Source organism: Drosophila elegans, unplaced genomic scaffold, assembly GCF_018152505.1.
Source record: "Drosophila elegans isolate 14027-0461.03 unplaced genomic scaffold, ASM1815250v1 contig_208, whole genome shotgun sequence".
In the NCBI taxonomy this organism is placed as follows: domain Eukaryota; kingdom Metazoa; phylum Arthropoda; class Insecta; order Diptera; family Drosophilidae; genus Drosophila; species Drosophila elegans.
The window spans coordinates 21,936,412-22,044,878 of NW_024545578.1; the positions used below are offsets into that span (position 1 = coordinate 21,936,412).

At 36.4% G+C, this 108,467-nt stretch overlaps 10 protein-coding genes across 35 annotated transcripts; 6 read left to right on the top strand and 4 right to left on the bottom strand.

Moving 5' to 3' along the window:
• The first annotated feature begins 508 nt into the window (after window positions 1-508).
• Window positions 509-54,498, top strand: LOC108136066 (glutamate-gated chloride channel). 19 transcript variants are annotated; one of them, XM_017257013.2, is made up of 17 exons: window positions 509-594; window positions 5,612-5,969; window positions 22,760-22,836; window positions 33,191-34,150; window positions 35,112-35,132; window positions 35,698-35,786; window positions 36,242-36,316; window positions 36,782-36,846; window positions 36,907-37,127; window positions 38,289-38,371; window positions 39,549-39,686; window positions 40,138-40,290; window positions 45,021-45,235; window positions 46,906-46,956; window positions 48,814-49,434; window positions 53,207-53,317; window positions 53,986-54,498. In XM_017257013.2, exons 4-17 carry the CDS (start codon window positions 33,201-33,203, stop codon window positions 54,130-54,132), a joined length of 2,940 nt encoding a protein of 979 aa, XP_017112502.1. In that variant the 5' UTR covers window positions 509-594; window positions 5,612-5,969; window positions 22,760-22,836; window positions 33,191-33,200; the 3' UTR covers window positions 54,133-54,498. The 19 variants fall into 19 exon arrangements, with proteins under 19 accessions (XP_017112502.1, XP_017112507.1, XP_017112501.1 ...); XM_017257018.2 differs by having other exon boundaries at window positions 577-594; window positions 5,619-5,969; XM_017257012.2 differs by lacking the exon at window positions 509-594 and adding an exon at window positions 610-774.
• Window positions 54,499-63,867: 9,369 nt separating this feature from the next.
• On the top strand, window positions 63,868-71,505 carry LOC108136023. Of its 3 annotated transcripts, XM_017256951.2 has the most exons (5): window positions 63,868-64,382; window positions 66,634-67,018; window positions 69,159-69,318; window positions 69,508-69,653; window positions 70,562-71,505. In XM_017256951.2, exons 2-5 carry the CDS (start codon window positions 66,662-66,664, stop codon window positions 71,453-71,455), a joined length of 1,557 nt encoding a protein of 518 aa, XP_017112440.1. In that variant the 5' UTR covers window positions 63,868-64,382; window positions 66,634-66,661; the 3' UTR covers window positions 71,456-71,505. The 3 variants fall into 3 exon arrangements, with proteins under 3 accessions (XP_017112440.1, XP_017112442.1, XP_017112441.1); XM_017256953.2 differs by lacking the exon at window positions 69,508-69,653 and having other exon boundaries at window positions 70,562-70,681; XM_017256952.2 differs by lacking the exons at window positions 63,868-64,382; window positions 66,634-67,018; window positions 69,508-69,653 and having other exon boundaries at window positions 69,196-69,318; window positions 70,562-71,504.
• A 792-nt stretch (window positions 71,506-72,297) lies between these two features.
• LOC108136025 (zinc finger protein 706-like) lies at window positions 72,298-73,668 on the top strand. The gene is made up of 3 exons (XM_017256954.2): window positions 72,298-72,479; window positions 72,753-72,902; window positions 73,249-73,668. The coding sequence occupies exons 2-3, from the start codon at window positions 72,759-72,761 to the stop codon at window positions 73,336-73,338; spliced, it is 234 nt and encodes a 77-aa protein (XP_017112443.1). The 5' UTR covers window positions 72,298-72,479; window positions 72,753-72,758; the 3' UTR covers window positions 73,339-73,668.
• Window positions 73,669-74,214: 546 nt separating this feature from the next.
• LOC108136143 (zinc finger protein 706-like) lies at window positions 74,215-76,100 on the top strand. The gene is made up of 3 exons (XM_017257137.2): window positions 74,215-74,397; window positions 74,705-74,854; window positions 75,730-76,100. Exons 2-3 carry the CDS (start codon window positions 74,711-74,713, stop codon window positions 75,817-75,819), a joined length of 234 nt encoding a protein of 77 aa, XP_017112626.1. The 5' UTR covers window positions 74,215-74,397; window positions 74,705-74,710; the 3' UTR covers window positions 75,820-76,100.
• Window positions 76,101-76,222: 122 nt separating this feature from the next.
• Window positions 76,223-78,425, bottom strand: LOC108136142 (CDAN1-interacting nuclease 1). Its single transcript, XM_017257136.2, has 3 exons — window positions 78,079-78,425; window positions 77,063-77,548; window positions 76,223-76,858 (listed from the first exon to the last, which is right to left on the bottom strand). Exons 1-3 carry the CDS (start codon window positions 78,339-78,341, stop codon window positions 76,615-76,617), a joined length of 993 nt encoding a protein of 330 aa, XP_017112625.1. The 5' UTR covers window positions 78,342-78,425; the 3' UTR covers window positions 76,223-76,614.
• Window positions 78,426-79,642: 1,217 nt separating this feature from the next.
• On the bottom strand, window positions 79,643-85,589 carry LOC108136120 (kelch-like protein diablo). Of its 3 annotated transcripts, none has more exons than XM_017257105.2 (7): window positions 85,373-85,589; window positions 84,002-84,083; window positions 83,162-83,892; window positions 82,108-82,799; window positions 81,251-81,440; window positions 80,992-81,179; window positions 79,643-80,865 (listed from the first exon to the last, which is right to left on the bottom strand). In XM_017257105.2, exons 2-7 carry the CDS (start codon window positions 84,024-84,026, stop codon window positions 80,841-80,843), a joined length of 1,851 nt encoding a protein of 616 aa, XP_017112594.1. In that variant the 5' UTR covers window positions 84,027-84,083; window positions 85,373-85,589; the 3' UTR covers window positions 79,643-80,840. The 3 variants fall into 3 exon arrangements, with proteins under 3 accessions (XP_017112594.1, XP_041564349.1, XP_017112593.1); XM_041708415.1 differs by having other exon boundaries at window positions 79,643-80,938; XM_017257104.2 differs by having other exon boundaries at window positions 79,643-81,179; window positions 85,373-85,588.
• A 645-nt stretch (window positions 85,590-86,234) lies between these two features.
• LOC108136122 (m7GpppN-mRNA hydrolase dcap-2) lies at window positions 86,235-94,826 on the top strand. Of its 2 annotated transcripts, none has more exons than XM_017257110.2 (5): window positions 86,235-87,131; window positions 88,893-89,689; window positions 89,758-89,976; window positions 90,542-91,288; window positions 91,348-94,826. In XM_017257110.2, the coding sequence occupies exons 1-5, from the start codon at window positions 87,023-87,025 to the stop codon at window positions 91,960-91,962; spliced, it is 2,487 nt and encodes an 828-aa protein (XP_017112599.1). In that variant the 5' UTR covers window positions 86,235-87,022; the 3' UTR covers window positions 91,963-94,826. The 2 variants fall into 2 exon arrangements, with proteins under 2 accessions (XP_017112599.1, XP_017112600.1); XM_017257111.2 differs by having other exon boundaries at window positions 91,351-94,826.
• Window positions 94,827-95,355: 529 nt separating this feature from the next.
• LOC108136148 (zinc finger protein 354C) lies at window positions 95,356-99,052 on the bottom strand. Of its 2 annotated transcripts, none has more exons than XM_017257142.2 (3): window positions 97,408-97,425; window positions 96,872-97,056; window positions 95,356-96,808 (listed from the first exon to the last, which is right to left on the bottom strand). In XM_017257142.2, exons 2-3 carry the CDS (start codon window positions 96,992-96,994, stop codon window positions 95,591-95,593), a joined length of 1,341 nt encoding a protein of 446 aa, XP_017112631.1. In that variant the 5' UTR covers window positions 96,995-97,056; window positions 97,408-97,425; the 3' UTR covers window positions 95,356-95,590. The 2 variants fall into 2 exon arrangements, with proteins under 2 accessions (XP_017112631.1, XP_017112630.1); XM_017257141.2 differs by lacking the exon at window positions 95,356-96,808 and adding an exon at window positions 98,849-99,052 and having other exon boundaries at window positions 96,941-97,056; window positions 97,408-98,795.
• A 467-nt stretch (window positions 99,053-99,519) lies between these two features.
• On the top strand, window positions 99,520-106,595 carry LOC108136138 (calcium channel flower). 2 transcript variants are annotated; one of them, XM_017257132.2, is made up of 5 exons: window positions 99,520-99,661; window positions 99,892-100,012; window positions 102,837-103,044; window positions 103,108-103,215; window positions 105,938-106,595. In XM_017257132.2, exons 1-5 carry the CDS (start codon window positions 99,659-99,661, stop codon window positions 106,080-106,082), a joined length of 585 nt encoding a protein of 194 aa, XP_017112621.1. In that variant the 5' UTR covers window positions 99,520-99,658; the 3' UTR covers window positions 106,083-106,595. The 2 variants fall into 2 exon arrangements, with proteins under 2 accessions (XP_017112621.1, XP_017112622.1); XM_017257133.2 differs by lacking the exon at window positions 105,938-106,595 and adding an exon at window positions 103,842-105,512.
• Window positions 106,596-106,973: 378 nt separating this feature from the next.
• Window positions 106,974-107,380, bottom strand: LOC108136018 (pheromone-processing carboxypeptidase KEX1). Its single transcript, XM_017256944.1, has 2 exons — window positions 107,338-107,380; window positions 106,974-107,272 (listed from the first exon to the last, which is right to left on the bottom strand). Exons 1-2 carry the CDS (start codon window positions 107,369-107,371, stop codon window positions 106,974-106,976), a joined length of 333 nt encoding a protein of 110 aa, XP_017112433.1. The 5' UTR covers window positions 107,372-107,380.
• Window positions 107,381-108,467: the final 1,087 nt, after the last annotated feature.

Sequence of the window (108,467 nt, forward strand, 5' to 3'; positions counted from 1 at the left end):
TTTTGTGGGTTGGCTATGCTTCCTTCAATGCCTTGCAAACTTTTGGCTGAAATTATAGTACTTTCACAAAGAAATCAAAGATGTAGTATACAATTTTTTATTTTCGCGTATGAAGTTCAAATATAGCTGTCAAAAACAAACTCAAAATGAGTTAGGCATCCAAAATCTAACAATACTCGTCACCCCACTTTTGAGTGGTGAGATCCGGATGCATTCCACTGTGCGCCGAGAATCCGCAACGAATTACGTCACTTGCCGCCATGTCTCTTTCGACACGGAGGCTGACCCTCGGCCATCAGCTGTTTTTACGGCCGAAGGTTGTCTGGGGGGCGGGGTGGGGTGTTAGTGGGCAAATGCCGCATGCACTGGCAGCAATCAGCTGTGGAGCTTTGGGGCACTCGGAAAGCTTCCCAATCCGGCGGAGCTTCGGAGAGAGCCGGCCGAAAGCTTTGGCTCCGAACGGAAAATAGGAGGCGACATCGAAAAGCAAGCGGCGCACCAGAGACCTTTCGGTGTTCGCCGCGCTTCGTCATCCTGCCTTTCCGCTTTTCCGAATCGAAAATGCGTGCCAAACTGCATGAAAAGGAAAACTTGGTCAGTTGAGGTCTCAGTTCGGGTCGGGTTTGCAATTCAACAGCACTGCGGAAGCGGAGAAAATTGTGTCGCCACAGCGGACGGGCCAAACAATAAGCCAGCGTAGTAATATCGACTTCACCGCCCTCGATATACTATATATATATATATATATATATATATATATTATAGATGATATTCGTAAGAAAACGGAATCGGAAATAATGCGAATATGCCTGCCCGTTGAGTGGCCAATAAATGTGTGTTGGGAAAATAGTTGAAAAACGCGTGGAAATTGCAGTGTGCGAAATTAAAAGTGCATTTGTGTTTTGAATTTTTAACGTCCCTCCCGTGTTTCCATTTTTTGCAGTGAGTGAGTGAGCGAGTGAGTTATGTAAAGCTCTGGTGTTGGGTTCTTTTGGTGTTTTTGTTGGGTGCGGAATAATAACCAACACCACTGCCACCAGCAGCAACCAAAACAACAACAACAACAACAATGGTCAATGGCAACTGCAAAAACAACAACGGTGAAGCGTGTGAAGCGACAATAAGCGTTGCAAGATTGAGTGGCTTAAAAAACAGTGGTTATTAAAAATTAAAGGCGAGAGAATTAGGATGCGAAAAATGAGATTTGAAACGAGGATTGTACTAGCGGTGGATATTAAGTATACGCACCCGTACATGGCTATTAATGTGTGCAAAAACTGAGAAACTCAAAGTTAATTCGGTTTTGCGTGCTAAGCGATAATAAACTTAAGTGGATTGAATAAATAAATAGTAAAAGTGTAATATGGAATATGAAAAAAAATTATAAAAAGTGGCTTGAAGGAAAGTTTTCAGAATTAAGATTGCAAATAATTGAACAAAATTAAAAGTAGAAAAACCAGTGTATAGCTCGCTCACCACACTTAAAAACAGTCAAAAATCTTAAAAACTTACTTATTTGAAGTAAAGATAAGGGTCGAATTAAGAAGAACTTGTACAAACAAGTTAAGTATACGCACCAGCGGCAATAAAAAAATTCTTTAAAATATTAATAATTTACCTAGAGAACAAAAATTATAATGTCAGATTAGTTTAAAACATGTTTTTTTTTACTTTTTACCCTTAAAATCAGTTACGTAAGATATTTGAAACTATTCAAAAGCTTAAACTGATTAATAGTATGTATTTGAATTTTGTAAGCCTTTATACAACTTTTTAGTTTTGTCGCCTCCAGCAAAAACAAACTTTAACTTACCAAATGACTGACTTAAGCCTGTGAAAGTTTATGCAAAACCCCCAAACTTTAGTCATCCCCCGCTGGGTAGATGTCAATCAAAAATCATTTGCAGTCGCTTTAATTCCATTGCAATCAGCCGATTGAATGAGCTGTATCATAACACAATCAGTTTGGGTATCGGCATCAATTACCAATTATAACTTGACAATAAAATCGCCAAGTGTCCGCATAAAGTGCCCAAAAGTCGCACACACACACAGCCGCCAATCAATTCGCTTTTAGCGGTCTCTCTCCGACTATTTTTAGTTGCACTTGCTTTCCTTTTTTTTTTTCTGTTTTTTGTTTTTTTTTTTTTTTACTTTACTCAATATTAGTGTCAAGGTGCAGCCAGTGCATAGAGACAGAGACGGGAATAGAATCTGAGAAAGAGACGGCGGCCGTCGAGCCAAAAGAACAAGTCAAGAAAACGCAAAAGAATCAAAGGGGTGTAGTAGGAGGGGAAGCCCCTTTTCTTGGCGGCGACGACATCGCGAGAAAGCAACACACGAAAAGGTGGCTATCAAAAAATAATAACAAAAACTACAACCAACCATGTGGGGATGGGGGGAGGGAGGGAGGGAGGGAAGGGGTGCAATAGGTGGGGTGGCTAGTGGGTGGCAGGGGGCTTATTTTGGGTGGGGGCCTCCTTCAAGACTTGTCACATCGAACAGAAAGAAATTGAATTTATGTCTTGGGTGGGTTGCCTTCAATGACAATTAGGCTGCTATAACCGCAGCTCTATATATGCTGCATGCCGGGCCAAAGCTAACGGTAAAGCTATAGCTATAGCTAATGCTAACTTAACGGAACCGAGGCGCGTGTTTCACTCGAAAGGTAAATCGCGTTAGCAGCAACAACAACAACAGCAACAAGGATACGCAGGACTCAGCTTTCAGGCTGCGACCCACATTACTTAAATTACGAACTACACGCAAAGTCGCCGAAAGCCCACACACAACTGGGAAAAGTCACACACGCTGGTTAGTCATTTCGTCATTCCGTCAGTCATTCCGTCAGTCATTCAGTTCGCCAGTCAGTCTGTCCATCAGTCCGTCACTCGTTCATGCAGTCAGTCAATCATTAGCCAAAATGCCTTATGAGTCAGCTAGTATGTGACCCACACTGGTAACAAAATCTAGAGCGTTGTAACTGAGGGTTTAACCCATTTCTATACAGATTTTATGAACCTTTAAAAAGTAAGGTGTGTTATTTTTTTTCGAAACGAATTTCTTGTTCTTTCTTTAAAAAAAACCAAAACAGTTATTGGTTAGGTTTCTGTTGAAATATTATATATATCATAATCTAATCAAAATTTGGAGTTATTTTGATCCTTCCCAAATGAGTGACAACATTTCTTTCTCGAAGAAGATGTTCTTGAACTTAAAATCTAGGCATTGAATAAATTAAATAAAGAATTCAATAAAGTATTCTAAAGCTCAATTTGAACATGTAATCATTTAATTTTAACACAAGATTTAACAAAAACCTTTTTCGATAAAAAAAAAACTCAACTTGGTTTGAAAATAATAACAGATTTTGATAGTTTCCTTATTTTTTCCTAGTGCAAAGTCCTCGTCCTCGAACATTGCGTGTTCTTGGGTGGAGCCTTCACCAAGGAAATGTGGATATGGGGCGGTACGAAGTGGCGGGGCCAGGAAGACATGTTGCATATTTCGGGGCGTGTTGGCTGCTAGACAAAAATGTCGTTTTCAACGAAATTCCCAGCATACCAATGCCGTGTTAAGGACAGACATTGAAACAGAGGCATTTGTCTGACCGCCACCCTCGCAGTAATGAGATGAAAAACACCAAAATATACTCAGCATATGTGTACCGACTAGCGGACGAATTTGTTTTCACAAAAAACACAATTAAATTAAATTTAGTGTTCCTTGTTTTTTCGTTTGTTAAATGCCGAACCATCATCACACTCACACATGATATTTTTGCTTGCCTTTGCTTTGATCTGCTGTTTCGCATTTTTGCATTTCTCTTTGCATTGCTTTGGTTTATTTTTAAAATCTTTCCTCAGAGCGTGAGAAAAATTGTCTGCTTCGTTACATTGTCTAACATAAATGATGCGAAATAAATAGATGATAAGGTTAAGACAGCGTTAGTTAATTATATCTTTTAGAAATAGATATAAACTTTCTTCCTAAAGGCCATTATGATATTAATCTTCCAAAAACTGCATTATAAACCCTTGGAAGTGTATAAATAGTTTCGGTACGGCACACGTTTTGTCGTAATTACTTAGCGATACGATGCAAATTGAATTCAAAGCCAAATGGGTTATTTCTGTTTCATTTTCTTTTATTTAAGCGCACAATTTTCACGCGAATATGCCTGGCAATAATCTAGTGCATAAATAAGTAGAAATAGTTCATTGAGGCAGAAGACAAACACGATTTTTTCAGCATTTGCCGTTCATATATAGAGGTATAGAGGCATGTAAACATACGCCAGTATAGGAAGTGCTAGAAATTATTTATTAATGAATCGCTGGGAAAAAGCGGGTGCCATTTGTGCACGGGTGGATGGAAACATTGAGGTGGTTGAGTCGGAACAAAATTAATAATAGTACAAATGTTATGAGGCGGGGAATTTAAAGTTTATAGTTAAGCAGTATATATGCTTTTAAATACTTAAGTCCAAAATATGTAATTTATATTTCAAAAATGTTTCTTTTTTTTAACACCTACTTGGATAGAATCACTTCATTTTGTTTTCACTTTCAAGTTTAAATTGTATTTTAGCTTAAACTTATCTTGGATATTTTCTTAAGCAATAGTAAAGTTTTTTTTTCATTTTATCTTTTCCGTTTTTTTTATTCTCCAAATGTATTTTGGCAACTATTAGTTTTATGCCAATGCTACATCAATTGGCCATATTTTAAAAAGTTTTAGAAGACAACTGAAAATCTTTGGAAGCACGGATCTTCGAACTTTCCCTCTTTCTCAGACTTTAGGTTATTTAAAAAAGCAACTTTATTTGCTCGACCTCTTCAACTCTACAAGATTCCATTATAAATTTCATCAAGACGTTCCCTGTCGCTCCCAAAGACTTTTATCTGGGCCCCAGCTTTACATCACTTTCCATAAGTTTTTCACCTCAAGGCAAGTGTTTTCCTGCTTTTACCCGCTGCCAACTAACTGCTCGGCAAATTGCTGCCACTTACATAAGCAGCTCGGCCATCACTTACTCAAAGAAATACAAAAAGTTTTTGGCCAGAAAGTGGTGCCAAATGAGCCACTGAGGAGGCAGAGTCGGTGGAACAAATCGAGGAAAACTTTAGCATACATCGCAGGGCATCGCAGTTAAAACTTCAAAGTAAACAAAACAATCGTAAAAGGCAAGAGCGAATATGGGAACAAAACAAAGCGAGAGAAACATAAAAAAGGGCAGAGCGAAATAACGAAAATCACATGGCCAAACATAAAGCGCCAAAAGTTGGCCAAATAAGGCGAAAATAAGAAATGATATAAAACTGGGTGGCCTTTTATTGTTGCTGTCGGTTGTTGTTAGTGGGGCGGAAGGTGGTGGTTTCAAAGGACCTAAAACCAACAGCAGTGCAAAAAATCAAAAGAAAAACAAGAGAAAAACGAAATATACATTTCAAAGTGTCGTACATCGTCGGTTGTTCGCGAGTGTTAGTGCGAAATCCTGTGTTTGCCGTTCGTCAGGCGATGCGATGCGTGTCCTTGCAACTTTCGCCCTTCGCCCCCTCTCGCTCACTCACTCCCCCTCTATATACGACCCTCTCGTTCACTCCCACAGTCCACAGCCAGCGGCAACTGCACATAAGTTGCAACAAGCAAAGTAACAACAACCACTAAAAAAAAATCGTAACAAAAAAGGTAGAAAAAAGGTAGAAAAAATAAACAACACAATATTGTAAGCGGGCTGAAAGGCGTTGCCAGATTGTTGGCCAACAACAACGACGACAGAAACAACAGTAACAACAACAACAACAACAACAACAGTTAACAACGCCACAACAATAGCCTAAAGGGCCAAATGAACGTTGTTGGCTAGTCCGTCTGTCGCCCGCTTGGTGGCGCTAGTTACTACAATAACAACAACTACAACAACAACAACGCTGCGTGCTGCTGCTGGAAATCCTGTCGCTAATTAGGTAAGTCACTACCATTCGGTCGCAAGGAGTGTGTCCTTTGCGGTCAGGAGGTGATGGGCATATTATTTCATTTCGGGGCCGGGCTCTGTAATTATGGCAATTTACGTCAGCCGCCAGGCGAGTGCAGCAAAAGTTACACATACGCCACGTGGCCACGAGACTATTTTAATCCTTAAACGTACATAATTTGTATACCCTCTCATTCATGGTGCTATTAGAAGAGAATTATATAAAGATAGCTTTGCTTACAACTAAAAAACATTAGAGCAAGACCAACATTTCTCTTGTCCTGGAATTTGATAGTGAAATTAAAAAAAATAGGTTTAAACTTCTCTATTCTATATTTTATTCCACGTATCCAATACGCTATAAATAATTATTTTTAATAATTTGTGATTATCTAAAAGTGTCGAATATCGTGTGCCTTACACTTGTTTTATTGAAGTTTAAAATTTTTGTGCTAAGAATTATAAAAAACAAATTTATTTGGTCGATTTTAATAATTAAATAATTTTATCTTTGTGATGATGATGATAATAATTTAGCTTAACACTTACTTTTTTAAATATTTAATTTAATGACATCTGAATGGATATTATGAGCAGATACTTTTGAAATTTTAACCGATACAAAATGGTATTTAACCTTTAGTACCTCCTTCTGCTGAAGTGTAGAAGCTTAAATTCGTTATTTTTTTCATCACCTTTCTTGCCTACGGCAGGCAATCGATGTTCAAAGCAAAACGAAAAAACTTTCAAACCGATTTCTCTTCATTTTGGATAAACCGCGATGCGCCAAATTGAATTTCCTGGTTAAAGTGCATCGAGGGAACCGAGGGGCGTATAATCATACACAGAGGTGAAATGACGCTGCAATGTTTGGCTTTCATTTCGTGTTGAATAGAATCATCCATTGCAATATGGATGCATGATAAATTACTTTCAATAATAAGTGTAAATCTGGTGTGCTTTATTTTTGCGTCTCTCATCCTATATAACTTAGTATTTTCTTTTCACGAAATTCAGTACTGAATGGATATTTAAGCAACACCGATAAATATTTTGGTTTGTGTGTATCTTTTCGTTGCGAGTCCTTGCCAATTCCATTTTTTTCAAAGATTAAACTGTATTTTTTCTCTCCGATTGTATAAATTCTTGTTGATTGTGGTGTTCCTCCTTTGACCTGTGAAATTGGGTTTATTAAACAAAAAAGAATATGGGAATTGGCTAACGAAAACAGAGCGACAAGGAACAAAAAGCATTTCCAGTTCGTGGGAATTGTTAATAAAAAGAAATTCATTTCGCACCTCATTGGCATACTATTTATTTTGTATGACAAACATGTTCCGTGTCCAAGCTGTCTTATGCGTAATATCTCTGGAAACTATATTCCACCAGGGAATGACATGCACTTGTATGTGGCTGTAAAATTCTGACCTACATACTCGTACAGGTAACTGAAAGCCAAAAACATTAAACACTGAGCGTGGGGAAAAGCGGAGGCGGCGTCCTGGCCAAATGGAAAATCAACAGCAAAGAGAATGAAAGGGCCAGCAGGCAAATAGGAGGAAATTCTGGGGCTAACTGGCATCGCCTTGCCGGGGATCAGGCGGACAATTGAATGGCCCGAAGGCAGCCCCAACTAGCTTGGCCTTTCCACAGAGGCTCTATTCTGCTGCCGTTCGCTGTATCCTTTCTGCTTTCGCGTTGGTCCGTTCCTTTGTTGTCACAACTGGACGAACATCACGGCAAAAGCTGACAACTTGGCTAGTTTATGGTCAAAACTGGAGGCTATACCTATCAAATATGTCGGAGCAGTGTACTTTAGGCAACAGTTGTTGCTTAAATCAGCGACAATTTTATTGAAGAAGTTAGCTAAGATAGATTTAGATTTGAGTTCAAATTATCATTTTATAAAAGATCTCAAGAAATCAAATCTCAAGAATATGGTAATTTTTCAAACACAGAAAGTAAATTTTTTTATTTACATACTTTTAGTATCTTTGTAAAATATTACATTTAAATTTTAACAATTATATTAATGATATGTAATTATTATTTCTGAATCAAAATCCAAATAAAACAGAAAAAAATACTATATTGTGAAGGCTAAAAAAATAAATTGTTTGTATTTATTTTAAAAATTAATAAATAAAAAAGCAGACTGTCAAAAATTGTATATGCTAACTCTGTTACCCACCTAAATCGAAAAACCATACAAATTGGCTTATGTGTGCTCAGTTCGGTATTTTTTGAATAAAGATATTTTTTACTAGGACCTTTAATCAAGGCGAATATCAGGTTTTAAAAGATTATATTTATTTTAATATTTAATGTGAGTGGCTCGGCTTTTTCAATCACTATAGGCCAACACTGAGCACTGGCCGTAAAGCTGCGGGGCTCTGGAAAAACGGCTCATCCTGTTGGCAGGACTATCTGCCGACTTATTGGCCCTGCAGTGGCAGCTGCATGTGTTATCCTTTTTATGTTTGGACAGTACAGGCCCGGCAGCAGGAAAACTGCACTTGTGCAACAACTATCTGCTCCGTTCCCATTCCCCCACCCTTTTCCCAGTTCCCTGTTTTCGCCTCTTGTGTGCACTCAATTTGGCCATTTCTTGCAACTCGGCGCTTTCTTTCGGGGATGGAAGCTGTGGTGAATCCTCCCAGAACCGCAGCCAGAACAAATTTAATCTATTCTGAAAGTTTTCCATGTGCGCCAAGGGAGCTGCAAGTGTTCGTGGCCGGAGGGCTTTTCGGGGCTTTCGTCTTGCCGAACGGGCTGCCAGAAAATGTGACAGCAACTAATTAAGTCAGTCGGGAAATTGCACTCGACATTTTCCGAGGTGGATAAGACGGAAGTGTTGGGTGATGTGGTGAGAGAGAATCGAGAGATTCGCACCCGAAAAGTGATTGCCTTAAGCTTTTTGACATGGCAAGACTCCAATGAATAGGTGCACAGAAGCAGAATGAAATTGGGGTCGATTTGATTTGATTTTGAAGCAATTACTAAGCGAATCAAAAACGAAAATACAATGCGGCACCACAGATATGCTTATTCTTTGGAGAGGACATTTTTAAATGTCCTAAAATGTGACAATACTGTCGGCAATTGTAATTAAAAGACCTGATAATCTGAGATATTTTTTGAGAACCTTAAAACTGTTTAATAGTTCTTTTAATAAAATGAAATTAATTTAAGATGAAAATAAATCAAACACTTTATTTAAACACTTTAAGTATACCAACTAAAATCTTAACTGTGTTTTCAAATCATTAAATGAGTCTAACTTTGAGACCTTACCTTTTTACCAATTGATTGCTGGTTAACACCCATTCAGGTTTAGTTCTAGCGCATTACGCATGCGACCCCGTGGCTTAGTGTCAAATTATCAGCTACTTATTATTATTACAGCTATTAGACCCGCTTTTCCACTCAGCGCCAGCCTTTCGAGCCCCAATCAATGTCAGCTGTTGTCGTTGTTAGCATTTTATTTGCCTTCTTGTTGGCTGGTTTTTTTTGTGCTTATGTAAACCCTGAAGAGCAGACAAAAGCCTGCCAAATAGCGCAAAATGTGCGCCAATTTAGTTGTCGTTTAATTTGATGGCACAGCCGATTTGGCAGGCAAAACGGCAGTGGAGGATTAGGCCGTAGCAATGGTGGCCACGTCATGAATGACTGCCCAGCAAATACCAAGCAGAAAAATTGCTGAGGAAAGCTGTAGCTCAAAAGACCGAAAATAAAAAAAATACACAAAAAGAGGGAAGTTCCCTATCGAACGGCAGCAGAACGAAAATAAAAGTGACCAGCAATAAAAAGCTGAAAGCAGCACACAAGAGCATATATAACAGAAGCACAGGGACAGAAATAAAATCTACTGGCCAAATTCTATATCCCAAGCCGCAGACTTAGTACTGGTTTTACAACTTTGCATAAGTATATATAGCATATTTTTAAATAAATTTGTATTTTATCTTATATCATTGTTTCTTTAAAGAATAAATTAAAGTTTAGGAATTTTTAGAAATATTTTAATAGCCCAACATATGAAGTAATTTTATATCGTTTTGTTTTCCTTAGAGTTTACAAATAATGTTTGCAATATTTTTTTAAAGAATAAATCGGCAGTCCAATTTGATAATTTAATTAGGTTTGACTGTGTATAAAAACATAAACTAAAAACTCACCTAATTTAATTGAAAGGGCGTCCTAGTGCGTTGCGTGTCATTCACATATATTTAGTGTCTAGGCCTAAGGTCGAGGAATAGAGTTTGAGGGGGAAACAGATAAATAGAAGGACAGAGATGGACACTAACACTCTGAATGTTCGCAAATAATGCAGACCATTACATTAATGACTGCGGCAAAAAGTCGAAAAAGCGCCAAAAAGTCCACCCAGCAGTCGAAAACAGGGAAAAACAATGAAAAGGAGCCAGAAAAAAAAACGAGAAAATCGAAACGTTATGAGGTCATTTTAATTATTTATGTGTGCGTGTGGCCACTGGCCAGCCTAGAAGTACGGATGGACTTTGCCAAGGTTACGGGTCCAATAGGAGCTCGCCAGACGAAAGATTTCATTTTATTTCCACCATTATGTTTGCCGAACTCTTTAAGCGGCTTTCGACTGTGAAGGAGGGCATTACTCATGGCTTGACCCAGATATCTCAACATATTGAGTGGGTTTATTTGGCCAAAACTATAACTGGGACATGGCGTTCTCTTCTTATATGTGCGTGCTTGGAAATTTTGATTTCTGCCCTGCCAAATTTAGATTTATGACTTGTCCTCAGTTTGGTAGTTAGACCTTGTACTAAGATTTATAAGCTGGTATGTGGGAGTTCCTTCAATTGGCATTTGTTCAGCTGGCAAAACATCTGTGTAACGTTGCTTTCGGAAATCCAAAAAAAAGAAAAGAACCCTCAAGTAAATTAAGAGCATAGGTCCTATCTTGTTTATGCGATCGATGCTAAGCAATGTGGAAAATTGCGTATACGTCATGTCTGCTTCTTGCAGCTCAACGACTTGAAAAATGGCACAGAAAACGTCTCAATTTGCCATCAAAAATATATTTGCATGCCTGTATTCAAAAGCAATTTCCCCCTTTTTATCTAGAAGTTGTTTTAATGCAGACAAAATCCATTTTGTGTGCTAGACGAGACGTTAGCAACTTTTTGGGCATGCACAGCATTGACATCCTAAGCATCCCCCATATAGTATATTTTTTCTTTTTCCATCCGCCGTACGTTTGCATACATTAGCCGATTCTCGATGCTTTTCAGCCACATTACTCTGTGTTGTTGGCCATAAAACGAGTATGTGCGAACTGTGTACATGTCCATAAAGCCATGGCAATAAATTCAGCTTCATTAGCCTAGAAGGCAACTGAAGAACTTTTTGAAAACAAGATTTAATAGCTCTATGTTAAAATATACAAATATTACTTTAAGTTTGTTCTAGATTTAAATTTATTTAGTTTTTCTAACAAAATAAAACTTTTAAGTGGCCAGGCAGACAGCACTCGAAACTGGTCTTTTCAAATATAACATAAACTTTGATATAGATTTAAATTCATTTAGTTTTTTGAACAGAATATAACATCTAAGTGGCCAGGCATACAGAACTCCAAACTGGACTTTCCAACATTTGCATACTTTTGAATCTGATGTGATGTTCAATTCTGTGGTTATATATAGTAGTCTCTCGGTGCGCATTGTCACTACATGTACTGCGGTCCATATTGATTTCAAAAATTTCAGTGGCCTCGTAATATTGTTTTTTTAGAATATTATTAGCTTTAACCTCTTTTTAGTAAAGCGCAAAATTCCACTATACATCCGTTGCTAATATCATAACTGCGTAATTTGGGTCTAGTTTCCTGATCCATTCGTCTTGGTGCCAAAAGTTAGAAAAATTAGCCGAATTAACCTAAATATTAAGTTAGCCTAGTTTTGGACGCGTGCAAAGTTAACATCATTAACACTAATCTGCTGGGGAAAACCCCAAACTGGGAAAATGGAACCGTGTCAAAGTCTGCGAAAAGAAACAGAATTATTACATTTTTGTTTTGTTGATTATGTAACATAATTGACGACAATATTTCCCTATAGAGTTGGAAGAAAAAATGCTAATGAAAAACTAAGAAAACGACAAGCAGGGCGAAGGCAAACATGGCCCAACAATTCTGACTCATGGCGACTCCGTATTAGCGGGGCGGAAATGCCAGGACATCCGGTGCGGTGGCTAAGCCTACAAACGCACCACCACCACACTCAAGGGATTAAATACAGAGAAACAAATATCCTGAATTCGAAACAGAAGGGAGGTGAATTCAATGCCAATGCCGATTTCTCAATTTGGTTTTGCACCCCAACTTCGCCAAAATGAAAGATAAAGCTAAAAGACATAACGTTTAGACTGCTGATGGCCCAAGATATTAATTTACTGTTGATTCCGAACAATACGTGTGTTGGTCAAATTTAACATGTTTTTGAGAGAAAAATATAAAAAAAACCATTCCTGCCAATCGGTTGAAAATTTTATGTGACATTCTCTATAAAAATTATTATTTACTTATTTAAGGATTCGTTAAAAAAAAAACAGAAGCACACACAAAACACATAGTTATTTGCTTTTTAAATGATGTTAAATAATATTCACAGCCTTAATTTACACTTAATATTTTATTTTTATTTTCAAAGTAATATTTGTATATTTTAACATTTTTTCTAAAAAGAAATGATTTGACTTTTATTAAAGAAAACATAATAGAATAGCTTAAAAAATGTAAGTTTTAGTACAGCTGAGAATTAAACGTATCCTTTGGTTTAAAAAAAAAAACTTTTTCTAAATATTGATTTTTCTAGGTTTCAGAGCTAATTAATTGTAAATAAGTATTATGGTTTAGTAAGGTATGATTTTCAACTAGGTTACCAATTTTAGTTATGATTTTGGCCAAAAAAAAGAGGTAAAATCATATCAATCAGATAGACACCTCAATTGATGGACATGAAAAACATATTTAGTTGTTCTCAGTGCGCGTGGTGAAAGCGAGCGAAAAAGCTCGTTGCTTTCCTTTGTGGCTGGGCGCCTGTTACCCGGGAAGTTGCGACGAGAGCCCGAAGTTGGCCTCGGCTTTCTTTGGCCCAAACGTAGCGGCTGAAGTGGCGAGTGCAAGTGAATAATGGCCGTCTTGACTGCAGTCAAGTCGGGCATATGGCTCACAAGCAATCAGTGTCAGTGCCAGTGCCACGGGCAGAAACGAGAACCAAACCAGAATCGGAATCAGAATCAGAATCAGAAACAGAAACAGAGTGAGAGTGAGAGGTGAAGCTCGAAGGAAGCCGAGCGGCGGGCCAAGTTTATTTGCAGGTACTAAAAGGGCATAAACCAAATCAGGAACGGACGGACGTGGTGGGAACTCGGAGAGTGAAGTGCACTGGATTGGCCGTCCCCCCCTCCTTCGCCTGCCGCCAGTTTCAGTTAGCTCAATGTCCAGCTCAGTGGAGCGTTTGGTCAAACAGAAATTGATTTGTTGTTTTTGCTGCTGCCGGCATATACATACTATATACATATCTATATTTGCTCGATATTTTTTGCCGTTTTCTTTGCCAGAACCGAAATGAAAACGATACCTGGTCGTAAGCCCGTTGGCGAGGGAATATACAGCTGTCATTGTATGAGTTTTCCAATAGGGACATATCAAATCTCGGAGATTCCAATAAACAGAACATGCAAATCAGGAGAGAATAGTGAAATTTTTTGCTTACCTGGGGCGACTATAGATTGCTATTGCGAATATTTTATAAAATACGTGTTTTTCAAGCTAGTTAACATAGAAATTTAAAATTGCTTACACTGTAAAAAAATATGTATTATATCCAAATATTTTGTACTCAATTTAAATAATTTTCGCTTCAGTTTTCATCATTTGAACATATTAAAAACATTTTTTCATTTGACTATTTTCGGAATTTATTTCAATATCTGAGAATTAAATTCAAATTGTTACCATATACATATGTATTAACAATTTTAAATCTAAAATTTGGATTGGTTGCCACATTTTTTTTAATTATAAGGAGTATTGACTTTAAATCCCTGAACCTTTATACTTCTTTTTTGAACTTAAGGTCGTATTATTGGAATATATGTAAGCATAAAAAGAATGGGTTCTGCCAAATATCACATACTTTAAAAAAATTAAGCATGTCCGGCCATGTAATTTATGTAATTTAAAGTTTAATTAATGTTGCACAAGACATAGTACAACTCTTCAGGCTGAAAGTCCTTTGCTTTTCGGCCTGACACCGATGTATAAAAAAAAGTGAGAAATATCGGCCAGGGGGATGCAAAACTTTCACATTTCGCGCTCAACGTAAATTATGCAAAACTTTCACCCTTGGCCGTCACATAACAAGGCAGGCAGGCATCATATGTCACAGCTTAAATGAGTTACCCCTTCCGTTCCTCCTGCGATTTTTACGTTGGTGCAAAGGAAATTTGCGCTGAAAAAATAAGTTTCGAGTGCAGGGAAAATATGCGGGAAATGATAAAGTGGGGTGATGAAAAAAATTCGAAGCCCAGCGAAGGGAGTTGCATTTTACAGCCACTTTGGCAGGCGACACGTTGACAAGTCAAATGATGGCGTTTATTGAAATATGGCTCAAACCGTATTGACTCAAATGCGATATGTGGCCCTTTAATCTTGGCTCCTGGATGCGGGTTATATGCCATCAAAAAGAAGCAAAACCAGCAACAGTCTCGAGCAGGTAAGAAGTCAAACTCATTGAACATTCAGGGCGGTGAAGGAGGAAATGAGGACAGCGTGTCATCTGCAGGGCGTTGAAATCCAAGCCATGCTTTCAATACAGCAAATTTCGTTTACATTCCCCTCAACACGACATAGTTGTGTGTGTGTGTGTGTGTGTGTTTAGATTATTATGCAGAGCTTCAACAGCAGGAAACTCAAATATGCTCTCAGTACCAAGGATCCTAACTCCTGGCCCACGTTTTCCTTCGCCACATGCTGTGCTACAATATTTGCTGCGTACCAGGAAAATGGTGTATGGTAATAAGTTGGTGCAATACAGACATATGTATGAACGCATGTGAGATGAGAATATTTTAGAGATTTTCCGAGTTCATTCTTATTCGCACTTTGATGTTGCATTCGCCGAGTTACGTGAGAACTTTATTTTATCTATTCTTAAGAACTTTAGGAATCACGGACGAAAAAATAAAAAGGAACGTCATTTTTTTAGAGGCCGTGAAAAATATAAACTAAAACTAGATTAATTTATTTACTATATTTATTTATTAACTTACCTTCCTATAACAAAATGTTTCTTAAGATTGAAATTTGTGACTTATATATAAAAAGGTAAAACTAAAATTAAACAATTTAATTTTTTTATTATAAAATTTATCCTATGATTGACATTTTCTTTTCAATTGAAAAAACTTAAAAAGTATTTTCTATAATTTATTAACACAAAATACAATTTTAATATTTTTTAATGCACTAATGATTAAATTTCTCATCAATAATTTGTTGCTCTTCATATTTAATAATGTCAATGCTGCGATTTTTAACCACCGCTTTTCCATTATCGTTTAATGCAATACAATTACTTTTAATTATTTTATTATGTAAACATTTCGGTGGTCCAGTCCACAGCGGACACCCGTGGAAACCCATTTAATTGATATAAACATTGTATTTTAATTGCCTTAAATGCCAAATGAACCGGTTGACTTTATTACCAAACAGTTTGACGTGTGTTTTTGTTTCATTTTGGTTTGTTTTTTAATTAAAATTCAATCATAGTGAACCCTAGTAACGAGAAAATGGGCAACGAAGCGTTGTTCTGCATGAAATGCGGATTGTGGTTAGTGGCGGGTTGATTAAATCGTGTCATGGTCTACATGGGATTAGTGCATTTAATTTTTGGTAAATTAGCATTCCTATAGCTTGTCACTTCCGATTCGTGATCGGGACAGAGGCTAAGTGACCCACATAAGGGCACCCCGTTCCCTTGGCCACACACCATACACCAAATATCCTGTGGAAAGGACCGCATGCATTAGGCCGAATCGTGCGTCATTTTGGGCATTAGAATTAATCCACGGACACGCAAGGATAATCGCTTGGATGACACGTTTTTTATGGTTAGCTAGAGCCTGTAAGCGAAACTATGGCCGGGATTTTGAGATGAGAACGCGTGACTAAGAGGTCTGCGAGTACTGGTGCATGTTACGTATACGCCACCTTAGCCACGCTGTTCTTTGTATGGCAAATTGACTGCAGTCGCTGCAAATTTCAATTTTCAGCGCCATAATTGGCCACCTAATTATAGTAGCTAACGGCACACGGGGCCTGCCTGGGCATTAAAAGTAATCGCCTCTTATGAATAATATCCCCGACAAGGACTCCACCCAGCACTATTGAAATGCTAATCATAGCAATGTCCTTTGTACACAAACGTATTATATTTACGTTCGTTTTCTTAATTCCTCGTCACTCGTGCAAGTTTGTTTTCCACTTGAATCTTGGCCAAAAAAGAAGTGCATGTACGTGTGAGAAAGTGGCAAGTGTGAAAACTGGGGGGTCACCCAACTACGTCACGCATGTCCTTGCACGGAAATGTGAAAACTTTTTGTAGATTTCTCCTCTGCTTTCCGTTAGTCTGGTAGTTTTTTTTTTTTTGCACAAACAAAGGTTGTGCATAAAACTAATTAACTTTGCTATTTGCCGACTGCAGGGGGAATGTTACTGCTCCTGCAGAATTTATTATTGGCTTTGAGTAATCAAATTAGAATTACCATTTAAAATACGACAAAAAGATATAAAACTGATCTGTCGCTATGATTTAAAATTAAGCTTTTGGGACCTCTTGCCGAACAAAAACAGATAACATTATACTACGCAGCGATATTCCTTTTAATTTAATACGAAAACCAAATAAATTTATTTCCCTCAATAAAACAACATGAAATAGTTGACAGTTAAAAAGTACGGCTTGTTGGCTTAAATAGATAAACATTTGAACGGTTTCACAATTCTCTGACAGAAAAAACTTGCCATTAATTTAAAACAATTCTCTGGGAATGCTCGCAAACAAAATTAATATAAATTAAATGCAAGTGCATTTGATCTTAATTAAAGTGTCAAACAAAATGAAATTTATTTTATTAAACCATATAATTACAAAAATTTGAACTGGTCAAGACAGTCCAAAATTTTCACAGCTATCTATTTAAAAATAATGATTATATTGTTGATTTTTAAATAGTTTTCACCTCCAAACTATTAGTCCTCAAACCCCACAAACAATTTCACGACTTGCAACCAATTAGCGGCCAAAATACATCGACAGCAAATGCAGAATAAATATTTTCGTAAATAGACAAACAGCACACAATAGGCGCAAATATTTGGCAACGAAAAAACTGAGCATTAAAATAGGCAGAATTTCGATGGGAAAATCGATAGATGACCCCGCAACAGCAATCTCCGCTGCCCCGCAGATGTGGCCAAATAAAATGCTGGATAAACAAATTCAAACAGTTACAAAGCCAATTTAGACGGTTTCGGCGCCCTCGTCCATTTGGCTGGCTTGATTGAGCCATGTCCGCCGGCCATATCCGCATATCCGTGTGCTCCTGCGAGGGATTTTAATCATGCACGTATTTTGAAGCTTTCCGCTTTCCGCTATCCAGCCACGAACGCCATAAATATCCATCAATATGTGAGCAAGCCACTTTCGGCTTTCCCCGCTCCTCAGCGCCATGAACTATGAACTCCACGGGCACCCGAGGCGAAATGGCAGCAAAAACAAAAAACTGTCATTAATATATTTATGTGTGGAGAAGCCACATAAAAGCAGTGCACACTTAATTGCACAAATTGTGAACTAGATTCTAGCAAATTACATCCACACAGCTTTATGCATTGATAATAAATTCAATAATAATTTAAGCAAATTTTCACTTAGCTGTACGTTTTATTTAAATTAAATTCCATATTGCTTTATAATCAAAAATTATTTAGGTATTGCGTGAAGTAGTGAAGTAAACTACATGTTTAAAATATTTTGTATATATATTACAAATTGTATTTTAATATATCCATGATATATGATAAACTAATTTATAATTAAGCTGAACATTTAAACAAATGTTTTCCGGATCAATATATTTTAATTAAATGTTTGTATGTATGGCAAGTGTACGTTTATGTATTGGAAAGTGGAATATCTATATATTTTAAAAAATCGGTTGTAAAGGCTTTATGGGAATTCATAAAATCACTGCTTTAACCACCCTGTTTTCGTTAAGCAACACGTTTTATTTATGGGTAAACCTCAAAGCAAATCCGCCGAATTTTCGTGTTGCTCTCACCTTTTGCCACAAACTCTGGCAAAGTCTGCTCTACTTTGGCCACCCCTTTATCATTCACTTTGTCTATCTGCGTCTGGCTCAAAAACTTAACCCTATTCCGTGAGCCCTGCTCAAATATCCTGGGGCTGTGCCCCACAAAGAAAACAACAAACCAAAAAGGGGAAACAAATAATAAAAAATGTTGCAAAAGCAAAGCTACGGGAAGGGGAAAAAGTGTTAACAAGCAGCGAATAAATTATTAATTAAGTTGCTGTACCCGCTCAGTCTGTGCAATTTGCTATATTAAATGAAGTGCAACTGAAAAAACTGCCTTTGCCTGGACATAAATTTATTTTCTCTGGCATTTGACATAAATTTATTTTATATCCATGTGAATTGGCCTCTTGCAGAGGCCTAATTATTTAATCAATATATGCCCATAAATTTTGCAAGAGCTCTCAGGCATAGAAACAAGATATATGAATGCCCATACATAGACTGGTGTTTGTGTGGCCCCAATTGGTTCAATTAGTGAAAGTAAAACAAAAGTTAAAGTTCCCACATGCTAAACTGCAAGGTCTGCCATATTTCAGGCAGGCTTCCCTACAATTACAATTAAAACGAACTATATAATTAAAGGTAAACGACTTAGCCAGACAGATCCTGAAAGCCCTGGCACCTGACAACAAGTCATAGCTGTTGTTGTTTCATTTAAAGCAGTTTATGGGAATAATATCATTAAATTTGAATGTAGTATATAAAAATATAGTATATTTCCGATTGAAACAAGAATTCATTGCCACTTTTGCAGTGTTAGAAAAGATACTATTTATTTGGATCTAGGTAGAGTATAAGGTATTTGTGAAAATAAGTACTTAAAAAAGGTAGAGTATAAGATATTTGTGAAAATAAGTACTTAACAAAGGTAGAATACACATTTTTCAAATATCTAGTCAAGGTAAAAGGTACAAAACATTAATTATATTGTTTTAAAAACTTATCATTTTGAGGTCAATAGGTTCTTTTCGAAATTACAGTTGAATTATACGCCCTGGCAATTAATTCTGGTTGCAGAAAAAAGTAAAAATAAACATTATTCTATCTTGCATGTGTGTTGAATGCTTTTTTATTGGGATACTTGCTGATTGAAAACTGAAATAAATGCTAATATTTTAGATAAACATCTTTACCTAGGTCAGGTAAAAATAACCAAAAAAATGGTATGGTAGGTACTTGTATTTGTCTTAATTACTGGTGACGTCTCACCAATCCCCATGATTCATATGTATGTTATAGTATAAAATCTCAAAACTATTTAATTATTTCCTTTATTGGGGGTTACGAAAATAATAAAATCATATAAAATAATGAATCTCTGGATGGATACTTTTTCGTAAATTATATCAGATTAATGACATTTCCAATTACAAATAAGCTTAGCATTTTCTGATAAAATACCCAGATAACTTTAATGTTTCATGTGTTTGTCTTTATAGTGACATCCTTGCCAATCCACATGATTCATATGAATTAAATTAGTATTTAAATATATTGTGTTTGGCTTTAGTACCCGACCACTCTCCAAAGCAAACAAATGGGTTGGCATTTCATGTGAAATGCTATCAGGCTAGCCTAAATCTTAAGCCTCAGTTGGGGGCGAATCCTCGTGGCAGGTTTGTAAATCGTTTTGCTGGGGAAAGGCCTATACTATCTGTACACAATTATAACAAAAGCGCGACCTTTAAGCACATGTCCCTCAGTTCTAGCCCTTTTATCCGACTTCAACTCGAACTCCTGGCCCAAGTCTACCTGGAAAAACGTTTCGAGGCAAAACTTGGGCACTAAAAATGCGTGCGTGCCTTGATATTTTCTTTTTTTTTATCGATTTGCATATCTAAATTTAGTCAGGCGACATATAATGCCATGCAACACACACAGTGTGTGTTGGCATGCATATATAGTATGTTTATTATATACATGCGGAGGCCAGGGAGCACGACCACACGCACTAATAAATATTGCATTGTGATACTGGGTACGGGAGTCCATTCAGTTTGAGGAGTCGTGGCTGCCGTAATTAAAGTCCTGCCACCATCTGCCTATTTCTATGCCTTGGGGCTACAATTAGATTTCGGTGTTAGGTGTACAGTCTGTTCACATGTATATTTACACTAAGAAGAAAAAATTTTGAAACAAGTAACTGAATACGTAAAATTATACAAATCAAGTATGTTAACTAATCGGAGTGAAGTAATATAGTTAAGAACCTAACTTGAATTGCTACAATTTGTAGTCTTTAGGAAATTATTTTGTTCGGAAGGCATTTCAAAATTGACATTTTACAGCTTAATTCTGAAATGTTAAACCATTGTTTAAACCAACTAAAACAAGTTTCAAAATCAAAGTGTCCTTCACACCTCAACGCTCAAATTGTTTCTACCAATTTCAGTCAATCTTATATTTAAGTCAAAGCTTAAAAGTTTATTAGTTACTATCTGAATTATTGTACTAGAATTTTTGTACTAGAGAGCAAGCAATTCTCCGAGTGGACGTGAAAACACGACCTCAGATTGGCCGGCAAATGCCTTGGTCACCTTGAACCACCGCCTAAGGGAGACAGAAGGATAAAGGACATCGCAGGGAGCTGGCAGCAGAGCGGAGGCCATGATAAATGAGCTACGTTAACTCATGTGGCAAATGTGACATGTGCTCCGGCACTTTTATTCTTTGTGTACCTGAGCTGGTGTGTGCTGATTGCCGTGTGAGTCCGTGGAGAGACAAGCGCTAAAATTACCATGCCGCAGTCCCCCGACAGCCGTCCAGTGGTCTTGGCCCGGATCAACATGGCCCACTCGGACCACCGACTATCCATCCATTCCGAAGTCCCAAGTCCGAAAACCTGAAGGCTAATAGGTCAGTTTAGCTGGCCGTTGCATGAGAATTATGGTTCATTTTGGCTGCCACGTTGCGGAAGTTATTAACTCGTTTGATTGAACTTGGCCATAAGTGATTTAGGACGTGTGGTCATGTGCGCCAAGTCCAAGTTGATGGCTTAAGTGTATTAAATAAGTGGAGGAAATTTCCATTTTGTGTACATGCCTTAAGCAAGATATTGATATTGGTTTTGCATCCGGAAAGTCAGAATCATATACAAACGCAAGGCAATTAAGTGCGCACTCTTAACTGGCTAAAATTTTAATGCAATTTTGTGTTTTCGAGAAAAAGACTTCGACTTTTCTTTGCTGATGCTTTTAAAATTTGCTTGTTATTAATCATAATTCCTTGGGAGATTTTTGGCAACGCAGTAAAGAATATGGTTCTAGATATCAAAAGTCTTTTATTAATCGAATAAAGCTCTCTGTGGCTTAAATTTTCAAACTGCAATTAAAATACGTATCATCTTTAGTCATTGATTTTATTTATTTATTTGTTATTTTAGACTAAACGACAGCAGTATTATGTTGTCTTTTAATAAAATATGTATACTATGATTTTGTGTTTTAAAATTTGTTTTTCTTGTTGAAATATTTGTGTACTTTTTATATATTTAAAACAAAACTATTTGTAACTAGTTTCCTTTCTAAAAAATATTTTTTTCTGCAGCCTATTTATTTAATATGCAACTACGTATTATATCAATAAATAATTGTATACTTTCTTCAGCTTTTTAAACTCAAAAAAAGCATTGATAAAAACTTTGTGTTCTTGGAAGTTTAAGTTTTGTGTTTTTTTTTTTTTTGGTTCCCCGGTCAGTTTTGCGCACATTTACATCACAGAGTGGAGTGGTTTTCCATTTGTATGTTAATAAAGTGATCTGCAAGGGTCCGTCCGCAATAGCTTAGCCCTTAGTCTGATATTCATTAGTTTTCCACTCTTCTTTGAGAAACTTGGCAATAATAGGCAAGGGACTGCCATCCGCCCGCCTGTCAAATATCTGAACAAAGCCCAAGACGCAAAAGTCTCGGCGCTGAAAAGTATGCAGCAGACAAAAGCTCATTAGAAACTCAGACACAATCCCCATCAGCACTCACTCCACACTCCAGCATTACAGCCCACTCCTGTCCTGTCACATACCCGTTGTCGTTGTCATCATCATCGTCATCCGGCTGCCCGCACTCCGTGTTAAGTGATTTCCATCATCTGCGCCGGAGGCACACATGCTGGGGAATTCCAAGTTGGCTATACCAGCGACATCGGCAGCCGGGCCTAAGTCCCTTCCATTCCCTCCTTTCCATTTCATCTAAAAGTCGCTCGTCTGTTGTTTGTTGTTTTCTTGGGGGCCCCGACAATGGGGAATTAATCCAAACATAACACTATATAACCAGACAATCTTGAAGTAAGAACATTTGCGGTCTTTTGGTGCGTTGATATCCATTTAATAACTGGTTGCTTTAACAGGCTTATCTTTTTCAGGGGGTTCGCGTGGTGCGCTCATATGCAGACTGAAGGCGATTGAGGACTCCATTGAACTGGCTGCCGGGTTAAATTTGGTGAGTGGAAAACATTTCCTTTCAATCACAATGCCAGCATTAACTTGTCCAAAGCCCAACAAGCTCAAACGGATCTCTGAATGCATTCGCTTGCAAAAGGAAATATACAAATTAAGTGTGGGGCATGCAAAATGCATAGCACTAACAAGAAGTACACGATTACAGTAAGAAAAAGGTTAAAATTAATTTGAAAATAATTTTTTGATTACACATTTATTTATGTTAGTTGTGTATTTTTAAAATATCTAGAACGATTTAATCTTGTTGGCTTGAGGCCAAAAAACTTAAACTTTGTATTGGTCAAATTAATCTTTACCTTTTAAGAAATCTTAACAATCTTCTGGATAGATACCCTTACACTCTATTAAATACTATTGCTTTTTCCAGTGTAAGAAATACCAATCTTCTGAATAAATACCCTTACTCTCTAATAAATACTATCGCTTTTTCCAGTGCAGCTGGGTGCATATGTATTTGTTAAGGTGCGGTCTAAGGCCTGGAAAACTTTTGTGTGTTTAATTTCCGGCTGCTTTAATAGAAGTTCAGTGGGGCATGCACTTGTGGCTTGGCCAGGATTGGTGAGCCTGACGGGCGACGGACGACGGACTTGAAAGCTCCCAAGGAACTGCGTGTCCTGCGGCGTCATATCCTTGCGGCTTATGACCCGCAGATTTTTGGTCTGTGGCAAAATATTTATATAGAAATTAAATAGCCTCCAAGCCGGTATTACTTAAGGCAAAGGTCTGTGAAGTGTGCGCCTCCGACCTCAGGGGCCCCATCAACCATTGAGCCGAAGGTGAAGGAGTGGGGCAAGCAACTCTATTCAATTCATGTAATTGAGGTCCTTTCATGCTGCTTATGGGGATCAGCTGAGGCGCAGAAATGGGAAATCAATGTCAAAGGTCTCTATGTGCATTCGGTTTTAATTCATGGCAGTGTTAATCTAATAAAAATTAACTTAACCATTGCAGAAGGGGCTGTACGTAAACTAAAAAGAAAAGCAATGGCCAAATGATTATTATAAGAAGAGTGGGTGAAGAAAAAAAATGGATTCAGCTCTTTATAAACTATGTATTAACATTTTTTTCCTTTTTTAAGGCATATTTTACCTTATGGTCAAATAAAAGCTCTTTCACATTGTTTTTTTATTATTCTAAAGAAACAGAATACCATCGTTAATCCCCTTTATGCTTTATGCTTTTATTCAAAGATAGTTATTGAGCGTATGTGCTTGGGGGAGTTTGCCCTTGTAGGATCCCCTTTTTGGTTTGGTTTGCTCCCCTTTTTATATATATAGCTTACCTGAGCTTAGTTTTTGAAAATATATACGTATATGCAGGTATCTGAGTATCTATCTGCTCCTATATAAGCAGGGCACATTGTTAGGACAAACGACCCTTGAGATATATAAATAAACTGCCTCAAGATTAGTTTAAATGGTTGGCGACGTGCCTTTGCCCCCGTTTCGCAGATGCAGTTGCAGCTGGTAACTGCATCCTGCCAAAAGGGTGACATCCCCTAATACCTTCTCGGCCATGCCCCTCAGCAATTACACTGAAAAAAATTTGAATGAGCAATTTTTCCTACAATTGAACTTATATAGGATATACCAAAGCAACTTGTAAACGCAAAAACTAAGAAAAGTAATGAAAATGTAGGATATTGATTCAAAAGTTTACAATGCTAAAAATCTAGACAAAAGCATGCCAATAACGAGCACAGAAACTTTATTCTTAAATCAATAATAATTAGTCTTGAATTTAGATCGCATTTTCTACACAGAAAAAAAATCATTTATTCTCAACTCTTTAATTTTAACTTATAAAATAATATGAAACTAGTAAAAGTTTTTAAGAGTAAATTCAAAATTTGGTGAAATTTTACTAATTATCGTTCAACATTGCTTATAAGCTGAGTATATCTTATCTTAAGTTTTAGTATATCAGAGATTCAACATACGTATAATGTATAATACAGTTTTAGGTTGAGAAATCATATAAGTGAAATGACAAGAACTCCTCCTCCAGATTTTTTTTGTCAGTGTACATGTGTGCGTACGAGATTTGAGTGTGTGTGTGCATGTAAAGTGGCGCTTATTCTAGCACTAAGAGAGGGAAACCAACACAAAAAGCTCTTTGCCACTCGGCATGTGGGGGTTGAGGGGGGTGATTCGTGGGCAGGTTACATGGCATAGGGGCAATGTGACCCCCATCAAGCCAACCCCCTCTCAACACGCCCATTATGCTCATTATGTGCTTTGGTACTTGGCTCGTTTTTGTCTTTACTTTCTCGGTGTTGTTGCGTCTTCAACGTCTTTCTACTCATGTTTGTTTGTTTGTTTATTTGTGTGTTTGTTTGTTTGTTTGCTTATCTTGTTTATTTGCCTTTGTGCCAAATTATTTGTCGTTGCTTGTTCGCTGTTCTTATGCTACTTGTTATTTGAATGCTTATTGCTTTTTCCTGTTATTTTCTTGCTGGCTTCTTGTTTTTGTTGGGGAAACCCAAGAATTTTGATTGTCTAGATTTTCTAAAGGAAATCCCAGCATAAGCTTAACATACATTCGGTCTAGTCAAAAGGAAGTGAATTTGTTGGATTTAAGATTCCATGGGTGACAAATAAAATGTATGATTCACAATTAACAATAAACAATATAGTTATAATTCATATTTAAAAGTATAGTTTAAATACACATGAAAATCAATTACAAATCAAAACAATGCATATATTGAACATGTTTACATATTAAAACCTTCAAACGCTACACTTTGCCACACTCAAAGAAAAAATAATATTTTCACTTTAAAATAAGTATTTTCGGCACTGTATTATGCCCTATCAATGTTACACATGTATTTATATTTTTAAGTATGAAAAAATTTAAATTTTTAATGAAAAAATATTCAAAAACTCCAATTTTTTTGTTGGATTAACCAATTAAATATGTTAATAGTAACATTACCATGTTTTTAGTTACGATTTTATTTTGAAAAACAATGTTAAATTCAAAAAGCTTAATGTTTCATTCTACCTGGCCGTTTTTCTCTGGGTGCACTTGATATCCAGACGAAATTTCAAGAAACCATTCGACTTAAAATATTTATTTTGAAATTGCTCTTGGCATTGCCTTGAATACAACTCTTAACCGAATATCCCCGTAAGCTGATTGCCCTGGGCCCTTGTTAAAACAACAGAAACCACCAACCAAAAGGGGAAAAACAAAAAAACAGAGAAGCTTAAATGACAGACAGCTCCCAGTTGCCATAGCCACACCAGCGAACGAAGAACAGCGCCAGAACAGCGGCCACTTCGAGAGAAATGTCCAAAAAATGTCAATTTATTATGGCGAAATCAGCGCTGGACACACGCAGCCAACACGCGTGACCAGCTCCATAAGCCCACCCAACTGCCAACTGCCCACCGCCCACTGCCACGCCCTCCTCCCAAAGGCCCATCCCCCACTTACTGTGTCATGTGTATAAATACTTTTTAATCTGAATTATTACGGTCTGCAAGTTTTTCTTTGCTTGATTATAATTTATTCACATAAATTTCCATGATGCATGGCATTTAAGTGGCAGTGACAGGACCAAGAGCATTCGAACTCTTCCCTTCGACATTTTAGGCGGACCATCGAACAAAAAACAAATCCTTTGCAAAGCCCTTTAGAGAAACAGAGCATACAAAAAATTAAAATGGACGCAACCTCGAAAAGTTCGATCTGAAAATGGGATCAAGGGGATTGCTGGTTTCGATTGCTTAATAACTCAACCAATCAATGAAATGGCAACGAGTGTTGGTTATAAATTAATTAACGACTTAAGTTAAGGAACAGAAACCAAGTAGTAACAATTTATAGATTAAAGAACTATTATAGTTGAAATAATATAAACAGTATATTTAGTGAGTAAAATAATTTAGTGCTTTTACTTAATAAAATAGTTTTGTTGTATTAAGTATTATATAATAAAAACTTTCTTAGTGTGAACATTTAAGTTTTAGTTAATTAAATACATTTATATTTTACCATTTGTTTTTGTTTGTTTATATACATAAACATGCATTAATTAAAATAATAATCTTAAAATAACATAATACACACAAAAAATACTTTCAAAGGAAAATTTACTTCATAAATCTAAATCTGCAAGTGATTTAAATCATAAATCACGTACATTTTTCCTCTTGAGCTTACAGTGTCAATATTCAGACCGCAACTGTGAACCCAGTACTTGCGGGCGTGACATACTTCCGCTCCATTTTAAGGGGCTGTGGTCGCGGTCGTCCGTGAATATCCACCGCGACTCGTTCATGCAATTTTAACTATAAATAAAATATTTAAATACAACTTTTTCGGAAGTGTTCAACTGAAAACATGTTGCATAACCCAACAAGTACGAGTAAATTCCCCAAAGTCAGCATGCATGACTACCAGAAGTTCGATTTCTGTCCCTTACCTTTGGGGAGTGGAAGAACAACAAGTTGGCTCCACTTCAATGTTTCGACGCTCGACTTTGCTGTTGGCCAACATCGTTATCGAGCTGACCCAAGCATATTGTACACAGAATGTGATACCACGCAGACAAACACCGGAATCTCAATCTCCCAACACCCCCTATAAATGCCGCACTAAATTCACTCCCCAACCGCAATTCCTGCTCTATCTCCACACGAGCGCTGCACATTTGCACTTTGTCATTTTGCGTTAACTTTGCGCAAACGTTTGCACCGCAAACTATCAAAATGTGCAATTAGTTGGGTTAAATGGCTCACCTCAGCGATGAATCATAAGCATACACGGTAGCTTTTGGTTAAATACATCTATGCATATATTTTATAATAAGTATTAAAGCCCAATCAAAATTTCGGAATTTGTAGTACATTTAAACATTTTCCTGCTATGTTACCGTAGAATTTTATAAACATTTTATTTAGGTATTTATGATCAAAGTTATTTTATTGTTCTTAAGAATTCAGTAGTATTTAAATAACAGAATGAATCTATAACTTTCAGGATCTTTTTACGGGATTTCTGAAATTGATTTTAGTTCCTATAATTTCTAATGCACATCAATGTGTGACTGGTGTCTAAGTTATTTAAAAACCATATTGACTAAATTTTTGTAAATACAATTAAACAATTTGGAAAACACAACTGATATTATCATCATGAACATAAATACTTAATAACAGGGCCAATAATATTTTAAAAAGGAACCTGAAATATCTCTCTTGAGTTTAAATTAAACTGCTCATGTAAGTGCTTAAACATTTTTTTTTAAGTTTTTGTATAAAGGATACCTACTGTACAACATTTTACAAGCAGTTAGACCGCTGAAGGCTGGTATTTGAACTAAAATCTAGATTAAACAAAGCATTCGAATTAAAAACTCCAGGAAACAGGAAAACTTTTATTCAATTACACTTGGCTGGCATTAATTAAACGCGTACGTTCGATTATTGGAAAATTCTCGGTCTCCAACAGGTCGTCGTCGTGTGACAACTATGTCTTCGCGTGCTCCACTTTTCCCAGCAATAAGCTGACTTAAGCCTAAACGGCTTAGCGTCCCTCTGAATGGTATGCCAATTGTTGAGTGCCCGCCGCCTGTTTGTGTCCATGTCTGCACTTCCGTTTTAATTGAAATGCGAATGAACTGCACTCGACTCCACTCGATCTACAGCGCCGTGCCATTCCACTTCAAAACACCACCTGAATTCCTGCAGTCCATCGCAGCACTGGCCCCACCGAGTTATTTAATTAGGCATGGGCTGCATGCAGATTGCTCTTAGTGGCCGCACTGCCAATTTCCCATTGCAATCTGCCAGCAAATCTGGGTCAAGTGCCCTTCTTCAATTACCACATTTGCCTGGCCATAAATTTTTGGTCTATGCCATGACATTTTAATAACTTTTAATGCAACAGATTATGGTCCATTATGGCCTGCGGGTCACAAAGCTCATCATATATGGATTTCATTTTACATAGATTTGATTGAAGTGCCGGACGACGATGTAAATGAGTTAACTTATTTAAGCCAGGCTACTTATTACCAAGAAACGTTACAAATTAGTACATTATTCTTCTTTGTGGGTATATTTTAAAACACTTCAGAAATTGCTTTCTCATTGTGTACGTACAACTCTTTCAGAACAATGGATTAATTTACAATATGTTGAGTTGTCCACATTTATAATTTGTAGAGCTGCCTTCAACACAACAATGCACCCCATTTATCCGTTCTTCTTGTTTGGCCGCCCACAATCTTTATATATACGTGGTAATACTATATAGTGGGATACGTTAAAAGCCAGGAAAATTTCAATGGGTTTAATCAACTTTATTTTTGCTCTTGTCTTTTCTGTCACTGGAAAGTTCGTGACTTCGAACAATGGCGCCATGGCAAACACTGACGCCCGAAAAATCGATAGCAAGTTGTTTGTAATTGTTGCTTGTTGCTATTGTTATTGTCGTTGTGGCTACAGTTTTTTATTGCCATTTTGTTTACTGAGGTTACTCGTTGGTCTGTGACCGAGACTTGTCCGTTTAACGGCAATTTTAAATGTGTTCTTTGAAAGGTTTCTTCAAAATTGCATCGAAGTCAGTAGATTGAACTGAAGGTCAGCTTTAAAATTGGCAAGCTAAATTTTAGAAGTATAAGTAATCATGAAAGCATAGCAACAAATAACCTCTTTGAAAATTTAGGTTGTTGTTATATCCATAAAATAAAGAGTGCTACTTATAAATAGATATTAAATCAGTCAAAAAGTATTTGCTTATATATTTCTTTAAATTGAGATATTTAACATGTACCTTATTCTCCGTATTTAGGATGCTTTGGTGTCAAATATTTCAGTCAGCTCTTTACTATTCACCAGCAGCTGTGAATTGCAATTACTCATCCTGCAAAATAGTTGCTATCCCATTCAATTTAATGGAATTTTCAATTAACTCTGTCCCAGCATTAAATGTGTTGGGCTAACATCTAATTGGATTGCCGCTTGATTTCGGTGAGCTTGCAAATTAGAACATTAAAGCTGATCCAGCACAGAACGTGCTCGAAATGTTTGTCGGTCCGAGGGATATTAAGTATCCGACATGTGGCCACGACCGCAACAGTAGCGCCCGCCCAAAAGTATGCAAATAATGTTGGTTGCAAATCCACCCACAGTGTCAACTAATTTAAAGGGAGGCAAAAAACTAGCAGCAAATTATTAAATTGACTGAACAAGTCGCCCCAACAAAAAAAATAAATAAAACGAAGATACACAGATACGGAATCTGAAAAGTTGTTCCAGTAAAAATATGAAAAAGTTGGTAGCGCAAAATGAAATGCACAACGAACTAGACTAAACCAAAAGAAATAACAAAAAAAAAGGGGGGTTTTGGGAAGGGAGATTGGTTGTGTTTCTGGTTAGTTGTTGGCTTGGGCTGTCAGTTGGCGCCGTTTCCGGCCGCCAGACGATGGCAGGATTAACTTTGGCCAGCTGCAGCCGTCGGACTCTCGAGCGCGGTTTGTTTAAATTTATGCCCCGGAAGGCATGAAGGATATGGGCGGGGAAGGTCAGGAAGGACTCAAAGGAAGCCCGGTATGAACTGATCTATGGTCAGTTATCTCTGTATTTTCTACCCTTTTTTCTGAGCTCTCTGGCTCGCTAAAAAAGTTCCCATTGAGTTAAAGTTTTTGGAAATTTTTGGTACACCAGCCGGAACAGAAAGAAAGTCGAACAAGCGTTTAAAATAGATGGAGGTCAATAATTGTCATGGCACATGTGGGCGGCACAGAGATGGGGCCAAGGAAAACACGTATAAGCTATATCGGCACCAATTTGTATATGAGACCCATTTACAAGCCCTCCACTTGGCCTTCCCTAGTTTCTGTGCCTATTACTTTTGCTATCTGCTGTCTTGGGGTTTATTTTTGTGCTTTATGGCCAAAGTCACGTAAAAATCGAATAAATGTATAATGAAGACCCTGAATATGGTGGAGGATACCCCAAAGCCACTGAGTGCCCGCTTTAGTGGAATTGTTTGTGTTTTGTGCGGTTTTCCTTTGGTTTGCAGCTTAAAGGGGAAAAAGGATAGAGGAAAGACACACTCATGTCAGAGTTTTTCACTGGCTTTTCCATATGGTTGGGAATAAGCTGTTCGGCCAATCAAGTTTAAATTGATTGCGGCTTTGTTCTGATGTTTTCTGGATTCTTAATCTGTAAACTTTTCTTAAATGTATTTAAATAAATTTTTCCCTAAGCAGCTTATGCGAATTTTCTTTAACTTATTTCTGTATAAGCGGATTATATTGTACGTACCGATAAATACATATGTTCAAACACGCATTCAACCCATACATAACTAATCACACCCAAATCACTCTTTCTCAAGGGATATCTATTTATTCTGCAGTTTTATCTAGAGCAAAAACGGAAATTGAATTTTTGCGGTTTGAATTCATTTCAGTTGGTGCAATGGCCGTTGGAGTCTTTGCATGTTAAATAAATGTCAGAATATAGCCGAACTTGTACCTACTTGAAAGCTACATATACGTTGGCCGAAACGAAAATTGCATTCCTCCCAGTCTTGGCCACAAACTGACAACCGCAACAGCAACAACTAAAATGGCCGCAACAGCAGCCAACGGAAGACAGGCAAAAGACAGCCTTTGACAGGCAACAATAAAAATTCGTTTGGCCCATTGACTGGCTGACTGACATTCGGTTTTTCGGGTCTGCTCTAAGCCGTGTTTTGCAAATTGATGTGATATCCTTTTTAGGCAAAACATTCTATGAAAGTTCTGTTCTAAATCGGCTCGAGGTCTTTGGCTTGATAAAACTATTTTAGGAAAAACGTATTCATACTTCACAAAAAGGAAGCCAAGAATTTGAGACACTAAATCACCTAATGAAATAGTATATTAGTATACTTTTAGAGCGGAAATGAAGGGAATTTAATAGATTTAATTTTTTAACATTTTTTTTTGTATTAAAAGAGTTTTTGTACAATTCTTTTTTAACAAACATAATACACGTTTAGACATTGTCAAAAATATTAAAGACCAAAAATTGCTTCACTTAATCCCCTAATGAAATAGAATATTAGTTTTTTTTAAAGCGGAAATGAAAAGAATTTAATATATTATATTTTTTTAAATTAAAACATCGTTTAAACATCGTCAACTCAACCTTAGACACTTGTCCCTATAATTCACAAGACAACTATATTATAGAATAAAAAGTTACAGCTTATGCTTGTAATTTCCTGGAAAATTAAAGTTTTTCTGTGGCAGCCGTAAATCTGTTTCAGGAACCGTGTTATTTGGCAACTGACATTTACGGTTAGGTGTGCACGCAGGTGGGCGTGGCCGCTGGGCCGAAACAATCCAATATTGCCACATCAATCAAATCCTGCATGTACTGTTACAGGCGAGTGTTGATGTTGATGCAGGCAAGTCACTGGAGCGACAGTCAAGTGGGTGACGATAGATTTTTATTTCAGATTGTGCCTCGCAAATTGCTTTCACCGAGGTTAATTAGTTTTTTTGGGGGCGCAGTGAAATCGAAAAGCAGTCTAATAGTTTACTGGTGACTAAAAAATAAACGATTTGAGCACACGGAACTTAGACTTTCTTTTAAGAAAAGGTTTTCTTTTCAATTGTTGTACGATTTTTTAACTTAATGAGTTAAATATTTACCCAAAACAAAAAAACTTTCCTATACTCTAAATTATTGTTACATGAGTTTAAAACTTCTGGGTATTGAAAATCAAGTCAAGTATAAAAAAACGTATGTTGTTTAATAACAACAAGTTTCTTAGACTCTAAACTATTGGTACATGAATTTCAAACCATTGGGTATACAAAATTTCGCGATCAGAATCATTAAGACCATGAAAGGACCAAAAGATAACTTATATGGTTAAAAAAGGCCTTAGACTACAGTTGTAAACTCATCGGTATAGAAAGTAAACCAAAAAGTATAATATACTGTCTGTAGTTTTCGTTTTTGGTAAACATTTTCAACTGTAAATTCACTTTTTTAATTGACAACTCAATTCAATACAAACTTATGACAATTGTATAATAGTTGTAGGAAAACAAAATGTATGTAGGCTATAAAACTGGCTGATAAAATTTTCAAAAAAAAAAACGTGTAAAAAATATGAATTTGAAATATAAGAATTTAAAAGTTTCTTTAAACTTAATGTTTTATTTGAATATTTATTAGAACAAGTATGATAGCCCCTTACCATAATATTTTGATCGGTTAAATCGGTTATATTATCAACAGTAATTGCGCCATATACTACTCAAGCGGTGTGTCACATAAACTAAAACACTTTTCGTTAAACACATCTCTTTGCAGTTGTCATAACATGGGCTGCGTCTTTGAAGCGGCCAAAGAGCAGCCCCACAAACCGAGACGCAAGCAACTGAGGCGCAACCAATGCCGTGGCAGAGCAGCAGCAGTGCCGGGGACCAGGGGCAAGAACGCTGCCAGAGCAAACGAGAAGCCAGCTGAGGACATCAAAATCAAGGATAACTATCAACAAAACCATAAAACGCAAACGCCAACCGAAACCGAAACACAAACGCAAACGCAAACCCAAACGCAAACGCAAACGCCAACGCCAACAGAAGCCCAAGCACAATCAGAGGCCGAAACAGAGGCAGCAAGTGGGCCCAAACATCTAAAAGCGACGGCTCAAGTGCTTTTAACGATACGACAGGCACGTCAGGAGAAGAGCCAGCCCGGTAGTCAAGTGGCTGGGGCGCACAAGGATAACGGCGAGGACGCGTTGGCGACGCAGGGATCCATTGCCGATACGACTGCCCGGATCGGAATCGATATTGCGGCCGCACGGAGGCCACAGCCAGTCGCCGAGCGGGATGAGGACGACCAGCGTCGGCAGCACCATGTCCATGTCCGCCGGCGGAGGCGCCATGTGGCAACGTCCCAGTCGCCAGCCACAAATGCTGGCATCTCAGCGCTCTCCCTGCATTTCCATGCCCTCGCCGCCCTAGCGAAAACGCTGCAGTGGCAGGACGAGAGTGCGCCCCAAGATCGCCAGCCACTAGCCTACCGCCAGTGGCAAGGACATGCCTACGCCGAGGGCCCGCTGCCCATTGTCGCCAATGTCGGCGCCACGGCAGCGGCCACCTCGGCGGCCGCCTTCCAGTATCTCGGCCAGCACTACAAGCACTACAGCCAGTCGATCAGCTTCTATGCCGCCTCCAGCGTCATCCTGATGCTCTGCTACCTGACCACCGCGTCCACGGCAGCAACCACGCAGTCGGAGACGGGTGTCCTCGACAAGCATCCCATGTGAGTGCCGTCCGTCTGTCTCTGTCGCTCACCTGCGCAAATTCGCCTGGATTTTTCGTCCTTTCCATTTCTACAGAATGAGAATTTAACGCTGAAAAGCTTCTTCTGTTCCCCTAAATATATTTCACATTTAAGAAAAGCGAAAATTGAATCTGAAAAAGAAAGCAGAAGTAGAGTTTTCTTTTCATAAATTGAACAGGGTTCTTACTTACTTTTTACAGGGACAATTATTAATTTGATTAAAAAATAAGTCACAGTTTATTGATAATTTTTTAAGTAATTTAATCGCTCAAAAAATTAATATTGTTATTTATCCCTCAAAATTTGCGTCAAAATCGGATAAGTTTTTTTTGCAGCAATTTTGGAAGAGGTGGTTCTCTCAGATTATAAAGCGAAAAAGACGAAATAACACTCAAATATTAATCATTAAATTGTGATTTTTATTATATAACTTAAAATGATTACGGTCCCTGATTTTATTTAATTATTAAAAAATGGAACCCTACAAAAAAAAATACAAAGTTTTTTAGACAGAAAGTTACTTTTTCAAAAAAACGTATATTTTATTTTAAAAATTGACAGACAAAATAGATGAAGAAGTTTAAATTATACCCAGAAATAATATATTTCCATCAAAAAATACAAGAAAATTAAATTGTTTTTAACATTTGGAAAGTATTTCCAACGGAAAATTTTATCATAAACAATTTGCAATGTTTTTTAGTATTGATAATATGAAGTTAAATCAAGGCGAATTAGTTGCGCTCATGAAAACATCCAAAGGCATTCCCGAACAACACCATTTGATTTTGTTACCCCTGAGCACACACTCTTTCCCTCTATTTTCCTAAGTATCTACCTGTATCTCAATATCTCTATCAATCTGTACCGCCTGGTAATCCTTTCCACAACACGTACAAAAATTGTTCTATTTATTTTTTCCTTTTTGAAATTCTTTCAGTCATGGCATCGATTGGTCGAAGTAAGTTAATGCACACCTCCTTTCCTCTCTAAAAAGCAAACGAAAACAGAGAATTTATGGAAAAAAAGAGCAAACTAGAGATTTTAGTTTCGTCTTTTACCCAAATTATGATGTTTCGTTAAGGCACTCACAATATATTTTGAGTTTATTTGAATTCCCGTTGAGGTGATTGGTTTTTTCTCAGCTTCGTTCTGCTGATGTTATGCATGCAATTTGAAAACCAGTTTATAATTTGCTCAAAATAAATGATTTTTCAGGCTCAGAAATCTAGCAATTTATCGCAATGAAATTCATATTATCTAAAAATAAATTAACTCTGCTTTTAACCTAGGGAATTACATTTTTTACTGCCTAATTATTAGTTAAATTATATTATCGGTTAATTGGATTTCTTGTTCGACTTATTACTCCTCAAAATAACAATCTTCCCATCAATTTAAAACAGCACACAAAACTGTTGTACATAAAAGATTCCTTGGGAAAATAACTAAGTTTATCTTTTGACAATTACTAACAAAAATTGTGTCTTAAAATTGGTTAACTAATTTTAACCTGTTCCCCACAGATTCGACGAGTCCAGTTCGGATAAGGAGATATTAGATTTACTGCTTGAAAAGAAGCGCTACGATAAACGATTACTGCCGCCTGTAAATGGTAAGAAGTTGCAGAACTTATTCACCATTTCCACATTGTTTCGATTAAAATTCCAATTTTACTAAGTGGAGAGTGTGTGGGTGAACAATACTTAGTTTTGGGCCACTAAAAGTCGCTGTTCAGTCTTGGTTGCCAAATGACAACCAGCAGGCAACAATCGGAGGAGCCAGGCCACGACGTATGGACACTATAAAATCAATTAAAGTTAATGGCTCTACTGTCCTAGATGCGCTGGGTGGCACTATCTTCGGGATGACCATCCACACAATGCAATTACATTTCTGTCGATATGTTTGTGCTTTGGGAAATAATTATATTACATTTATACTTTGATTCTTTGAGATGTCACCAAAAAAAAAACAAAAAAATAAGACAGAGAAACAGAGTTTTAGCTAGTTTAAAGTAAAATTTATCTACCCGAAAATTTTCAGACTACTATCCTTAAATTCTTGCAGATGAAGACTTTTGCTGTGGCTTGCAATCGCCCGATATGGCAACTAATCAAAATGCACGGAGGCCACACAATCGCGGTTGGTGTCTTCTTACGGACTTTCGTTTTATGGATGCACTTTATTTCTGACTTTTATGTTTGTTCTCATTTCAATAGAGATAACTTTCTTACGATTTTTTTTTTATTTTCTAGCCTCAATAAACTTGTATAGGTCTGTCAAACTTACTTAAACTGTTTTTAAGATCCATAACTTATGGCTTTCTTTGAGAGAAAAAATGAAACAGAAAAATTTAAAACAGTTTAAGTTTCTCCTTAAATGTAGGTGTGTTAATTTTAGGCAAGATAACTTTTTTGCGCAATGATAGTAGTTTTGTTTGAAACTTTAGTTTTTGTTTTAATTTTAATTGGGGTAACTTACTTTATTTTTCTTTTCTTTATTTGCTCTTTTCACTGGCACTTTTATGGCAACTCAATTTTATGGCAACTCAATTATATATATTTTAAGTAGACCACTATTGTGTTTGTTTAAATCCTCTTTTAATAGGCACTCTGACAGTGAACGTGAATGTTCTGCTCCTGAGCTTAGCATCGCCCGATGAAAGTAGTTTGGTAAGTGCATGGATAATTGAAAGTAGTATTATTTTTTTTACAAAAGTGGTTGCTTTGCAGAAATACGAGGTGGAATTTCTGCTGAACCAGCAGTGGAACGATCCGCGACTGCAGTATGGCAATAAGTCGCATTATGACTTTTTAAATGCTCTGCATCATCATGACAGCATCTGGACGCCGGATACGTATTTCATTATGCATGGCGATTTCAAGGATCCCATCATACCAATGCATTTCGCTTTAAGAATATATCGGAACGGGACCATTACGTACGCAATGAGGTGTGTGTCGGTTCAGCAGCCCGATTTGAATATGAATGATTTTTTTATACAAAATCCGAGACGAGGCCGGGCTAAGCGGCTTTAATGGCGCCAGAAAATGCAAATTTTTGCTCAAAGTTCATATTCATTAGGGAGAGCAAGATGACAGGCAGGGCGGCAATATTTTTTTATTCTCTCTGCATTTTTCCGCTGCTTCTTTTGCTCAATTTTCCACAATTTTTCACAATTTTTATTTCGCGCTGGCTAGTGGAAAATTTGAGGTAAGGGCCCACGAAATATGTAAGCTGAGGCCGTAATGAAAAACAGCACAAGAAATAGAGAAGGCAGCGCAGAGAAACGGAGAAATAGAGAAATATGAGTAAAATGTAAAAGAGTAGGTATGTATGTAAATATTTGGCCAGGTACAAAGTACACATATCCCAACTCCTGGCCAGCATAAAATTCAGGTTCGTATGTTAGTTGCTGGGGAAAAAAAAAGGCGAGGAACTTTTCACAATATGGCCACCATTTGTTGGACGCCCATGTTTGTCTTCTTTTCCCCCTTTTTTCCAACTTGTCTACATTTTTAATTCAACAGAACTTTTCCAATTGACTGCAAAGCGCAAAAGTGTCGTCCAGCAATTAAAATAAGTTGCAGTTGCCATTTACTTTCCCAGCTTTTTCTGGTCCAGCATTTCCCTTTTGCTGTTTGCATAGCCGACAGGGAGAAACGTCGGAAAAACTTGCTGGAAAAGCGACAGGGACACGGGGATGGAAAATTATGAATTGATGCTGCTGAACAAAGCGAGATATTAAGTGGCAGAGACAAGCATGAAATCGCTTGAGGATGAAATTCGAAGAATTATAAGGTCAACAAATTTTTGTCGGTTGAATCATATCTCAAAACGTTAAAAGCTGAGATTAAAACTGAGTTATGTGTAAATATATTTGTGTAGTTTTCATTGTAGTCTGCAGGTACAAGAAAGTCGAGGACATGAAAGCAATTGTTTATGTCTTAAGACTTTAGTTATCAATAAAATAACTCTTTTTATATTTAATAGAAAAGCAGACACTTTTAGGAAATTTATTATTTAGTATGTATTAAAAAAAGATAATCTCTTAACCCGTTGTAATAATAATTTAAAGATTAATTTATTATTGCTTATGGCATTCTCCTTCTAGACGTCACCTGATCTTATCCTGCCAGGGAAGTCTTCATATATTTCCTTTCGATGATCCAAAGTGTTCCTTCTCCATGGAGAGCAGTAAGTTAAAATATATTTTCATCACTTATTATTATCAAATATCATTTTTATCAAATATCAAAGATCAAATAAAGATAAAATAATTAACTGTCTATAATTGTTGGAATGAAACTTTTAAATTTAATTTAAATTTTATTTTATAATATGCAGTAGAGATTTTATTTTATCTTAAATGTTTTAAGATTTGAAATGTTTTTATCCACCAATCACAGTTGTTTATCACAGTAAGTTATTTTTATCTTTATTTGATTCCTGTTCAGGATCAATTATATCAAATTAATATTCATACTTTGGGTATTTTTATTGTCGAGTCTGTTAAAAAAAGAGCTCAAGAAGATAGTTAGGTATTTATAACTCGCATTCTTCGTTGAAATATTCAAAAAGCCAACATAAAAATGTCAGAAACAAATGTTGAGTGCAAATTATTTCTTAAACAATACAATTGAAGAGCCTGCAAGTGGGATTAATGTATAAATAATTTGATAATTCCAAAGTGTTGAAAGAAACCTCAAGATGTTGATGTTCTGATGATAAAAAGATGGGCAGGCGAGCGTGTTGACTGCCACTCAGGGGAAATCTTTGCCTCCATTTGCATTCGCCTGTGTGTGTTTATGCAACAATGTAGGAGGCAATGTGGCCTAAAGGGGCGTGGCACCGGCAGAGAGGAGGGACAGAGCCTTAACGACAAAAGCTGACAAAGTGACTAACAAGGCTGACTGCCTGCCTGCCTGCCACACAGACAGACAGACACAGTCAGCCTTGTTCTGGGCTTTTTGTCTTTACATTGTTTTCGAAAGTTGTTTCCGGTTCTCAGACGAGCCCGGCCCAACCCTCTTGGAAACATTGGCTAAGAACGTGAGCAACATCGTAAATTACTTTGAGAGGATGATGATGTCGCTTCCTGCCGAGATTTTCATCTATGGGGGGGAAACATCCATCGAAGTGTTGTGCTCTTTTGCCTGCTTGTCATGGCTTGTTTGTCAAATATGATTTAATTTGCTGGGACTGGGTCTGGGCCCGAGCTCAGACAAATGGCTCAGACAATATGTATTTGCGTATTTGTTGCCCATTTACATTAATCTAATTAATTAATGAGATGATGATGGGGACGAAGGGATTGGGAATGTAATCCAATTGGGCCAACGAGTTTTTATGTAATACGAATTCTTCTCTGCAGTTTCCTACGAGGAGGCCCAAATCAAATACGTCTGGAAAAACGATGAGGACACTCTGCGGAAAAGTCCTTCGCTGACCACACTAAATGCGTACTTGATCAAAAATCAAACAACGGCCTGCGATCAGAATAGCTGGAGAGGTAAGTCGTTGGGATCTCGACTCGAATCGATTGCCCATCACTTCATTTGCTTATACTTTGTATTAGCCAAAGAAATTGCAACTGGGAAACTTTGCTACTTAGTAACTGTAGTGATTTCTGGTAAAATGGTATTTTCTTTATACAAAATATGGCGTATTATTTTAGGTTTATTACAAACGGACCTCCTCAGTTTAGTACTCCATTCTTTGGCTTGGCTTTTAAAGTTATTTTGTCTTGATTTAAGTTCGTAGTCTCAGATCTCGGCTAGACTTGCTTTTACAGCTTTTACATTTTAGCAAAGAATTTACAAATATAAATCCAATGCCTATCTAATGGTCTACTCTTTGTCTACCTTCCCACTGCTCCTCTCTTATATATAAACGCTACAAAACAACCAACAAAAAATATCCAAAACCAAAACAAAACCAAACAAAACAAATAATGCCCCTAGGGAACTACAGCTGTCTTAGGGTCGATTTAATCTTTACCAGAGATCGTGCATTCTATTTCACCACCGTTTTTATACCCGGCATTATATTGGTGACGTCGTCCTTTATAACTTTCTGGCTGGAATGGAATGCCGTGCCAGCTAGATCGATGATAGGTAACAATACCAAATTACCAACCAACCAACCAATCCAATCAAAACCAATACTACCAATTTTTGACCTCTCTTTCACACTAAACCAAACCAAACCAAAAAAAAAAAAAATACTCTTAATAAAAATACGTACTTTTAAGAAAATAACCGAACCAAAAATCAATTTTGTACGCCATTGAGAATTGACTTACTTTCCGCCTTTCGTAGCATTTGCCTTTTTCGATTGCCCTTCTGTAATGTAATTTGTAAAATTTTATAATTTATAATTGTCACTTTTCCATTTCATTTCAATGCGGCCAAAGTAGTAGCAAAGAATAATAAGTTACAGTGCCCACCCCAAAGTATGCCCACAAAGTATGCTGCATGCCCCACAAAAAGTTCTGGAAAGCAAAGCCCAAATTAACGAGCCACGATTTTAGTTATTCAAGTTAACATTTTGTTCCCTTCTCCAATCAGAGTATAGTTTAGCCCAAAAGAAGCCAAAAATCGGGATATAATATAGGCTAGTCTAGGCCCGAGTCTTCCTACCAAATAGGCAAAACTATCTATCTATCTTTATCTTTAACTGTCTGTCTCTGTGTGTGTGCGTGTGTTAACCTCTGGCCGAATTTGCATAATTCCGGCCTTGTTTCTTAAGGTAATTACAGTTGCCTACAGGTCGAGTTGACATTTACCCGTGATCGTGCGTATTATTTTACAACCGTTTTCATACCTGGCATTATATTGGTCACCTCGTCGTTTATCACATTTTGGCTGGAATGGAATGCAGTCCCAGCCCGGGTTATGATCGGTACGTAGCAAAATCAAAACCAAAACCAAAAGCTCCAAATTCTTAATGAAGCAACAGACAACTAAACAAAAATCGAAGTCTTCCAAATCAATGAAAAAACAATCCAAATCACAATTTAGTCGTTAACGAACTGTAGCGGTCCAGTAAGTTTTAGTCCAAATTTAAACGCAACCACGAGACAATTGGCCAAGCATAAATAATTTAGAAGTTTTTTAGTCTAGAGAAGCTTAGGACCATTTAACTCATTACAAACTCAAGTTTAGCCAGCCGCTCGATTTAAATGGATTCCTTTTTCATTTCGATCCATTACTTGGACTGATTTTTTCAATGTTGATTTCCTCATTTTGTCTTGCCTCACTTTCTGCACTCGTATTTGGTAACGCCCGACTCCTTTAAGACCTTATGCATTGCATGACTTCTTAACTTAAACTAGGCAATTATTGAGCTTGTTTTTCTTTGAGAAGCTTTGGTGAAACCATATACGAAAAACAACTGAAGCATTCTACGTACATCATGCTGAAACACCTACTTACATTCAAATAGATTCCAACACTTGTATTAAACAAATAAAATAATTATGTTAAAACAAACATTAAATAAGTTACGGAAATCAAGTGATTTTTATAATCGATTAAAATGTGTCTAAAAGGATGCAATATACAATATGGAACATACTTTAATCCGGAAAGCCAATGAATTTCTTACGAAGGACTACCTTCCAATTTTTCCATTGCATAATTTTAGGCATAATTTAAATTATTTTCAAGTTATTTCTGTAGCACCCCAAGGTGTTTACAAGTTTAACCGAGATAAATTAAATAATAAATTATAAAAATACCTAAAGGAAAATAACACAACTACAAATTTAAACTTAAATGATTTATATTTTACCTATAATATACACAACTATATTAGCCGAAACTTCACACAAGCACCTTTAAAATAGTAAAAGTACTTATATTACAAAATATTATTAAACACAGTAAATAAAAATGTTTGAGTGAAAATAGTTTCTTTGGTTTACTTAAAATACGAATTTGTTAAAGCTTAAAGTCGTGAAAAAGCTTAAATCTCTTTATTAATTAATAATAAATATTAATAATTATTAATTGTTTGCGAATTAAAAATGATTTTTAGATTTTAAATTTTAAGTAATATCACTATATCCGCTGATTGTGCCGAGTGGAGCAGAGCTAATGCAATTATAATCCTGGGAAAGAGTGAGAAAGGGAAAGCAAAATGAAAATAATAAGAAGGGGAAATGTCAGCCGAAACATCAGGATCGTTGGCAGCTGCGTCTGGACAAGAGATACAGAAACACGGACACGGATGTTTCCTGGTTTTGGGACCACCTTGTGGCACATTTCACATGCCTGTGATGAGGATGATGATGATGACGAGGAGCGGTGGCCACATCATACATGATGATTTATGCATAAGCCATATGGGCAACACGGACTAGGCAAATAGAACGGAAAGCTCTTTGTCCGTGTAAAGCAAAAACTACAAAGTTGGACGGGGATAAAAGACTGGCAGATGAGGACTTTAAACAAGACTTTAATTTGCAGAACAAATTAAAAGTAAAATAACTTTCAAATGGAACACAGAAGGTTGTTGATCATTTTATTTAATGTAATCATTAAGCCTTTGATAATTTTCCACCTCTGTATAATTGGTTATATATCAGGGTCTTAAACATTTTGCGCCTCTACTAAATCTTAAAACATTAATTTAACTTTGTAAAAAATACAAAAAAAAAACAATATTTGACTTCGTATAAAGAGATGCTTAAAGATAAGTAAATTATATCATGATTTGAGGAATTAAATTATTTTTAAGACCTTTCTATTTCTACGGATCCCTTTTCTTTGATAGAACTACCAAGACTCAACAAATTTTGCTAGTAATAATGTACTGGAATATTTTTGTGACAAAACGACGACAAAGCACTCAAATAGCATTGTAAGAATCGAAAAAGTAAAGGATAATTCCATTTCTGACTGTCATTGTCTGCCCAGAGCAAACACAATCAAACGACATTTCAATGACAAAAGGAAACTAAATAAATAAATAGTCAAAAAAAGTTGAAATGGCTGAAGGCAAGCGATGCCGTTTTGTTAGTCAAAGTGCTGACATTGCACACTGGTTCCAAATCCAAACTGCATTTCTTTTTTTAAAGTTTAGAAAAAGTTAATATACTATTTCCAAAGAGTATTTACCAGATAATTGAAAAAAAACCATTGTGGATCATTTAAATTTAAAAACGTTATGCATTTTATTAAATAGAAAGGCGATCAACTTAACCTTTATTTTTATTATTTGTATTATTTTTGTAGAGCTTTGCATACATTGAATCCTGTGTTTTTGATCATTTTATTTAAACAAAGACAACTACAAAATAAAAAAACAAGTGATATCCAATATAAGTTATAAGCCCTTTAAGATTAACAAACATAAAATATATACACAAAAACATGACTTGAACACACTTAAATCGTACTATTCCTTTGAATTATTTGTGAATAATATTTCTTTGAAAATAGGTAACCTTTGTTTTTGTTTGTAAATTAAAATGGTTTGTTGAGGGAGGTATTTTCAAATAGTTTTTTTTAAATACATATTTTCAAATAGTTTTTTTTAAATGCATGATGTACATTGGCGACGATTCTGTTTCTTTTAAATATATATTTTTTTTTGAAACAAATTCCTTAACATGAGGCCACGATAAGGGCTTGGTTGGATCGATGCTAAAGTTCTATATTTGGGACCAGGGTGCATTGCCTGCATTTTACAACAGCTCCTTCTTAGCATGGCAGCATCTTTTGCCTCATTTGTGACCCTCATGCCTCTCGAGCTTTTCCTCGAAGCATTTGCTGTTGAGTGCAGCGTAGAGATTTCCTTCTAATTTTTTTTTAAGGGGCGGAAACCGAAACGTTGGCAAATTGAAAATCGATAGGGTTCGTGGATGCAGCGAAGCGAATTGTGAAGCAACTCCTTGTAGAATGCGAAACCAGTTAAATTGCGCTGCACTCATTCAGTTGGCGAATTGTTGACGCAACTAATTAGGCAACCATGATTGATAATTTAAAAAGCTCCATTCGCATTGAACCGATTGCTTTTTATATCAAGCAGTCATGAGCTGAATAATTAAAATTAAATGCCAACATTAGCCTTGATTAATTTATTTTGGAGTTGCGCTTCAGCCAAAAACAATTTTATTAATGAAGCAAAGAACTACGTAATAGCAGCACGATGAAATATTAATATTATTCATACCAATTAACCCACCGTAGTGATTTATTAAAAATTAATGTATTCAATTATAACATATTGCTTTAAAGCTTATAAATAAAATTTATAAACGTGTTAAAAAATACGTTAATAAAATATTGATTACAAAAATCAAAAGCGTTAAAAATAAGCTATTATTTATGAATAAAAATTTAAAATAGCATAAATCAACGAAATTAAAACGAAACATTTTTGAATCATCGATTTTTTGTATAGATTCCTATGAGTCTTTAGAAAAACAAACAAATCGAATGCTTAGATTTATTGCCAATCATAAATTTTAGTAGTATTGTTTACATTTCTTTAGCTTATGCACATTTTATGAACCACAAAATAAAACAAAACAAGTGAATCGAACACAATCAGACATAACGACTCCTGCCCGAGAGCCGGATGATAAAAATGAAATTGAAAACTTTTGTACATATGCCAAAACTAATTAAACAACTCAACTTAATGCCACCGAGCACAGAACACCGAACAATACATATACATACATCCTTTCGCCCCGTTAAACCCCGTTTGCCCCCGCCCCAAAGTATGCAATGCTTTTCCAATTACGTGTCAAACGGCTAATGCAAGTTTCTCTACAATCTACAATCCACAATCCACAATCACCAACTTGAAACAACTTTTCAACAACCGGGCGAAGGCGTGACAACAATGCTGAATTTCTTCACTACCTCGAATGGTTTCCGGAGCACTCTGCCGGTTGTTTCCAATTTGACGGCGATGAACGTGTGGGACGGCGTCTGCATGTGCTTCATTTACGCCTCCCTACTGGAGTTCGTCTGCGTCAATTATGTGGGGCGTAAGCGCCCCCTGCACAACGTCGTCTATCGGCCCGGCGAGAATCCCGTAACACAGGTAAATTAAATAATCATTTAATCCGATTCACACCACCAGGCAGCCCCGCCCGACCCGAAAAAAAAGCTAATTTCGTATGCATTTTGAAAGCAATTAAATATGAATTTTACATGAGCGTACAAAGCCAACAAAAAATATATACAAATACTGTATATATAAAACAAGCAAACAAGGCAAAAGATATAAAAATAAAAATAAAAACAAAAAACAAAAATAAATACACACAGCGAACACAACAGCCAACAATCGTACTATATAAGTTATTCAAGTTATTTGTTCTTCCTTTTTTCAAGAAGCCAGAAACACCTGAGCCCAAGTCATACAACAGAAAAATATATATGAAAACTCAGTCAAAAACAATTCGATTATCGCCATTGTGTTGCGTCCCCTCTTTCTATCTGTCTATCTGTCTGTCTCTCTCTCTCTCTATCCGTCTATATCTCTACTTTTCTCTAACTGCGTATACCCAACTTTTGATCACCTGCCCAAATGTACTGTCCAATCTTATTTAACGGTCTTTAGTTAATAGATCCATTGCCATATTTTCATTATCAACAACAAAATGCTCGCTATAAAAACTCACTTTGTGTTGATCCCAAACTTAGCATTTTGTATAACAACTTTTTAAAACTATACTAAACGTAAATTTGTGTGTCCAACGAATAACGAAATGATTTAAACCGAACTCTCCCTTTGATTTTTGTTCACACATTTCCGATTTGATTTTGATTTTTGTCAAATACCAAAATACTGTCTATGTATGTGTATTAATTGTGGCGATGCTCAGTTGTATTATTTGTTTGCATTTTTATTAACCCAATGAAGTGGCATTTACCTTGAGAAATGCCAACAGCCCATCCTCTCCTTACGATAGAAACCTAAACATTTGTTTTCTGTTATGTTTCAATTATTTTCTAAATGTTGTATAATACAATCGTTCGTAAGGAAAACAATGCGTTTTACTCATCTCCAATTAGTTTGCAAATATTTTAACAAAACCAAAACATAATATGAATAAAAATAATAAAACAATTGAAGCGTTTTACATGCCCGTGGGTAGGTATGTTTAGTTATGTTTTCATTAATTTCGATCGAAAATGAAACAACAAAAACTAAAATTGATTTTACAAAATAAAACCAACAAAGAATGCATTTTGTTTTTACGTAGGCACTTTTCGAATTAAGAACAAAACGTTTAATAATGCACGTTAAGCATATTTGTTTGATGTGATTTACGAATTTGTAATCCTTTTTATGGGAATTAATTTAAGTGGCATGTTTAAAAAAGAAAAAGATTAAAAAAGCATCAATAACTATTTAAGCCACAAAAGCCACTTAAATCAATGCCAATTTTTAGCTCCATGCATCAAAAACTACTTACTTTTCAATTACAAAACGCCTCTTCTCAAAGCGAGTCTAAAGACAAAGGCGAAACCGAAACCGAAAAAATCGAACATTGTTCCCAATTTTAGTGATATGCCACTATTCGAATAACCACCAGCTAAATTTAATTTACTCTCAAAATTAGCAGCTAAGTGAGAACTGAACAAACAATTACCAAAATTACCAACAGAAAAAAAAAACCAAAACTAAACCCAAACAAAATGACAACCAAACCAAACTTAAAGTGTGTTTTGAGTATGAACATTGTTTTGTGTACATTTTTGCAGCGTCTTCCAGCAGTACTAAGCAGGATCGGAGTAATTCTTGCAAGTCCTTTGGTAAGCTATCAACCACAACTCATGCACCACCCCGCCCCGCCCCCTGAGAAAACAGAAAACTTTAACAAAACCATTTAGCAGCAAACAGCAGCAAAAAACCCAACTAAACACACACACACACAATCCAACTAAAACACACACTGGAACACACCCGAGTCCTTTTTCCCCCTCCCGTCCAAACAGCGAAAAAGTAAACCTAAGAAAAAATGGCATGCGAATTTCGCTTTGATGAAATGCATTGAACAAGTTTTGTTTCGATTTTGGTTTTTGTGTTTTGTGTTCTCGAAAACAGAGTTTAATTTGATTTTCGCGCCCAACGGAAAACCAATGAAAATAACAATAAATATAATTCAAATTTAATTAATTACCTAGTAGACTCGCACTCGCTTTCAATGTATATAACTCCATACTTAAGATAATAATGATTTCCATAATTTACTTATGCTTTTCGTTTATTAACAAACCATAAACGAACTCGTAATGTACTTAAACACCTGACAGCCAGTTCTATGCATACTCGATATGCGTAGCATAATTGTTTTTAAAGAAACTATTTCCACACAATCAACAGCAGAAACGACAACTACAACCACAACATATATAAACTCATGATGAAAATAAATGAAAAAAAAAAACAAACCTATATCAATAAAACACACTTTAAGGTCACTTACAATTGGGAAAAATGTTACGAGAGCAAATTGTAACAAAAAGCGAAAAAAAAACGATTACCAATTAATATGGAAAAATATTCTTTCTCTTCTTACTTATACGAAAAAATTCTATCGGCAAAGCTATAAATCAATTTTGTTATTTGCCCCTGATTTACATTTTAATTTTAGTAAATGAATTTTGCCTTGAAAAAATATACATTGGAGTTAAGTTCTTTATTGATTTTATGACACGCCCTCTACCACTAATAAAACAAATATTTCTTTGGTTTACTCAAACAAAAAAAACGAAATATGGTGCCGGAAATGTTGGCCACTATTATTTATGATACTAACTTGTAGCAGTTGAAGCATTTTTGTTTTTAGCTATTTTGTGTTGTCTGTGTTTGCTTGAAAGCTTTTTGTTTAGGCGTATAGTTTTATTGCATTTTGTGCATCTGTATGTTTATCAATAAATATAAAAAACACTCAAACTGTATACGAGACACCAAAAAAATTCGTTGAATGCTCTAATGGGTATCAATAAAAACTCTTAATAGAGTGCAAATATTTTTTCAAACTTGTGAGCTAAAAAATGGGGATATATGAAAAAAGTTTAAATATTTTTGAATAACTTTAAGCCCCCTTAAAATGACAGAGGGTAATGTAATAATTTTTTTTCAACAAGACTTTTGTAAAGAAAATACAATAAAAATAAATTTTGGCGGGAATTCCGTAACAAGACACGAAAAAAACTTGCGCAATTCTTTGCGATTTGAACTATCGCAAGAGGAAGTTAACAATTTAAAATCAAATTCCCTGTCAATTAGGGATGTTAAATAAATAATCGAATAGACAACAAGATGCCACTAATTTGTGGAACTATTTAGCCAACCCAATTAACCACTTCACGACAACTGCTTTAGTCCAAGTAACCCCTCTTGATAATGCCCATCAATTAACCCAATTACTTGTGTGGCCTTCGATTATCCTGACTAAAACCACCTGTGTGTCTCTCTCCGAAAATTGTCTTTCTCTTCCTCGCGTTCGAAACAAAACCAAACCAAACCAAAAAAAAAAAACCAAACACTATAAAGAAACCAAAGCTCAGAACCAATCCAAAACAAAAAACTATCCCCATTGAACCAACCTGCTCTGTAGGAAATAATCGAACGCGAATTTCATGCCGCTTTTGTCCTCCGAAAAGGCAAGCGCCGCGGCCACGCCGGCCATGTCGATGATGGGCGGTGCCACGCCCATGTCCAGCGGCACCCCGGCCGCCTCCTCCTCGGTGGCCACGCCCGGAACGCCGAGGACCACCGATCCGGAGGAGTTCTTCGGCGGTGGCATGCGTTGGCAGGAGGCGCATGGCGGCATCATTGGAGCTGCGGTTCACAATCTCCGGGCACGTTCTATAAAACGGAAGGCGGCCAGAAGTCCCTCCACTTCTGTGTCCCCCAATCCCAGTGGACTGCCGCCAACCACTGAGCACATATACGAGGAGCCGGGCGGAGCCACTTCCGGTGCCAGCAACACGAAAGTCAAGTTCAAGGACGAGCTGAAGGAGGAGGTGAAGGAGGAGCCGGAGGCGAAGGCGGAATCCTTGGCCCTCCGTCGATCGGTGGCCACCAGCACACCCGCCCTGGTGGTCCGGATCGAGGCTGAGACCGATCTGGAGGCGGAACCAGCCAAGGATATGGAAATGACCGAACGCCAGTTGCCACTGCCGTTGAAACCACCGCGCCGCAAGGCCTCGCGATCCAATTCACCCGCCTCGGTTTACGGCGAATGCAGTGCCACGGATGCGTTCGGAAATGCGGAAGCTACAGTGAGTAGAGGACTCACGCCCAAGACTAACCCACTCTAAAAAAAAAAAAAAACATAAACATTCGTTCTTGTTGTTGTTTGCACAACCGACTAACAACTAACTAACCATAACAATGTACAAAAGCCGGAGCCAAAGAAAAACGTCAGCAAGAAGAAAGTTGGCCCCAAGGCGAACATCGAAGCTCGTCCCTGGCCGTGTGCTCCCCTCACTAAACTTGATTGCCTGCGGTTATTTTGATTGCCATTGCCATTTGCCATTTGCCATTGCCAAAAAAAAAAAAAAAAAAAAAAAAACACCCACAAAATGCACACAAACAACACCCTCAAACACGCACACTCAAAGTTGGATTTTTTCCCAAACTTGCAATTGAACTTTTAATGAAAGACTTACAACGACTAACAAGTGTAACTGCATTAGTCATGAGGAATTGAGGGGAATTAGTAGCCGAAAGAAAACAAAAGGTTTAGCCATTAGGGCTTAAAGCCAGACAAAGTTGTCCAACCAAATCAAATGCAAGCAAGCAATGAAGATGTTTTCTCAAGTAATTACCCTTGGACAAAGTGATTTAGTCATTAGATCATAGAAGCTCTAGGGGTTTTTAATTTTCTCTTGTAATAATAACCTTAAATTTTAGTAAATTAAACATCCATTTATTTTAAGTTAAATGAAATAAAATCAATAGCAACTTGAGGAAATTCTCCCAATTATTTAGCGTGCAAGCTTTAAAGATAGTTTTCAAAATTATTTAACATAAAAACATTAGTGCTTTCTTTTCGCAAATATCATGGTGGCGCAAATTTCTTACACTTAACTTTAAGTCGTTAAGATTTGCAACCAATTTCCAGCGCATAAATCACTTAAACGTCCCCCAAAAGTGCCCGAGTAAATCAAACTTATCGGAATGGAAGAGCAGCGCCGCCATCAAGATAGGAATGCAACCGGCATAAAGCAAATAAAACCGACTCAAGTGGGCGTGATGAAAGCCCGTGCTACGGCAAAACTATTTTATGGCCAGTTCTCAAACGTTGGCATCGACTTCCGACAGAATCAGAACCAGCACCCGAACCAGAACACCGGGATACGATATACTGGTTGCAGCGGCCAGAAACGGAAAAGCGTCAACAACAAGGTGGCTGGGAAAATGTTTTCCACCATTAGCATGTAAATTAAAAATGGGGTACGCGCTTAAATTGGCGACCGGCCAGGTGGACAGCGGGATGTCTGTGCCGCAACAGGACAACATAATTATTCATGAGCGCCCCAAAGTGGAAAATGCCGTAATGAGCCCGAGAGCACCGGAAAAACCAACGACACGAGAATGGAACACAAACAAGCGAAGGCAGCGAAGGATGCTGCCGGCCGAGCGGAGAAAGAATACGCCAACGAAAACGCAAACGAAAATGAAAATGGAAATAAAACTGAAAATGAAAATGAAAACGAAAATAAAACGCGTCGGTACATGCATCATAATAGCCGAAAATTTCTCGAAAGGATGCGCAAGGATTTTCAGCGGAAAAGTTTGAGTCTGGCATTTTAAAGCAGCACTTTCTCCTTCGGGAGTCTTAAACAAATACGAAAAGTTCGTCGGAAAATTCACGAGGGAAGATACTTTACTTCTCCAGTTTTTCCTCCAATGCTAATTGCACTGGGTCTATAATTCTTCGCTTGACATACATATTTCAAGAGTTTTTCACAGTGCTGTGTTAATAAAATTAAATTGCTTAATAAGCAGTTTAGGGACCACTTAACGTAAAATATATAAGAACTCTAATTTTTTGAGAACTCTTTGGCACTACTTAAAAGATATCTAAAATAATAATAATCCTTAAAATATTTGAAATATTTTCTGAAATCATTAAATAAGATCCTTAGATAAATACATTGCTAAAAATAAATTAATCAGAATTGTAGTTTATATGTATATGTTTCATATTTCATGTTCGAATCCAGTATATTTTTAAACTACTCTTGAAGCAACTATCATTTAAAATGTCTTGTTGATTTTGAAGAAACTAACGCAAAGCAAAGTTCTGGCACAGCAACCGTGTGTAATTTAGGTCAGCCACGTTATCCGGCTCTCTGGCTGCTTAAACACACCCGCATAATACATCTTACCTAAGTAACTGTTTCCTCCCCTTTTGCCCCTTTGCCCCTTTTCTCGTTTTCCCATTTTCCCATTTTCCCGGCTTTCCTATTTTCGCAAGCCCTCCAGCCACCTTTGGCTGCATTTGTGCACTCGGCAAATGGCCGCCAGCTGCTGGCAAACAAAGACAAGTCAGCTGCCACCCAGCCATGCCACCCACCAGTCGCCCGGAAAATGCGCTGAGTTTTCCTCCTGCTTCGTTGGCGTTTTCAGATGCAACTGGGTAGTACGTGCCACTGTAGCTGCAATAAATTGTAGCATACTTGCGAACGGACGCAGTTAATTTCTTAGCCTGCCACCTACGACCCATTGGACAATTTATTAGCCGCTCACAAATTTTTGATGTTAATTAAGCTTACAACATTCAAAGTAACAGTGCAGCTATGCAATTAAAAATGTTTACAGACGAAACAATTAAAATTGCAGCGAAAAGTGTTAATTTTAGCTCAATATAAAGATTCAATTCGTCCAACTTGTATTGTAAGATATGACATGTACACCCTTAGATGTTTTTTCAATGTGTGCTTATATAGTAAGAAGCCTGTATATAGAGAACCAGTTTAAAATCTGTTAGCTTTGTTGTGTGTTTTACCCCATCACCTCTGCGCAGTAATATTCAATATGGAGCACGCTTTAACCCACACGATAAAATGCACAAAAACTAACCTTGTATGTATTCATAGCCAATCATTAAATATACTCGTTTTCATAAAACAAAGAACGTCATCCCAAAAAAAAAACATTTACATCACACTTAACCTACAACAAAACACAATTATACATTCTATAACAAAAACTTTTAAAATTTAAAAGCGTTCAATATTACTGATAGCGTTTTATTTAAATTTGAAATTTAAATTCTCATCACATTTGTGCTAATCTTAAGTTCAACCTACTTAAAAATAAAAACACAGCAAAATTCTCATGCCATTCTCATATCAATCGAAATACAAAATTCTATACAAATTGCTATAGCTTAAACAAAAATAACAAATGAACAAAATAATGTACGTGCAAACAATTTAGTAAAATTTGACAAAAACTTCAACAAATTCAGTTAAATTGCGCTATGGTTATAAATAGACTACCATGTACTAAAATCGAATTTGATCTTTTTTGCTTTTTCAACTGCTGCCACTGACATAAATAAAAACTAATAATAATAACATTTAAAAGCCCGTAAGTATGCCGACCTAACAATTTTAATCGTTTTGTTAAATTATTTCCGTAGTTAAAATTTTAAAAGCATTTCAAGCGCTTTTGTGATCAATTTTGTAGTGATATTTTAATTATGTTTCAATTCAACTTTTTGTGCCACATATTAAATAAACTTTAATAAATAAAATATTTTTTCTACCTTTTTTCATATATTTTTAACATACTTATACGCTTTTTGCTGGGTTTTTGCAAAAACGAACTGCAAACAACCAAAATATAACCAAACTGCAACTGCCAAAACCAATTTTACGTTCTTTTTTCGTATGCGTATGTGTGTGTATGTATGTGTAAATAACTCCTTTTTCACAAATTGTATTTGACTTGTAAAATTTGCCAACTTGTTTGCCAACCCCCACCATGGCCCAATGAAAATTAACGAATAAGTTTTTTAAATTTACCGCCGTCTATCAGGGCGAGAAACGACGAGACGCCGGTGCCCCGAACGAAATCGTGGCCTGCACCACCTGCGGCGGCAGCAACAGTCCGTGCACCCATTCTGCGAACAATGGCTGTGCCACGGAGGTGAGATTGTCCCCAGATATCCCCAAAAATTATACTCGAAAATAAGTTTCTCTGAAAATCAGAGTGGTACAAAAATCCACTAATAAAGTTGAATCTTTAATACTGCTCCAATAGATTTTGGTGTGCTAATCCAACATTTCACAAAAAAATGTTGTTTTAAAAATATCTCTGCTAACTACGCTAAAAATAATTCTTAAAGTTTTGGCAAAGATATATTAAAAAAAAACATATTTTGTGCCTAAATTCTGATTCAGCACATTGAAATCTATTAGAAGATTAAATTTTTATTTTTTTATTTTTATTTTCTTTTTTATTAAACTAGAGTATTGTTAGAGAAAATACATTTTATTTTGATATTCTTGGAAGATTTTTTTTAAATCCTTGAATATAATTGTATTGATACATTTCCAATCAATAATAAAAAAAGCATTCAACAATATTAAATAAACTGTCATACCCAATATGATTTGATTTAGATTTTATTAATAAAATAAATAAATAAATAAAATAAAAATACAGTACCACATTAAAATGAATGTGCAATTTTTATACAACTTATTTTCCAAAAAGGCAATAGAATAGCAATGTTAAACATTTTTTTGCAAAAGAGAAACTTATTTTTGAACGAGTTCTGAAGAAATATTTACGTATTTTTATTTATCTTTCAGACCTGCTTCGTTCAAGTGCGGAAAAAAGAGCCACCTCATCCGATTCGAGTGGCCAAGACGATCGATGTCATCGCTAGAATTACATTTCCAACTGCTTATGCCATTTTTCTGATATTCTTCTTTGTACACTATAAAGGATTTTCGTAAAATTAAGCAAACACACTAAAAACAATGCATAAACATACATATAGATACTTGAACACGCTAAATTGCCGAAGCAAAGCCAGAAAAGCAAACTCGAACGGCGTGAAAATGCATAACTCGTAAAGTATTTTGTAGAGAACCATGCAAACTGACTTGAAAACTCGTTTGCTAATTTTTAGGGCCTTGCAAAGTCATATAATTTTAATGTAACAAAGGGAAACACAAAGTACATCTAGTTATTCATTAACGATTATTTAAATGGCAACAACATGACAAATCCAGTGATAAAAACGTCAAAATGAAAAAAATTAGTTTAAACTGAGTTGTTAACGGGGATAAAACCAAAATGAATAAGTTGTTAATAATTAATATTTACGAAAGTTAAATTTATGCAAATGAGCAAACATACGAAAGAAACATTTTCGACTGCCTTTTTTAAAAATAGTAGAAACAAACCAAAAAAAAAAAAAAACTTTAAATTAAATTTGCAAATTTTTGCATATGCTCGAAAATGCATTAGTTAATTATACCAACCAAAGAAACACTGTCTAGCAATTGTAATATATAATATTTAAACAACTTATTAAGCAAAGAAATTAATGCTGAAAGTACCAAAAAAAAAAAAAACACGATCCAAGAAGATAAAAAGACCTAGCCTATAATTATGAAATATGAAACGCAAACCAAACAGCTTTAAGGCTTTACCTATTTGAGTAGTCGAAGATGCAAACCTGTTTATACACATATACATAGATGTTATATATTTACAAACAGCTCTAGTCAAATATTATGAAATTAAAACCCAGTTTTGTTCCATTCAATTCGATGAGTTGAAATGCCTCCGCATATGTCAAAGAGTAAACAAACAGAACACACAAATTGTTAATCATCACACAGGACTTCACGATACGCTATACTGTATATAATATTTATTTAAATGTTTAGTTAAATTCTGTTTATTTTTTCAATAAATGTTCAATTGATAAAGCAGGAGTTGTATAACATAAATTCGTAGAAATGGAACCGCCGCAAAGTAGACCACAGAAAACGCTTTCCTAAACTAAAAACCAGGTGAAATGAAAACATACGAAATAATTTGGTTTTATAGAAATGTATTACGTACGTAAAACAGTTTACAACCGAATGTTTTTACACCTTCATGAATTTTATTTAATCCATCAACGCCTTTTTAAGTAGCAGCAGGAATTGCCTAAAACCTTTTATTAAAATACATATCAAAGCTCATAGAAGAAGAAACATAAACGAAAGCTAACTAAAATATTTACAAAAATATATATGACAAGAAACTTTATAAAACTCTCATAAGTAGCTATGAAGCATATGCCAACCCAACTATAAACTCACAAAACTAACACCCAAGTATTTTAGATAAAATGTATGTCGTCGAACGCTCTGCAAAACGTTTGGAGGATAAATAAAATATTAATAAAACCCAAAGAAGCACGACCTAAACTTCAAACAATTTAAGCCTAAACCAAATTTAAACCTTGTGATAAACAACACAAAAAAAAAAAACATAAATTTAAACAAACCTTTGCATACGAAATTTTATTGAAATTAATTGAGAGCAGGTTATTGAGGGCCACCGTTACCAATTGTTTAAACAATATTATCTATATAGAACACAATACGCGTATACACAAAATGCTTTTTGCAAATAAATAATGTTATGAATTTAGAATTTGTAGATTTTTTGGGAATTTTTCATTTCGCATTTTGCAAGCTCTTTTTCTCATTTAACAAAAAAAAAACTAAAATACAATTTAAAGAAAAGAAAACCCAAAGACAAGGACAATCTTTTTGCAATTTACAAAAACACAAAAGTTTCTCTGACGAAATGCAAGTACTAAGTAAACTTTCAAACAAGCAATGCCGAATAATTTCGAGTTTTTTTGTAAAGTTAGCGGCTTTCATAGTACACAAAAAACACAAAAGCTGAAATCCAAATTTTTTGCGTCCAAGAATAAATATTTTTGTTGCGAAAGTAAAGAAAAGGGTAAAAATGTGAGTAGAATTTGCTGAATATGTGGCCAATATAAGGAATGTACAAATAAAATATGATAAAGATGGACCCTTAGAAACTATATTCGATTCGTTTTTTAAACTGCTTAACCACGTAACTCATTTAAATGTTAGTTAGCAATCGATTTGGGTGAAGGTGCCTTCTTTGAAAAAATTAAAAACTTATTGATTGCTTAGAAGGTTTCAAGCGAAACACAGTTTGAGTTGTTACTAATGGGAACCCGACCTATGTGCCCTATAACGAGTTCAGTTTGGGATTGTTTTGAACTCCTCACAAGCTAAACTGCTGATAAAACAAAGTAGAAGCTAAACCAAAGACCAGTAACATTATAAAAATATATTTAAATGAAATAGATCTAAAATCAAAGCCATAAAAGTTCACCCTTAAAAAGCATTAATGAATTTAGCAAAAGAGAAAATTAATAAAGGCAACACAAGAAATTTAAGTGCATTAAGAAAATCTGTTAAATGTACTCATATTTGATGGGTAGGTTATGGAGTTCTCAAAACACTTTTTAAATTCTCAATACCCAAAAGGCTTATAATTTGTAATTACTATGAACGGAATGTAAATATTAATAAAACAAGAAAGTTAGTAGTTAAATCATTTTATCGAATAACTTTAAAATAATTTTTAATTTTAATAATATTTGCTAATCTATGCCAGTCAAACTGAACTGTTTGCTAGAGATTTGTTAAGAAAAATTATATAAAAAACGTTGAAAAAATGGAAAACAAGTTGAGCCATTGGGGCGATTTCTGTTCTCCAATTTATTTCACATACGAGTAGATTTCTTAAAGATCAATTACAAAAACCAAAAATCCCACAATGCTACCAAACGTAATAATTAAAAAAGAAACTTTTTTATAATGCACAACCTTGAGCATAATACAAACCAATTTATTAATATTGCATTCCAGAAACGAACATCATGTAAATACACCAAGTACATAAACCGAATAAAAATTAGATATTAACGAGAAAATATTTGAAAAAACGAAAAATTGGAAAACAACAAACGAACAAAACCAGAAAACTAATAAACAAAGCAGCTTCGCATTAATAAAGATCGTCTCAATCAGAAAACGAAAAACAATTATTAAATAAATTTGAAGTGATCGGAATTTTTCATTGGGTTTGGGATTAGGACATGAACAAAAAAAAACTATTTTTAATTAAAATATATTTTAAATCAATTTAGGCTTAGTCATAGTAGCATTAATAATTAATTAATAATTATAGATTTCTGAAACTATTGAGTAGGTCTCATTGATAACTAGATAAAATAAATTAATATTTTGAATGGAAGTTTAGGTAAGTTTGAATCTTATTTTAGTTTTTGTATTGTCTATTTCCTATCTGAAGAAATTTAGTTAAGTATAAATAAGATATCTCTGAATGCCAACTATAATAAACTAATTCGTTATAGATTGTCATCCCTTCCTCTTTATTTAGTTGATATACCTGATACAAAAACAAGGCATAAATAACTAAAAAGGCGCGCTGAGTTTTCAGGTCAATGCACACGAGTCACAGACGCAGGCGCAGTTGCCGTTAAGACGGGACACCGACAACCCCTAAAACCGAGCACCGCACATGGGAAACAACCTGCCCAGAGAATGACAACTGAATGCACTAGGGCTACAACTGCCAATGCACAGAGAAAAATGAATTATGAATAATACCCTTAAGGAAACTTAAAAAAAAACTTAACTAGTAGTGTCATTTATAGTTTCTTTCATCCATTAAGGTATTTATTAAGTACTTCTACACAAGAGCAAACTTTAAAGATGAATACCATGACCTTGGGAACTTGTTAGGATTTTAGATTATTACAAATCGTTAAAATATTTAAGCCTTTACCAAATTAGAAATATCAACATTTTTTGAAATCACAATTTCGTGATTTAAATTAAATATAACAAGAAAGAAAGCAAACTTCGGCAAGCCGAAGTTCATATACCCTTGCAGCTATCGCAAGAATTAAATATTTTTGAAAACATTAAAATTATGATTTACTTGCGTATATGTTTAAAAACATTGAAGCTATGACGATTTGCAGCTTAATTATTTGATTGTTCTTTTATATATTTTTATTATTTGTATGGGAGCTATATGATATAGTCGTCCGATTTTGATGAAATTTAAACCGTAAATCGAAAATATTTAACCATTACTAAATGTCGAAGAACTAAACAAAAAATTAAAAAACAGAAAAGTTATAATTTTTTTTCATTTATTTTTCCGATTGTTCCTATGGGAGCTATATGCTATAGTCGTCCGATTTTGATGAAATTTAAACCATAATTCTGAAATATATAACCATTGCTATATGTGGAAGAACTAAACAAAAAATTAAAAAACAGAAAAGTTATAATTTTTTTCATTTATTTCTCCGATTGTTCCTATGGGAGCTATATGCTATAGTCGTCCGATCCGGCTCGTTCCGACTTATATACTACCTGCAATAGAAAGACAACTTTTGGGAAAGTTTCATGCAGATAGCTTTAAAACTGAGAGACTAGTTTGCATATAAACGGACGGACAGACGGACAGACGGACAGACGGACAGACGGACGGACAGACGGACGGACAGACGGACAGACGGACATGGCTAGATCGACTCTACTAGTGATGCTGATCAAGAATATATATACTTTATAGGGTCGGAAACGTCTCCTTCACTGCGTTGCAAACTTCTGACTGAAATTATAATACCCTCTGCAAGGGTATAAACATTTTAAATCACAACAAGAAAAGTAGCAAACTTCGGCAGTTTTACAAAAATAAAATATTCGTTAAAACAAGTAAATTTAGATTTTACACAAGGAAGCTGTGTCGATTGGCCGCTCAATTTTTCTATAGTTCCTATGTTGATCTACATATATGAAATGATTATTTAATCTTAATAAAATTAAAACCGTACTCCCGAAATATATACACAATACAATATTTTTAAATTGAAAATTCTTATAATATATTTATAAAAATTGAAGAATAGCGAAGTTACATTTTTCTTATTTTATTTTTTCAATTTTTTCTATGAGAGATTTTTTATATATTGTTCGATTCGGCTCTTTCCAACTTATACTACCTGCAACAAAGAGAAGACTTTTGGTAAGGCTAACTCAATTGAGCTTTATAAAACCTCAGCAAAAAGTGCAAAAAAGTTGCTTTTAAATCATTTATATTTTGTAATATTATTCAGAAAACCTAAACTTATTATTCTCAGTGTACTTATTGGAGCTGTCTGTTGGCCAGATCTCAGAGCCCGCCCTTGCCAGATAAACCAGCAAACAGGTTCGCCCAGAAGGTTCAAACTCGGAACCGGCGAACGAGGACAAGTGTTTTGACCCGCGCAACAGCTTCCTTCCGCCCCGCACGAAATGCAACTGTCTTTTGGCTCTGAGAATGTGTGTGGCTACACAGGAAACTATTTGATGACTTATTAATACCTAATACACATTAAACCATTTTTAGCTTTTCAAAATAAACCTGCTACTAAAAGCGTTTTAAGTATAAGTCATTAATAATATTTAAAATAGATCAATGCCCCTAAATTTGGCATTCGAATTACTAAAGATAAACGAGCTTTTTTTTCTCTGTGTACGGGCTTGAGTTCAACTGGGATCGGGACTCGCTTCGCTGACTTCTGCACCTGCAACAGCAGCCGGCGATGATGGCACGCGGTAAAGGTAGAAGTAAAGGTGTAGTGCCGAGGAAGGGGCCAGTTCTACCTGGATGCAGTTGGCCGTTTGTCGTCTGCCGGTTGCCACTTGTAATTATTTTGTGCCTTGGCCAGTAAGTGGCCCGAAAGGTAACAATCTCCCCTCTTTAGGACCTGATGCAAACGAATTACATTTGTTTCTGTGGCGGTAAAATACGTTACAATTTGTAGAGGGTGTGGAATGGATCGAACACATGTGAATTGATCTTAGGAAATATTTATGTCAGGGTCAGTCTGTGGACAAGAACATGTGTGTTTGGGCCATAACAAGGAAACAATAAGAAAACAGCTGATGCTGACTGCTGAAACTATGTGATAGATCGTTTGCATCTTATAATCCAAAATGAAAAAGTCAAGCTCCACTAAAGAAAAACACCTTGGCCTAATAAACAATATGAGAAGGAGTAATAACATATTGTATAAAAATTAAATTATTAATTATAAAGTTAACAATTGAAAGGTTATTTCCTGTAAAAAACAGAAGTACTAAATAATATTACCAAGAAAAACAAAACTTTTATGATGGTCTTATTCTCATAACTTAAGAGTTTATAGTTTAATATTTTGGTTAACATTTTGAAAATAAGTTTTTAATCAGAACAATACAATTTATTTCACCTTTGTATTAAAAACTTAATTTTGTTGCACCTTTTATACCAGATAAAAAACTGGTAACTAAAGCTAAGATGTTTTTTTTTTTCAAAACTCTGTTCAAACTATTTTAAATTAATTAGTTTTTTAATTTTTCATTTGAAACATAAAGGGGAAACATAAACTATTTCAAATAAAAGTATATTCTTACCAAACTATAAGGTAAATTTTAATATAAAATATTGATTTAAAGTAAGAAATCAGGTACACCCTATACCATATACACTACCCTCTGGCAACTTACCCTGTATAGCTGACCTGCAATCTCTGCTCAGCAATCAACAATAAAACTCAATCATTGCTTGAGCACTGAACTCGACCGCAATGAACTTGGGCCCCGAGTGGTACGTACGCCCCTGTCATTAGGAAATTTCCATATATGCGACACATGCAACGCCAGACAGCACCCCCTAACAAATAACCCCCCTTTTCGGCGCCTCCATGCCTCCATGCCCCGCTGACACGTGGCGCCAGCCAATTGCATGCAGTGGCCGAAAAGGACCTGCCAAATTAGAGAGCTAAGGCGAATGTGGTGGGGGGGGCGTGGCAATTAGTCGCTTTATGTGGCCAACGAAAATCCAAATAAAAATTAATAACCACCAGCGCAATGGTTCCCACACTAAAAAAGCAGTAATAGTAATAATAATCCCTCCGGAGAGTAGCTGGTGCCATTATAAGGATATTACGAGCATTATGTTTGTTTATGCCGAGCTCGGTGCCATACCGTGAAATCGCTGAACCGCAGCGGCCAAGTTAGCAAGGGGTGGCTAACTAACCCCTAGTCACTGAGTGCTAGCAAGTACAGCCTGACCCGCTCCAGCTCCAAATCAATCATTTACATAATCGTTGTAGCCACATTCGCTTTTGGCCCAAAACGCGTCACAATTTCACGCGCTTTTTCTCCAGAAATGAACAACTTGCGTGTTTTTAATTGGTTATTTTTTTATGTTATTTGGTGGTTGGGCTTAGGCACTATATATTTTCTAGCCCCGAATGCAATTGCTTGACCATTACCAAGCACAGTTGTAATGACTTGCAAGGAGAGGCTATTTGTCATATTACTCAGATAAGTTGGCACCTGCCATCCACTTTGCATCTATAATTTCCATGATGTGCTTCATGGGGCGTACATTCATCGAATCGATTCCTAATGAGCTCGAGCATTATTGAATATTTGTGTTGCCCAATCCCTATGAGTCCAATGTAAATTATAGGGAGGCCGAGCAAAGGAGTTGGAGCTTTAGCAAATATATATATACGAACGTCATCGTTTATAGATCTGGTATTCAACAAAGCATTTTTAAATTTTGGCTGTTTGAAAACATTTTATATCTGATCCCTTGAATGTTTATACGATAGTTTTGTTAACATTTATATTTAAGATATTAAAATTTTTACTAAAAAGTCCTTTAAGCAATTGAAGTATTAACAATAGACTTAATCCAGTCACATTCAAAATAAAATCTATTACATTTAATTTAAATGTTTTTGAAACAGTTTTCTTAATAGGCCTTACGATATCAAAAATTCTACTTAAAAGACCTTTAAGCAATTAAAGTATTAACAATGGACTTTCACAAATCGCATTCAAAATAAAATATATTATATATTTTCAGTACCAATTCCACAGAAGCCACTTTTACTTTCCCATACATAAACTACCAAAAGCCTGCTGCTAAAACCATTAGCACTATTTCTTAGATACAACCCCTACCAATTTCAATCCCATTTAGTTTTTCTCCCTCTGCTATCCTGAAGTTTTTGATCCTGGCCGAAAAAGCCTGCTAGCAACAAATGTACAACCAAAGGGAAAAAATCGAAAAAAAAATCGAATTGAAAAGCAAATGCTGCCCATTAACAATAAAATACACGGCGAAAAAAACAGTGGGGGTGGCGGAATAGGCTGGGTGAAGGGTGGGCGCACTAGTGGGGGTAGATAAAAACAAGGCAGAAATTCGTTTTTTATGTACCGCTAGTTTTTATAGTTCTTTGTTGCTGTTGTTGGTGGCACGTTATCAACAATCTCGTTTTACCAAATAACGCAAAGTGCGCGTCATGGCATTGGTACACTGAGATAAATAACAATACTTTTAACATATGTGGATATGACATTGACAACTTCCGGCTCCTTATTTTAGCTGATGGCTTGAAACTCAATAATTAAAATATTCTCTTTTGCAGCCAAAAGGTTCCTTTGATTTAAATATTGCCTACCATTGAGATCATTTAATTTATAAAGGTGTACTTTTATTAATTTTTTATTTGATCGGTACACTTTAATTTGCATTAATTTCAAGTATGATGTTGAACTAGAAGTTAAAAATAGAAATTATTTAAGTTATATACTTTCATGGATAGCTAGCATTTTCAAAAAAAGATCATCGGTGGAACTCCCTATTTGGGTTTATATGTGACAAACATGATGACCTTATTCATTTATTTGGCACTGGTTTTATTATATTTATTTTTATAAATAATATTTGTATACGTTGCCATGTTTCATTTAAGATGTATATAATTATATTTTCTACTACACATTTGTGCACAATGTTGGCTAAAATAACATAAACAAAATAAAACAATATTTAATGTTGGAAATTAAAAAATAAAAAATTTGGTGAATTAAGATGAATTGTCTATTAAGGTGATTTCAGCAGATCTTTCAAGGAACATAATATTTTTGTAAAACTAAGACACCTGATAGATAAACACCAAAAGGGGTCGAAAATCGTAAACTGAAGGGTGATTATTTGTGTCAATATTTTTTCGCAGTGCATTGCTGTGTTGGTGTTGACGGTGGTTCCTGTTGGTTCCTGGTGTTGGTGTTGGTGCTGCCGGCGGGTAGCACACGCTATAGTTCGCTTACGGAATAGCTGCGACTGCAACAAAAGAGCGGAGGGAGTGGTCGTGGCAGTGGTAATCGTAATGGTAGTGGTAGTGGAAGTGGTAGTGGTAGTGGTAGTGGCAGTGTTTGCGGCCAAAAGAGAGAAGTTCTAGAAGGCTAGGGCTAGTGGAAATTGGTAGGAAGACTCGGCCGTTTATACTGTATTTTTTTTTTTACTCAATTTCGGTGGTGGCTGGTGGTTGGCCAAAGACGCAGTCGTGGCAGTGGCAGGATGATGATGACGACAGCAGGGGCAGAGGCAGAGGCAGGGGAAGGGGCAGGGGCAGGGGGCAGGGGCAGTAGGAGAACCTACCCTCGGACGCTCTCTTTCCCGCAACGCCAGGTGTGTCGTGGTGTGCGTTCCGGGCAGCTCGTTCCTTTTGCTTTAAAGTTTTGTGTGGTAGCAAATAAAATTTTAGTTAGTCACTTGCCGTCGCCAAGGATACGCCGTTCAGTTATTTGTTGTGCAACGTTGTTCGTGGCAACAACGATACGTCGAGCAGGAGAAGGACCTGTGCCGTGTGGAGAATTTGAATGCGAACGGAGCGAAAGGCTTTCAGTGCCAGGCTCGATTCGAGTGCCAGCGACAGGGACAGCAGCATTAGCACCTGTCTAGATCTAGAAACATTTCTATATACCCGTATATTATCCGGCCGGTAGGCGGCAGCGCAGTCAGCGCCGACTGCGACGACGACGTCGCTGCCCAGCTCACCTTACATAGCAGCAAATTCAAATTTGAACTTCAGTCAAGTGTCAAAGCTCAAAGGATTAGCATGTCCTTGCAGCTGCAGCATGTGTGAACCAGTGAAGCTCGTTCAGCAACAACACAATCGTTAGAACCAAATTACCCACTAAACTGCCAAAAACTGAAAGAAACGCGCCAGAAACGCAAGAGGATCACTTGCAAAGTGTAACATAACTGCCACACTTGGAGAAAATATCTAGAGGTAAGCGATCCCAGGTGATCTTGTGCCTGGATTTTTGTGTTTTCTGAAAGATCATGGCCATGCTGACTTTGAATCTTGGCACTGGGAGAATTCACAGTTGATTTCATTATTCTGTGGTTCTGCGGGTGCCAAAATTTAATCGACGGCTTTAAACAACATTTCTAAAAGCAAATTATATTAATAATTAGCATATTAAATAGCAGGGAATTCTTAGACCTATGTTTGAAAATTTGGAAAAATTAAAAGCATGGATACATGAATAACAGATAGATGAAAGCTAAAATGGCTAAATAAATAAAATATTTTAGAAAGGTTTATAATCTGTAGAGATTTCTTTGGCATATTAATTTTTTTTTTAAAACATGAACCAAATATCTTAATGCTATTAATCACGTATAAAAAAAGTTGGGAAAAAAGTACTTCTACTTCAATAAATATTGACTTAACAATATATATTTATATTATTATAAATTCGATGGCAAACGAAAGTCGTAGGGAATCAACACAATGTATAAAACCTTGTTCTTACAAAAGATTTGAGCTTTGACTTCTACATTATCAAATCACTGCCATCGAAATATTACTCATACGCCCCCCTGTACCAACCCTATTGAGCCGCTAACGTCACGACTGCGTTGGTTCCTCTATTTTCAATTTAGAATCCAATGCGCAGTACCAAAACAAAATTAATTTCGCCCCAACACGCAACGGAAATATCGAGGGGGGATTGCACAGGAGCAATTAATTCGGGTTAGGCTAAAATTATGAAACAGTTAAAAATATAATACACCAAGAGTGAAATCCAATCGCTGGCTAAACTTTGGAGACATTGAACTTTCGGGGGGTCAGAGCTGTTTCCCAACTTGGCCAACTGCCCGACCATAAATGTGTAATAAGGCTGGCGGCCGTCCATTCGCTCGAAACAATTAAGTGCAATGCGGGGGCGGGTCAGAGTTCAGTAATTGACCTCGCCAAAGGAGGAAATTTACATTTGAACTTATCTTGATTGGAAATTACATTTTTAAATGAACGTTGGCATGTCCAGGTGTCCAGCGCAATCAAAGGCAGCACACACACACACACACACTCAAGGATATTCTGCGATAGGTCCTTCGCTGGTTGCAGTTCCACCTGCATGTGGAAATCCTTTCGCAAATTGCTGCACTCATAACTCATTTCTCTAATAGAAAAGGGGGCGTGGCGCATAGCTAAGGCACCTGTCCAGAGAGTATATAAATATTTGATGAGGGAATTCTGAAAAATTCTGTAAATTCCATTTCAATTGCACTTTTGGCCGTAAATAAGGTCCTAGGGGGAACCTTAGTTTCCTGATCAATCTAAAAAATCTTAATTTCATGGGATAATTATGAGGGATTGTCGGTGAATTTTTAATTTTATTTCAAAATTAAATTAATTTCAAAGTTTTCAATATTAATATCTATATAGTGTTCTAGTTCTAAAACTTCTGCAGAAGTTTGTGGACCAAAAAACCCCTTGTTAATTTTGTTTTACTTGAAACATTTATATATTTTTCTGCAATAATGAATCTTAGCATTTAGCTGGGACTTGCCTGTATCGACGCCCTAGCACCTACGCTCTGTAATTTGTTCGCTCAAAAATATTTCATCACTTGCCCCCCGTCAATCCATATAATTTGAGCTCCTTCGCTGCATTTTCCGGCGGCATAAATTAGCATTAATTCATAAGTCAGTCAGGCCGCCGATTGCAATGCAAAAAAGAGGGAAAATGTTTTTCGGCTGGTACTCCATCGAATTTGCATACAAACTGCAAGGTCCGTACAACGCCCCCCAAACAACAAATTATGTGTGGGGGTCTAGTGGAGAAATGGAGAAATGGGGCTTAGTAGGCCTCGTAGGACTGCGATGGGATGATGGGATGGTGATGGTGATGGTGATGGTGCGACAGGCTAAACGCCGGCAATGTTCCTGAATAATGGGCCACTGGCGCCAACTGACGTTGGTAGGCAATTTTCTAGGAATCTAGATGGGGCTGCGTGGTGTCTATGGCTAGCTGCAACTACATATATATGTTATATATTTACCATAGTATATATATGCCAAATAGGTGTGCATATTGTACGGCATAGGGCTACTGCATAATTTATTTAATCGCGGCAACAAATCTAAATTGATCGTTCGGCGTAGGCGAACACCCAGCTGAACCAACAAAATGTCTAACAAGGATATTGCATGTTCTCTATATTTAAATGTTTTTTTTTTGTTCATTGCAGTGCCAATTATCGAGAGAGAGGTTTTTCAATGGGGCAAAGGAACATGGCGCCGCAACAGCAGAACTCCACATTCATCGATGATAATATGGGCAGCTGTCCATCGCTGCTAAATCTACCCGAAAGCCCCATTCTTCCACCGCGACGATGTCAAAATCAAGACACCAACAACAATAATAATAATAATAATAATAAGCAGGCTGCATTCGAGGAGCGTTTGGTGGATGAGTCGGTGGGGGAGCCACCATTAGCACCACCTAAAGCACCACCACCACCACCATTAACTCGGCAAGCGTGCAAAAATAAACACGGCAGGGAAAACGGAAACGTTGGCCAGGCCAGTCGTCGCCACCGTTCCATTTCCCTCTATGGCGTTAATAGCACAGTGGTAAGTGCCTACAACCCCCTCTACTACTGGCCACCTCACACACACACACAACCCCCTTGAATCTCTCGACCCACACCCCTGATTTTTGGGCTGCGGCAACTTTTCCACTGAAATCAAACAAATCATCTAATTGGGGGGCAGGCACAAGCGTTAGTCATATGCATAAACAGGCAAACTCGAGGAGAAACTGCCACTGGGATCTGAATCCAAATGGATTACGGTTTTATACAAAATCAATCTCAACTTTAAATTAGAAATCGGGTTTCTCAATGAAATTACAATGAAATTTCACACACCTATCCAAACTTAAGTACGAAAAGGCTACGATTTTCACTGCTGAGCTATTGAAACATTTTATTATACCCTTGCAGAGGGTATTATAATTTCAGTCAGAAGTTTGCAACGCAGTGAAGGAGACATCTCCGACCCTATAAAGTATATATATTCTTGATCAGCATCACTAGGCGAGTCGATCTAGCCATGTCCGTCTGTCCGTCTGTCCGTCTGTCCGTCCGTTTATATGCAAACTAGTCTCTCAGTTTTAAAGCTATCTGCATGAAACTTTCCCAAAAGTTGTCTTTCTATTGCAGGTAGTATATAAGTCGGAACGAGCCGGATCGGACGACTATAGCATATAGCTCCCATAGGAACAATCGAAAAAATAAATGAAAAAAAATTATAACTTTGCTGTTTTTCAATTTTTTGTTTAGTTCTTCGACATTTAGTAATGGTTACATATTTCCGATTTACGATTTAAATTTCATCAAAATCGGACGACTATAGCATATAGCTCCCATAGGAACAATCGGAAAAATAAATGAAAAAAATTATAACTTTGCTGTTTTTCAATTTTTTGTTTAGTTCTTCGACATTTAGTAATGGTTACATATTTCCGATTTACGGTTTAAATTTCATCAAAATCGGACGACTATAGCATATAGCTCCCATAGGAACAATCGGAAAAATAAATGAAAAAAATTATAACTTTGCTGTTTTTCAATTTTTTGTTTAGTTCTTCGACATTTAGTAATGGTTACATATTTCCGATTTACGGTTTAAATTTCATCAAAGTCGGACGACTATATCATATAGCCCCCATAGGAACAATCGGAAAACTAAATGAAAAAAATTATAACTTTTCTGTTTTTTTTTTTTTTTTTTAGTTCTTCGAGATATAGTAATGGTTAAATATTTTAGAATTACGTTTTAAATTTCATCAAATCGGACGACTATAGCATATAGCTGCCATAGGAACTATCGAATAATTAAGCTGCAAATCATCATAGCTTCAATGTTTTTAAACATACACGCAAGTAAATCATAATTTAAACGTTTTAAAGAGTATTTAGTTTTTGAAATAGCTGCAAGGGTATATAAACTTCGGCTTGCCGAAGTTTGCTTCCTTTCTTGTTAAGTGTATTTTTAGGCTTGCCCAAGGTATTTTACCTATATAGAAACACATTGTTTAGATGATTAATGTACAATATATCGCAGAGCCCACATTATTTGCTTAAATTAAGAACTTTACACAAAATGCATAAATAACTCTCTTCCGCATTTAGAAATGCAAAGATAATACTGCTTATATTTTAAAAAGTTAATAATCATTCAGAAAAACATATTTTTTAAAAATATAAGAAAATAAATAATCTTAAACAAATAAATAGATTCGATTTTAATTAAAGCCCTTTCTGAAAAACAAGCAACAGGGCATCTGAGCTGTTTTAAATATAGCGTTCTTTTTTAAAAAATGTCTGTCAACAACAAATTTAATCATATAAAATAAAAAGTTTACTGATCTATTGTCAGTTATAAAATGAGCCAAATAAAATCGATTCATTCGGTATTCCCTCCCAACGTTAGACTTTTTTCTAGAGCTGTTACTAAAAACCTTTTTTCCCTTTAATTTAAAGCTATATAATTTATATTTAGTGTAGTAATGAAAAACAAAAAAAGGGTTTGATATATTGGAATTTATAGAATGAGCTCATTAAAGCCTTTCCAGTTGCATAACCAAACGCCAGACTTTACTCAAGGTCTTTTAACCCAATACCTGTCCCCAATTTCCGTGTGAAATGTATTGCAACCCTGTTTATTGATCCCGGTACTTCCCCCGCTTTTTTTTCCGGCGACCCATTAGGAGCAAGGCCACAAGGAAATCCCCATCTGGATGGACGATGGCGAGGCGCGTTACGTATCGGGAGTGACGAACAAAACGACTTGCGATGACATAATCAAGGCCCTGATTGATGACGAACTGAGCAACGGCGATGGGTATTTCGGCGGCATTAATCCGAAAGGTAAGTCGGTAATAATACAATCGATCCTGTCGTGACAGCCATTTTTCGTACATCACAATTTGGCTTTTTATTTATTTATGCTTCTTATTTACAATTACTTTTATTTATCCACGTTTGTGTTTGCGTTTCATTTCGTTTCGTTTCATTGAATTTTTTTTTTTTTACTTTTCCGGACGTTGGAAAAACAAGATGGCGGCCAGAGGAATACGGCGGCAGCATCGCGTGACTACGGCGATTACATTATAACGGAAAGTTGGGGCGGCATAGAGCGGAGCTACGATGGCAACATGGCCATTTTGCCCGTTTGGCGCGCTTGGAGTCGTGTACACAATGAGGTAATGGCAACAACTAAGGGGAATCCCACCTGGCGTGCAGAAAAAAAAAAACAAAAACAGAAACAGAAACACCAGCAAACTCGGCCCAAAAAAAAAGTCTACAGTGATTGCATAATAAGCGCTTTTTTCCTGGCGCCACACGCAAGCCAAGAAATGTGAAATTCATGTCGTTCTCGAAAACCCATTCCTCCCGGTTTTTTTTTTACCACCCCATCCAAAGTCGTCACACCCGCGCCTTCTATATACTGTACCACTTGCTTTTGACTTATGCTCTGGCTTTTCGTATTTATTTGTTTATGACGCACCGAATGAAATCAATTTGCCTATTGATTTTTATATTAAAGTTCATGTTTTCCTTTCGGCTTAATAATGTTGTAAATTTTTTATGATCCCCGCCATTAGGAACTGGATTAATGCCATTTGCGGGCTACGTACTCCTAATTATTATTTGATGATCTTATCTAGTTAATGAACAGAAAGAGTGGTGGACACGGGGGAATAAGTTAGGCTGATTTTATTGTTAGACAACCGGAATATGACAGAAAGTAAAATAAATAGCTTTATTAGAGATATTAATAGAAACATTAGAAATTATTTATCGTGTGCCTTACTTTTTAAATTAAATTGATTATGATTCTTTGATTACATTCATTGCCATTTTCAAATTTTAAAAGTATTTTAGTCTTTTCGTAGGTCCCTATTATATGGATAAAGCTAAGATAAAACACTTTATCATTCGAGTTCAGAATTCAAGGATTAAAACTAAAAAAAATTTTAAAACACTATTTAACTAGTTTCAAAAAAAACTTTAAGAATCTAAAGAAAAACTAAGAAAGCCCAAAAATTGAATAATACTTCAATATTTGTTTTTTTGTTAATCATATTTCTTTGTGTCCTTCTTATTACAGCTCCGCATATCTTTGAAACATCGTGATAACTTCAGAGATCCCCAGGCCATGCAATTAGTACCCCATACACAAGACACCACAAGTTTTTCCATGATCAAGTGGCTTAAGAAACTACTGCATTTTAAAAAGGGGAAAAAAATAATGCCAAAACCTACCAAGACACCGCCAAAAGTGCCCAATAAATTGAAGGAGAAGAGTTTGCTTGGTCAAAAGCAATCGATGGCCGATGATTTGGTACTGGTTATAATGCCAGACCAACTTTATAGGGGTACGGAAAGTGCAGCCAAGGCCAAGCTATATAAACTGGCCGAGAATCGGGTTTCCAAGCAACGACGTCGAAGGCGAAGTCGCCACGAGGTAACCAAAGCTTCGATAGAAACATTTAAGACTGCGATTCCCAGCGAATGCAACAACAACAACAACTATAATAACTGCATAAGGAGGCGAAAGGATAAGCCAATGCGTAATAGTGTTCGCAATAAACTGGCATCCCTTCATGCCGATATGAATGTTCGCTATGAAAAGGAGTACGCATTGACACGTCAGTTATCGGAAAAGTGTCGATTATATCGATTGCAAAACGAACGGTACAAGGGACCGGAAATGGAGGTATCGGTCGGGCAATTGCAGCGAAATATCGAGGCTTATGCGGAGGACATCATTAAAACCGAGCACGAACTGCTCGAACTGAAGAACGATATCAGACACGATATATCACTGATTAACAATTTAAAACGTCTGACTTTGGAGGAAACGACGACTGACACTGTCTCGGTACCACAACCCTCACAAGAAGTGAAAAATACCCCTCAAGTTGCTAAAAGTATGCAGGAAATGCAGTTTGTTGATAATATTTACGAGTTTTGCGATAATAATGCCAGTATGCTGGTGTAATTATAAATAGTTGTATTTTGTTAAGTTTTCTATTAAATAAATATACAAATCAAATATTTATTTTAATTCTGCGGTTTCATTTCCGAGCTATACACGCTTTTTATTGCACTAGTTAAGTAAAAAAAGGGTTATTCTTAACAAAAAAGTAAGGTTGCTGAAAATAATGAAATTACTAAAATATCTTGAGTTTAGTTTTAGTTTTGTTATTTTTTTATTTTTGTTTGTAACATATTAAATCTGAAGGAATTCCGTGTAAGGCATTAAAAGTGACAGTCGCTGGGAACTTCAAGTCTGTCACCGTCGTATGACAGCTAAAAGAAAAGTAGATTGCCTTAATTTTCGGACAAAATTGTCTTAAATTTAGGAAACGTTGCCTTAAATTTAAGCCATTCATATAGAATTTATGTAAATATGAGTTTAAGGCAAAGTTTAAGGCAAAAATTTCCTTGGTAGTCGTTTTAGGTAATATCTTTCTATATTTTGTATGAGAAGCAAAAATTAAAGATTATTTTTCAAAAGTTAAGGCAATTTTTCTTTAAATCAAGGATCTGAGTTTGCTGAGTGTATTTTACCATAATTCCATTTATTTGAAATTATCAAACACTATACTTATTCAATAGTATATGGTATAGGGTATATTTTTATCTATCCATCTAAATAAGTTTAAAACTTGATCTGCGTTGATTATATTCAAATTAAATACGTAGTGCGTTACGGAGTCTCATAACGGCATTTTTCATTACGTAAAGCAAATATCCCTAAACGGTTTAGGTCACCGATAAATGCTTATCGAATTTCTCTACCCAAGGGTTTTCCTGTTAAGTATTTCAGGTTTATATAAAGTCTGGTCACATTCACATCTTGCAGCGAAACAAAACTCAACAAATTAATAAATTTCTAAAGCGAAACGTCAACAATTTCGGGTACCAAATCAAAACATATTCCTCACAACGAATTAAACCTAAATCAAAGGCTGCAAAACCGGCATTTAGCACAGGCGACCAAATTTAATCGGGTTAATTAGGTAAGTGAAGATGGGCTGGCAAAAAGACTGCAGAACGTGGTCAGAAAGCCACATTTTCTTTTGCGGGGGTGATTTGTTGTAGTTGCAGTACACTATACTGCCTGGTTCGATTTAAATAAACAGAGGCACACAGATCTGGTAAACAAAAACCCACCTGGATTTGGGACGGCGGGGGAATAAATAAAGTAACAGCGCTTCTGCCTCCCTTGTTTGAGCCTAGTAAAAGCAAAATTCCGCAATGATTGATGATCAACTCTTCTGTTTCCTTTATAGCAAGAAATGGCACGCGGACACCAGAAGATCCAGTCGCAGGCAAAAGCCTCCGAGAAGCAGGCCAAAATAAAGAAGCAGCAGGGACACAGCGCCAATGACCAGAAGAAGGCGGCCCAGAAGGCACTTGTTTATGTGTGCGCCGTTTGCAAGGTGAGCCAGCTACAGTGGAACTTGCTTAGTACGAACCAAATACAGCAGTTCCAATAGAACAATAGAATAGAACAATGTATATGGCAAAGTTTTAACGAGATCGATTTAACGATTCTATCCTTATTCTTGGTTCGGAATAAATATGTATAGACGGTTTTTGATATACAAATTAGTTATAAGATATTAATGCATCAACATTTTCTCTATAAAAGGTTTAAAAAAAAAAATTGTTTCTTGCGAAAATTGATAAACTCAAAACTGTATTTCTTGCGATTATAAACTACCTACTTTACTTCCTTTTTTAATAGATTAACTCGTATCTAATCGAATGTCTCCTCCATTTTAGTCGCAAATGCCCGATCCCAAGACTTATAAGCAGCATTTCGAGAACAAGCATCCCAAGAACGATATGCCCGAGGAGTTGAAGGATGTCTGATGGCATGTAGAGGATGAATATATCAAGCTGAACGAGATCGACGAGTTGCCTACCAGTACGAAACCCTTGCAACAATAACTTTACATCAGCCCAAACAAAACAAAACAAAAACAGAAACCAACAATCAAGCCGAAGCCAAGAGGATGGATACTAGTAATAATAATTATATTTGCCAATGAAAAGGAAGCAGCCGAATTTTTTGTATACACACTGCTGGCTTTTGGTTTTGTTTTTAGTTTATACTATACATTGAAATTAACACAGTACGCAATTGTTCGATGAATGGCTACCTACCACAATACAAAGCAACCTACCACATAGCAAGATGAATAAGAATGTTTTAATTTTGATATTTATTAGCACTGAAAGACAGCAATAAATACTCTGTGCTCCGTTTTGGATTTGGTTCATGAAGAATAATTTTATACGAATAATGACACAAGTGAATGTAAACCAAACTTTTTGTACAATAAAAAATTGAGTAAATCATGTAAATGAGAATTTATAAACAATAAAGAATGTTAGAAATAAAGAACAATGTGTTTTCAAAGCTCCACTGTCTTAAAGAAAAGTATGTATATATTATTTTGATAATTCTCGAATTTAAAATGAACGATAAATAAGTATATGTTTTCCATTTTTAAAAAGTTATGATCAGATGACTCATAAAAAGAACAACATTTTTTTTATAAATGCAGTATTTGAAATCTTTGTCTTATTTTATGTATTTAATTTTTATTTTTAACAATCTTGTTTTGTTCAGGAAAAATATGAAAGAAATTTCGAATACTTTAATGGGTTTGAAACTCCGCTAGGAAGAGACAAATATCTGAACTCGAAGACCCTGTATTTTAGCGGAGTATTTTCACTATACTTCCATCTGGTCACATTCAACCCTGGCTGCGAAACAAAACTCAACAAATTAACAAATTTCTAAGGCTAAACGTCAACAATTTCGGGTACCAAATCAAATAGTATCTAGACAACGAATTAGACCTTAATCGAAGGGCTAAACCACTTGCATTTCCAGAGGCGACTTAATATAAACGGGTTTATAAGGTAAGTTAAAATGGGATTGCAAAAAGAACACAGAACGTGTTCGAAAAGTCACATTTTCGTTTGCGGTGGTGATTTGTTTGTAGTTGCGGTACCCTGTAATGCAGGTTTGCATTAATATTTAAGATATTATCGTACAAAGATCCGGGAAATGATTTCCTGTTCAGATATAGCCCTCGCAACTGTTGGCTGTACATATGTGGGTGGGGGAAAAAAGTGAAAGTATATGCGCTTCTGCCGCATTAGTTGCAAATCCCGTTTTAAGGCAAACAATCAACAAGCATGATTAATGATATTTTCATTTATACAGCGAGAAATGGCACGCGGACACCAGAAGATCCAGTCGCAGGCGAAAGCCTCCGAGAAACAGGCCAAAATAAAGAAGCAGCAGGGACACAGCGCCAACGACCAGAAGAAGGCGGCCCAGAAGGCACTCGTTCATGTGTGCGCCGTTTGCAAGGTGAGCCAGCTACAGTGGAACCTGCCTAAGTATCAGGTTCAGGGCATATAATATTATAGTACCTCGACAAAAAAAAAATGGAAAACAAGCTAATATTAACTGGGATATTAATATAGAATAGGGTTCAAGGAATTAAAAGCAGCAAGAAAATGATTTATATTACATTTTTATTGTCCGAGAATGGAGCTACATAGCTTCGGCAAGCCGAATACCCTTGCAGTCAAGGAATGAATCCTAATTCATATAAAAGTATGAAAAAAATTCTTTTTAAACAACCAAATTAAACGGAGATCGCTAACGATATAGAAAGGGTATAAAATATTAATATATTTATTTTTCAGTATCTGCATATAAAATATACCCTCGATCAAAAAAGAACACAAAATATGCTGGTCCTGATCGCTTACCAGACTTTTAAGCAAGACATCCTTTTTAAAATTTACTTTCCTATAGGCATGTAAAGAAATTCTTTTGTATTACATTTTGAAAATTATAGTTTCCCAAACGAAAAATATGTATATAAGCTTGATAGGCGTAAAAGTATTTTTTTTTGGACGACTTAAAACATAAGGTAAATTTATCGTGGTAGGTTTGGTTTGGTAGATATGAAGATTACTCAATAGAATACATTTTTTTAAAGCTTATAAAGTACATTTCATTTTTATTACTAAGCTACAAATAAGGGATATGTGATAAGGTAAATAACACGTTACTATGTAGCTGATATAAGCATATACATAAGTGAAAAAAAACTAACAGTCCCCATGGAAGGGGTCTCAGAATTAAACTAAAATGGTTGAAAAATTAACCTTATTTTAATTAGAGTCTTTGTGTATCGATGCATTATCTAATTAAATTTTTGTTCTATATTTCAGTCGCAAATGCCTGATCCCAAGACATACAAGCAGCATTTCGAGAACAAGCATCCCAAGAACGACATGCCCGAGGAGCTGAAGGATGTCTGATGGCCGACTCGACCGTGTGCGTACATAAATATATCAAGCTGAACGAGATCGACGAGTTGCCTGCCGCTACGAAACCTTTGCAACAATAACTTTACTTCTTCAGCCCGAGCAACAAACCCGCAATTTAGACGAAGAGGCCGCATTAAACTTAAAACATAATTGCCAATGCAAAGGGCACAGCTGAATTTTGTATATACACAATGCTGATTTTTGGTTAATACATTGAAAATAACACATGGCCAAATGGCTACCACAATACAAAACAACATACGACATAGCAAGATGAATACGTTTGTTTGATTTCCATTTTTATTATCCATGAAAGACGACAAGCAGTTTTTGATTCGTTTTATGAACAACAATTATTACAATATTTTATAGTTTTATATACGATTTATGCCAGAAAAAAATAAAACAATCTTTTTGTACTATAAACAAATGAGAAAATCATGTAAATGAGAATTTTTAAATACAATAAAAAGAGAACTAATTGTTATGAATAAAAACAAAACTTGTTTCGCTGCAGCAGCATTGTCTTTATGCTAGATTTCAAATGCAAAGCATTCCCGTCTTTAAATTACCAATTCCCATTGTTTTTGGGAAGTTGATGATGTTTAAAACTATATTAACTTGATTGTTTAAACCTACTCAGAATTTGATGATTTCTAGTTTAAATGTAAGAACATGTATAACGAGCACATATCTTTAAATAGGTAAAAAAAAAAATGAGACATTTCATAAATTGCGAAGTAGGATATTCCCTGTTTCTTCGTTTTGCTATGAGTATTTTCACTTTCACGAGTGCTTTTTTATTTTTTTGGCTGGACTCTCCTTTTCTCTGGATTTTCCTAAAGATAAAGTCGCCGAACTGGTTTCCTCTAAAGTTTTTGTGTGTATTTCTCCTTGTGCGAGCTGCATAAAAACCAAATCCTCTTTGGCTGGAAAGTCAGCTAGTACAGTAATACCAATGTTATTATCCGGAAGCGTTGGCGTTTCCTCGTGATAACCAAACCAATAGATTATGATCCCAGGTCCAAAACTGAAATGAAAATAAAGATTCATTAGATTTTAAAATGCATTTTAGTAATCCAAAGATCTAATAAAAAATCGAAGCTTTCTCGGGGCATTTATTCCTTAACCTTTTTGATACCGTCATATTTTGGTACATTTTATAGCTTTTAAAGGTATATTACACATTAAATTGATGCAACTAAATTACAAACTAAATTATTAGAATCCTCACCGATTGCAGTAGCTATGAAGCTGCTGTTGAATATTGAACTTGTGTCCCTTGGTGTCCCCGAAATTGGCCTTGCTCTCGATCCAGTTGATCACAGAGTCCTTGTACAGAAATGGCAGGATCATCTTGATGTCCGGCGTCTTGTCATAGCCCATCCGCCGCAAATCCTGTTCGTCGTAGAAGTGGATACCCGCCTCTTTGGCCAGTGTCTTGAGCTTCAGTTCGTATTCCTCGCCGAGGATGCGGCGACGCAGGTCCGTAATGGATCCCTCCTGATTGTCGCTGATCATGCACTGCTGCACATTGGCCGCCAGTCGGGGATCGTCGATGAGATGCGGATGCTTCAGGAAGCGCGAGATGTGCGAACGGTGGCGCAGCTTGTACTTCTCCTGCAGAAGCATCCGGCAGAGAGCCACCGGATTCAGTCCCTCGGCACAGGCCATCCGGATCAGCAGAGCGTTGTCATATAGGTTTTTCTGCTCCTCATAGCTAAAATATGGTAAGTTATTGGACATTTATAGAGTATCTGGTCAATTTTATGATGGAGACCTATATGACACAAGGATTTAAGTACTTCCTATGGCTTTTTTCTAAAGATAGTAGAGTTTTCTCTCTTTAGAAAGTATAGTAAAGTAAAGTTAATCTTTATAGAATAAGCAATCTATTTAACAACTCTTTTGCTTATTCTTTATAGAGAGAAATTTCAAATCAACTATTCTTTTAATAGTTGTTAAATATAACAGGTATAGAAAGTCGGATATTTACTAAGTTCGGATGATCTTTGTAAAACCTTTAAATAAGAAGATTTGGCACTTTGTCTGTTTGATCCGATTAACCCATAAGGTAAAAGAATATACTTAAAGCAGTGATCCATGTTGAAAACAAGCGACATATTACAATTAACCACGAAAAGCAAGGATTAGCTTCGTAGAGGAGGTGTTGTTTCAGTACCATAACATATATATCTTGTTTGAAATATAAAGAAAGGACGCAAAACAAGGACGCAAAACAATGCTTACATTTTTAATAGCTTCTTTCCCCGCTGCTCCTGCTTCCAGTGTTGACCCCGCGACTTGTTGCAGAGCTCCGATTGGAGGATGCATGAGAGGGCATTCGGCTCCACGTCCTGGAAGAAGCGGTTCCTCAACTCGAACTCACAGTCGATGGCCAATCCGTGGTAGCCATTGATGAACTGGCAGATCCGGTTGTACTCCCCGGCGCTCAGTATCTTCCTTTTCTGCTGCACTGTTCCGCCGGCCAATTGTGGGGCGGCGTGGGTCATTTTTATTACGGCCAAACACGAAAAACAAACTATTCCAGCAAAAATGGGAAAGAGCGCCAGAATAAACAGCTGTGCGGCGAGTTATCGATTACTTGGTGATGTGACATGAAAGCGATTGTTTTTCCACCTGACTATCGGGCGTTACTGCTTTTATTTTTAAGCCCTATATTGTAGTAAACTATTTTTGTTTATAATTGGAATAACAGTTATTTATTCATCAATTTGGATCAACTTCTGAAAAGCCACAACGCCCAATCCCTCTTAAATTTTCAGGATTTATATTTTTTGAGCCAAAATTATATTCCTTTCTTGAGAAAATTGTAGGTTTAATTGTGTAAGCCCGAAAAATTAATTAAAATTAAATTAATTCTAACAAGAAAGGAAGCAACCTTGCAGCTATTCCAAAAATAATATATTCTTTAAAAAATTTTAACTTCTATTTATATGCGTATATGTTTAAAAACAATAAAGCTATGATGTTTTTTGCAGCTAAAATATTTGATTGTTCCTATGGCAGCTATCGTTTTCCAATTTGAATAAATTGAAAGGCGTAGTTTTATATAATTTAATAAAGTTTTGAAGATTTATATATAAAATATTCGATTGTTCCTATAGAAGCTATATGATATCGTTTTCCAATTTTAATAAAATAAATAATTTAACCATTATGATATTAAAAATAAAAAAAACAAAGTAAATAAAAACAAAAGTAAAAACTTAAGAGAATTTTCAATATTCTTAAAATTTAATTTTTGTGATACTTTGCTTGTCGCATGTGAGCTATATAATATAGTCGTCCGATTTTAATCAAATTTAAACCATAATTCTCAAAGAACTAAAAAAAATAAATAAAATTAAAAAACAGCATATATATTTTTTGTTTTTTTTTTCGATTGTTTCCATGGGAGCTATATGATATAGTCGTCTGATCCGGCCCTTCCGACTTGTATAGTACCTGTAACGGAAATTATAATACCCTCTGCAAGGTATAAAAATTGCGCATTCCAAATAAAAAAAAAAAAGAATTTATAATTTCCTTGATTCTTATATATTTTTTTTTTTTTTAATAAAGTCATTTTCTTTTCGTTTTAGATATATTTTTATTATTATATATCCTTACACTTAGCACGAGTTTACAATCCATTTACGTTAACACATTTCTATTTTTTACGTTTAGCACGCTTTTTTTTTATTAATTATAACCATATATTTTTAATGTTTAATTATGCATAGTGTGTGGTATGCGAATATGTAAATGTGTGTTCGCCATTTTCCTAAACCTATAATATAAATAAGCTTGGTTTTTGTTTTGTAAATGCTATTCTTATTTATCATCTGGAAGCAAAGACAATTTCCATTTGCTCGATTTAACAACAGTGTATAAAATAATGACAAATGTGCACAATAAAATAAACAAAATGAGATACAAAAGCGTATAATAAATAATTATTTTGAAAATAAATAATGTGTTGGTGTAAAAAGGCAACAAAAATAAGTTGTTATTGAGAGACTCATTGTTTTATTTTTGGCTCTCTCCACTAAGCAAATATTTCGAGCTCAGGCAAATATTTCGAGTTGTTTTCATCAGCTCAGTGGTCTAACTTGGTTTAACAATAATTATTTTTAAAACGTGACCTCTTTCCGGCTCAAAGAATTCACCGGCTTACGATCTAAGGATAACAATATTAAAATTTATTGGCTTAATGTTGATCTTACGGCTGAGTAATTGCTAATTTTACTATTGAAATGTTTTGGGCTAGGTCTAACTTTGTTCATTGTATGTGTGGTTTATCCTTATAATTTTTTAAGCTTGTCAAGCCTGAACATTCATTCTTATTAACTTTTGAATTGTTTGCTTCAGTTGATAGCTTCGTATTATTATTGAAGACATTTGCAAGAACTATTGTGGATTTGACTAAACAATTAATACAGCTTTAAGTTGGTCGATCGAAATATAGAACCATTGTGATGTCTAATTTCGGACAAACTTTCAATGAATTCGTTTCTTATGGCTAAATTATGTTAATACCAATTAGTTACTTGACTTTAGAGCTCATGGTTTATAGATATACAACTAATAGAATTCTTTTCTAATTTAATATTTGATTCTGTTTTGTTTTTTTTTTTCGAAAGAAGGCAATGTTTTGAGGCTAGCGATTTCCATGAAATTCCACCAGCAACAATTAAATTTTAGAATTTTTACAAAATATACTTGCTTAAGATACAGTAGAATCATTAATAATTACGTACAGAGTGATGGGGATGAGAATTTGAGTGGGGGCAATGCTAACTTTAATACTATTGTGGGAAAGTCTAACCAACACGCGTTTTAGGCTCTACCAAATAAACAATTAACAATTAATACAATACGATTATGCTGCTAGACAATTGGGGGAAAGGTGTCAAGTCGATTAGATTTGGCTTCGATTGTGGATATTGTTAGTAGAAGTGCGGCGGCGGCAACGTTTGCGAGGGCAACGTCGTCGGCTGCTGCTCCCATCAGACAACAGAATCCTTGCGAATCCTGCATTTGTTAGCATGTTTCGTGGGTTGGGAGAAAGAGACAAGACAACAACAGTTCATCAGCAATGGAAGGGCTAAGGGGTTGGATTAGTTTTAGGAGTTTTGCTGCTTAAAACTGTTTTCGCACCACATATAGTTCTCAGTCTGAGGAGCCCGCATTACGCCCACGCCGCCGCCCAGTCGACGGTAGTTCATGCAGCCGCACAAACGCCATTGGTTCGTCTCCGGATCGTACACCTCGATGGTTTTCAGATAGGCGGAACCATCAAAACCGCCCACCGCATACAGTTGCCCATTAACAACGGCCAGGCCAACCTAAAAGTGACACCATTTGATTTTATTAAATATTTTATTTGGCAAGGAGGAGAAGACAACACCAAACTCACCCCACTGCGCCGCGAGGTCATGGCCACGATGGGGCTCCAGGTGTTGGTCAGTGGATTGTAGCGCTCGGCGGACGAGAGCTCCATGCAATCGTCCCGCCCGCCGACGGCGTAAATGTAATTGTTAAACACAGCACAGCCCAGGTGCTTGCGTCGCGTGGACATCGGGCTGACAGCCACCCATTTGTTGTGCCTATAAAATAAATTAAATCAGGAATTTAAAATCATTTGGGAAAGTAAGACAAAGTGCAGGCAGCCCGAAGTCAACCTATGTTGACCTATAAAAGAAACCGTGCCAACTGTAACTATTTTTGGAATATATATTTTTAAAATAGAAGCGACGGACTGGCAGGGACATTCAAATAAACTTAATTTTCATTGTGATTTAAAAAAGATACAATCCTTTTAAGGTTAATTAAAAACAAAAATATTATTTAATATTATGTTTAAGAATCAGTTCAAATTTATGCAAAAAACTATTGAAATTAATAATTTGTTTTTTAATTTTTTTACTGTTAAATTTTTTGTTGAAAATTACAAAAGTTTATGTACTTTAGACTTCTTTCGCAGCTACAGCTGAAATTATTTTTTTAGGGGTTATATCTTTACTAACGTATATGTATCTTGAGTTATTTGCAAATAAATCCTGTTAATTTTTGGAAATTTTCTTTGGGAGCTATATGATATATTATTTTAATCAAATTAACGTATTTCTAAAAGCGTTAACAAATGTTCATTTATTGGAAAAATTTGTGAACATTTATCGGATTTTCATTTACTTAGAATAAAATTACTATTAACCGAAATATATCCAAAAACATATTCGAAAAGAATTAATTTGATTTGTTTCATTTATTTACCTGGGATCGTATCGCTCCACGGTGTTCAACGGGCACTGTCCATCGGAGCCACCAATTGCGTAAAGGAATCCTCCAAGGACGGCGACCGCCACTCCCAGCCGTCGTGTGGTCATCGGTGCCACCTTGGACCATTTGTTCTCCTTGGGATCGTATCGCTCCACGTGATTCAAGCACTGCACGCCATCCTGGCCACCAACCGCGTACAGAAATCCGTCCAGCACAGCCACACCGACGCTCGTGCGGCAGGAAGTGGTGGGCGCCACATCGCAGGACCATTGATTCGTCTGCGGATCATAGCGCTCGATGCTATTCAAATAGCTCTGGCCATCGTGACCGCCCACGGCATATAGAAGATCATTTAACACGGCCACGCCCACGCCGCAGCGACGCTTGCTCATGGGGGCGACCATTTTCCAGTCGTTGGTCTGCGGATCGAAGCGCTCCACAGAGGCGATGGCATCGCCAGAACACCATCCGCCCACGGCGAACAAAACTTCGCCGCGTCGTGTCGGTTTGCGTGGTCTGGTGCGTGGTCCCTGCATCAGCGGTCGCTCTTGCGGCAGCAGCAGATAGTTCTTGGCCTCGTCCACCAGATCCCGGCAGGCCTCATCACTGCGCACCAGGAGATCGGAGCCGACCGTGCCAACCAGGAACTTTGGAGATAGTAGAGGCAAACGGACGTGTTGGAGAACCTAAAATTAAGCAATAGTGTTTTTTATTAATGTATTATTTAACTTGACTCTTGATTAAGATGAATTAATGGAATATTATACAAATATATAAGTAAAGTAGGAATATGAGATATAAACTTTTTAAACACAGAAGATAGACTTTGTTTATTACTAATTTAGAACCAAATTCCTTACACTTATATATACTATTTAACTGAGGTCCAAACACCAAATTTTTTTTATATATTTTGAAATTAATTGCATTAGATAAATGATTAATATTTAAGAAAATACCATGAACTTTTAACCATCTAGGCCAGTGATTTTTTTAGTTTTAAGTTTAAGGAAAAATACAAAATTTGTTTTATATTTTACTAGCTCACCTGTGCCAGGTGCTGTCGCCTCTCTGCTACGTTGTACTTAAGCCAGGACATGACCGCGTTGAAGACCTGCTCCTCGGAACGCACATTCAGCTCGTCGCTGCAGATGATGTCCACCAGCTGGCCGACGGGCAGCAGCAGGAACTCCTCGCTCTCCATTACCTCCTGGAAGTTGTGCTGTGTGAATTTGTCGGCTATCCGCAGCAATTCCCGGCAGGAGTGTGTGTCGGCAAAGGCGCGAATGCCCAGGCAGTTGGTGGGGTCCAATTGTCGCTTGAGGAACTCGCAGCAAATGTCCTGAATCTCCACCAATTGCAGTAGACAGGCGGCGGGAAGGAGCGTCTGGACATTGGACTCCTCGACGATAATGTGGGCGGTGTAACAAAAGTCGATAAGCAGCTCCATGGCGTTCTCGTCGATGTCGCGTATGGTGACCTCCGTTTGGCGCGATTCCTCCAGCTCTCCGGTGAACATGGCACAGAAATAGGAGCTGCAGGCGGACAGGATCACCCGGTGGGCGAAGATCTTGCGCCCACCCACGTTAAGCACCACATCGCAGAGCTCCCGATGGCGGCGCAGCATATTGAGTTCCGTGAGCGTGACCTTCGGATGTTTCTCGGACGTGTGTGAGAGTCGGGCGGGCGACGGCGGTCGGTCGACGACCTTTGATTCGACGGATCGGTCCACTCCCACTCCCGTGGATCCGACGGATCGGTCCACGCCCGTCGAGGAAACTAATAGTGACAAAGCGGTAATAAAACACAACCATTAGTCAAAATGTTCAAAAAAATAAGGTAAACTAATTTGGTAAAGGATACATTTCTGTCCTTTTACTTTACTTACCGGTGGATCCCGCCTGGTCGCCCATTCTGTTCGCTGCTAAGCGCAGCGGGCCGGAAGCAACCCAACCCCACACGGCGTCTATCTGCAGATGACAAGGATCAAAAAGGACATTAAATTATGTGTCAAACGTATAAAATATATAGTAGATTCTAAAATAATATTTTGATAGATAAAATCTACAACAGCTATTACGAAAGGTAATTGGAGGCCAGAATGGGTTAAAGAAATGTGATTAAAGTTCATCGAATAGTTACAAAGTTGTGGGATAATAATAACAATATTTTTATTTTTCTTTAAGTTTCAGGAATTTCGTAGAAAAACTACAATAAATTGTGCCTACAAAAAGTATTGTTGTTGTCTATGCACCTAATATTATTGACTTTATGTTCTAGCATTAACGTTAAGTAATATTTAAATTTCGATTTCAGGTTAATTCATTTTTTGTAATCTGGAGCACAATAATACTAATTTGTATTTGTGGTGACGTCGTTTTATTCCGCACTTCGAAATTGTATTGATTGTATCTTTGCTCTACCGACTATTCGTTGCATTGTTTTAGTACTTAATTATTTTAGTTCGTGTTTATTTTATTTGTAATCGAGTGCTTTTTATACCGCGGAGTACTTTGGAAGAAAATGTTACTTCTTTTATTTAGTAATGCACATAAACATGTAACCATTAGGGATAAGGTAGCTTAAGTTATTGTTGCATTTTGATTTTAGTAAAATAATATTTAGACACTGAAAGTAGTGTTCCTGATTTATTTTCCTTTTCCTCCACCAACTTTTGCGCCGCCCACACACAGACATGCTATGTAACACGCACACACATTTGAACTCTGGATCCACAAACATTAAGGTGGACCTCTTTTAAAGTAAATAATAAACTTTTTTATCTTTAAACTCAAATCAATGTATTGAATTTAATTATTTAACTATTATTTTAGGGAACATTTTTTGAGAAATTTCCTATTTATTAAAGCCATTTGGGCTTTTTAAAAAGAACATTATGAACTTAATGTATTTTTCAACAAACTGTGCAATATAATTCACAACAATTTTATGCAATTTAAAAATTAAACACCAATAAGAAATTTAATAAGTTTTCCATTTTAACAATATTTTGTTTCTTCTTTTATTTAATGCGCTGTGTAAGCTTATTTGTATTAAACAGCAAATAGAAAAGTACCGCTCTAGGTTCAAGGAACAAAGTTTCTTGCGATTTTTTTAATTCTGATTTTTTGTTGTTACAACAGGTACTTCACTAGATAAATGTTAGAGGAAACCTGGACCACCTTAAAACACACACACACACGCGGCCTATGTTGGTTTAGATGTAAATGTATATGTAGGTGTATGTGGGTGTCACAACCTTTGCGTCTCTGTTCTCCACGGATACAAAGCACGTCCAGGGCCAGCTGCAGGCGGAAAATTTCGAAAATGCAATCTTGCTGCTGGCTTATAGCGACCACATCGAAGATTTTCCTTGCCCAAAATGCACTTTTTAGCAGGAAAAACTCGCTTTTTTTGTGGCCTGAAAAAGTCGAAACACACGATTGGTACGGTACGAAGGTATTCTACGTGACCATCTACGTACGGTCAAAACATACCCAGGAATTGCGAAAAAAATACTGAAATATTTTTGATTATAAACGGTCTTCTTAAACTGGGATATCTGGCAGCTCTTTTCGTTTTGAAAACGTGAGAATTTCGGAAAATGCAAAAAATTTCGTAAGTTTATTTTATAACACCATCAGGTTTTTGAAATAAATAAAAACAATTATTTTAAAGCCCTAAATTAAATTTAATGTGCACATCCTTTTGCATTTTTTACGGTAAATTGCCTTTAAACATTTATAGGAAAGATTATGGGGGTATATATAAAAATTAACTGACCTTCCATCTGAAAAATAAAACGGGTATCAATCACAGGAACTTGTGCTTGCACTTTGCAGCAATCTTTTACGTAATTTAATTAAAATTATTTGCCAGCAATAACAATGATCATGAGTTAAAAACTGTATAAGCCCCGATATAAAAATTATTTTTTAAGATAATCCAATAGTTGCTTAAGCTCATTGTTTTATTAAAATGTTACAAGGCAGTGATGTCTCTTTTGAGAGTCCACTGTACATAGGGTTCCTGGCTTTTTCAGAAGAAACCGGTATATTTTAAATATAACAAGGTATTTTTTGGTACATTCCTGATAACGCATCTGGTATATGTACGCAGCGGTCACTCTATTTCTATACGCGACGCTGACGAGAAAGGAAAGCAATTTTCCAGAAGTTGAAAAGCCCATAACAGTGCAAAATAGTAACTAAATTTAAGTGCAACGTGTAAATAGATGCAGAACGGATCGCGACAATTGCCTAAACAGCGGTTAATTCGATATTGGAAAGTGGAAAAGAAAGTACGTGAATAGGGCGAGAAAAGAGAACGCAATAACGTGAGACAGTGTGCGTTCGAAGAGTTTTTCGTCTCCCTCGCACCGAAGTGGAGCGCACTCAATTATTTTGTGGATGGAGTGGAACAACAACAGCGACACAGCAACAAAAATACAAGCAGCAATAACAGCAACAACAACTACAAATGCAGAAAATGTTAAGAAAATCACAAATAGAGCGAAAAAAGAGAGAACAATAGCGAAAGCGTTAGAATGTAATACAATCGATGCATTAAATAGAGTACAAGTACAGCAATTGCATTGGAAATTTAAATTCGTGCGACAAAAGCGGACGATTGCAGAAATTTTCGAAACTTGGCAGCCATATTTACTACAAAAACAACGCCGTTGTAAAAATACGTGACAAAACGCTTACACACACACACACACTTAGTCCCACACCCACACACTCTCTTCCTCACACACATTCGCGCGTATTGAAAGGGAGGAATAGAGACAGAAAGAGAGACGCGAACGTGAATTAACAAACAAACAAAAATATTTTGCGAAAAAGACAAACACAAAAATCCAATAAAGTGTATTACATAAACAAACAGTGGGTCAATTTGAAATATTATGGAAATTGCACCACTGATCAATAACGCCGTTGCTGTCGTCACAGCCTCTGCCGCAGCTGCTGCCTCTGCCAACGTCAACGTAGGCAGCAGCAAGGAAAATGATAACGGTAAGCATGGCTCCAGATAATAAGAGCGGGACACTCCAAATAGGTCCACAACAAACCATAGCAATCAGAGGTTACAGTCTGCGCTGGGAGGGTGTACCATTTTTTAGGACGTAAAAAGTCACAAAGTTACCTACATCAATTTTTATATATTCCATTTCATCAAAACATTAATTTAAAACCCAATAGAACCACATTAACTAAAAAAAATACTTTAAAAAACATCAATAACGATTAACAATGTTGTACTCAAAAGTTACTTCACAGTGTAGAATTTTTTTTTAAACTGAGAGGCTGACCTACAACCAGTTTAATATCTTTTTTCATAATATTCATATTAATAACATCGAATTTTGGGTTAATTTTTTGAACGTTTCTATGGCAGCTACATGATCGTTGCCCGATTTTAATTAATTTGAAACTGTTATGTAATAGTAAATGTAAATATACTTATATTAATTAAAAAACAGATCAGCAACTTTTCCTACCGTCAACTTTGTTACCATTTTAGCAAACCCCACCAACAACAACACAAATAAAATTATTAAACTTAGACTAAGTTATAATTTTTGTATATTAATTTTTCCGAGTGATCTTAATATGATCTAGTCCATTAGAATAGCTTTGAAACTGAGAGATTAGTTTGCTTAGAAATATAAGTTTTGTACATTTAAGGGGGAAATGGTTCGATCCTTAGTTATAATTCAGCCAGTAGCAATTTAAGCAACAGGTCTTGCTTGCAATCAGAAAAGTTTATATTCTTTAAAATAAATACCATATAACTAAAAACGTGAGAAATCAAAGCAGCTTTAAAAATAAGAATAAAATGAGATGTTGACTTGCCTGCTTGGGAGCAATTAGTTGAGTCGGACTGTAGTACTTAGTGCACACTGCACAAATACTCACCCAAACACCCACACCAGCGAGTGTGCATGTTGCAACACTTTTTAACAGAGGTCGCTGAACTGCGTTGTGTGTTTTTTTTTCAATTGTGTTTTAGAGGCCACGCTAACGGAGTACGATAGCAATAGCATAGTAATTGTAGAAATTAGTGGTAGTTGCTGCCTTTTGTCTCTCTGTTTGTTGTTGCGCAATTTGCAGCGCAGATCATTGGCCAGGCGATTGCGATTACTCAGCAGTTCGTCAAGGTGCTCCAATAGCATTTGCCTCAAATTCCTAGACAGCTTGGCAACCAAGTCTAAAATGATTATTTTTAGCCACTTGCAGTTGGTGCTTATAAAATCAAGTTGTTCACCTTTAAAGGCAAACACTTTTTAGCACAATAGTTAACCATAAAGTATAAAAATGTAAATTTTCTATAACTTTTATTTTTTAATTACATGTAGTTGTGAAACTTTTTTGTGTAAAAATAAATTTCTTTAGTAGATACAGTCAAAAAAAACCATATTTGATGTGACATAATTTTTAAGTAGTAAGAAGTACATCTTAATGAAATCTCAATGATTTTTTTTTAATGCAGACGTATTTTGTTTAAAGGAAATTTACTTTCTAGAAATATTTATTTAAATTTAAGTACTTGTGAGTAATTTTTATGTAAATCTTATTGTAGTCAGTTGAAAATTAACTGAAATTTTCAACGCCTTTGACACATTTTAGGGTCATATTAAAGTTGAATCGAAAATAAAATGATATCTATAAGCGTTTTCCGTAGTTCCATTACCTCAGGGTGTTTTTATTTTTTCACTATCAATTTCTTGGTGTCGTTTGCTTATCTTTCATTGTTTGTTTTTTTTCTATTTTAAGTCAACAATCTGGCGCTGCTAGCTTCGTTGAAGTTACAAAAAGTGCTAAATATCAATAACTACAACCATCACAGCAGCAGCAGCAGCAACAACAACCGTAGCCACAAAAGCGATATCAAACCACACGAGCAACAAAAACAGCAGCAACCACAACGACGAAACCTCGATATTACGAGCGAGAATGATGTATTGAACCAATTGCTAAAAACTGGAGCTGTTTTCACCAAAACTACCACGCCCACAGCGCCCATTGCCATCGAGAGAAGGAAGCAGTCGCAGCAGCAGCAGCAGCAGATACATCAATATGCACAACAACAACAACAGCAGCAACAGCAGCAACAACAACATCGGCAACAGCAGCAGCAATGCAGCGCACAGAAGCAACGCCTCAACTCATCCATATCATCGACCAATTCATCGACATCAACGAACTCCTCCTACGGCAGCTCATCATCGGAAGATGCTGCAGCCGCATCTGCAACATTGGCAGCATCTGCCACGCTAGCAAAATCGACACCAAGAACAAACACCACGAAGGCGTCCAGCATTAAATTGCCAGAGAAATCGAAAATTCCGTCCGATATACTTGATGATCTGGCCAGTCGGTTTATAATCAATGTACCGGACATGGAGCTGAATAATCTAATACGAATGTGTTTCCAAATCGAGCTCGCCCACTGGTTCTATTTGGATTTCTTTTGTGCCCCCGAAACTGGCGAGGATGGCGAGACCCAAAAGTGTATCCAACGGAAGCTACCGACGGTGGGCATTAAGCAATTCGCAATGCAGTTGTTCCAAGTAAGCTATAGATATATTGCTATTCTTTTCAAAGACAATTTGTAATTTATGTGTTTTTTAACCGCCAGCACATTCCCTTCCTGAACAAACATTTTGGCACCGTGGATCAAATTCTGGACGAGTGGAAGAACTACAAGCTGTCAGTGCCCACATACGGAGCTATTCTCGTGTCCGAGGATCACAACCATTGCTTGCTAGTGCAGTCCTACTTTGCACGCAACTCCTGGGGATTTCCCAAGGGCAAGATCAATGAGAACGAGGATCCAGCCCATTGTGCCACGAGAGAGGCAAGTCGACCTGCAAAATTGCTTAATATAATGTGTGGATTAATAATCTTCGATCTTTTCTCTGTGTTGCGATCATCTCTTAACCCCTTTTTTTGGGTTACAAAGTTTTATCGTTCAATTTTGAGTCGCATGATTTTAAAAATATTAAAATTTTAGGCTATGAAAATTTCTGTTTAAAATATGTTAAAACTAAAATCGTTTTTAATAATTTATCTCCCTTTTTTATTCAAGACACGTGCAATAGTTTTTCATTTACTACACGAAGTGATTTGCAAACAATTTTTTTGATTACTTCTTGAGAAGAAAACCGATTAATATCGATAAAAAATATGCTTACCTATTAAGATAAATTTAGTATTCAAAATTGAGGCATAAAGCTGTTGGCACAAGTTAGTTCAAATTGCTTGAAGCACATATACATTTTATCGCAAATGAATTCCTTTCTTAACATTTTTAAAAATAGTTATTTACTTAGTAGCACTCCGATTTCATATTTTCGTCCAGAAAGGAATGCTTAATGTATTTGAGATCTTATAATGAAATGTTTTCTGTTGTACGCCTTCAGGTTTATGAGGAGACCGGGTTCGACATCACGGATCTCATCGATGCCAACGACTATATCGAGGCTTTCATCAACTATCAGTACACGCGACTGTACGTGGTGCGCAACGTACCGCTGGACACGTCGTTTGCGCCCCGCACCCGCAACGAGATCAAGTGCTGCGACTGGTTCCGCATCGATTCGCTGCCGGTGAACAAGAACGATGCCATATCGAAGGCCAAGTTGGGCAAGACCTCCAACTCCTTCTTCATGATCATGCCGTTTGTGAAGCGCCTGAAGAAGTGGGTGAACGAGCGGAAGGCGGGAATCGAGCCGCGTCGCCGAAAGTGCTCCGGCCAGCAGTCCCCCAAAGCGACCTCGCCCACAAACCTAAACGGCAGTTGCAAAAAGGACGCTGCCGGAGTGCGCAACGAAATGCGACGCCAACGACACAAGTCCATGGGTGATTTGGATGGTGTCAAGTTGAATAATCTCAATGGCAAGGTGGCCACTGGACCGGGAGCGGTATTAGGAGCGCCCGCCTCCGCCACCAGCGCCATCAACTCGATGAACATCTGCAATAGCAATGGGAAACGCAATAAACAAAATGTGGCTGCAGGCAGCAATCAAACAACGCCACTAGCAGCAGCAGCAGCAGCAAAGGCAGTGACGTCAAACGGAGCCATCGGAGGCGGCACAATATCCTCCAAGCGTCAACTGTTCCATAGCCAAAGTCAGAACGATGCACAGCAGTCGGCAAGCAATGAAAAGGTGAGTTCAGCCGATTATTTTAGGTAGTTACCCAATTTAAAACCATAACTATTATTCAGCAGATTGTCAGCTCCTTTGATTTAATACGCAAGGAGAAGCAGCAACAACTTAAGGCGGCTAAGGCGCAGAAGCAACAACAACAACAACAACAGCAACAACAGCAGCAGCAACAGCAGCGATTGCGCACCAAGTCCCAGAGTGACAAGCAGTGCAGTCCACAGCAACCAGTCAAGATCCTGGGACAACAACAGCCCACAACGGGCATGGATTTGATAGCCATGCTATCGGCGGCGGCGGCAGCTCAAAAGACACCAAAGAACGAGCAGCAACAACAACAACAGCAGCAGCAACAACAACGACCACGACCAGCTTCGGTGTCGCTGAACTTTGGGGCAGCCAGTGCCGCAGGAGTAACACCAACTGCTCCGGATGCCCAGGACATACACAAGCTGCAGCGCATGGCCTCGGGCACGAATTTGAGGATTCTAAAGCGAGCACAATCGCAGCAACCGCCGCAACAACATCAACAACATCAACAGCAGTTGCAGCAACACCAATTGCAAATTCAACAGCAACAGCAGCAGCAGCAGCTGGGCGTTGACTTTACGCCCAATTTTAATTCGTGGACGAATTTCTCTTTCACCAAGAACTTTATAGCAAACGTGTTTTGCTAAACTTTTACTTTTGAGCCAACAACTTCCTTTTAAAATTCTCAACTTGTGCATTTCCCAGCAAAAGACCAGATTACCGGGAACAACGAATAGTTTTGAAGGCTCTGTGGAGTTGGAGAACAGAAACTTTGGAGACTTGCTAGTAAATGAAAGCATGCCAATTGCATTTAACAAGTTCATTTGTTATAAAACTAACACTAAAACTACCAACACTATAGACAACTAATCATGTCTAGTCCTAGGCTTTGGAGACTATGTATCAAAGTAAAGTTTCCCGATCTCTAAACTGGAGATTTAACTTTTCCATACATATTCTACATTAGGGAACTGCGAGCACACTCGAACTCAAAAACTGAATGCGATCAAGTGCATAAGTCATTTGTAATACAAATTTTCATACCAAAAAAAAAAAAAAAGAAGAAAAATCAAAAAACGAGAGTCTTCCGCTCAGCACATGTAAAGTAATATTTTGTAAAAACACTACAATCGCTGTTCGACTTTAAGATCCAAGTGAGAACAAACAGATTGAGTATAATTATGTTAGAATCCTTCCTGTATAAGCTAAAAAGTGTCTATTGTGAGCCAAGTGAACCAAGCCTACTTCGAGCCGAATGCTCGCCGTTTGAACGTATTTTTAGAGAAAAGCAACAAACTAAATCTAATCTAACTAAAGCGTAGCTTTAACACGCCCCGAGTACAGATCGTTTTGCGTTAATTTCTAAAGTCCACTGTTGACTCTTTGCAAGGGCAACAAAACGCTTCTGCGGGGCGGCGAGTATGAGATGATAAACAAATAATATTTCTGGGCCGTACTACTTACTGCCCGCCCCCACCTACGAGAGAGATGTGTAAGGAAAAATACAAATAATAACAATGTAAATAATTAAATTGTGATATAGTATTTCTTAGCACAATTGTGATCTTAACAAACGGCTGGCAAATACAAACAACTTTTATAAGGGAACTGCAATACCATTTTAATCAATCCAAAATTGTCCCGCACACAAACCGTTCAAAATTAATTCCCACTTTCCCACAATCAGGGGCAATATCAGGCATATCTCAGCAGAAAATGTTTCGTCAATGCTTTTTTGACAACTTGGGAATGCGAATGCGAAGCTAGCAATGAGAAAATGAGAAAACAAATGTATTTAACGAATTTAAATTAGTTTACAATTGAATGCTTAAAACGGGTTCAATCATGATACAAATTTGTATGATATACACGAACTAAGGTAAAAGTATTTGAGCGATTTGTAATTTTACGAAAACCAGCAGAGGAGTATATTTTTGTGAGCCACTAGTGCGTAAGAAGAGGGAGTGAAGCCTTTTAAGAAATGTTAAGTCTTTTGATAACTACGCGTAGAGTTCGTTAAGGTTTTCTACCAAACCAAGTTTCCTATAATTCGTAAGCATGTCGCGACATGTTAACTTATTTCCCATCAAGCGTAGTCTCCAATGTGTGAAACAGTTGCCTATTTAGCGTATATCTTTAGACTAAGCAATGATCTGCAATGTCTCCAAAGTCGTAATCTCAGAGTCTATAAGTTTGCAGCACCGAAAATCAAAAGAAGTTCCCTGTAATTCGGTCTTTTGCATACAATTCGGTACTACTTCTTTAATCTTAACAACCAAAAAACAGAAAGAAATTTGCATTTGCTTTAAATCTTTTACCATTGACTTTTAAAGCTTTTTGAAAAGCCATATTAATTTGTATTTTATATGTTAACACATTGAGCTGCAAATTTGTTTAAAACATTTCTCTTTTAATTTTGATTTTTATTATATTTCATTTTTTACTAAAAAGCGTATAGTTTAACTTTTTATTTTTTGGAAACATAGCTAAATCTGTTTCCAGTCGCCTTAGACAAATGGCCAATGAAATTGTGATTACTTTGGACTTATTTTGAAGCGTTAAATTCCTTCCTTTCTTTCTTAAATCAAAAATTAAACTTAATTTCTTTGGACATTTGTCTGGGCCAAGCAACAAACAAACATCAAACTTATCAAGCAAGCAATGAATATCAAATTACACACAAGAACAACATTGTTTACTCAGCTTGAAAACTACAAGAAACCCAAGAATTAAATACTGTAAAATTCTGTTGTAAAAAAAAGAATCAAACACAAAAGCAAAGTGAAACATTTCAATTAAAATCTAAATTGTATCAAAATGAATTCTCAATTAAAGAATTACAATCTTGTTTAAATTCCACCCGTTCCGAAAACACTTTTATAGTTTACTTTCATTTTTTTTTCTTTTTGTGAAAACCCATAGACATAGCAATAATTAACTTAAGTAAAGGGCTCCTGGAACAACAACCGACAACATTAAGTTAATTTAAGTGAACGTTGGATGCGTGAGGACTTGATATATTAAAATCTTGCCAACACATGAAAGTCTGCGCCGCCCAACGATCCGAGTGATCCAAATACTCGCTCCAAGCTAAATTTGCTATGCATTTTAACCATTGTATCCAAAACAAAAAAAATATCGAAAAACAAATCTGTAAACACGTCCAAAACAAAAACTACAAAAACATAGGTCGTGAGTACACTAGAATAGATTTCCTGAAAAGAATATGGAAACAAATTGAAATTCGACCGAAACAATCGAATATTGAAAATTATTAGATTGAGTGATTCTATTCTTGTGTGAGCACCTCCTTTAAAACCATACGATATCAAAAATAAAATGTTGTAGAATTTAATGCCAAAACAACCAAATACGAAAAACAAAGTTAACTCTCCAATCAAGAACAATTGTAAAGTAAAAAGATTATCAAATAACTAATTTGTGGCAATATATTTCCAATATTTTTCCCCCAAAATTCCGGCAATAAATCGATGTACCAAGTTTTAAAAAATCATTTCTCATTTATGTTATGGGGATACAGTTTTTACTTTTTTGGTATCTAGATTCTAAGGTGGGTAAACACGGATTTTATTTATTCTATAGCCCGGATGCACTCAATCAAATTTTTTCTCCGAAGGATTTATGTGTTCTTTTATTCGTTTACAATTTTGGAATTAAAGAAAGCCAGCTTCGACAAGCCGAAGTTTATATACCCTTTGCAAAACCAAAAATTAAACATATAAATTAAAAACCATTGAAGCCATGATGATTTTTACTTCAATTATTCGATCCTATCGGAGCTATATGATGTCGTGTTTCGATTTTAATAAAGTTAAAAGCTTAATTTTGAATTATTAAACCATTCCTAAGTCCAAAAGAATTTAACAAAAAAATTGAAAACTAAAGAAGTTTCAATTTTTATTTTAATTTTTTGTTTTAATCCGATTGTTCTCATGGTAGCTGTATGATATAGTCGTAATTCCAAAATAATAAACCATTACTAAATATAGAAAAAGTTAAACATAGATGTCATTGATATATATATTTTTTTCGATATCGACTTTAGTTTTATTACAGTAGTTTTGTGGGATATATCAGATTTCACATTGCACTTGATTTCACTGTGCTAACAAATATTTTCAAATTTATATTCTTCTGAGTGTTGAACTTTAAATTTAAAAATATAGAAAATATTTAGTAAACTATTTGCCATTTAATATAATAATTTTTTCTGCAATAGCTTACTTGCTTTTGCAAATGCGCTCGTTATATTGACTATTTACTGACATCTAGGAATTTGCCGTTCTGCAAGGTTAGCTGTTTGGGCAGGCTGATGAACTGTCCGCCGTCGGAGAAAATGGGATGGAAGACATCCGGGGAGCGGCGAGCATCGTGGTATGGTCGTCTGTCGTATGGCACCTTGCGGGCGTCCGGTCTCACCCGATGCTTCGGATCTAAGGTCACAAAATTACCGTGAAGTGCGCGTTGCGGTGGCCGTAAGTGCGAGCGAATGTGCTTCAAGTAGTTGCCGGGCTCTATCGCCTTACCACATCCCGCATGGGGACACTGGTGACTCCGGCCGTTGTGCCACTGAACGTGCTTTAAATATCGCGAAAAGACGCGGAATTTTCGATTGCAGTCGGCATAGCAGCAGGCAAAGATCTGCGGTTCATCGGAAGTGCTATTGTGTTGCCGCAAATGCTTTTCGTAGGATCCACGGTACTTGAAGTACATGTTGCACTCCACACAAATCAACTCTGTCAGCGTGTGGACGCTGTTCTCGTGGCGCATTGCATCGAAGAATCGTGGGAAAATCTCGTTGCACCTGAGGCACAGGAATTCCAGATCCCTGCCGCCGCATTTGGTCTTGTGGTGACCCATTGTCTCCACGTGTGAACGTAATTCGCGAAGAGTGACGAATTCGGCGGCACAATCGCGGCAATAGTAGTCCGGATTTGGACGGGCAATACCACTGTGCATCCGGATGTGGGCCAGGATCTCGAGGTCCTGGTCGCAACAGGTGCAGAGCATGCGGGTCGCCTTGGTCTTGTCCTTGAATATCTTCGTAATGGCCAAACCATCGCGTGCCAATCCCACGCAAAAGATGTCCCTGTCAGAGGGATCCAAAGGATCCTCCTCCGCCAATTCCTGATCATCGTCTTGTTGTTCTTCTTCAGAGGATTCCTCCTCATCCTCCGCGGACTGAACCTCCAACTTGACCTCGTGTTGGTCTGATTGATCATCAACCTCCTCTTCCTCCTCCTCCTTCTCCTCCTCTGGCACTTCTATATAATTGTTTTCGACTGTTTCCTCCTCATCCTCCGAGGACGGAGCCTCCAATTTAACCTGAAACACATGGGAGTCGTCTATTTCGAGGGGCTTTTCCTGAATTTCTTCCTGGGCTTTGCTCCATTTCTCTAGAGATTCGCCTAAGCGCTGTACCTCCCCAAAACAGGTTCGACAAATGCACGAACTTTCTTCCAGGCAGGCGATCTAAGGATCGATAATAAAATATATGTATATCCTTAATCTCTTAAAGAATTTTACCAAACTTACATTAATATTGTAGCACTCAAAGAGTGTTTGCAGCAGTTTGTTGGTCGACTTGAACTTGGGCTTCTCGAGATCAAACCGACCTGTACTCGTCTTGCATAATCTGCAGATCTCTTCATTCGGCATTTTTCACGAACTTTACAATTATTTTTGATATTTTGTCAAAGTATCCGATGAAGAAACTGGAGCTGAAAAATAATCAATGTTTATATCGATACTATCGATGAGGCTCGGAGTACATCGCACTATCGATATCCTGCAAATGCAGCACCGCATAAGCATCGATACAACTTTTTTCTATCGATACTTTAAATTTTGTAGTTTTAGATTCGATATAAATCGTTTACCACGATACATTTTTTAATATCAGTATCTTTAAAACAAAAAATTTGAAATACCTATTTGAGAAATGAATTGAATTCAAAATTATACACAACAACCTCAAAATATTAAAAATTTCAGTAAAAAAAAAAAATTTGAAGAAAAATCATGTAAAACCCAACGATTATTTGCCTACTTCGCTTTATTCGTCTGCCTACATTTAGGATTCTTCAGAGAGGTGATGAATGATAAAGTCTCCAACTGCTTCCTGCTTCTGGGTATTAATCCGTTCTCGTTCCGTCTGCTGTTTCTTCCGGTGACGCTGTATCCTCATGTGCCTTTCTAGACTACCGCAAGAGCAGTATTTCTGGTGATTTTTATGGAACTTCAGGTGCAGCTCGTACTCCTCCTGCGACCAAAACTTTCGTCTGCATTTTGGATAGCGACAGACGCGGCTCGTCATGGACAAATGCATATCCTTCATGTGCCGGTGGAAATCTGGCCGGATCCGGAAAAACAGGTCGCACTCCAGGCAATGGAGCTTCTCGGGACTGTGTCTGTTTTTCTCATGACACTTGACAGCTCTGATGTTTAAGAATGTCTGGCCGCACTTTAGACATCTATATTCCATGTCTCTGATAACGCGGTTGCAATGCTTCTCCTTCTCGCGATGCTCCTTTATTTCCGGGGCAATTGAAAAACAGGCACCGCAATCGTGGCACATGTAAACAGGATTCAGACGTTCCACGTAATTGTGCTCCCGCACAGGTGTTACACTGTCGAATGCATGATCGCAGCAAGTGCACATGAACTGGACGACGTTAAATTGATCCTTGAAGAGTTCTGCAAATTTCAAGCCATCTTGTCGAAGGCCCACGCAGAATATCTCAGCCTCTTCCGTTTCAACTGGTTCCAGGGGTTCTTCATCATTTCGTTCTGCACGGGCCTCCAACTGCACGTGAACCGCCAAGACTTCGTCCATATCCGGCGAATCAATGCTCTTTATCTGGAACAATTCTATATTTTGAAGAGGCGGTTGTAAAGATTCCTTCCCTTGAACTTCTCTATCATATGTTGCCAAATGTCTTTCCCTATTTTCTGCAGTTGAGGATTCCAAATTTTCCAGGATCGCAAAGTCTTCGTCTGCATCCATGGAGTTGCTATTTACTTCGGGCTCTACGCAGAAAGTCCTTTGGGGTAATTGAGTAGATTCCTCTTCGAAAACTGGGGACTTTGACTTAAATTGATCGTCTATATCCAGGGATAAGATGCCTTTGTCGTGGATAACAGTTTCCTCCGCTATAAATTCCAAATCATCGTCATTTTCGGCGACTGGGGACTCTGACTTAACCCGAGTCGCCAAGCCATCGTCTGTATCCGAGATTTCGAATACATCGGGTTCTACGCAGTAGATGTGTTGGTACGGTTGCAAAGGTTTTTCCCCTAGATCGACGGTATTAGTTTTTCCCAACAGGTTTTGTATTGCACTGTTGGTTTTCTTGATGTTTTCCTGGGCACTGCCCCATTTTTTGAGTGATTCGCATATATACAAAACCTTTTTAAAACATTGCTTGCAAATGCTAAAGAAGTTCGTCTTGTTCAAAATCTAAAAATGCAAAACGTAATTTTTTATGAAGATAAATATCTGCTGGGACTCACATTATAGCACTCGAAGAGTTTTAGTAGTAGTTTTGTGGTTGAATTAAACACGGGCTTCACGAAGTCAATCTCAAATCTCTGATGTTCCAAGCACAATTGGCAGAGCTCCTCATCTGACATTTTCTTATAGCTTTGAAAGTTTTGATAAGAAATCAAATTAACAAAAAATGTAAACAAATTCTTTCGATTGTTATGGCAGGAACATTTCAAAACATCGATATGTCATGAACCAAAAGAACCGACTCATTTCGTCTTTAAACGTTTTGCAGCACTCTTCATTCAAAATATTTTGCTTCTCGCAACTATATTAAGTTTTTTATACTGTAGTTACATTAAAAACTAAGAAATTCCACGGCGTTAAAAAAAAAATAAAAATAATGTGCTATAACTATGTAATTTTTGTATAAAGACTTTGTTTTAGAAATTAACTAGTGATTCCTTAAAGAACGTCTTTTGAATGGAAATATGAACCCGAAATTGGTAAAACATACAACTGTATTTTATTATAAATTTGCAATTTAAAAACCAATTATTCTGTGATTTTTCGTTTTAAATTATCCGGGTCAATGAATTTTTTGAACTTTTTTATTTTGCTTGTTTTTATCAACAAAATAGAACTAGAAACCAGTTCATACCGATAACCCTTGACTATCGGTAGGTCCAATCGTCGACGAGAATCGCGAACTGGTTCGTTCGTGTGCACCAGAACGCAAAGTACAACAAGATTTTTTCGTTCCGTGTGACGTGAAAAGTGCACATAATAATTGTTCAAATTAGTTTAAGCCTAGTTAACTAGACAAACAAATAGCCATGGTAGGTAGTCGTTTAACAAATACGACACAAAAATATATTAAAATGCTGACGCAGTGACGTGTGTGGGTGTGTGTGTCAGCCGCGCGTTATGCGAATGTGTGTGCCTGTGTGGCAAAGTGTGCGTGTTAAAAAAGCGGCCGCCGCGTCACAATGCAAAATTGTGCTTCGATTTTTCCTAATTGCATTTCGATTTTTCCGTTTTCCGCTCCCTATGCCATTTTCCGGATCAGTCGTTTGCGGAAAAGATAACAGGCCTGCTGGCACGGCCGAATCAACAAGATCCAATTGGACCGGAGCAGCCCTGGTATCTCAAATATGGCAGTCGACTGCTGGGCATTGTGGCCGCCTTCTGTAAGTCCTATTTAGGTTAAAATAAATACCCTCTTCAAATATGTATAACCCTTTAAGACCAACAAAAACTTCAGCCGTGACATTGGGCGGCCCAAAAATATGTTGCATCGATTTTTGTGTACCAACCATTGTTTTTGCTGTTATCTATTCGTAGGTGTAGGTGTAGAATTCTTTTTGTGTTCGTGTGTGTGTGTACGCACGCTCTCTGACATTGATAAAGGAAAAGAGAGAGAGGAAGAGAGTAAGATAGGAAAGAGGATACACGGAAAAGACAACACAAAAGGATACACAAATTCGTACACAGAAAATATGTTTATTGCATGTGAAAAATTGTACCATTTCACATAATAGGAAAAAATCATAATATATACAATATTTTATATTTATTTTAATATGTTGTGTAAAAAATTTTATATCTAGTAAAAATAATCATTTTCTTGCCGAGAAAACATTACACATCTTGGATCAGGGCTGGGACCATTTTGCGTAAGCAATAGAAAATTTAATTACCATTGGTCTTGCGCATAACAATTTAAAAAACAAACATCTCTTTTATTTCTGTGTACAGGATATGGCATATGTGTAAAGGAACTTTTCTGTGTCAAGTTTGGCGCACTGTTTTTTTTTTTGCATGTCAAATGGAATTCTCTGTGGCCATTTGCTCGTAATTCGCATTGCCTTTTGTTTTATCAGCATCCCTCGTTTCTTTGTCGACCTCTTTGTTTTTAATTTTGTTTCGCCTGATTTGTTATTTGTACCCATTTAACCTTAACCCTTAGGTTTCCCCACGTGTCATAACCATAAGATCGCAAAATGACGAATTTTAATAAAATCAAAACTGTCAGATCATATTCATTAAGACTGGGAAATTGCGAACAAAAAAAATAGTTCAACGAACTTACATATATGAAGTTAGAATAAGAAAGTTTAAATGTGTAAGAATTGGTTAGAAATATGGTTTATATATAAAATCCATTCACATTTTTGTTCATGTTAATGTACAATATTATTTTGAACAGAGCTATAAAAAAATATTTAAAATGCTATAGAAACGGTGCACTGGTAAGAAAATTTTATCAGAGCACTGTCGCTGTTTACGAGTTTATCTGATTTCTTGGAATAACAACTTCGCAAGTTCCGGAAGTTGAATATTGAACATTTTAATAAATTTGTATTGTATTTGAATATAGAGCTGCTATATTTGAATATAGTATTGCTTAAGAACATATTTAACATGACTATAATAATAATTAAAATTAAAAAAAATGTTTAGTACAAATATTTTTTTTTAATATTTTAATCGTTATACCTATGATCCATGTTGATTTTATTTATAGTGTGAGCTTCAAAACATTTTTTAATTACTATTTCCATAAGCTAAAAACTACTATTTTCATGACTACAGCTGTATAGACATGTATGCTTATATAAATATAACAATAGTTTTACCTTATTAAACGACATTTTATTTTTTAATAAATAATTAATATTCGTTTGGTTACGATTTTATTTAAAGGGTCTACAACTTTTTTTCAACGAATTTAACTTTTTTCCTAAACGATTTTCCTTGTTTCTTTACATTCGAATCTTTTGTTGTTGCATTTCCTGGCGACGATTCTTTCTTACTTAGGGAAATGGAGAAATTTCTATCAAGCAATTGTTGCCCAACAAATGAACACTATCCACTTAAAATCAATATAAATAGTTGTATACCTCAATTAAGGGAGCAAAACTCACTCGTGCGACTTCCACAGTGAAACCGGTTGTGTTTAAGTAAAATAAAACCAAAAGTCTATGATTAATAAATTTAGCCGGTCCGCAGAGCACAACGACTTCTTCCCCAAGTTGGGTCAGTTTGGCTGGCTTTATGAACCGCGATAACCTCAAAACCCAGATCGGATTTCGCAAAAGGGAAAATAAAACCTGCAAACTCAAAACCAAGAAACTTAAAAGTGACACGGATAGGAAAATGTTTAAGTTTAAATTTAAAGTTCTGAAACTACACTAAATAAGCTTTTACTCGTGATCTTTCGTAACATTTTCTCTACCCACTTGTTTCCAATTATCACGCTCAGACAATTATTTATCTAAGAGTAAAGCCGTCTTTGTTGTTTACCCTTTTGCTTATGCTTTTATCATAGTCAAATGCAGCTGATATAATATTTTAATGTAATTTGCTTGTACGCCCCCAGCGCTATCAAGTTGAATTTAGAGCATTCTTTTCATAAAATTCTAGTAACAATATGCCCAACTGTTTTTGTAGCTTGCTGTCACGCTTCTGTGGCTGGCTATTGTGGTTAATTTATAAATAAAAGCGAAAAACGTTAAAAATTGGCACACATATGAGTCAGCGGTCTAGATTAGATTGTGTATGGAGCGTTTCGATGCGATAATGGGTCTTGAGGGAGTATAAATATGTGATTTTTTTGGACAGTCCCCTGGGTCAGTTCTTAAAAATAAGAAAAACGCCCTTTTCTAATAATTTTATAAAACACTGACACATTAGTTTTTAGGATTTATAAAAAGTTAAAAATAAGTTAAAGAGGTTTAATTTAAATGAGAAATACCAGTCGAACTATTCAACATACTTTAATAGGAACTAACTTTATAAGGAACTAAAAAGAATTAAATTTCAATTTCTTTTTGTTTGTTATAATTTTATTGCCTAAGAAAACACAATTTTAAATAATGCAATTAATATAGATGCTCACTATTTTCTTGTTTAAAAAAAGTGTTTAAAAAAAGTGATAACCAATAGTTTACCTACGAATCTATAATTCGAATTGCTGCTAATTCGCCCTATTTTTTAAACTCTTTCTTCCAGTTGCCATACTCTTCGGCCTGTGGAATGTGTTCTCCATTATCACACTCAGCGTTTCCTGCTTGGTGGCGGGCATCATACAAATGGTGGCAGGATTTATAGTAATGCTTCTTGAGGCGCCCTGCTGTTTCGTCTGCTTTGAGCAGGTGAACATGATCGCCGACAAGGTGGACTCCAAGCCCTTGTATTTCCGGGCTGGTCTCTACATTGCGTGAGTATTCATGCAGTATCCATAGATAACACTATTTAATATTGTTTACAATTTAAATTTTAGCATGGCCATTCCGCCCATTATCTTGTGCTTTGGACTGGCCAGCTTATTTGGCAGTGGCCTGATCATGGGCACTGGCGTCGTCTACGGAATGATGGCGTTAGGCAAGAAGTGAGTATGGAGCTGCTAGTCACTTCAATAAAATTCGCCCTAAAATTTAGAAAATCTGAGCCAAAGTTTATATAATTTAAAGTCCGTTTGGCTGCTTAAAAAGCTACAGTCATATATTTCGATGTTTCAAAGTTTTAATAGTTCAAAACGAATAAATATATTTATGTTTCATATTTTTATTGGTAGCTCCGTCTACCAAATATTTCAAACAATCTTGAAACCGAAAAAAAAAAATTTTAATTCAGAAAAATATGCTAATTCTGTGTGCAATTTTGATTCAAGCTTAAGAGGGTAATCTTTGCCGATAGCTTTTATTTTTTTTTAAAGTAAACTATCTCGGAACATCAAGAATTAAAAAAAAACTTCTTATACCCAAATTAAGAGTTGCGAATCCATATAGACTTAATTAATTTTTACATCTACTTATGGCGATTTTGCAAATTTAAAGGCGATTTTATTCATAGTGTTTGGGGGGATTCGATTAGTTGCTAAGCAAACGGAGGGTGAGCGATTTTAGTTAGCTATGCTAAGCCATTTTTGCTAATCAAAACCAAATGTTTTCTCTATACTCCCACGATGTGCTTGCCACTGTGAAAACGCTTTAATAAATATAAACTAATACGTAGAGCTTCTCGGGAGGACATGGCCGCCGCTGCCACATCGCCCACACAGATGGCCGGCAGTCAGGCGGGCGGGCAGATGCAGATGGGCGGCGATCAGCATATCACACTCATGGAAGATCCCGACGTCTGGCGCCCCACATAAATTTCTAGACGCGCGATTAGTAACTGCCAAACAAAACCACAACTCTTACACACTCAGATACAGATAAAGATAAAGATACAGATACTCAGATACACCCACATAACAACACAGTCCACTAGAAATGCAAAAGATGCAAGAATTGATCGAGTAACAAATATTTTACGGCGCCTAGTTTTTAGTGTTCGTTCCAAGGAATAATGTAACTAGGAGAAAAACAAAACAAAATCAATACTAAAAAGCGTTGTAGGGCATCAGAGAACTAGAATACAGAACACCCCACCAATTACAAAAAGAAATTTAACGAAATTCTCATTATTGTTGAAGTCGAGAGTGTTAGTAATCAAATCGTTTTTTGGGCAAATGCATTTTCGTCATTCGTCCTTTTTGCATGTCCTTCGTATTCGTATTCGTATTCAAATTTTTTTTAAGTCTTTCGTCGAGCGGTTGGTGTTGTTGAAAACTAAAGTTAAATATATGCATAGAGAAACTACTGATAACAATAACGTAACGTAACGTAATACACATGTGTCGAACTGCAGCAAGCATATATTTTTAGTGAGAAACTATATTTGAAAGCTAACCGAAGGCAGGAGAAACCTATAAGTAAACCACAGCTTCCACACACTCTCTCACACAGCTAAAGCTAATAAAAAGCCACTGATGATATGAACAAGTGAAAGTCGACAACATAGAGCAATATGTACAACTCAGAAAGTATTAACTTTATATGCTTTGCTTTAATGTAAACCATACAATTAAATGTTAAAAGTTGTTTGAGAATCGATTTGCTCGCAAGATAGTCACATATTGAAATTGAACATAATCAGCATACAAATATATACAATTATATATATATATATATATACAACAAGTTGAGGATTTACCAGTTCTATTTTTTAAATGTTGTAATCCAAAAACGTGTCCATTTCAATTTGAAGCATTCTTAGAAATTATTAATTTTAGACAATCACTTGTTTAATAGGTTTTCTCTTTCGGATTTCGTATGATTTCTCGTTTTCTAGAAATATGTGCATTTTTTGGTATACCTAAGTTATTTTTAAGTATTTATTGCAACCTTTTTAACTTGGAAAGTCTGAGAAGAAATCGGCTTAAGTTATTTATATTGTTGCCTTATGGCTTGCTTCCCGCAAAAAGTATTCCAAAATCTGTTTATTTAAATATAAGTTATTGTATTTTTTATTTATCTTATCTAAGTTAAACATTATTAAAAAAAAATACTCGCAAGAACTTGTTACAGTATAACCTTCGCAAGCAACTGAGAATCTCACCTGATAATAATAAATGTGTTAAAATTTGTTAGTCAATGAACGTAACACTAAAAATGAAATCATGTAAAATATTTCGTTAGCAATTAAAGGCGCATGAATCAAATATCAAAGACTTTGAACATGCCACATGAAAACTGTCCAGAAACCTGCCGTTAAAGCCAATTACAACCAAAGGCGGCCAACAGCGATAAACAACAAATGATTTATGCTAATAACTTTGCTGCGTCCAAGAGATCACTAAAGGCAAATACATTTTGAGCTTTCGTATTGTAGTCCTTTAAGATTTTGCACTCTAAATATTTTTGTAGACCTTTTCTATGTAGAATATTTTAAACTATTCAATGTAGTTTAATGTCAATGACGTATGTTTATTTTTGTACAAATAGATTTATATTTATTCCTGTAGAACTCGGTATTCTTGAAAAATTGCAAATTCATATTTTACTTTATACTGCTTTAGTTTTTTTTTTTGGTTGTCTTAGAAAATCATTGGTTTGAAGGCAATATGCAACAATATGGAGCATTTTGGCTGTTATTTTGTACTTTGATTCTATGTAGGCAACACCACAGTTTTTATTTAAGCACTTGTAAATTCTATTATTTCGTATTCTAGTTTTGTAACCTTAAATATCAAAAATCTAAAAATTTCTTGCTTTTCCTTTCAATAGAGCATCCTCTGAGGATATGCGGGCAGCTGCTCAACAGACCTTTGGAGGTGCCACGCCCGCACAGACCAACGATCGAGCGGGGATTGTGAACAATGCCCAGCCCTTTTCCTTCACCGGCGCCGTGGGCACCGACAGCAATGTGTGATCAGAAAGCTAGCTAATAGCTGATCGAAAAGTGGGAGAACCGGATAGCTGGGTGTGCCGTGAGAAAACAAGACTCAAAACGCAACATTTGAAGGGCAAACCTAACCAAGAGAACATCAGCAGGCAATCTACATAATCATGTGCAATTTCCAATTGTTCAATAATCGAGGCAAATGAATCACAAGTGTTTTTAAATCCGATTAGCTCTGATCTCTTTCTAGAGCATTAAAAAATATTCCATCAAATGAACCCTTAAACAAAAATCAATTAAAAAGAAAACAATTTTGTATTAAATGTATGTAAATGTATACTGTGTTAAAAAGCGTTTTGCGTTTTCTATATCTTATCAATTGTTTGCCTGTGTCCCATCATTCCAAGATATTTGGTTTCAACTAAGTAGAAATTGCAAATAAATTATTGAACGACATCACTAGCGAGGTGACAAAGAACATCATGTAAAATTTATGTTTAGTCATAGTTTAAATATACCTTAAATATATTTAAATGCATAATACTAAAATGTTTAAATTAATGCAAAATAAAACTATAAATATTGTATGTAAACCATATTAAAATTGAATTATACATACTTTAAATTATGTTAAATAAAATTAATTATACAAAACATTGTTTCTTATTACGTCCAGTGGAAGATGGGGCATTCTTTTTGGATGCCCATGTAACTAGAGTATCTTTTGGGGGTAATAAAAAGTATAAATATTTTTTATCTATTATTCAGAACAAATACCCACTAATGTTGAACATGACTTTTGCCTTCGTAACAGTATTAGATTCTTTTTTTTGTACATCTTTTATTTACTTAAACTTTTCACCATAAAAACAAATACTATTTATAAAAACAATTATTGAAAAATATATAAGATGTTGCTGCTTAAGCTTCATTGGAGGCACTTTCCTCACTTTCATTGGAATCTGGTGTAATTTCCACGATCTCCCATGCTTCATATTCGCCGGAATCGTCTCCGCTATTATCTTGATCGCCGTTGTCCTGATCGTCATCATCCTCGGAATCATCCTGGGAGTCATCCTGGGAGTCATCCTCTTGCAGATCATTGGCAGACTCATCGGAATCCTGGGAAAATTCCCACCGGAAACGACGGTCGCTGATCACATCATCTCCCTGGCTCACTTCCGAGGAAAGACTGACAGCAATCACCATAGCCAGAACTCCTAAAATGAAGAATTTTTTTTAAAATATGCTAATATACTTTTCCTGGCTTTGTCTTCAAACTTACCGAAGAACAGAAACGAAACTTTGTTGGACTGCATATTTAGTGATTGATTGTAGCTTGAGATGCTTTCGATGCTGAGTGAGCTTTCGGCTTCAGCTTATATACCCAAAATTTGGCAAACGTCTTGCCAATTGTCTGACCCAAAAGACTATTTGACTACCCCAAGATCATCGAATCGCCCTAAAAATCTAAATAGAACCAACTAACCAAATATTAGCATAGCTATAGTATTTGTATCACAAGGTCAGCATTTTCGGGGCGTGCTTGGGAATTTTGGGAGCTAGAACAAAGCTAATTTAATAATTAAAACCAGTAAGAAATATAAGAATTCATAGACAGCCTTTCACAAAAAAAGGAACAAATATTAAAAACGGTTCCTTAAATCTCAGATTAAAAAAAATATTCATATATCGATCGTTACCTACATTTCTACTTTCCAACCTACCTGTGGTTGCTCTTAGAAAGGATTTGAAAAAAAAACCAAAACGACAAAAATTTATTACAGGAACCCAAAATATTAAAATGAGTTAAAAAAACTATAGTTTAGAATGTTTTATTAACAATTTTATTCTATTTTTTTAACTGGAACTAGTAAACAACTTGTTGCTGTTTTAATATATCATATTCAGTTTATAAATCTTAAATTAAATTTTTTTTTAATTAATATGTTTTTAAATTGTAATATTTACCATAAACTTTAACAATTTCTTCAATAAAAGTTGAATACATTAAATTCTCCGTTCAGCCCAAAAGTATGCACTAAAAGTATGTTTAATAACATTATCTGTTCGTGAACATTAAGTCGGATTGTAATGTTACGAACATTAATCTAATCCTTAATCTAAGATTTAAAAAAAAATGTCCATATAACGATCGTTACTTAAATTCTTACCTTCAAACCTTTGATTTCTCTTGAAAAAATAACCTCAGAATGAAAAAAACAACCAAAACGAACTACTTTATTAAAATTACCTACTCTTTAGGAATAATGACTTTAAAACTGGACTGAACTTAAGGAAAAAGTACTTTCACATGCCTTTAGGATACATACAGGGTCTTAGTGCCATTTTTTGTTAATTTCTCCTTAATATTAGGACATTTAGTTAGTTTGAACACTTTTTAGGTCATTTTGT

Bases quoted from the DNA above. Each gene is read 5' to 3' on its own strand.
- LOC108136066 (XM_017257013.2), top strand. From the start codon at position 33,201: ATGGGCTGCGTCTTTGAAGCGGCCAAAGAGCAGCCCCACAAACCGAGA. The intron at 36,847-36,906 runs GTAAGTGCATGG...GTTGCTTTGCAG, and splicing joins CGCCCGATGAAAGTAGTTTG to AAATACGAGGTGGAATTTCT. The intron at 53,318-53,985 runs GTGAGATTGTCC...TTTATCTTTCAG, and splicing joins ACAATGGCTGTGCCACGGAG to ACCTGCTTCGTTCAAGTGCG.
- LOC108136023 (XM_017256951.2), top strand. From the start codon at position 66,662: ATGGGGCAAAGGAACATGGCGCCGCAACAGCAGAACTCCACATTCATC. The intron at 67,019-69,158 runs GTAAGTGCCTAC...GCGACCCATTAG, and splicing joins ATGGCGTTAATAGCACAGTG to GAGCAAGGCCACAAGGAAAT. The intron at 69,654-70,561 runs GTAATGGCAACA...TTCTTATTACAG, and splicing joins GGAGTCGTGTACACAATGAG to CTCCGCATATCTTTGAAACA.
- LOC108136025 (XM_017256954.2), top strand. From the start codon at position 72,759: ATGGCACGCGGACACCAGAAGATCCAGTCGCAGGCAAAAGCCTCCGAG. The intron at 72,903-73,248 runs GTGAGCCAGCTA...CCTCCATTTTAG, and splicing joins ATGTGTGCGCCGTTTGCAAG to TCGCAAATGCCCGATCCCAA.
- LOC108136143 (XM_017257137.2), top strand. From the start codon at position 74,711: ATGGCACGCGGACACCAGAAGATCCAGTCGCAGGCGAAAGCCTCCGAG. The intron at 74,855-75,729 runs GTGAGCCAGCTA...TCTATATTTCAG, and splicing joins ATGTGTGCGCCGTTTGCAAG to TCGCAAATGCCTGATCCCAA.
- LOC108136142 (XM_017257136.2), bottom strand. From the start codon at position 78,341: ATGACCCACGCCGCCCCACAATTGGCCGGCGGAACAGTGCAGCAGAAA. The intron at 77,549-78,078 runs GTAAGCATTGTT...ACCATATTTTAG, and splicing joins GGAAAGAAGCTATTAAAAAT to CTATGAGGAGCAGAAAAACC. The intron at 76,859-77,062 runs GTGAGGATTCTA...TTTTCATTTCAG, and splicing joins CTTCATAGCTACTGCAATCG to TTTTGGACCTGGGATCATAA.
- LOC108136120 (XM_041708415.1), bottom strand. From the start codon at position 84,026: ATGGGCGACCAGGCGGGATCCACCG. The intron at 83,893-84,001 runs GTAAGTAAAGTA...TGTCACTATTAG, and splicing joins CGACCAGGCGGGATCCACCG to TTTCCTCGACGGGCGTGGAC. The intron at 80,939-80,991 runs GTGCGAAAACAG...CCAACCCCTTAG, and splicing joins CAGACTGAGAACTATATGTG to CCCTTCCATTGCTGATGAAC.
- LOC108136122 (XM_017257110.2), top strand. From the start codon at position 87,023: ATGGAAATTGCACCACTGATCAATAACGCCGTTGCTGTCGTCACAGCC. The intron at 87,132-88,892 runs GTAAGCATGGCT...TTCTATTTTAAG, and splicing joins CAGCAAGGAAAATGATAACG to TCAACAATCTGGCGCTGCTA. The intron at 91,289-91,347 runs GTGAGTTCAGCC...ACTATTATTCAG, and splicing joins AGTCGGCAAGCAATGAAAAG to CAGATTGTCAGCTCCTTTGA.
- LOC108136148 (XM_017257141.2), bottom strand. From the start codon at position 98,968: ATGTCAGATGAGGAGCTCTGCCAATTGTGCTTGGAACATCAGAGATTT. The intron at 98,796-98,848 runs GTGAGTCCCAGC...TTGCATTTTTAG, and splicing joins AACTCTTCGAGTGCTATAAT to ATTTTGAACAAGACGAACTT.
- LOC108136138 (XM_017257132.2), top strand. The intron at 103,045-103,107 runs GTGAGTATTCAT...TTTAAATTTTAG, and splicing joins CGGGCTGGTCTCTACATTGC to CATGGCCATTCCGCCCATTA. The intron at 103,216-105,937 runs GTGAGTATGGAG...TCCTTTCAATAG, and splicing joins ATGATGGCGTTAGGCAAGAA to AGCATCCTCTGAGGATATGC.
- LOC108136018 (XM_017256944.1), bottom strand. From the start codon at position 107,371: ATGCAGTCCAACAAAGTTTCGTTTCTGTTCTTCG. The intron at 107,273-107,337 runs GTAAGTTTGAAG...TCTTCATTTTAG, and splicing joins AGTTTCGTTTCTGTTCTTCG to GAGTTCTGGCTATGGTGATT.